At 41.5% G+C, this 142,519-nt stretch overlaps 3 protein-coding genes across 13 annotated transcripts; 1 reads left to right on the top strand and 2 right to left on the bottom strand.

Moving 5' to 3' along the window:
• Positions 1-52,546: 52,546 nt before the first annotated feature.
• LOC116569004 (TRPM8 channel-associated factor 2-like) lies at positions 52,547-72,869 on the bottom strand. 8 transcript variants are annotated; one of them, XM_032304917.1, is made up of 9 exons: positions 72,568-72,869; positions 70,757-70,907; positions 69,742-70,378; positions 57,207-58,183; positions 56,817-56,914; positions 55,539-55,752; positions 54,983-55,222; positions 53,794-54,131; positions 52,547-53,081 (listed from the first exon to the last, which is right to left on the bottom strand). In XM_032304917.1, the coding sequence occupies exons 3-9, from the start codon at positions 70,362-70,364 to the stop codon at positions 52,833-52,835; spliced, it is 2,739 nt and encodes a 912-aa protein (XP_032160808.1). In that variant the 5' UTR covers positions 70,365-70,378; positions 70,757-70,907; positions 72,568-72,869; the 3' UTR covers positions 52,547-52,832. The 8 variants fall into 8 exon arrangements, with proteins under 8 accessions (XP_032160808.1, XP_032160806.1, XP_032160805.1 ...); XM_032304915.1 differs by lacking the exon at positions 72,568-72,869 and adding an exon at positions 72,360-72,430; XM_032304914.1 differs by lacking the exon at positions 72,568-72,869 and adding an exon at positions 72,139-72,227.
• An 11,230-nt stretch (positions 72,870-84,099) lies between these two features.
• On the bottom strand, positions 84,100-128,426 carry TCAF1 (TRPM8 channel associated factor 1). Of its 4 annotated transcripts, none has more exons than XM_032304906.1 (9): positions 115,146-115,315; positions 107,866-108,499; positions 93,258-94,252; positions 92,908-93,005; positions 91,408-91,621; positions 90,856-91,095; positions 89,559-89,896; positions 87,988-88,264; positions 84,100-85,791 (listed from the first exon to the last, which is right to left on the bottom strand). In XM_032304906.1, exons 2-8 carry the CDS (start codon positions 108,483-108,485, stop codon positions 88,010-88,012), a joined length of 2,760 nt encoding a protein of 919 aa, XP_032160797.1. In that variant the 5' UTR covers positions 108,486-108,499; positions 115,146-115,315; the 3' UTR covers positions 84,100-85,791; positions 87,988-88,009. The 4 variants fall into 4 exon arrangements, with proteins under 4 accessions (XP_032160797.1, XP_032160796.1, XP_032160799.1 ...); XM_032304905.1 differs by having other exon boundaries at positions 88,014-88,264; XM_032304908.1 differs by lacking the exon at positions 115,146-115,315 and adding an exon at positions 128,324-128,426 and having other exon boundaries at positions 84,883-85,791; positions 88,014-88,264.
• LOC116569010 lies at positions 117,579-128,451 on the top strand. The gene is made up of 3 exons (XM_032304932.1): positions 117,579-118,748; positions 127,575-128,084; positions 128,181-128,451. Exons 1-3 carry the CDS (start codon positions 118,744-118,746, stop codon positions 128,440-128,442), a joined length of 777 nt encoding a protein of 258 aa, XP_032160823.1. The 5' UTR covers positions 117,579-118,743; the 3' UTR covers positions 128,443-128,451.
• Positions 128,452-142,519: the final 14,068 nt, after the last annotated feature.

Below are 142,519 nucleotides of genomic sequence, written 5' to 3'. Positions count from 1 at the left end.
CAGGGAATGAGTAGTGGGAAGGTCTCTCTGGGTGCATCAGGAACAAAATGTCCCTAACATTTTTATTAATATTCTCTCAACATGAGAAAAAGTGATGCGTATCTGTTCTAACTTGCCTTTCAGAGTTAGCAGTACATTCCAAATTTGCTGACTGAATACAGTTTCTTTCTCAGCATTACCCGGTGACTCATTTGCAGGCAACATTTGGAAAACTTTGAGAGCATGTAGGTTGGCTGCAATTGTGGCAAACGTCTGCAGTGGGAAACATGAGCTGATAAGGACTTTGAGGCAAATTGGAGGATGGTGTTTGACTTTCCAGTAGTTATTAATGACCTCTCTTTTTATTTCCTTATCTCTTTTTTATTAACTTTAATGTAAGCTCAACTGTTATTTCTTCTTAGTGCCTCTCAGTCACTATTGATGACCAGTGTTGGAAGTGGTATTTGTACATGGTTATTATACCACAGAATGCAAGAGCAATAAAGCCAGTTTAAGGACAACACATAAATCAGTGGAAGAACTGAAGGAGTGGGAAGAGCTTGATTTTTGCTATCTAATGCTCCTTTCTGAGAGGAGAAATCTGGTGGTTTATATATTTCAGTATCATTCCATGCTCTTTCTTGTCATCTGAGGGGAGCACCTTCAAACACAAGTTTGGAGTCTTCCAGAGGAGGAGCTGGGTGGGGTTTCGCGCGGGTGCAAAGAGGGGAGTCGTGTCCCAACTATTTGAGAGCCTTCACATTTGTTGTTGTTGGTTTGTTTGTTTTGGCTGGTATTTATCTGTAAGCCAATTTAACAAACCTGTGTTGGGTGCCTCTTCCTTGCCAAGTGTCAGGTGTCAAGTTTTGAGTGTTGTAGCTGTAGGTGGGGACAAGAGGGAGAAGCCTGGCTGTCCTGGAGACTCAGGCCGGGTGAAACTGCAGAAGGACCCACCGCGGCCCTCTTCACTCTGCCTCGGCTTGCCCTTTCTCTACTTCCTTCTTTTCATCTCCTTAAAGAAGCGGGGAGGGTGCCAGAGAGACAGAAGCAATCCAGTTCTTTTTCCTTCATGTTCGCACTGCACAGAAATGACAAGAAAGGTTGGGCGGGGACACCAGTAACTACAGACTCAAGATGTGTCATGCTTTACAAACAAGGCTGTGGAAAGCAAGCCAGGTAGGTCAATCCAATCAAATGTCCACTGAGGAATGTTTCTACTTAGTTTAGTATATTTAGGAGCATTTATCATAAACCCTAGGAATGTATGTTAGAAATGTCTTTTATCCAGGGGCTGGATGGGGGTTGGGGAAGAGACACTTTCCAAACCTCAATGATTTGATTGAAAGTCCAGCTCCACCCTAGTAGAAGCTATAGAGGGAAAACACTACAAGGCCTGTGTGAGCCACCTTTCTCCCCAGGGGCAGAAGGGCAGATATTCGCATTTCCAGGTGATTAATAACACCGACAATAACAGCTACTTGTAAGAGACTGGTAGGTCCGTGCTCAGAAGGACTTTATACATTTAACTCCCTCAATCCTAGTGACTCTTAATCCTCATCACTCTTAGGCTCCTGATGAGGTAGGTGAACTCTTAGCAGCTCCATCTCACCAACAAGTAAATTGAGGCCTAAAGGAATTAAATGTCATGTAGCTGGTTAGTGTTAACGGCAGGCTTTATGCTCAAACAACCTAACCTCTCATAGTTCATGGTCTTATCCACTACACAGTCTTCCATATTTATACCTTTCCTAAAAAAAATCCTCTACCCATAAGACACACCCTACCCCTTTCCCCATATCTCCCACTGTCCCTTGCTTGGAAATTGCCTACACTCTCCTAGGCATTTCTGTCCTCAGATTTCCCTTTGCTGACATTTCTCTTGAGGACATGTAGATGCGAGCAGTAATATAGATAACCTCAGATAACAAATCTAAAAATAATTTCTCCTTAGCTTTGACATTCATCGCTGGTATTGTTACTGTTCTGGCTGATCTGCTTTCCTGATTGTATAAGGCTCCACAGAGCATGGCTGGCTGGTGGCCCAGAACATCTGGATGTGGCTGGAAGCCTCACTGGGCTGGGGATACAGATCTGAGATCTGATTTTTGCTGTGCAGAATAATGAAAATGATCTGTAATAATGATGTTTTGAAGAGTCATTTTAATAGTCAATCAAAGCACTCTTTTTAGAAAAAGAGGTTGGACAGTGAGAGATTGAGAGGCAGACAGGTCAGGCCCCTCTGGGTTGTGAAGATTCCACAGAATGTGGAACTGGACTGGAGCTAAGAGGTCAAAGGTCCATATCCTCCTGTTATAGAGGGTGAGGCCCAGAGAGGTCACCTAACCAGCCTAGGGTCTCACTGCTGTCTGTTGGCAGCAGGGCAAGGCCAGAGCCTAGGTCTTACAACTCCTGGTTGATAGTTCTGTTTCTGCCAGCATTGTCTTCCAGAGTAGACCCAAGCCCACCGATCTAGTATTATTGTTTACAAAAGCACCACAGGAGAGGTCACAGAAAAATCAGATCATTGTCTCCCGCGGACTTAAATATAGAAAATTATAAATATGCATGTATTTCCCTAGCTTGATTAAATAATCTGTCATGGGCCTCTGGTCTATGAATTGATACAAACTGTTCTGAAATCTGTTTTTTTCCGGGGCTTCCTTTAAGGAAAAATACATACTATATATTCAAAAAGTTTTTTGTTTTTGTTTTTTCCTTTTTTAAATCCTCTGTGAAATAAGGAAGAGTCTCCCCAGTGTAAATTTTTCCTTTGTTATTTGCTGAGTTTGACTTGGGGTGAGGACAAGTTAGTTAACACTTCCAAAGGCTTGCCTCCTCACTGTCAGCTGAGGTTAACAAAGGAGGGATGTTGTGTGGGTTCCGTGAGATACTAGCTCAGAACGCTGTGCACAAAAAGCCTGAAAAGCATTTTTCTCTTACCTCTCTTTTTCAGTATTGATGGGCTACCAAGCAAACCTCTCCTCTCTTGATTTTATCCTTTCAGGTGCTTTCCTACTTGGTGCCTTCTCTGTCTTTTTGGGGTCTTAGAAGCAGGGTGTACATAGCATTCTGGCTTTAGGAAACTCATGAGGAAATAAGTAGACATAGAGGTATGTAAGTCTGTCTGCCTATCTACATTATCAGTCTATCACCATCATCATCATCACTTTCCCCTTCTCCTTCTACTGTTGTTTATTTATTTTTTTTCCCTGTTAGGTTTCCTATTGCTTTTCTAAAACTGTACTTTTTCATAGTACAGACTATGGAAGAAGACATCTGTAGGTGCAGACCCTGTTGCAGCCACTCACCGGCCACATTACCTCTGTCTCCCTGATCCTCAGTCTCTTTACATCTAAATGGAGATGACAGTGTCTAATTCATAGGGCTGTAGTGAGAAATAGGCACACTGCAAAGGAAGCCCACAACACAGTGCCAGGCACAGAGTGGGCAGCAAGAGGTGGTTATTCATTGTATCATTATTATAAACCAACTTCTACAGTATTGTGTCAGCCTTTGGGCTCTGTCTGCATCTAGCAGCTATGATTACTGTAGGGACTCCTTTTCCCTCTATGGCATAAGCCTTGTCCTTGGTTTAGGACAATTAGCTTGAAACTCATAAATTTACATATAACTTGCATTGTTATGTATTTTAAGTTTAGCTTTGTTTTCTGGAATAAAATCCCTTGAATTAAAATGCATTTACCATTTTCTTGTTCTATCACACAAACATATCTTTTAGTGTTTTTGGTTTTTTTCCTCATCAGTTGGTAACTTCTTTACTCAGAGGAGCTAAATATCATCTCTGGATGTAGAGATTTCACTCGTGCTTTCTTCTGCAACCATTCACAATCTAAGCCTCGAGCCCTGGGACGTGTGTCTCTTTTGCCACAGCAAAGAGAGGACATGCTGTTTCTGCCTGTCTTATAACACTGTCTTATAACCAGTTCCTTATACAAGATAAGGCACCAAGGGAGTCCTTGATGATTAAATTTGGTAAGATAGCTTGTCAAGGGCTTTTGAAAGTCTAAATAAAAGAAATCCTTTGTTGGTTTCTTGTCAGCATCTTTATCCCCTAAAAACATTTAACTAGATTTAATAGAGCTTATTTTCCTTACACAAACGTTCTTGCTTTTCCCTGTTAATGTGTTTTCTGAAGTGTTTAATGAATCTACATGTTATAAAAATGAGATGCTGTTGCTATTTTCTGTGTCTGTTCTGGAGCTTTTCTCAAAATGTTGGTTCTGTGGGCAGTCTTTAAGTTCTTGAGCTCTGGCTTAATATGTTACCTTGGGTTTTGCGTTTTGGCCAAAAAATTTCTCCTCAAGTTTCCTAGGAATTCAGAATCACAAAATGTGTGCACTTGTGTTTAGAGCTCCCTGAATAGTTGCCACTGTTAGTTCTTTTTTCCCCTAAAAATCAATTGTGGGATTAGGACTTTGAGTAAAATATCATTTCAGGCTTCCTGCTCTCTTCCATTTTCATCTGGAGAGGAGCTTTGAACCATAAAATCTAGGATTCCTACTGATTTTAGAGCCAGCTCTCTGCCTTTGATGCTTTGAAAGAAACTCTTGCTTGGATGAAGAAGTCCCCATTTAAAGTCAATCTCTGATCCAGGCTTCTGCCTGAGGAAGAGGGCTGTGCTTCAGAAACAAGCACTTTCATGTTTAACATCAAAATTGTCTGGTGAGGAGACTGTCCCAGTGCTGGCACTGTAAAAGTCAGTGTTATCACACATAAGTGCATAGTCATCGTACTGTTACCATTTGAAAAGTATTCTAGGTCTGATGACCAGTCACCTTATCTACTGGAAAAAAATATTTCCTCTTTGCTCTAGGGGGAAATTAGTTTGTTTTCAAAATTTATTTTTTTAAATCAGCTGTCATTTCCCATGAAGTCAATTTTAGTAGGTTTAAAAATGCTTCTAATTTCTGAACTTCATCTTGTGCTACAAAGCATCAGAAGGGCTCCCTCAAAAACCCAGAAGACCTTCCTTGTGAAAGCTGCTGTTTTGGTTCTTGTTGGTCACAGCCTGAGAGCTAGAGCTCAGTGACAGGGCAAGGCAGCTGCTTGGATGAGGAAGTCAAGGCAACTTCAATTTTGCCAGGGTAGTTTCATGATTCATCAAAATAAAAAAACAAAAACAAAAACCAAAAAACAAGAAAACAAATACTGGTGAGAAAAAAAAAAAAAAAAGTTCCTCTCCTGGGCCAGTCCCTTCCAGAAGAGAACCCTGTTAATATTTTCCAAACACTGCCTCAGAAAACCATGGGCCCCTCAGAAAACCTATCACCTGCAAGAGTTGTGTGCATAATTTTGGCTTCAGGAACTCTTTCCAATGGGGCACACTCCCTACCATTCTACTGTCTGCCTCTCAGTTTCTAGAAGAGATGTCTGTGGTTGCTGAGAAAGACAACAAAGATTAGATGAAATGAGCTAGAATGCACAGGATGTAGCCAGCCCGAGGAAGGGCTATGTTGACCCAGGTCTTCTTCAGAGGGGTCCTTATGGTTGGTGTGGTTTGAAGCCTGGGGAATTAGTTCTTTGATCAGGAAGGGAGAGATACACAGAGCCATTGACAATACGTGACAGGGGGTTTTCGTTTCCCATGGAGCCAAATAATCATTATGGATATTATCTTCTCGAATACTCTCTGTTCTGCCTCTGAGAAAACAAATTATTTTCCTTAGTTTTATTCTTGTATATTACCCTATGGAAACAACATATCATTAGATACCTCTTGCCAGGAGAACTTATGTTCACTCGAGAAGACAGGAGTCTCCCATTTTTAGATGGGAAATGTGAGGCAGAAGAAATGCATTTGGGTAAAATGGCTGGATAAAAATAGAAGTAGAACCTAAAAGTCCTGGTATCTGCAGCTGCCTGATGTTCCTCACACCTGATTACACTTCTGTGCGTCCAAGACTGAAGGATTCCACAGTTAGAGTGCTTTGAACATCATGTGCCCTGTGACTTAATGATGTGGGGCACTGGATCTGACCTAAGGAGGTTGGTAGTATGGGAAGAAATTCTACTCTAATAGTTGGTCTCTCTTTTGGGAAAACTTCCTGGGAAGTATTCTGATTTTCTTATTTCCATACTATTCCTTTTAAAGATTTTATCTTTAAGTAATCTCTACACCCAACGTGGGCCTTGAGTTTACAACCCTGAGATCAAGAGTTGCATACTTCAGGAACTGAGCCAGCCAGGCACCCCTCCATGCTCTTCTCTTGGTGTTTCCTTCTCTTCCTCTGCCCACTTACCTTGCAAATGCTGGACTTCTCCTTACGTGGGCTCAGGAGAGGGACTACCTGGAGATGGAAGGGAGAGGAGCCTCAGCTTGTGGTGACTGGAGGTTAGACAGATCACAGGCACAATGAAAAACAGGAGGCTACAGAGTTGCAGCAGGTAGTTGTAGCAGAGAAGGAGGGCTTGGAAGGAGAAGAGATGGAGAGGCTATACAAGGAACCTGGAAGGGTTTTCCACAGTAGTTTCTGATTAGCAGTGTCTGGTGGATACCAGAACCTTGGCTTACCTTATATCCCTGGAGAGGTGGGGGAAATTAGGGAGGGGATGAATATACTAGTCCCTTCCAGAGGGAGGGCAAGAGCCAGGTATCCTGTGATTAATCCACTCACCACAATCCCTCCTATACTGTCCAAGAGATACAACTCTTCCTGTCTCACGCGGCCCACCTGCCCAGGGTGCTGTTGTCCCATTGGTACCCAGTGCTTTCCCTAGAGTGTGCCTTGCTCCTCTCTTGCCATGGCAATTCCCATCTCTGCATGCTGGACCAGGTGGCAGCTTCAGAACATGTAGTGAAGTGTCAGGTGCTTGGTAGGTCTCAGATGTCTTAATTTGTCCAATGGCTAGGGCAAGGGAACTGTTGAGATACATGAGTAAATCTCCTTTTTTAACTCTCACACATGTGCAAGGATGCAGGAAACTGCACTAGGAACCCTCCACCATGGGGTACGCTTGCCCCTGGAGTATGAATTAGGCAACTCTGGCAGGTCCCTCTGTGTTTGGGAGCTGAGGAATTGCTTTTGATTTTTTTGGTTATTATCCTGCACGTCCATGAATGTATGTGTATTGCTATCACAGGACTCTAGAGGTTATCTTTCCTAATTCATTTAGTCATGAATTTATTGATTAATGCTATAATTCAGCACATTTATTGAGTACCTACTATATGCCAAACTTTGATTTAGGTACTGAGGTATAGGAAAATAACAAAAATTCCTGTCTTATTGGAGTTATATTCTAAGGAGGAGATAGACAACAACCAAATTAGGTAAATTATATGACATATTCAAATGTGATAAGTCTAATGGAGAAAAATAAAGGAGGGTAGGAAATCTGAGTGAAGACATGCAATTTTATTTTATTTTATTTTAAGACATGCAATTTTAAATAGGACGTTTGAGGAAGGCTTTAGTGAGTAGGTGACATTTGATGCAAAACTTGAAGGAGGTTAAGAAGTGAATCACGTGGATATCTGGGGGAAGAACATTCCAGTCAGAAGAATTAACTAGTCAGAGGTCGCAAGGGGGTGCAGACATGCCGTGTTTGAAGTACAGCGACGAAGCCAGTGTGGCTGGGGTGGAGTCCATGAGGGCAGAGTAGTAACAGATGAGGTCAGAAAATCAGTGTGTGGTCAGGAGGTGGTGCCTTATAGGCGATTATGAGAACTTGGCTTTTGTTCTGTGTGAAATGGAAAGCCACTGGAGGCTTCGAGGACTGGAATGCTATAAAAGGATCCCTCTGGCTGCTTTGTTGAGAAGAGACTGTAGGGGAGCGGGGTGGAAGCAAAGAGATCAGCATTACAGTGAGCCAGGTGAGGGAAAATAAGACTTGGATTAGATGAGCAGTAGAAGTGGTGAGATATGGTTAGATTCTGAATATGAATGTACTTTCAAATGTAGTGCCAGCAGAATTTTCTGATGGATTGGATAGGGGGTGTGAAAGAGAGGTATCAGAATGGCTATTTATCTGCCTGAGTGACAGGAAGGATCAAGGTGTGAGATGAAGAAGGCTTCAGGTGGAGCAAGTTTGGGGGAGGAAGTCATGATCAGAAGTTCATGTGAGGTATGTTAAGTTTGAGATACCTACTAGATGTCCACGTGGATTGATCTAGTTCGTGGGGGTTCATGTGAGAGGTGCCACTTAGGTGTTTAAATTAGAAGTCATCAGGGGCGCCTGTTGGTTAGGCATCCGACTCTAAATTTCAGCTCAGGTTATGATCTCTGGGTGGTGAGATCAAAGCAAGCATCAGGCTCCATGCTGAGTGTAGAGAGCCTGGGTGGGATTTTCACTCTGCCTCTCCCTCTGTGCCACCTCCCAGCCCCCCTCCCCCACCTCTGCTTGTGCTCTCTCTCTCTCTCAAAAAAAGTTTTTTTTTTTATGTCATCAAATGCAGATGGTATTTAAACTCGTGAAACTGGGTTAGATTAGTTAGGGAATGAGTATTATTAGAGAAAAGAAAGAGTCCCCCAAACTGAGCCCTGGGGTATTCCAGTGTTAAGAGTTTAGGAAGATAAGAAGTCAGAAAGGGGGCCTACAGGGAGGTAGAGTCCTATGGCCTCCATGTTTCAGCCCCAGAAATCATCTACTTGTCTTCTACCCACTTCCCAGTGTGCACATCTCCATCATGCAGAATATTTACATGGAAAATGATTCCATGATGGAGTAGAATAACTTCCCCTATTGATAATAAACAATTATCTCAATCCCTACATATGTCTTATGTTAAGGGTGTATAGTTGGATGGGAAGCAAAGGGTCTTATTTCTTCCATTTCACCTTCTTCATAAAGTGTAAGGAGCTATACCCTAGGCTGGAAGTGAGGGCAGAATCCAGACCCCATGCAGAAGGAAAGAATTGGAACAGGGGCACCTGGCTGTTTCAGTCAGTAGAACATGCAACTCCTGATCTCAGGTCTGTGAGTTTGAACCCCAAGTTAGGTGTAGAGATTACTTAAAAATAAAATCTGCCTCCCCCAAAAAAACAAAAACAAAAACATAAAAACCTTGGAAACAAAATTCTGGGTTCTTAAATTCTAGGTTCTTATCCCAAATTTACCTTTGTTTGTTTGCTATGTATACTTTAGGCAGTAATTTACTTTGTCCAAACTTTAGTTAACATGACTGAATATAAGAATAACACTATAATCTGTGTCTAATTAGCAGATTTTTTTAAAGATTTCATTTAATCTTTAATAGCTCTATGGGGTATAATTGAATACAAAGAACTGCACACATTTAAAGTACAATTTGGTGTTTGGACAGATGCAAACAGCCATGATACATCACCATAGTTAAAGGAACAGACATATCTGACACTTCCCAGAGTTTCCTGTTTTCCTTTGTTTTTTTTTTTTTTTTTTTTTTTTTTTGGTAAGAACACTTAACCCGAGATCCACCCTCTTAACAAATTTTGAAGTGCACAATAGACTATTGTTAACTTTATGCATGTTGTTGTACAGCAGATTGCTAGAAATTACTCATCTTACATAACTGAAACTTTGTGCCTTTGAATAACAACTCCCCAATCCCCTCACCCTCCACCCACTGGTAGCCACTATTGATATCTCTTCTTCTAGGAGTTTGACTATTTCAGATTCCTCCTGTAAGTGGATTTAAACAGACTCATATTTCTCTTTTTTATTTTTATTTTTTAAATTTTATTTTAGCAAACTCTACACCTAACTCATGATCCCAAGATCAAGTGCCGAATGCTCTACTGACCAAGCCAGCCAAGTGCCCCTTAAACAAACTGGTATTTCTCTCATCTTAAAGGAGATCTCTCTTGATCCCATTTTTTCGTCTACTCCCATTTTTATGTAGTCAGAAAAATTCCTAAAGATCTGTCTGTCCTTGCCTCCTCACCTCTTAATCTTTCTTTAAAAAATACTTTACTGAGGTATGGTTAACACATAAAAACTGGTTTTTAGATTTTAAATGAGATCTTACTTATGAAAACATTTTGTAAATTCTAAAGTACTGCATAAGTACAACTTACAATTATTATTATATTGAAGATCTATGGTCAATGTATTTTCCAACATAGAACTCTACTCCTGCTTCAGTGGCACTGAGCTTTCAGAATGTAGAGTGCACTCCCAATTCCCATTCTTTTTATGTGCATAGTTTCCCAGTAAGGTGTGAGGCTAATGGGAAGGGACTCTGTCTGAACAGGCCTCCTCAGTGATCAGGACTCACAGATGTGATGATGTCATTCACAAACAGCAGTGTGGTCATGGTTCAGAGTTTTGGAGACAGTGCCAAGAGGAACTTGGACGTAATATTCAGGATGTATAAACCCTGTGCTAAAGCAAAGGTTACCAAAGACAAGGAGTTTGGGGTTTTATGCACAATATTTTCTTTGGCTGGAGTCTGGCTTTATTTGAAGAGTTGTGTCAACGTAAGGAATTCTCTACTTGGGACTAGGGATTCCTCAGGGTTGTGGCGCCTCTGTCTCCTCTCAGAGGGCTGCTGGGAGTTTTCTCAGACTTGGAACCATGTGGGATCTGTGTTTGCACAGAGACTGGAAATACTTACATCATCTCCACATTCCTCAACCATTTGTCATCTGATTGCAAATCAACTGGTGAGATGCCAGTGGAGAAGAGATAAGTTAAATTATTGAGTTTGATGAATATCTGTGGCCCTAAGGGAAAAAAGTTAATTTCTTTTGGGGCTTTGCATTTTTACTTTTGGTAAATTTATAGAAATATTGATGATAAAATAATAGAAGTTGAGTAAACCTAAAGTATCAAAAATAAACTATAATGATACATAGGAAAATCAAAGTCCTAGAAAAGAAACAAAATAGAATATAACCCAAACCTTAAGTTGATTCACTAAAAATTTCAAGAAGGTGGATAAATTTCTAAAATTCTCAACAACGAAAAATGAAAAAAGATACATATAAATTTAAAAATAAAAAGGTAGAAATTAAAATAGATACAGTAGAAATTAAAGATAATAGATTATTTTTTTAATTAATTTTTTATTTTTTATAAACATATATTTTTATCCCCAGGGGATTATTATTAAGAAGCATTTATAGACACAGTGGATACACATATGAAAATAAAAGCTCAATTGGCTTAAGAAGAAAAAAAAACTTGGAAAGACTTATAAGCATTGACATTGAAGTACTATTAAAGAGATAGCCTCTTTGCCCTTCTCACTACTCCCATGGAAAATAATTTTAAAGATGGATTTTACCAAACTGTCAAGGTACACATGATACTCATACATTGGGTTTTTTTGTTTGTTTGTTTGTTTTTCAGAAAATGAAACAGAAAGAAAAACTGCCCAACTCATTTTATGAGGTTTGCATGACCTAGACTAAAAAAAGTATTTATGAAATACTTTATATTTATGAAAAGTATACACCAGTTTTATAGATGAAAACATTTTATAATGTCATCCAAGGAAATTGAATGTCTTTAAAAAACATAATTTTATCAGTGACAGTTTCCTCAGGAATACAGGGATGATTCTACTTCAAAAACAATTTATGATTCACTGTCATAATGGCTGGCCAAAGGAAAAGAGAGTCAGCTCAGTACACATGAAAAGAAAATAATGAAAGTTCTTAGAAGTTAGGAGTAGGAATTTTAAGTTTCCAGGACAAACAAAAACTAAAGTAATTTGTGAACACTAAGTGAGCCCTGCAAGAAGTATTAAAGGGGATTCTTTGAGTGAAGAGAGAGCCCAGAAGTAACAAAGACCAGAAAGGAACAGAGATAATCTACAGATGTAGTGACTTTACAGTTAATACAATGGCACTAAATTAATATCTTTCAATAATTACTCTGAATGTAAACGGAATAAATGCTCTAGTCGAAAGACATAGGATATCAAACTGAGAAAAACAAAAAACAAAAACAAGACCCCTCAATATGCTGTCTACAAGAGACTCAGTTTAGATTCAAAGACACCTCCATATTGAGAGTGAGGGGGTAGAAAACCATTTATCATGCCATTGGACATGATAAAAAGAAAGCTGGACCCTTATATCAGACAAATTAGATTTTAAACCAAAGACTGTAATAAGAGATGAAGAGAAGAGATGACACTATATCAGAGTAAAAATTTCCATCCAACAAGAAGATCTAACAATTGTTATTTATGCTCCTAACTTGGGAGCAACCAAATGTATAAACCAGTTTATAACAAAATTAAAGAAACACATGGATAATACCATAATAGTAGGGGACTTTAATGTCCCACTTATAGCAATGGACAGATAATCTAATCAGGAAACAAGGGCTTCGAGTGACACACTGAGCCAGATGAATTTCACAGATATATTCAGAACATTTCATCCTAAAGCAACAGAATACACATTCTTCTCGAGTACACATGGAACAAACTCCAGAATAAATCACATACTGGGTCACAGATCAGGTCTTATCCAGTACCAAAAGACTGGGATCATTCCCTGCATATTTTCAGACTGCAATGCTTTCAAACTTGAACTCAGTCACAAGAGGAAATTTGGAAAGTCCTCAGATACATTGAGGCTAAAGAGCATCCTACTAAAGAATGAATGGGTCAACCACAAAATTAAATAATTAAAAAAAATTCATGGAAGCAAATGAAAATGAAAACACAACTGTTTAAAACCTTTGCGATGAAGTAACGGCAGTCCTAAGAGGGAAGTATATAGCACTACAAACCTTTCTCAAGAAACAAGAAAGGTCTCAAATATACAACCTAACCTTATACATAAAGGAGCTGGAGAAAGAACAACAAATAAAGCCTAAACCCAGCAGGAGAAGAGAAATAATAAAGATTAGAGCAGAAATCAATGGAATAGAAACCAAAAGAACAATAGAACAAATCAAAAAAACTAGGAGATGATTCTTTGAAAGAATTAGTAAGATTGATACTGAAAAGAGAAAGGACCAAAATAAATAAAACCATGATTGAAAGAGGAGAGATCACAACCAACACCAAAGAAATACAATTATAAGAACATATTGTGAGCAAATATATGCCAATAAATTAGGCAATCCGGAAGAAATGGATGCATTCCTAGAAATGTATAAACCACCAAAACTGAAACAAAAAAAAGAGAAAATCTGGACAGACCCATATTCGGCAAAGAAATTGAATCAGTAATCAAAAAGCTCCCAAGAAACAAGAATCCAGGGTGGGATGGCTTCCCAGCAGAATTCTACTACACACTGAGAGAAGAATTAATACTTATTTTTCTGAAGCTGTTTCAAAAGATAGAAATGTAAGGAAAACTTCCAAACTCATTCTATGAGGCCAGCATTACCCCCCCTTTTTTTCCCCAAAGATTTTATTTATTTGAGAGAAAGAGCATGTGTGGGGCGAGGGGCAGAAGGAGAAGTAGACTCCCCACTGAGCAGGGAGCCCAGCATGGGACTCAATCCTGGAACTCTGGGATTATGACCAGAGCCAAAGGTGGATGGTTAACAGACTGAGCCACCCAGGTGCTCCGAGGCAGTATTACCTTGATCCCAAAACCAAAGACTCCATCAAAAAGAAGAATTATAGACCAAAATCCCTGATGAATATGGATGCAAAAAATTTTCACTAAGATCCTAGCTAATAGGATCCAGCAGTATATTGAAAGGATTATTCATTCCAACAAAGTGGGATTTATTCCTGAGCTGTAAGGGTGGTTCAACATCCAAAAATCAAACAATGTGATACACCACATTAATAAAAGGAAATATATGATCTTCTCAATAGATGAAGAGAAAGCATTTGACAAAGTACAGGATCCTTTCTAGATAAAAAGTCTCTGCAGTATAGGGATAGAGGGAACATACCTCAGTATTATAAAAGCCATATATGAAAATCCATAGCGAATATCATCTTCAATAGGGAGAAATGAGAGCTTTTCTTCTAAAGTCAGGAACATGACAGGAATGTCCACTCTCACCACTGTTTTTCAAGCACTTCTCACAGTACTGGAAGTCCTAACCACAACATAGTACTGGAAGTCCTAACAAATCAGACAAGAAAAAGAAATAAATGGGATCCACATCAGCAAAGAAGAAGTCAAACTCTCACTCTTTGCAGACAACATGATGCTCTATGTGGAAAATCTAAAAGACTCCGGCAAAAAATACTAGAACTGATAGAGGAATTCAGCAAAGTTGCAGGATATAAAATCAATGCACGGAAGTCAGTTGCATTTCTATACACTAACAGTGAGGCAGAAGAAAGAGAAAGCAAGGAATCAATCCCATTTATACCTGCACCAAGAACAATAAGATACATAGGAATAAATCTAACCAAAGAGGTAAAGGATCTGTATTCTGAAAACTATAGAACACTTATGAAAGAAATTGAGGAACACACCAAGAAATGGAAAGACATTCCATGCACATGGATTGGGAGAACAAATATTGTTAAAATGTCTATGTTACCCAAAGCAATCTACACATTCAGTGCAGTCCCTATCAAAATACCATCAGCATTTATCACAGAGCTGGAACAACCAAGCCTAAAATTTGTATGGAACCAGAAAAGACCCCCAAATAGCCAACATAATGTTGAAAAAGAAAACCAAAGCTGGAGCCATAACAATTCTGGATTTCAAGCTGTATTACACAGTAAAATCATCAAGATAATATGATACTGGCATAAAAACAGACACATAGATCAGTGGAGCAGAATAAGAGAACCCAGAAACGGACCCTCAACTCTATGGTCAACTAATCTTTGACAAAGCAGGAAAAAATATCCAGGGGGAAAAAGACACTATCTTCAACATATGATGTTGGGAAAATTGGACAGCCACATGCAGAAGAGTGAAGTTGAACCACTTTCTTATGCCATATACAAAAAATAAATGCAAAATGGATGAAAGACCTAAATGTGAGACAGGAATCCTTCAAATTCCTAGAGAAGAACACATACAGTAACCTCTTTGACCTCGGCTACAGCAGCTTCTTGCTAGATACATTGCCAGAAACAAGAGAAACAAAAGCAAAAATGATCTATTGGGACTTCATGAGATAAAAAGCTTTTGCACAGCAAAAGAAACAGTCAACAAAACTAAAAGGCAACAGAATAGAAGGAGAATAGGAGAAGATACTGCAGATGTCTGATCAGATATAGCGCTAGTATCCAAAATCTATAAAGAATTTATCAAACTCAACACCCCAAAACCAAAATATCAAGTCAAGAAACGGGCAAAAGACCTGAACAGACATTTCTACAAAGAAGACATACAAATGGCCGGCAGACCAATGAGAAAATGCTCGATATCACTTGGCATTGGGGAAATACAAATCAAAGCCACAATGAGATACCACTTCACACATGTCAGAATGGCTAAAATTAACAGCTCAGCAAATGACATGTTGGAGAGGATATGGAGAAAGGGGAACCCTTTTACACTGTTGGTGGGAATGCAAACTGGTGCAGCCACTCTGGAAGACAGTATGGAGATTCCTCAAAAAGTTAAAAATAGAGCTACCCTACAACCCAGATATTGTACTACTGGGCATATAGTCCAAAGATACAAATATGGTAATCCAGAGGGGCACATGCACCTCAGTGTTTATAGCAACAATGTCTGGAAAAAGCCAAACTCTGGAAAAAGCCCAGATGTCCATCAACAGATGAATAGGTAAAGAAGAGGTGGTATATATAAATGGAATCTTTACTATTCAGCCACCCAAAAGAATGAAATCTTGTCATTTGCAATGATGTGGATGGAACTATAGGGTATTATGCTAACCAAAATAAGTCAGTCAGAGAAAGACAAGTACCATGTGATTTCATTCATGTGGAATTTAAGAAACAAAACAGATGAACATAGGGGAATGGAAGAAAAATAAAATAAGACAAAAACAGAGAGGGAGACAAATTATAAGAGACTCTTAACTATAGGAAACAAGCTGAGTTTGCTGGAGGGGGAGTGGGTAGGGGCATGGGGTAACTGGGTGATGGGCATTAAGGAGGGCAGTTGATGTAATGAACACTGGGTATTATATGCAATTGATTAATCCCTAAATTCTACTTGTGCAACTAATAATACACTGTATGTTAATTAAATTGAATTTAAATTAAAAAATTCACACACGATCAAATCATGTATAAATGATGTATACGAATGAGAAAGAAGGGCACCTGGTTGGCTCATTCAGTTGAGCAGCTGACTGTTAGATTCAGCTCAGATCATGATCTCAGGGTAGTGAGATTGAGCTCTGCCTTGGGCTCCACGCTGAGTAGTGAGCCTGCTTGGGATCCTTTCCTCCCTCTGCCCCTCCCCACTTAAAAAAATTTAAATTTTGAACAAAGATGGAGAGGAGAATGGATGAGTAGCTCTCCTGATATTAAAATATGCTGCAAAGCTATAGTCAGCATTTCTATAACAATAAATAGACATACAGTACAGACTCACAGTCCAAAAACGTGTATTTTTTAGGTGAAGTCAATAAATAATGGCGATACATCATGAATCAGTAGAAAATGCCTTAATTTTGAAATAAATGTTTCAGAGACATAGGTTTATCATGTGAAGAAAAATCAAGTAGATGCTCCAGATATACCAAAAAGATGTAAAATACGCAATTCTTTTTTTTTTTTTTTTAAGATTTTTAATTATTTATTTGACAGACAGATCACAAGTAGGCAGAGAGGCAGGCAGAGAAAGAGGAGGAAGCAGGCTCCCCACTGAGCAGAGAGTCCGATGCGGGGCTCGATACCAGGACCCTGGGATCATGACCTGAGCTGAAGGCAGAGGCTTTAACCCACTGAGCCATCAGGTGCCCCAAATACATAATCCTTTAAGAGAAAAATTGGTGGATTTGACTACATTGAAAGTAAATATTTTGGTTAAGAAAATAAAATATAGGTAGAAATAATAGTCCAGGAAGTGATACTTGCATCTCAAGTACTAAAAAGTTATAGTTCTATAAGGAAATATCACTAATTAATTTTAAAAACCAAGAAAAATAGAGGATGTAATTAGGCTGTTTGAAAGGAGGAATTAGAATGGATGATAGTCATTGAAGAGATTCTCAGCATCATTTTTGTCACAGATAAGAACATTTAAACAACCACGCAATCTCTCTTTACTCTTTCTCCGTCCTCACTGCTGTGATGTGAATCTTTGACCTACATTTTAATCTTGCCTTCACACTAGACTTTCAGGATCAAATTATATTTTTTGCCAAGAAATGAAGGCAAAATTGTCTTATTTCTCAAGGGATTTTTTTTAAGTCGTTGTAAAAATTTATTAGAGAGAGAGCATGCAATGAGTGGGGGTGAGTAGGGGCAGATGGAGATGGAGAGGCAGACTCCCCCTGAATAGGGACCCTGACGCAGGGCTTGATGCCAGGACCCTAAGACCATGACCTGTACCAAAGGCTGACACTTAACCAACTGAGCCACCCAGGCCTCAATTTCTCAAGGAATTTAAATAAAAGTCATTAATTAGATCAGGTGCAACTCCATGAAAAGCCAATGGAGAGAAACACAGCTGGGCTCACATGTTTACCTTGCCTGATTCCATGTTCCTTATCATGCCGCTCTGAAACAAGTGTCTTTCATGGTAGCTAATTGCAATTTGTTGGAAAACATAACCCATTCATCTTCTTTCCTCTTATTTTCTGAAGTTGAGCAATAAATACTTGTGACCACTTTGGAAGTATTGTTAAACTTTAGTACATGAAGCAGCATATTTCCCAAATGTGACTTTGAGGCCACACTGCCAACCTCGCCCAGATGGAAACACATCAAGCACAAAGTGATTATGGTCACGTTAGTTTTTTGCCCCTCCCTCTGAGACTTAGTTCTTTTCTTTTTCTCCTAAAAGTGGTGGGAATAGGAAAGAATATAATTGGTTGTAGCTAACTAGCATGAAATAATGATTGATGCTTCCCTTATTATCCTGTCTTCTCATATAAGGTCTATGGTATCAGTAGTTCACATCAGAAATGCTTGTCACTACTGTTAAATTTCCAAGATTGCTTTGTAGCATCTTTGATGATTTCTCATAATGAAGACTTAGCAATGTGAGGATGAGGGCCACATTTTCAACCTCTTCGCAATCACATAGTTAGTTCTTTAAATGAGGCAATATTATAGAGCCTTGTTGCTGACTTTCTTGTTCATACTAATTTACTAACCATACTTCTCGTCCTTGACTATTTCCCCTTTGCTTAATGAGTAGCAAGGAGATGCTTCAAGCATCACCAACCCTTCTAAAAGATTACATTGACTAAACCTTTTAACTGATTGTACCTTTGCTTGTGTAGTAGGACTGCCTACTTATTTCAAATCCATCCATTCCTGTAGCTTCCTTTCTGATCAGACACCTACCAGCCTTTTCCAATACCAGTGCCTGGCTAAACTTCGAGTTCCTGTAGATGCCTCATAATAGCTTGCTCATTTGCAGAGGAATCTCCATACTATCTCTGCCAACCAGCCTTCTGTTTTTCTCAAGCTTACTTCTACTTATTTTATTCTTAAAAAAGATATTCCTTGTTGCTTATTGCTTCCCCTGTTCTTTACATTTCCACCACTACTGCATAGCTTGGAAGAGTGCCTGGATGTGGTAAACCCTCAGTGTTTGCTGCTCTTACTGCCACCATTGTACGACTACTGAGTTTCCTAGGACCCCCGAACATAAAACAATTATGATGCTTTAGGCCTTGTGCCAAGTATTTTCTCATTTAATAATTCTTTTGCTGAGAACATTGAAACCATTCAAGAATTTTTTTTAGCTTTTTCAAAGTCAGTCTCCTTAAAATTTGAGCCCTCTATTTACCCTTCTCATCTCAGAAAAGAGGTGTATCTTCCTCTACAAGACCAAATTCTCAATATGTATTTTCATCCTTATTCCTCTTGGTCACTCCCAAGACCGTGTTTTTCAGGTTTCTGACATCCTCATTCGTCATCCTTTCTCTTCCCACTGGCTCCTTTCTCTTTCAAACATGCATAGGTCTGCCTAACTTGTCTTGAAAACCCCTAGGTTTGGACTTTTTTTCTGTTGAAGATTCTACACATTTTTTTCCTTCACATCTTTGTATACATTCTTAGGTAAGGTTTTTAGTCTATTCCATGCCCTCTTGCCTGAATTCTGCACTCCTAGAAATCACTTCTATCATTTCTGAACTACTCAGTTGATAATGATTTCCTAGTTATTAAAACCCTCTTCTAACTACTTTTTTTCATAGATTTTTCTAGTGCATTTTGCCCCTTTGAGCACTGTATCCTCGAAATTTTATGTTTTTATTTTTAAAGATCTTATTTATTTATTTATTTGACAGAGATCACAGGTAGGCAGAGAGACAGGCAGAGAGAGAGAGGAGGAAGCAGGCTCTTGCTCCCTGCTGAGCAGAGAGCCGGATGCGGGGCTCGATCCCAGGACTCTGGGATCATGACCTGAGCCGAAGGCAGAGGCTTTAACCCACTGAGCCACCCAGGCACCCCTCCTTGAAACTTTATGATAGGACATATTATTGATTCTGTTACACCTTTCTGGAACATTCCCCTGCCTCTCCAAAGCCAGGTGGTGAGCATTATGTGAGGGCACCATCTGAGGAGGTCCTGGAATCAGAGTGTGGACAGAAGGTCAGGGTTGGGGCAGCAGTAAGATCAGTACACATTGTTACAGAGAAATCAAGAGGACACAAAAAGACTGAGAAAGGCAGAGGGTTCATATTCCTGACATCAGTTGATAGCTGATGTGTCTGCAGTTACAGGTGAACTATAATGAGGGTTTACAAAAACCGATGGATAAAGGAAGGGCAGAATGTATGCCCAGGTAGCAGTTGGGTGAACTGATGGGAAAGTAGGTAGGCTGGTGGACAGAAGAACAGATGAACAGCAGGAAAAAAAAGGACAGGGAGGAGACTTGACTCCCATTTATTTGGTTGGTCTAATTATTGGCAGTGGAATGAGTAGAACCCGCTGGAGGTAGAGACCTGATAAGCAAGGCACTTGGATCATCATCTTTCCTCTTTATTTATTTTTTTTGACAGAGAGAGAGATCGATCACAAGTAGTCAGAGAGACAGGCAGAGAGAGAGAGAGGAAGGGAAGCAGGCTGCCTGCTGAGCAGAGAGCCTGACATGGGGTTCGATCCCAGGACCCCTGGGTTCATGACCTGAGCTAAAGGCAGAGGCTTTAACCCACTGAGCCACCCAGGTGCTTTCCTCTTTAGTAAATATCAGTTGTCTACACATTTTATACCTTTCTACTATACAGATATTCATATACACATAAAAACAGGCAGAATAGTGTAACAAGCCCTCATGTATCAGTTATCCAATTCAACAGTTCTCAACATTTTGCCAATGTTGTTTAATCCGGTTTTGCCCCATGTTCTTAGGATATTTATTTTTTTATTTATTTTTATTTTATTTTTTGTTGAAGTGTTTTAAAGGAAATCCCAAAGAGTCTATTATTTCACCCACAAATAATTTAGTGCATTCACTTGTTTTATATCTAAGCACCTGGACACTCTGGTACATTTTCTACTTTTGTACAATTATTTATGTAGCTCTTTGGTTACAATATTTGAGTACCAGGTGAGTCTTAAAAAGGAGCATTGGGTTCTGCAAATGGGTATAATGAGGACTGTGGTACTAATGCCTCTTGTTTCCTTTAATCTTTGTGTCTTTAAGATGCCTCACTAATGATTAGGCCTTACTCCTTAAATGAATGCAGAGTATTCCTTTTTTTTTTTTTTAAAAGATTTATTTATTTATTTATTTGACAGAGAGAAATTACAAGTACACTGAGAGGCAGGCAGAGAGAGAGAGAGAGAAGGAAGCAGGCTCCCTGCCGAGCAGAGAGCCCGATGCGGGACTCGATCCCAGGACCCCCGAGATCATGACCCGAGCCGAAGGCAGCGGCTTAATCCACTGAGCCACCCAGGCGCCCCCAGAGTATTCCTTTTTTAGGTAGTCTTGTTCTTAAAGGTGAAACCTGTATTTCAGGTAATAAGAACTTTGCCATTTGAAGTCTCTGGGCTAGCTAGTCTGATAGCACCTTAGAATCATCATAATCGACCTAAGTGATTAACATTGACCTCTGGAAGATAAATGAATACTGGAGATAAATGGACCAACCTGATAGGAGAGGTATGAAGGGCTATAAAACATAATTAATAATATAGAACTGCAGACAATGTATCTAATAAACAGAACAAAAAAATAGGTCTGTTCAACAATTATAGCAAACCAACTATATAAACCAGAAGTCAGGGTATGTGATTTAATAAAGGATTTTTTCCCAACATGTGAATTTATTTACAATAAGAATCCCTCAAAATAAAATAAAGTCACTTTTCATGCTTATTTTAATCATCTTTATTAAGAAGGACAAATCTCCTAAAACCAGGACCATGTGAAAAATCTGTGACATATGATTCCCAATGCAGTGAGCTGAGTCTGGAGCCTTCCATGGGCTTTTTGGGTGGTCAGAGAAGGATATTGTTGTACTCAAAGGTAGAACTTGGTCTGCCTTGGTCAGGAGCCAATATCAAGGCCAAAAAGGATTTATATAGTGTAGTGGTGGAAGTCCAGAAAGGGATGTGGAGGTGAGGTGGTGAGTGTCCTAAACTGTGTTTTGTGGAACATTGTCAATCAAATGTTCCTAAGTTTTCATTGAAAAAAGTGTTCTGTGATCAGATGCATCTTGAGAACGTTAGGTTTTTATTTTTAAGTAATCACTACACCCAACGTGGGGCTTGAATTTATAACCCAGAGGTCAAGAGCCACATGCTCTACTTACTGAGCCAGCCAGGCTCCCTGAAAATGTTAGTTTTGAGAAAAAAGTTTCAGATCTCTTGGGCATATGTTTGAGCTCTTAGCTAGTGTGCATGTAAATGGGCCAGAGATGATACTAGATAGCATTTATTTCTTTTCTGTTTCTAATGAAGGACCTATTAATATCCATAGAACACTGGCTTTTCTCAGCACATAGAAGAAATTGATCTTATCTTGAAGGATATGAGGAGCCACAAAAAGTTTTTCTGCAGGAGAAAAAGTGACATAACCTCAGTTACGTCATCTGGTGTGGGTTTAAGATGGAATGAAAAAGGAGAACCTGAAAGCAAGGAGAAGACTAGAATAGTAGTTGATGGGAAGTTTTGAGGGTCTGGGTCCAGGCAGTGGGTGTCCGAGAGGAAGGGAGAGTTTGCATGCAGGAACGACATGCAGAGAGAATGTTCAGTTTCAGTAGATAATTGAGTGGGACAGGTAAGGGTGAGGGGTGGGTCAAATGGGATTCTGAGGCTTCACGAGTAGGGAAAATTTGAGACCATTGACAGAAATGGAACCATGAACATAAAGAGCGCTCATGAGCTGGAGAGTATGCTGAAGTCAGAAGTGAACATACTGGGCTGCACGTGGCCAGATGATTATGCATAGCAGCAACTGATGCAGGTGTAAAACCAGGAGCAAGAGGACTGGCCCAGGGGTGACTGGGTGGCTGAGTGGTTTGAGGCCTCTGCCTTTGGCTTGGGTCTTGGTCCTGGGGTCCTGGGATTGAGCCCCACATTAGGCTCTCTGCTCAGTGGGGAGCCTGCTTCCCCCCCACCCCCCGCCTGCCTCTCTGCTTACTTGTGATCTTTATCTGTCATATAAATGAATAAAATCTTAAAAAAAAAAAAAGAGGGCCAGGCTGGGCCAGACTGAAGGCTTAGAATTTATTTTATTTTATTGACCGTGATTTTAGCAGCTGACTCATCAATATTGTCATTTATTTCTAAATTCACTAAGCTGATTGCTGTGATTTGGACATAAAACATCAAGTCTCTGAATGAGGCTTGGAAATTTTTATAACTGGGTCTTGAGTATGCAGAGTTTATGAGCAGTATAGTACAGTAGAAAGGATACAATATCTGCCGTCAAAAACCCTGGTTTCTAGTTAAATCTCCTCTGCCACTAATTCTTTGCAACTTTGGACTTGCCTGATTATATACATATAGGTATATATGTATATATACAATGTATGTATATATACATTATATACCTTGCCTGATTATATAGATATGCAATAACAGTGCCTATCTCTGAGGATTATTGTTTGTGGAGGTTGAGTTAGAAAATATTTGTGTGTAATCTGTAATGGGCTATATCAATTTTAGTTGCTACTATGACTGATAGTTCTATGAAGAGAAGAACCTGAACTATAAATCTTAGATCCAGAGATCAGTCTCAGAGTAAGTGCATAGTAGTAAAGACCACTATAGTTCATGTCGACACAAAAACCAGGATCTGGGGAATTGAGCTAGGATGGAGGAAGTCAGGTAGCATGAAGGTGGGCAAGTACTTTGCAGCAAGGAATTCTGAAGGCAATTAGTAGAGATCTAGTCAGTGGAAATGTGGGGCAGGAGGGACAGGCTACAGGGTACTCTGTATGAGGTAAGGAATGCAATTCAGCAGGCCTGGGTGCGGGATAAGGACACCAGCTCAAGTGTGGAATGCCAAGAGCAGAGCAGAACCAAAAGCAAGCCTGACAGTCCCAACCAACCCACAGCAAGAATTAGCCTGAGTTGGGAGCAGAGCATACTTGCCGAGGTCCTTAGGTAAAGAAGCAATGATACTCAACACTTGGACACTTCACTGTGTCCTGGGCACTATCGTAAGCTCTTCCACTGATTGAATCACCTAATTCTCTAACAACACTACTGTCATTAGCATTTTGCAGATAAAGAAGCTAAAGCCTGGAGGAATGAAGTGACTTGCCCCTGTTTGCACAGACTCTAAGAAGCAGAGCCAGGATTTGGCTGCAGAGTGACTGATATCAGAGTCTCAACTCTTTCCCTGTGAGCCACAACTGTTAGTGTTAGAAGGGAAGGGGGCAGGCAAAAGGTAGCCATCCCGTTCCCCTTAAGGGCAGGTGACTCTGTCCACTACACATTCTTGGGCTTTGAGGATTCTTACTGTTGACCTCCATACTTCATATGTCCAAACTCTCTATATGTTTTATACTTCTGGTCAGTGTGTTTGTGATCACTGTGAGTGTTAATCTTAGGGCAGAAACTGGCTTGCTTCCATTATTCTGTTGGATTCTGTATTATGGAGGCAGCATGACATAGCGAAGCCAGGTGGGCCTTGGGCTCAGCGAAGGCTGGATTTGAGGGCTGACTCAGTTCCTCAGTGGCTCTGAGCTCTTGGCTCATTAGGGCTCTCTAAGCCCCAGGGGGTTGGTATTGCTGTAGGCCAGCATTGCTATAGGCCAGCACACACACACATCATTCCCTCTTCAGACTTGGGATTCATATTCTTTGAATCTTGGTGTGGGCTTTTGTTTTTAATTCTTTATTAACATATAATGTATTATTAGCCCCAGGGGTACAGGTGTGTGATCGCCAGGGTAATACACTTCACAGCACTCACCATAGCACATACCCTCCCAATGTCCATAACCCAGCCACCCTATCCCTGCCCTCCCACTCCCCAGCAACCCTTAATTTGTTTTGTGAGATTAAGAATCTCTTATGGTTTGTCTCCCTCCTGATTCCATCTAGTTTCATTTTTTTCCCTCCCTACTCCCTATGACCACCGCTTAGCCTCTGGAGCGATGTCCCTCAGTGGAGCAGACTTTTATTTTATTTTATTTTATTTTTATTTTATTTTTAAAGATTTTATTTATTTATTTGACAGAGAGAGATCACAAGTAGGCAGAGAGGCAGGCAGAGAGAGAGGAAGGGAAGCAGGCCCCCTGCTGAGCAGAGAGCCCGATGGGTAATTCCATCCCAGGACCCTGAGATCATAACCTGAGCCGAAGGCAGCAGCTTAACCCACTGAGCCACCCAGGCGCCCAGGAACAGACTTTTAAAAAAGTTCTGATTTTGTGCTCTGTTGCTCTGCTGCTTGCCGGGAACGCCCCCCCGCCCCCAACCCCGGCCGTCTATCTTCCTGTTGCTTTGGATTCATTTCTCTGCAAGTCCTACCTTTCAGAAAGTGGTCGATTTTCTGTTTCTAGAATTCCTGCTCTTCTTCTCTTTGATCTCCTGTTGGATTTGTAGGTGTTCGGAATGGTTTGATAACTATCTAACTGAACTCCTGCGACCTGATGTCATCTCAGTTTGCTACTCCTGGTGTGGACTTTTTTAGCTGTGCGCCATTGGGGAAGTGATGAACTTTTCTGTTTCTCGGTTTCCCTATCTATAAATGGGCAAAAGAGCAACTACACGTCGACTAGAGAGCTATTTTGAGAATTGAATGGAATTTAACATGATGTGTGTGACATGGTGAGTTCACAGCCGGCGTTCTCTCTGTGCCAGTGTATAGAGTTGTAGTGAGGGCACAAAGGGATGCTTCTGTGCAGTGGTCAGTATGGTACAGCACAATAAGGCCTCAGTAAATACCATGTATTTGTATTATTTTATTATTCATCCTAACGCATTTACTGTAGGGCGACAGCAATCTCTGGTCCACATTCTTTCCCTTGAGGACTGACCCTCTGTGCTTACTCAGGGGGCATGCCTCTTAAATTTAGAAGGCCTTTATGTAGGTTTGAATCTAAAATCCACTCTTGGGATGCCTGGGTGGTTCAGGTAGTTAAGCATCTGCTTTTGGCTCAGGTCGTGATCCTGGGGTACTGGGATTGAGACCCATGTTGAATGCCTGCTCATGTGAGTTCAGCTTCTCTCTCTGCCTACTGTTTTTCCTCTCTTTCTGTCTCTGATAAGTAAATAAAATCTTTTAAAAATATATAAAAACAATCACCAAACTCTGGAAAGAGCCAAGATGCCTTTCAACAGATGAATGGACAAAGAAGATATGATCCATATATACAATGGAATACTATGACTCCATCAGAAAGGATGAATGCCCAACTTTGTATCAACATGGACAGGACTAGAGGAGATTATGCTGAGTGAAATAAGTCAAGGAGAGAGAGTCAATTATCATATGGTTTCACTTACTTGTGGAGCATAAGGAATAACATGGAGGACATTAGGAGAAGGAAAGGAAAAGTGAATTGGGGGAAATCAGAGGGGGAGACAAAGCATGAGAGACTGTGGACTCTGAGAAACAAACTGAGGGTTTTGGAGGGGTGGGGGGATGGGTGAGCCTGGTGGTGGGTATTATGGAGGGCACGTATTGCATGGAACACTGGGTGTGGTGCATAAACAATGAGTCTTGAAACACTGAAAAAATAAAATAAAATTAAAAATAATATGTATATTGGGAGAAGGGGGTGGGATTATGGACATTGGGGAGGGTATGTGCTTTGGTGAGTGCTGTGAAGTGTGTAAACCTGGTGATTCACAGACCTGTACCCCTGGGGATAAAAATATATGTTTATAAAAAATAAAAAATTAAAAAAATAATATGTATATATAAAATGCACTGTGGTACATAAACAATAAGTCTTGAAACACTGAAAAAATAAAATTAAATAAAAAATATATATATATATAAAATGCACTGACTCCCAGGTGCTGAGAGAAATTTTTGTTTTAGAGCTGCTGTCTGCAGGACAGTATCTTCCCACTGTCTGTAGTCTCATCTGGAGGGTTTTGCTGCCCCTTGTGCTCCCTGAAGGCTTCTCAGGAGGCAGTCTTATTCCCCAGCAGGAGCTGGAGAGGGCCTGGCTCTGGTGGCTTCCCTGCACATGACGGCCAAGTCAGACTCGACTGGCTATTGGCTGCATAATTCCTTATAAGTCTGTGCCACGAATTTTACTACACACCTCACTTCATCCTCAAGCTCCTAGCAGGAAAATACTCTTCTTTAAGAGTTGAAGTTTTGTTTTGATAAGCTGAAAAATAATTATGTAAGACTGAATAAAGTTATCAGTCTCCTACCCTACACCCGCCTACCTCTGACTTCTCCTCAGTGTTAAGTCTTTTAATTATTTATTCTGGCAGTGTAATTAAAAAACAATCTCAATCTATTGTTGGTCGATTTTTTTTTTCAGTTTCACATATTATTTCTCAGCTTTGCACAGGGAAGGTGGGAATTTGGCTTTCTTATACTCCTCCCCAAAACAAACACATTAGAGACAAGCACAAGTACAACTTTTCCCTGTATAATAGTTACATCATGATTTTGGTTTGGATGATATTTGCAGTATACATTATTGTAATTATATTAATATTATTCATGGATGAGCCGTGATTATACTATTATCACCAATTACTATATTTCCTCTCTTGTAAAACTTTTGTTTCCCCCAGAGTCAATAATTACATCATCTTTTGTTTTCTTAGCTTTCTATGTATCTATCACTACCTCTGCCTGGAACATGGAGCCAATAGTGTGAATCGTGGAATGCATTTGGGCATATCTGCAAACTGTCAACTCATCACATGTTATGGAGACATCTGTCCTGGAGCTCAAAGCTCCTGCTCCAGCATCGACTACTTGGTCTTTGCTCACTTCACTGCTGTCTTCCTGGCATCTTTCTTTAGCACCATACTGAACATTACTTTCATTTTCTGTTGGATCCCTGTTGCCTGGGTACTGGGTTTTCTCTCCCTCCTTTATTCTCTTATTGGCTGGCAAGTATTTCCCTGGAAACTTACTTTAAAATGTTGCTGAAGCCTTTAATGTCTGTTAATGTCTTTATCTGCCCAAACAATGGATTACTGTTTTGGGTGGGTATAAAATTTTGTGCTGAAAAACCTTGTTTCTTAGAATTTTGAAAGTTCATTCCATGGTACTGGCCGCCAGTGTTGCTTTGGAGAAGTACAATCTTATTTCTTTGGTCAGTTTTTTTCATGTAACCTATTTATATTTTTCTTTCTGAGAACATTTGGTGTCTTATCTTTTTCCAGAGTAACCCGAATCATGACACTGTGGCATGGTGTAGGCTCTTTCTAAAATGGATCATGAGCACTTTGGTGGGTCCATTCAATCTGGAAACTCATGGTCTTCATTCAAGGAAATATTTATTTGTTAGGTTTTAGATAATGTTCCCTCCATTTTCTTTGTTCTTTCTTTTTGGAACTCATTCAGGTACTGAGCCTTCTAGACTGCTCTCTTGTTCTCTCTCTCTCTTTTTTAGAGTGTTTTTTTCTAGTTTTCCCTCTCTTTTTGCTTTGCTCATGGGAGATTTTCTTGACTCTTCCAATTCTTTTGTTGAATTTTTAATTTCTACTGTCAAATTGCTGATTTTAGAGAACATTGTATTCTCTGGTTTTCCTATTTTTGTTAGTCTGTGCTATACTGTTCTATTCTTATTTGATAGACGCATACCTTTTCTAATTTTTTTGAGAAATATATATTTTGTAATATCTTTTATTTATATTTTGTAATATCTTTTTTTGAGGTAATATCTTTTTTTTCTCCTGAGATTTCTTTTTGTGCATATATTTTCTCTAATAGTAGAGGCATTTTTTTTCTTAAGGTTTTATTTATTTATTTGAGAGAGAGAGTACGAGCATGAGAAAGAGATCATGAGCAGGGGGTGGGGGAGTTTAAAGGGAGAAGCAGACTCCCTGCCAAGCAGGGAGCCCGATGCGGCACTCCATCCCAGGACACTGGGATCACCCCCCGAGTTGAAGGCAGACACTTAACCTACTAAGTCACCCAGGCGCCTTAATGGAGGCTTTTTAAATGACAGGTGCTTCCTAACTTTTTGTTCATGAGGTCAATAAAAGCTGTCTGGAATCACAATATGTACAGACAAATCTTGTTCATTGGTGGGAGTCAGCAATTGAGTGAGGCCTCTGTTTCTTTAATGGGAGACCTCTAAATGTTGGGATCTGTAAGTTTGTTCTGCTGACTTGTCAGTGTACTCAGAAAGGAATTCCCTAATCTCTAGCCAGTAGGATATATACATATCTGCCTGCCAGTGTTCTGGAAATCCGATAGGAAAGGTGATCTGAGGGTGAGATGGGAAAGAAACCTCACCCAGTGGCTGTTTTCAGCATACCACCCGTGTTCTGGGATATGTATGGTATCCTTGAGCATAGAGCACTGCCAGTTCAACCTCTCCTATCTCCTTCTATTCCTTGGGTAGAGTAGGAGTAGCTCATTGACTAATAGGGACCTAACTTCTTCTGCGCAGACTTTTAAACCAACCCTCAAACCCCAACTCTTCCTAATTCGAGATGTCCTAATATTCTGCAGTATAAATCTAGGCTTCAGGACTACATATTTCCAGCTCAGGTTTCTATTTCCTCAGTCTGCTAAGATGGTTACCCATCCTTTTGTTCTGCAAAGTCTAAAATTTTGTTACTGTCACCACCATCCCTCCTTTCTTAATTCTTGATGATTTATACCTTTTAAGTCCCTTACTTGTCATTTTAGAGAGGTTTGAGAGGGAGCAGAAATGAACTCATGTACTAAATGGAATATTCCTTTTTAAAATTGTGTTATTTTAGTCACCATAAGATACATTATTAGTTTTTAATGCAGTGTTCCAAGATTCATTGTTGATGTACAATACCCAGTGCTCCATGCAATACGTGCCCTCCTTAATACCCACCAGCAGGCTCCCTCATCCCCTCACCTCCTCTCCTCTAAAGCCCTCAGTTTGTTTCTCAGAGAGACACTTCTTTACCATCTTCTGCAAGGCATGTGAACTTACTAAGTATGGAAAATAGGGTTTTTTTTTTCTTCTTTTCACATGTTTTACTTCCTGATAATGGCCAGATTTGATGTTAATATTTAACTCTTCCTTAGTCAGATGAAACTTGCCATGGGTCCTGCACTCTTCTACTCAAGGGGTGGGCATATGAGACATGCTGAGCTAGGTTGATTTTTCCGCCTCAGGATCAAATCTTCTGAAGATGTAAAACAAGTCTGAAGATAATTGGCATTCATTCATTCTATCCTAATGAGATCCCTTCATCTATTAAACAATTCCTGATTACTTGCCTTCTAGACTCCTGAAACTACCTTCAATCCTGTTGATTTCAAATCTGATTCTATAAGCTTCCAGTCAATTCTGTTACCTCTGATACACTTCACTCAATTTCACTCTTGATTTGGTGTTTAGTTTGAGACTGTGTATTAGTTGTCATATCTTTGATATGGTGGGAAATTGCTTCATTATTCAACCCTGCACATTCACAACTCGCTAAGTTCCCTCTAAATTCTTACAAACTGATTAGTTCTTTCCTCAGTTCAGATCTTTCAGGCAGTACCTTAACAATGTAGTTAGTAGCAGTCAGCTCATCTTTCAGCACTCCTTTTCAAAACCTCTTTGCGAAATGCGATAATTTCATTAGCAACAGTTTCTGCTTTGCAAGTTATCACAGGCAACACTTATGCTAAATGTTTTGCCTCTATATAATGATGCCAGAAGTTTTTTCCAGCTTCCACTAACAGTCCTTTGAAGACCAAAGCCAATATTGCATATTTCAAGTGATTGGTCTGTTACGGCAGTAGCCTACATTTCTGCACAAATTTGTGTTCTAGTCAGCTATTGCTGAGTAACAAACAAGGACAAATCTCAGTGTCGTATGAGAAGATTATTCTTTCTCCATTGAATTCCATTTACATATTTGTGAAAAATCTGTTGATATTTATGAATAAGTCTATACCTGAACTCCACTCTTTTACATTGATTTATGTGTCTGTCCTTTCACCAATACCATACTCTCTTCATTAAAGTAACTTTATGGTAATTTTTGGAATGAGGTCATTTAAGTCCCCCAAGTTTGTAGTTTTCAAAATTGTTTCACCTCTTGCAGTTACTTTGATTTTTCCTTAGAGAGTTGGGAATTAGCTCCTCAATTTCTACAGAAATTCCTGCAATGATATTAAGGTTACACTGAATGTATACAACAGATGAGAGAGAGTTGACATCGTAGCAACATTGAGACTTTCAACTCATGAAAGAGACATATCTTAATTTTTTTGAGGCCTTTGACTTCTTTCATCAGTGTTTTAGAGTTTTCAGTACACAGATCATAAACACTTTTTGTGTTTTGTAAGTTTTTGTAAGTTTTGGTACTAAAATACACCAAAATATTTTGTATTTTTGGTGCTATTATAATGCTACTGCTTGAAATTTTTCAATTTCCATTAGTAACATAAATAATACATACAGAAATACAATTCATTTTGGAATCTGAACTTATATTGGCCTTCTACCTATTGTTGAACTTACTTTTTAGTTCTAATACAATTCTTACAGATTAGAAATTTCTAAATATGCAATCATGTCATCTGTGAAGAGAAACATTTTTATTTCTTTCATTCCAATCAGTATTTCATTATGTCTTTTTTCTGTCTTGTCTTGCTGCAATGAATAGAACTTCCAGTGTGATGTCATGTAAGAGTGGTGAGAGTGGCCTCCTAGCCATGTTCCTGATCTTAGAGGTAAAACATTCTTTTCACCATTAACTGTGATGTTAGCAAGCCATTCTGTAGTTGCTGTTCCTCAGGTTGAGGCAGTGCTCTTCCATTAGTAACTTCTTGAGAATTTTTGTTATGAATAGATGCTGGATTTTGTTAAATGATTTTCTGCATCTTTGGGGATAAGCATATGCTTTTTTTCTTCTTTTGTCTACTAATGTGCTGAATTATTCTGAAGTCAGCTTTTGAATGTTTAACCACCCTTGCATGCCAAGATGAACCTTACTTAGTCAATAATGTCTTACCGTTTTTACATATTGATGGATTGCAATTGTTACTATCTTATCAAAGATTTTTATATCTCTGCTCATGAGGGATAGTTGGTCTGTAGTTTTATTTAATGTCTTTGTTTTTAATGTAAGGTAATGCTGGTCTCATAAAATGATCTAGGTAGCATTCCCTCCTTTTTTATTTTCTGGAAAAAATTGTATAGAATCGGTATTATTCTTCTGAGATGTTTCAGAAAACTTGCCAGTGCAGCCCACCTGAGCCTGGAGGTTTTTAACCACAAATTCAATTTTTTTAAAAAAGAATATAAGATTATTTTAGAAGTCGGTTTCTTCTTCAGTGAGATTTGCTAGTATTTCTTTCAAAGAACATGTCTGTTTAATCTTTATGATTATAAATATCTTTAGGCTCTGTAATGATGTCTCCTCCTTCATTACTAAAATTGGCAATTTATGCCTTCTCTTCTTATCATGGCCTGTATAGCTGGTCAGGTATTAATTTTTTGATATTTTCAGAAGGACTAGCTCTGTATTTTATTGATTCTTTATCTTTTGCATTTTTATTTTCCATTTTCCTTTTTATTTTTTTATTTTATTATTTTCCTGCTGTTGTTTTTACTAAATCCTGGGAATTCTGGATCAGTCTCCAAGAGTCAACACTCTAGGTTGTTATGTTTTAAATTTTAAAAAAGTTATGACTTATCATAAATACATTTTACATTGCACCTCATTATGTGCATGAAAGCCCACATGCATATACTTAAACTCTCACAAAATAACACTTGCCTGTATTAAATGTGATATGTTTAGTTTTTCCCCCCAATTCAATTCCATTCTGTTCCAGCTGGATGTATTCTCATTGTTAAAAGCTGTTTACAACCTGCTAAACTGTATTTATTGCCTACTAATGGTTAGTGATGTGCAGTTAAACATTGCTGCAGATACTTCTGATAACAGGTCATTTTTTTTTATACCATTTTGTGAAACCCTCTGTTATTTCTTGATCTATGTCAGTGATAAAAAAAATGAAAAAACAAGAAAAGGCACATTATCTAGCCCTATGGCATATCCCTAAAGTCTCCTGCCAGGAACAGACTTTGAATGTGGTGGTTTGTTCATTCATTCAACAAATATGGAACCCAGGTATCAATTTAGGCACTGTGGAGGCAGCAGTGAATAAAACACGTAAGTCCTTTACCTATGAAATTGCCATTTTAGTGAGTGAAAATAGTGAATAAAGGAAATACACTAATAAATTTGTCAAGTGATGATAAGCGTGATCATAAACATAAAAATAAGACAAAGAAGAAAGACATGGGGAAGCCATGTGATTGGGATGGCCAATGATTATTTTTTCCTAAAGGAAAAATTTGACCAAATAACCAAAGAAATAAGAAATAGTTGCGGACAGAGCATTCCAAACAGTGGAAAGAGCAATTGCAAATGCCCTGGGGCAGGATCACACCTGGAACTGAAAAAGAACACATGAAAGGACAGCAATGGTGGAAACAGTAGTGGAGGTAGCAGTGTCCAGGTTGGGTCTTGCTTTATAGGCCATGACAATGACTGGATTTTACTCTGAGAAAGGGCAAGTTATTTGAAGTACTTTTGCAGCTGAGTTATAAGATCTGACTTACATTGTGAAAGACTCAATCAGGCTGCTGTGGGGAGAATAAAACATAGAGGGGTAAAATGAGGCAAAAGAAGGTATTGGGAAAGTCCAGGCAAAAGGTGGTGACGACTGGCATTAGGGAGGTAGCAAGAAGGTAGTGAGAGAGCTTGAATTGTTTGTCTAGGAGATAAAACTGACCAAATCTGCTGATACTTATATGAGGGTATAATAGAAAGGAAGAACCCAACCCTCACCCTCCATCATCCCATCTACTGTATATTTATGGCACTTGCTACCATTTGTAATTATATCATGTGTTTTTTTTCTTACTTCTTTATTGTCTTCCTTAACTACTAGAGCAGACACTCCATAAGACCAAAGACTTGGCTCTCTTGTTCACAGCTGTACTCCAGCACCCAGAGGAGTGCCTGAGAAATACAAATGTTCAATCAATATTTGCTTCTATGAGTGAGTAAGAAGAAAGGAATTTGGCCTCTATATTGAGTCCTTAATGTATTTCTGCCCTTCCACTCTCTAATTCCAATCCTTGGAATCTTTTGAGGCATATTCACAGATGCTAAGACTTATCTCTATAGACAGTCATCAAAGCAACTGATGTCAGTAGTGGAAAATTAAGCACATGCTAACTGTTCAACAAGAGGAGAATTTGGGACCCTTCCTAAAAGGTTCAAGGAAAACTTTGCCCATTTTCAGGGCAGGATGGCCAATGGTGGAAAAAGTTCTTTGCCAGGCTTCAGCACCCAGAGCCCAGCAGACCCGTGAGCACAAGATTATGCCCGCTTTGTGTTAGTTCACTTCAAATCATGCATTCTAATTCTGACTCTTAGAATCTCGAGGGTTTAATTAAAAAAGTTTTACAGCAGGCTTTGAACCAGTTCTTGGGGCCTCATTATTGTTTGCTGTCTTCACCCTGGGCCTATGTGGATGGAGTTAAGGGAAAGGAGAGACGTAACCAAGGAGAAGGAGGGGAGAGAAGGATATATGATAGAAAAACTCTAGGGAAAGTGGGAGCAGAGCTTTAATTAAAACCCAGCTGGGCAATTTGTGGCAGTGAGTTTAACCCTGAGAAGGACAGGTTAGCCTTAGGAAGTGCTGTGGGAATATGGGTGTGCTGGTCCCCAGGGAGGTAACATTTCAATAGATGTACAGCTCCTGGCAGGTTCTCAGCACCTTCCTGTGGGAACTCACACCTCTGTGAGCAACCATGAACACACTGGCATTTACCATTTTCCTAATTAATAAAACCTACATTTATTCTGCTGAGTGCTGAGAAATAATAAATAAGACCCCATTTTTTCTCACTAAAGAAAGATTAAAAAGAAACAAAACAAAAAACTTGCACAATGGAACTCTTGAGTCCTAGAACCCAATCTTAAGTATATTTATTCCCAAATCAAAGAGTTCCTGGTCTAAAAGATACTCAGCTACTTTGTCTCCTCATTTTACAAATAAGGAAAGTGATGCTAGAGAGAGGACCTCAAGGTTACAGAGAAAGGAAGAGAAAGCTTTATTTCCTGACCCTATTTCAGCTTTGTCTTCATGCTTCTGTACTGTTTATGATTTTATTTTTATTGTTTTTATTTTTTATTTTTTATAAACATATATTTTTATCCCCAGGGGTATAGGTCTGTGAATCGCCAGGTTTACACACTTCACAGCACTCACCAAAGCACATACCCTCCCCAATGTCCATAACCCAACCCCCCTTCTCCCAACCCTCCCTCCCCCCAGCAACCAGATGGGATTGGGAGGGAGACAAACCATAAGTGAGTCTTAATCTCACAAAACAAACTGTTTATGATTTTTTTCCTGGATTTACTTATTTGACAATTACTCACTGAAAACCAATGTGCATTGCACTGGTTATCCATTGAGGAAAATGGCACACAAAGGTAAAACAAAAATGAATTCTATTTTCTTGAGATGTATGCTCAGGTTATAAGTATTCTTACACTGACACATTTAGTCTTTTTCATGTGACTCCAAGACCAACCTTAGGTGGCCAAGATTTAGGGCCTTGTGAGCCAAATGAGACCTAATGCACAGGAGAAACTGTGAGTACATTTGGGCTTGCAGAGATTCCAAGAACTGGATGAATTCTTGGAGGAAGAGGCTGCCAGGCTGTCTAGAGGATGCTACAGTTGGGAGTGTATCTAGTGTAGCACTCAGGGATCTTTGTTGTAAGGTAATAGAAAGGAAACCTTGGCTGATTCCTGGAGGAAGGGGATTCAGAGGAAGTAATCTGGGCAGCTGTCATAATTAGTGGTGGGTATGGAGAGCCAGGAGCTAGATGTTCAGAACTGCAGCACAATTTCTACCTCAGGAAGTTTGGTTAAGGTGCAGCTGCTGTGCCCACTAGCCACCGGATGCTACCAACAGGATTAATTCCATACTTTTATCCTCCCCTGGTGCATCCACTTGGTATTCAGTGTCCCAGTGGACGTGACTGACTGCTCTAGTTTCAGGCTTGAGAGGAAGAGAGATATGTATTTGGCATTTTTACCTAGTGTACTGTGAAAGAGGACCTTATCCTCCACTCTGACATAGACAATTGAGGGGGACCCCAGACAGAACCAGGATCCGAATGCTGATCAATCAGAACAAAATGAAACCACCAAACAACTAAACATCTCCTGTGTCTGTTTAAAATTAAACAGCACTGAATGAGTTGAGAATAAATAGTCAATCTGTATGAATCTGGTCAGGCTTCCACTTCTTCATCTGTAGAAGTAATTAGTAAGTCTGTTGTCAATATGGCTTCATCCTAGATACCCAAGGATACTTTGAGAAGTAAGGTGTTACTACTAGGGGGAAGTCCCCAGATATTTTATTGTCATGAAGGTCATCTGAGCTAATTATATGTCTTTGAAAGAAAAAATATATTTTATACATTGGTCTCTCAAGCAGCAAGCATGTAAGAAATTTTAAGTCCAGTCAAGATGAAAATCAGTTTGGCTGTGCCGTGGATCATGTTCTGTCTAATCTCTTTCCCTTTATTTGAAAACTACTTTATAATTTCATGTAAAACCAAATGCATTTATTTCCCCACCCCTTTGAAACACATAATTTTAAAGACAGCATTTCTCCTTCTGTATTGGATTAGTCATATCTTCATACAAATATTCTCTAGTATTTCATTGTCTTAAAAAAAAACTCTTTAGACACATGAAAAGATGCTCCATATTACTAATAATCAGGGAAATGCAAGTCAAAAGCACAGCGAGATGTCACCTTGCACTTGTCACAATGGCTAAAATTAAAAAAAAAAAAAGATAAATAACAAGTGTTGGCAAGGATGTGGAAAAAAGGGAACACCTGTGTGCTCTTGGTGGGAACGAAACAAAAATTGCAGGTAGCCATGTAGAAAACAGAATGGGACTTTCCTAAAACTAAAAAAATGGAAATATCATATGATATAGTGATTTTATTACTGGGTATTTACCCAAAGAAAACAGAAATACTAAGTTGGATAGATATATGCAGCCCTATGTTTATTGTTATTATATATAGTGAAATATTACTCGGCCATAAAAAGGATGAGATCTTGCCATTTGCAACAGCATGGATGGACCTGGGGGGTTTTATGCTAAATAAATAAATGAGACTGGGAAGCCATATACCACATGCTTTTATGCACATGTGGAATCCAGAAATCCAAACAAATGAATAAAGAAAACAAAAATCAGGCTCAAACCTACAAATACAGAGAACAAACTGATGCTTGCTGGAGGGAGAGGGGTTAGGGGATGCGCAAAGGGGTGATGGGTGAAATGGGTGAAGGGGAATGGGGGGTACAGGCTCCCAGGTATGAAATGCATAAGTCGCTGGAATAAAGCACAGCATAAGCAATGCAGTCGGTGATACTGTGTTGTGTGGTGACCGCTGGCGCCTGCGCTTGTGGGAGCGCCGCATATGGTATAGAGAAGCTGAATCTCTATGGTGTACACCTGAAACCAGTACAACATCATTTGTGTGACCCATACTAAGAAATCAAACAAAACGAACTCTTCGCTTAATCCTTTATCCCTCCAGTTGTCACCTCTTTCTTTGTTTCCTTACCAAGAAAAATTTATCAAGAGCATTTTGAATATAGGGGGTCAAATTCTTCACTTCCCACTCCTTCAAGCTACCGCTTTTGGGTTTCTGATTCAGCCACCACCTCCCTTGAGAGGATCATCTCCACCAGGACTGATCCCAAAGTCACCTCTCCACCCTCCTTTTACACAACTTTTTCATGAGCAGTCAACACCCCATGACTGTGGATGTCTCCCTCTTCTCTGCTTAAAAAAAAATTTTTTTTTAATTTCTTGTAGGTCTGTGATACTAGAAGAAGTTTGGGTCTTTCTCTTATCTTACCAGGCCAGTCCTTGCCAGTCTCATCCACTTGTCTCAAAATGTTAGCTGGTAGCATTCTCAATGTTTTTCTTAAGGAGTTCAGTGTGGTCTAAGTCTTTGAATACCATCCGTAGTCTGATGAGTTCTAAACTTCTATTTCAGACCTGACCTCTTCTGTTCTGTCAGACTGCCTAGTTGATACTTTTCTTAATCCCATACTCCCATCTCCCACTATAACAGTTAAAGATATGAAATACACTGAGGGCTCAAGCCAGGAGCCCAGGTATCATGCTTGATCTCTCTTCCCTGTCCCTGCCACATCTGAGTCCTCAGGCAAGTCTTTTAGGCTCACCCCCAAAATATAGAGGGTTGTATTTTCTGAAAATAATGACTGTTTTGTTTCTTCCTTTCCAGTTTGTGTATTTTTCTTATCTTCATACATTAGTAAGGACCTCCAGGGGTATGCTGATGGGAGTACCAAGAGTGAACATTCTTCTCATGTTCTTGAATTTAATGTGAATTCTTCTGACTTTTAACTATTGTTAATGTTTTGCCAGAGGTTTCTAGTAGGTACACTGTTTGTTATAGAAAGTTTCTTACTACTCTACTGTGCTGCAAATGTTTAATCCTGAGCAGGTCTTCAGTTTTTCAAGTTATATTGTCTCAAGGTCATGATGTTTTTCTCTTATAATCTTTGAAGTCAGTGAACACATTAGTTGTATAGAATTGTTTCATTCTGCGTTCTTGAGATTTATCAATTCTCCCAATCTCTTTCTTCTAGACTTGGAGAATTCCTATGGCTACTCCTACTCTGTAAAAGCACTTTGCGCCAGGCAGGTTCTTGGTTATTTTTTACCACGTGATACCATCTTCCTGGGTCTTTTAGTGGGGAGCCAGCCTCTGGCTTTCCAATAAAGTATTGGAGTTTTAGAAAAGATCTTGTCTTTCTAGTAATTCACGTGAGGTTGGAGCCTGTGCTTAGTGTGCCATCTTGAGGACAGTCAGGGAAGGACTGGAGCTTTTTGGTTTATGCCTTAAAGAGATTTGGGAATCATCCTCATTTAGAGGAGTGCCTTTGATCCACAATGTAAAGACCTACAGCAGGACAGTGAAAGTGACAATTCAGGAAAAAAAAAAAAAAAAAAAGAGCTTCTCCAAAATTAAAGTTGGTTGTAGTTCAGGTGAGGAGAAACAGGTTTGGGAAGAATGAAAGACAGTATAAAAACGTCAAGACCTAAGGAATTTAATTAAGAGCTGATTATTTTGGGGTGCCTGGGTGACTCAGTTGGTTAAACATCTGACACTTGGTTTCTGTTCAAGTTGTGATCTTCGGATTATGAGATTGAGCCTCGCGTGTGTCTCTGGGGTGGGCTCAGAGTCTGTTTGGGATTCTTTCTCTCCCACTGCCCCTCCCACTGCTCTTGTGCAGGAGTGCACTCTCTCTCTTTGTAAAATAAACAAATTATTTTTTTTAAAAAAAGCTGATGATTTCCCTTAAAAGTTTCCATCATTGGGGCTGCCTGGGTGGCTCAGTGGGTTAAGCCCCTGTCTTCAGCTCAGGTCATGATCTCAGGGTCCTGGGATCGAGTCCCGCATCGGGCTCTCTGCTAGGCTGGGGGCCTGCTTCCTCCTCCCCACCTCTCTCTCTCTCCCTCTCTGCCTACTTGTGACTCTCTATGTCAAATAAATAAAATCTTTTAAAAAAAAATTTCCATCATTGTCCTCCACAAAATTTTTGCTGAAATCATTCTTATTGGTACTGAATCTTGAATATATAGAAGGGGTGGAGGAGGAAATCAGTGGAAAGTTAACTTCTCATCTGATCTGATAGCCAATATGACCAACATCTACGTAGCAAGGGATGAGGTAGAAAAAAAATAGGAGAAAAGCTAAAGTCATATTGCAGCTCCCCTTCTAGAGGAATGGAAGAATGTCTTTGAATTTCATTAAATATCATAGGCCTGTATAGGATATTAAGTGGAGGTGGGAAACTCAGTCTTATTTAGCTTCATCTAGTCAACAAATACCTTTCGGTGTGCAAGGCCCTGTGGTATGAATTGGGGGTAAAGCTCTGAGAAGTACAGACATCAGCCCCACCTTCATGAAATGTACAAGCCATTTAGGGGAGAGAACATCAAATGAACATTGCTGCAAATGTGTTGAGAAGTAAGAAAGGAATCAGGGGTATGGCCGTAGGTATGAGTGTCTATAGTCAGGACACAGCTGGGTGTAGACTTTGCTCTAAGAAGTGGTTTTTAAATTAAGGCCTGTAAGAGGAGACAGAACCATTGGCTAGCCTTACTGACCAGACTCCTGTGTTTACAAAGCAGGAAAAAAAAATCTTTACCTGTCTGAAGATTCTTTCTATCCAAGGCTACCTTTAAAATCAAGAGTGTCTCGTTTCAGAATCATGGAATTCTAGAGGTGGAGCCCATGGTCCTCATTGTCTCTCTTTACTATCAGCAAAAAGCTGGCTTGTGTTTTCACTGTGTAGACTGAGGTTGTGGTGGCGTACATCCATTGTAAGTAGAGGAAAGAGATGTGACACCAGAGCAAATCATTGGTGAGAAAAGACAAGAGTCACACTGCTCTATCAGCAAATTGGAGGAAAGAACAAATACTTCAGCTGGACTTTTAGGAGGACTTTTAGGAGGTGATGAATGCAACTCAAAATGGAGGAAGCAAAAGGAAGCAACTTGCTTGTTTAGGAAACAAAAAAGTAAGTGAGTTTAGGTGGACTATTGGTCCTAGACCCTGGAGCAATATCCTTAGGGACCCTGGAGAATCAAAATCCTATGACAAGTGAAAGTGGAGTGTCTCAACTGGCACCACTGTCATTCTTCATTATTGCTCAGCTGTGATCAGTCTGTCATTAGGAGATATCTCATACTAATTATAACCAAGCCTTCATTGAACATCTATAGGACTCCACATCATGGAGGTGGAAAAGGAGAAGGGTCCCAGGAATGGAAAAGGAGAAGTCTCTGTTATACTGCCTGATAAGTGAGACCACTTCTTAAACAAGCAACTGATAACGTGGTGTCATTAGGACACAAAAGTAACATGGGGAGCAAGTAAATAATATCTCAAAGGAACACATTCAGGGAAAGCTTCTTGGAGAAGGTGACAAATGAGCTCAGCTTGAAAGATGAACGGGAGATTTCCTGGTGTATAAAGAAGGCAAAACTATTTCAGGGAGAAGGAGCAATATCTATAACCATACAGAAATGTGAACCATGGTGATGTGTTCTGAAGAGTAGAAACAAATTGGAATTTCTGGAGAATGAGAGGGTGGGAGCTGGAACTCGAGGGAGGAAGATGGGAGCCAGAAAATGAAGCGTCTGACATGCTACCTGAAGGCAACAGGGAGTCACTGAGGGCCTTTTAACTGAAGTGTGTAGTTTATTTGGCAACAGTTTGGAAGACATGTCCGCTGGGATCATGCCTAGAGGTAGGAGCCCAGGGATGAGGCTACTGGAATAGTTCAGATGAAGGATATGGAGACTTGAATTTTGACCATGGTAGAGGGAGTGGAAGGTGGGGAGTCAGACTGATGGTGACCTGGCCGTGCGCAGGAGTCTCAGCCCAGAGTGATGGGAGTCTAGACAGAGAGCACTGAAGGAAGTCTGCCCCCAGGGACTTTGATTTTCACTTGCCTGTCAATCTTCTGGCTGGGACTGGGACTCTTTCCTCCTGATGCTCAGATTCCTTACTGCCAGGGGAAATGGTATAAGTCCAAAGCTACATGGCCGTCTGAAGTAATCCCAGACTCTTTCGAATTGTGAAGGCAGTGAAAATCTAGAGACAGTTTCCTGTAAGACAAAAAGCATGGGATCAAGAGTCAGAACACTGTCTCTTTCTGGTTAGTTAAAAGGTTGATGGCAAAGTGCTTATGCTCTTAACCTTCAGTTCCTGCAGCTGTAAAATGAGGATTGTATTTTCTACAGCCGGCAAGGATTGCATTGAAAAATGGAAGGGACGGTTTCAGAATGCTCCAAAACACTGTGTACATATTATTTATTTTATAGTGAAACCAGAACTTGGGATTTGAGAAAAGATGCCATTTTGAGAAACTTGCTACAAGGTTCCTCTTTCCAAAATACGCCCTTGTAATGCATTGTGATAGTGAGGTGAAGTCATCATCTTCTGAGCTATAAAGATAGTGGTTTCAGGAGAAACCACTGACCTTGCATTTGGCAAAGCTGAGACTCTACCTGAAAGTTGTCTGGTCAGAGCTGTGATATATTATGGTATATTTTCAGTAACTCCACCCACTTACATTTATTTCCACAGAGTTTGTAGGTAGAGGAGAGGAGCAGGACAGATATTATTACCCATTCAAAACATTTAAAACCTGGACCACAGAGAGACACCACCATGCATCCCAGACTCCCTTGTCAAAGAGAGGTTGTGTGCCGATGGCTAGTGTGGGTGACGCAGGAGTAGTGGGGCTTCTGAGGTCACAGAGATGTTTTATTCCTCGGGGGGGGGGGATGGTTTGAAGGTTCCCATGCCCCTATTTTTACTCAATACCTGAAGTTATGTTTCCAGAGCTATCTACATGTTCCATCATGCAGGGGTCTCCCTGGTCCATGTGGATTTTGATCCTTGGCTCCCCACTTAGATCTCAGGGTACAGTTAGTCTGAGCCGGGAATGTCCAGGACCGTCTCATGAATATAGACTGGGGAGAAGTTGCACATGGCGTCAGTGGTGGGGGAACAGATATCCCATCCAGTCACTGCTGGTTGTGGTCCAGCATGTGAAAGGGAACACAAATGCCTTCGGACATTATGATCCTCTCATCAGGGAACACAGGCACCGACCATTCATGGCACATGATGGGATATCCTGAATGCATCCAACGTGAAGAAAACAAGAGGAAAGAAGAGATGATGTGATGTCCAATATTCTTTGTAGAGTCCATCTCCCTGCCTAGTCCAGGAGACCTAAAACACCTTGAACAATCCCAGATCAAACAGAGATGCATTTGACTTTATCTCCCTGCCCAGGTTTATTTGCAACCTAACTGGTCTCCTTCCAAGTTCCTTAGAGTTTGATACTCTAATCTCCACTTGACTCTGAAAAGTACACCAAAGAAAAAGAATCAGAGTACAAGGAATCAGAAACAGAAAACAGATCAGCAGCAAGGAATCTTCTCTGATGCGCTCCAGATACCGATTCAAACACACACAGTTATGTCCTTGATCAGTACAAGCACCCAATATCTACATCCTCTCAGTGTTACTGTAAGCTCTAGGCACACAATCCTAGGTCCAACACACAGGGAAGGAAGTTCAATAACACCTCCCTCTTCCATGCCTGGGACATTCACATTTCAGAAACAGCCAGAGAAGTACACCTGGTCATCTTGTGACTATAGCTGAGGTCTAGTATGAAGGAGAGGAGTCATCTGTGTAGAAGGGTGATGGATGGTCTGGAGATGCTATACATAGTGAAGAAGGTGTGATTATCTTTTGGAATCTCCTTCCTGCTTCCTTTTGGGAAAGTGGTGCTTGGGTAGACAACGTCCCTGAACATTCGAGTGACACTCGGGTGGTTCTTGTTGGGTTTGAGTCTGTAAGTGAGACTGAAATGATTTAGGCTGAGACATTCCCAGTGTCCTCAAGTGTTCTCTGTATGTCACCATCATGCTCTGCATGATAGTATTTCCCTGTGTTGAGCAGGGAGGTCTGTAAGTGTCTCTGTAAAACTTCTGTCATTTCAATGAAAAACATGATCCACAATAATAGGAAATGGTGACTGGCTGAGGAAAACAAAATGAGGGAAAGCAGAGGTCAGCAACTGCTCTTGGCAAGCCCCATTAGAGAGTCTCCTCAGAGATTTGAGTTTTCATCTTTGTTCTTTGATCCTGGGTTAGGAACTTGGAAGACCACTACTGACCATATGAGTTCAGAGTGGACATTCTGTGTTGGGCAAGTTGCTTCTGGTGAGAGGCAAGGCCGTGCGTCCTGATGCAGGGCTCAGGCAGCTGTGAGGCCTCACAAGATACCTGGGCTTAGTGCTGCTGATTTGGGAAGAGCCATAGAGCTGAAAGCTTCTTCACCGAGAGTTAATGTTTCAGTGGAAGCCAGGGTGTCGAGTGATGAGTTTGGTGAATTTATATGTTCCTTGTAGCTGTTAGTACGGTGTGCAGCATTTTGTATCAGATGGGGATCAGTTTTAATGGATTACAAAGAAATATGTCTAGTTTAAGGTTTGGTTAGTTTTTACTTTAGTTTATGACAGCATCTGAAAGAATTTTCATTTGTCTTTTTGCCAAAGCCTTGCTGCTGTAATGGAGGGAGACAGAGCAGAGAGAATGAACTCTCTCTGGGAAAGATGGAGTGAAAAAGTGATCATTGAAGAATGCACATCCTTCAATATTAATAAAAGAGAAGAAAGACTGAAAATAAATTGAACAAAATATCAAGTTAAGAACTTAGAAAGTGGTAGCAAAATATGCCTCCCTCAAGAAGCAGAAGAAAAGAAAATAATGAAACTAGGAGTAGACATTATTTAAATAGAAAAAAAGTGGAAATAACCAAACTTGAATGTCTGAAAAGATAAATCTTTGGTGAGACTGATCAAAGACAAAAGAGGTAAGTGAAGGACAAATAATAACACCAGGAATGAAAAGGATGAGAAAAGGAGAGGGGATGTGGAGAATAAGTAATCACACAAGGATGTTCTAAACACCTTGAAGCCAACACACTGGAAAAGTTACATACATAAATTGTTGGAAAGCATAACTTTCAAAACTGAATTGAAAAGGAAGTTAATAATTCTGTAACCATCAAGGAAATTTTGTGAGAACTTCTTACAAAAGAAAATTCCAGACACAGTGTCTGGTGAGTTCTTTCAAACAGTCGAGGAACAAATAATTTTAGTCTTATGAAACTTATTGAAGGAAAACAAAAGTAGGAATGTTCAATAACTTATTTTATGATGTGGATGTTAATTTGATAAGAAAATGTGTCAAGGACACTAAAAAAAGGAGAATTTTAGCCCAGTCAAAGGTGTGAATAGAGATGTGAGAATCATAAGAACACTATTAAACTTATAAATAATAACTATAGCCTATCACAACGCACATAACTAGTTAGGTTGATACCAGGATGCCGTATTGGTTAAACATTAGAAATTCACTTTATGAACCCGCATAGGTTAACAGATGAAAAAAGAAAAGGTAGCATCAGTTGAACAAATGTTTTTTTAATTAAACTCCAAGTTCATTCAGTAAAAATCTCTTAGAAAATAAGGAAGGAAAACAAAGTTTCCTAAGCTGATCATGGATATGTACAAAACCTATTGTTAGACATCGATTATGTGATGAAATATTCAAACATTTCCCTTTGAGATTAGAGTAAGAGAAGGATGTGCACTGGCACCATTTTTATTCAACATTAAAGGTGCTAGCCAGTACAGACCATTAAGGTGAAAATATATAAACAATAAAGAAAGAGACAAGTAAGTGTTATAAGGACTGGAAATACATTTTTAAAATGTCTAGTACTAACAGGTGATATGAGTATGAATTTGGAAAATTCTCAGTTTGAAAGCTATGGAGTTTAGCAGTATTGCCAGAGTTAATACAAATACTAATATTTTGTGATATTGCTGGAGTTAATATATGAACATTAACTGTATTCCTATATAGAATCAATATTCTAGTTGTGAAATGAATATTTTATTCATTTGGAATAATGGAAAAATCCACTTACATTAAAAATGATATAGGATTCAAGGGACACTTGGGTGGCTCAGTCGTTAAGCATCTGCCTTCTGTTCAGGTCATGATCCCAGTTTTGGGACTGAGCCCCCACATGGGGCTCCCTGCTCAGTGGGGAGACTGCTTCTCCCTCTCCCACTCCTCCTGTTTGTGTTTCCTCTTTTACTACCTCTCTCTCCACCTAAGAAATGAATAAAATCATTAAAGAAATTATGAAGGATTCAAGAATGAAGTAACATATCTAGAAAACCTAAGGAGATGCTGAGGTAAAGCATGATCATAGACTGAAAAACTAATCTCTTAAAAGATGTCAATTCCCCACAAATTGATCTATATATTTTTTTAAAAAATTGCTTAGAATCAAATCACAGCAGGGTTTTATTGTAGTAGTAGTTGTTTGCTTCTTTGTTTCGGTAGAACACAGTGAGCTGATTTTAAAATCGAAAGGGAAGCAACAAAGAACCATGAATAGTGTTCTAGAAGAAAAATAAGGATGAATAAATGTAAAAATATAATAATATCATAGGAGTAACACAGAGATAGAAAAATAAATCAATAGAAAAAACAGAGAGCCTCCAAAAGACTCACAGTATACAGAACTTGGCCCAGCAGATGAGAAGAAAAGAATAGACTTCAATGAAACATGCCATGATAGCTGGGAATCCATATTTTTAGACAGTGAAGTTGTGTTTCTATTTCTTGTGATTGAAAAAACATTTGAACTTGAAAATTGCCAAACTCCTGGAATTAATATAGAAAAGTATCTTCATGGAGTTTGGATAAACAAAATAATTTTTAATGGAGATAAAAGTAGCATTAAATATAAGGAAGTGATTAATAACTTTGACTTGTAATGTTTATCAGAAAAAGTAAATGTTTATCAGATGATACCAGAAGAAGAAAGGGCAACTTAGAGTGAGAGAAGCTATTGGTACACACGTAACTGACCAGTTATATTATATAAACAGAGTATCATGACATGTAGAAAATCCAACAGAAAAATGCACAAGAGGAAGAAACAAAATCTAAATGTCAAATTAATCTTTTGAAGCTGCATAACCAGCACAACATAAATTAAAACCACTCTAGTATGCTATTATGTACTCTCATTTTGGCAAAAATTGTGGGGGGAACAATGCTAATAAGTGTCCTCAAGATCTAGGGCAATGGAAACTCCTCGTATATTCAGAGTAGTACAACTTGAACTTGCCATTGTCTGTAACTTGTTTTCATCTACTACAGTTGAACCTGTGCATATCCTATGGCATGGCAGTTCCATTCTTACGGAATACCAGAGAGACCCTTTCAGATGTGTAGAGACCCATAGACGTTCACAGTAGTAAATAGACACAAATAAAACCAATCAAATATCTATCAGCAGCAAAACAGATTGTGTTTCATGTACTATATTCATACAGTAGAGTATTAGGCAGAAATAAAAATAAACTATAGCCATAGGTATCAGTGCAGATGGATTTCACAAATATAATATTGAATAAAAGAGGGAAGCCATAGAAGTTACATAAAATATAATCTTACATTTACATAAAGTTCAAAAATCAGTTAAAAGTATAGTATATACATATATATATATATTTTTTGAGTGCACTCATGTGTATGGGGGTGGAGGAGGAGTAGGGTGGGGGAACACGGAGAGAGAGTCTTTTTTTTTTAAGATTTTATTTATTTGACAGAGAAAGACAGTGAGAGGGAACACAAGCAGGGGGAATGAGAGAGGGAGAAGCAGGCTTCCTATTGAGCAAGGAGCCCAGTGAGGGGCTCTATCCCAGGATCCTGGGCTCCTGACCTGAGCTGAAGGCAGATATTTAACAGAATAGCCCACCCAGGGACCTGAGTGAGAGAGTCTTAAGCAGTCTCCACGCTGAGCACTGACTCGAGGCAAGCTAGATCTCATGACCATGAGATCATGACCTGAGCCCAAAGCAAGAGTTAGACACTTACTAACAGAGCCATCCAGGTGCCAATAAACTATATTTTTGAAGGTTGTGCATAAAGGGCAGGAAAACTATAAAGGAAAGCAAAGGAGGATCACAGATGTCAGGTTAGTGTTCCACCATGAGGCAAAGAAGGTGTTTTGTTCTTAGAAGCACATGGGAGGGGCTTTAATTCTGGTGACACTCTCTTTCTTAGCCTGGTGCTAAGCCTGAAGGTTCACTTTACAGTCATTACATATGTAATTGTACATATCTCTTATGTACTTTTTTGGGTGAACATGACATATTCCAAAATAGCAAGAATGTTGTGGGCTTGCATCTTCTGACTCTAAAAGATCCAACTTCAGTTATTAGCGCACATTATAACTATGTAGATTATAACATGACGGTGTTCCTAAAACTACTTTTTTTTTTTTTCAGTTTTAAAGTCTGTATTATAACAAATGGATTATGGCAAGTAAAGCTCAAAGTTCTGCCTGCTTCTGAGTTGTAACGTGTTGCTTCTTCTGTCAAATTGTCTGGGTTTAGCAGGGATTCAGACAATGTCCATGTTTCCTTTTAATTTGATCTTTAAAAGTCTTGGGCGCCTGGGTGGCTCAGTGGGTTAAGCCGCTGCCTTCGGCTCAGGTCATGGTCTCGGGGTCCTGGGATCGAGTTCCGCGTCGGGCTCTCCGCTCAGCGGGGAGCCTGCTTCCTCCTCTCTCTCTCTGCCTGCCTCTCTGCCTACTTGTGACTCTCTCTGTCAAATAAATAAATAAAATCTTTAAAAAAAAAAAAAGTCTTAAGACAGTGTCCCAACTCCAATCCCAGACTCATTATCTCTGGAAGGGTCCAGAAGGATGGAAAAATCATAGTATTTTTGACGGAAAAATCATAGTATTCTAGTCACGTTAAATTAAATCAAATCACTTATTACTTGTAACTTGGAAGTGCCTGCACCAAGGAATCTTGCTTCAAGTATTTTCAGAGAAAAATAGGGTAGAATCTCCCCAAACACTATTTTTCTTTTCTTTTTTTTTCTTTTTTCTTTTTTTCTTTTTCCCCTGCTGAATGTAGGATTTAGATGTAATTAGAGGGATACATTGGCTCTAATCCTTTAAGGGCAACCACCTGTCCACATTCATAAACCAATTTCCTGCCATTACAGGAGTAGCTGGAGCTCCCCATGGGACATCAACTCTAATTAAGGTATCTATTGCGTAATTCTGCTCAGAGTCTTTAAAACCCTCATGTACACACACACACACACACACACACACACACACGGTTGTCATCAATTCTATGAGACTAAAATTTTACTCCATCTGGTTATTTGGCCAGTTGTTTTCAGACTGATTTGCTCTGTATTACTTTGGATCCCGTATACCATTTCCCATGGCCCAGAGCTTGACCCCGGCCAAGTTACTGGAAGTGGTTCAGGAGTTCTCTGTGCACTAAGTATTTTATCCTGGAGTCTTTCAAGATCTTCAGGCCTGACATAGTTGCTGCCTTTAAGAGCCCTCATTTAGTCCTACAGCAGGGTCAGAATCCTTGACAGGATGCTTGAGAACAGAGATTCAAAAGAAATAAAGATTCATGAGGCCTGAGACTCTGGTTTTCAGGGTAGAGTCAGAATTCCCTGATTGCGGCCCCGTTTGGTGACGTGATTTTGACCCAGGTATGGGTGAAATCTCTGGTAAATTGAGTTTTATTTCCTAGTATGCCTTTTAAAAAGGTTTTTTTGTTTTTTGTTTGTTTGTTTGTTTTGGCAGACTCTTGTTAGTCTTAACTATCTTGTGACTGACTATTGTATCATTATTCATTTTTTGATAAGTTTATACCACTTGATAGTCTTTTGTGCGTTTTTTGTTTGTTTGTTTGCTTTTGTTTTTGTTTTTTACTAAGTGGCCAAGTTTCCTTCTCTGTGTGGTATAAGCCAAGTGGAAAGGCAGACTATACTGGGGTCCGATGAGTATCTTATTATTTCTTTTCCCCAGTGGGTAGTCACTATTTCATATATGTCCTAAATGATTAGCCTAAAGAAGCCTGCCCTATGTCGAATGGGTTAACTCCATCAGTTGAAAAGGCTACTCATCTCTTTCTTAGAAGGGGGTGATTAAGTGAGACAATGGTAATGTTTATTTTGGAATAAAATATTTCTCTGTGGTCTAGATACCTCTATGGCCAAAATGGTATCTTTTGGGAAGGTTCTTGGACTTGTTCTAATGATCATCTATTTTATGAAAGTCATAGATTTGATAAGAGGTACTAATTAAAATTTCATATGTGTAATTGATAAAGGCAGTGACTCTGTTGTATGCCAGGAATCTAAATCCATTCTAACAATATTCCAAGTTAAACAGTAGAGAGAATTTGTTTCTATTTGAGTAGGAGCAAATTGATTTGGGAGATTTTTCATGGATAAGACAAGCAAAACATGACTCCCTTTGTGTATCTCTTTTCAAAGATCAAGAGCCATGGGGTCTTTTGGTGAGACATTTGCCTTGGTAATAAAGATAAACTCTCAAAGGCCTTAAAGATTTGGATAGTAGGTTCCAATTACACCTTCAGGAAATTGGTGTATTTGTCCTCTTCTAAAAATTTTATTTCTTGGCTATAAAAAATTCATAGAATATTTTTTAAAAGGAGAAGAGCATATTGACTGTCAGTTGCTTTATGGGAAGAGGAGCCTGGATAGCTCTTTAAAACCAGAACTAGAGCAGGGACAGTTTGCCGCTATGGGAACAGTACAAGGATAGTAGTTGTAATGCTTCTGTGTAGCCACAAGGAGGAGACAAAGAGCAACATAGGTGACCACAGACTCTCCACTGCCTAAGGTCCATTCAAGATAGAAATCTAGGAATGTGGGTATTTCAGATATTGGATTGAATAGCCTATAAGAGCATTTGTGGTTCCTTGCCCTACACTCTGAGATGTGAAATACCATGTTGGGTTTTTAGCAGTTTGAATCTGGTTGGCCATTTGTGGTCAGTAGCCATATACATGTAAGATTCATGCAAGTAGAGCTCAGATTGCAGCAGATTCGGTAAGTCTGTGTAGTGTGTTGGCAGAAAGTATGGGCTCTGGAGTCCTGGAGAACAGGGTTGGCTTCACCACTTAGCTTTGTATCTGTGCTTCCTTCTCTGCAGAGGGGAGACAGTAATAGTACTTATACTGTAGGACTGTTGTGAGCATAAATAAATAAATAAAAACACTTAAAACAGTTCCTGGTAAACAGCATTTATTTTTTAAATTAATTAATTAATTTTTGGCAAGCAGCATTTACTGTGGCTACATTCACATCCTTGTGAGCAAATATACTCTGAATGCCTGAAATTGTCACAGTGACAAGTAACTGTGAACTTAGAAACAGGCATCAGAACCACTTGTAAGAAGGTGAAGGCTCCAGTTTCCACTACAGGGACTGTGGGGAGGAGTCAGGTTTTTGGCTTTGTCTCTAAGGCAACCTCTTAAGCCCAGTATTAGCCATCCATGCACTCCTCCTTAACATCCTGGTGAAGAACTCCAGTTCTGAAGTTGAATTTCCTGGGCTCAAATCCTTCCTCTGCCTATAGGGAGGCTAATCATATGCTGAGGCAACCAGAAAATCAGGTACCAGTATCTTTGGAGGTCGAACTTGATATTTAATAAGAATTCCGTAGTTAACATGAGATAAATCAGAAGTTTGGTGAGCTTCCATTTTCTAGGTGAATTTTTGTTTAAATTCTAAGTCTTAATGGAGGGTTTTTCTAATTGCTGGGGTTTTCACTCAAGCCCTGACTCTTCCTCTTACTCGCTTCGTTACTTCCGAAGTTATTTACTTTCCCTTAACATCCGTCTCCTCAACTATGATGTGGGATAATAATAGTACCTACTGCCAAGGTCTGTTGTGAGGATTCCATGGGATAACGCATAGAAAACACTCCACACAATGCCTGGGACCGACTGACTGTCACTGTGTGCTCCGTGTCATCACTGTTCTCTCCATTCACACGTTTATTGAGCGCCTTTCATGGGAAAAGCCCTCGGCAAAGGATAATAGTGGAATAAAAGGAAATTATCCTAGAATCAGGAGGAGGAGGAAGGATTCAGAAAGACATTCCATAAGTCACTTCTTCCGAGGAGCTATTCTGCTTTGAATGCAGCTCATGGAATGATAGTCAACAGAACAAAAATATGGTTTAAAAGCAAGCTAGAGAAAAATGGTCACACCCCATGGTTAATCCCGGAGACAAGAGCCCTAATGAGAACTCCATCTAGGCAAAGAGTTGGGATGGGTTGGAATGGATAATGTGAATGCTCAGGGAGGCTGCATGGTGAGTTAATTTGGTCTGCTGTGCCCAGAATAATCCTGGTCCCGAGTGAGGCCTATCGTGCAGTCTCATCTCGGCTGCTGTTAACACCAGACATTGCCTTGATTCTGTGGTGACCAGAGGGGTCAGTCACCTCTTCTTTGCAAAGAGCAAACAGGCTGGTGGACTTGATAGGCTTTGCTATTGTGACGTCTACTTTTGGTTGAAACAAAAAGTATTAGAAGATGGAAGTAACCGAGAAGTTGAAGAGGCTTTGTGACATCCAGTCTGAGTTTATAGCGTCTCTCTCTTTTTTAAGATTTTATTTATTTGAGAGAGAGAGAGAAAGGGCGAGTGAGCAGGGGGAGGAGTAGAGTGAGGGAGAGAAGCAGGCTCTGTGCTGAGCGTGGAGCCCGATGCGGGGCTTGATTACAACCTAAGCCAAAATCAGGAGTTAGACACTTACCCAACTGAGCCACCCAGGTATTCTTCTTACCATCTCTTTTGAGTTTACACAATTATTTGGGTTAGGTCTCACCTAAGAATCCTTCCAGAGTGGGAGAAGGGACATAAGACAGGCTAGGATCTCAGTAATGGTCATGCTTGGAAGAACACTGATAATGCCTTAAAACTCTTACACAGACAGAGAGTGAGTGCCCACCTCCAGGGGGCCAACTCTGAAATGGGATCCAGTTTGCAGGCTGTCCACACAGACAGGCCACCACGGGCCCTGGCGAAAGCTAAAGAATACCCTTGCGTGTGTATGCATATTGCAGTGGACGAACTCGTTTACCGTTATCCAACAGCAGACTTTTATCCCCTTCTCATGTCATGGATGAGAACAGAACCACAGAGACTTTAAGAGATTTTCCATAGAACCAAAGCCAAGTTCAGGGCTCTCTATACCAGCCTGTCTCTCTTGCTATTAGAAAAGTTCTCAAAGCATAAGCAATTAACAGCCATGTTTAGGGCTGGCAGGGGTGAGATCACACTATTATGTAAAGTCATAGTCTTTAGAACTGTTGGTCAGGGGGCGCCTGGGTGGCTTGGTCAGTTAAGCATCTGCATTTGGCTCAGGTCATGATCTGACTCCCTGCTCTTGGGGTGTCAGCTTCTCTCTCTCCCTCTGCCCTTCCCCCTGTTCATGCTTGCTCTCCTGTGCTCTCTCTCTCTCTTAAATAAATAAAATCTTAAACAACAACAACAACACTGTTGGTCAAAAGTAGGAGCCGAGAGCCCACGGGACCTTAAGACGCACAGATGTAAGATCCTCTGCTGGAGGATTAGGATGCTGAAACAAGTCAGTGAGAGCAAAAGTATAAACCAGGGAACAGTAACAAGGGATTTTCCTGAGAATGTTGGTGTCATTTTGTCTTATGACTTAGCTGCCTCTCCCCCCACCACCTTGCTGCACATCTCTTCCTCCTAACGATGCATATATGCCAGCATGGGGTTTTCCTGCCACTCGGGCAGATGGGCCAGGCTGGTCGCCACTTCCTTCTGGACAGGCCACCCCCAGGCCTCAAAGAATGGAGCCAGATTCTTCTGCACCTTTTCCGAAAACTTCTGCACCCACAGATTCATCTTGCCAGTGTTGTCTTTGGGGATGCCGGAGAGCGTCTGGTACTCCGCAAAGAGCTGGGTGAATGGCTCCCACCCAAAGGCCTCCTGGAGCTGAGAAGAGAAAGAAGGGACAGGATGAGGAACCAGTTTGTGGAAGTACCTTCAACACACACGTCCAGTGTATATCAGTCATAGTGAGTCTTTCCCCTTGGTCATTCATGAGCTTCCCTTCCATGACTTGCCCCTGTGTCTCCACAGTCCAACAAAACAACACCCACTTCTGAAGCACTTATTAGGCGACCATGGTCAAGACTGGGGAATGGAAGCGCTGTGCTCCAGCCTAAGGAATGACTAACTCAGAACTTCTGTTCATGACTCGTAGACTAGTAGGCTGTATTTTCTCCACTTGTTTTGTAGATACTTTTCATTTCTTCTTAGTTAATATCACAAAGTATAGGAGACCAGTAGGACACCTGTTATTTCCTCAAACTTAGAGAAGTCCCACTATCCAGGTCTTCTGTGCCCAGGCTGGAGGGGGTGGCAAAGGGGGTCCAGGATGCTACACAGTGGAGGTCTCTGCTGACCCTCACCTCCCTGCCTTCCTTTTTTTTTTTTTTTTAAACTTTATTTATTTGACAGAGAGAGATCACAAGTAGGCAGAGAGGTAGGCAGAGTGAGAGGGGGGAAGCAGGCTTGCCGCTGAGCAGAGAGCCCAATGTGGGGCTCGATCCCAGGACCCTGGGATCATGACCTGAGCTGAAGGCAGAGGCTTAACCCGCTGAGCCACCCAGGCACCCCACCTCCCTGCCTTTCTGCTCCATACCTGTAGGTATGTTTCCAGAGCTGTCCACACATTCCAGTCATTCAGGGGGGCTCCCTTTCCCAGGTGTGTTTTGATTCTCTTCTCTCGTTCTGGAGGGCTCAGAGCAGGGTGGGCCTTAGACCTGGGGATGTCCAGGACTGTTTCATGCACATAGACAGACCAGAGGTTGCAGGTGGCCTCAGTGGTGTGTGGTGGGAACTCCCACACCTGTCGCTGCTGGTTGTGACCCAGCTCATGGATGGGTCCCCACAGACCTGTGCTCCTAATGCTGGCCTCATTGATGAGCTCTTGCACTGACTCCAGGTGGCACATGATGGGGTAACCTGAGTGCATCCAGCCTGAAAATGCAGAAGGAAGAGATGAGGCATGGTGAAAGTGGGGAGCACCCAAACTATCTCCCTTCATGCCTCTCTGCTGAATAACTTTTCCTCAGCATCCTGCCCCCATTAATGCCAGAGTCTCCATGCTGGCTGGAGTGTAGCTGGCTTGCTCTGCTTGGTCAGAAACGCAGTGGTCCCAGCCCCCTTCCTAGCCTTTCATGTCAGGGTTATGCCCTCCCTGCTCTGGCCCTGAAGACGATGAATACACATTACACAGCCATGCTCAGTACAATCAGGGCTTCATTTTGTGTGTTTCCTCTCATGTGAGTCTGTGACACTATGTCCTGTGTCTGAATTTGAGATCCCTTAGGCTAGAGCAATGTCAGTTCTTCTTCTGTCATGTAAGCCACTGTTGTACAGATTTATGCTCTTTAGCACAGATAATCATCTTCTTTTAAGGAGAAGAAAACTGAAGTCTAAAGGAACATTCTCACATTTCCTTATTTTTCTCTCATGTAAACCAGTCAATACTTAACAAAAACTTTTTTCCTTACTCTTTCCTTCCATTGCCAACTCTGACTTCCATTTGAAGGAATATTTGTTTCTCCTTGAAACAAGGAAGAGATGGCTCATTGCTACCTATGAACTCCTAGTAGCACTATTTAAATATCATTCTACCATCCTGTGAAATCTTACCTTGTAGGTATAAATGATTCACCTTTTCATATGGGAACATCTTTTTCACCCCCATCAAGGTCTATGTCTGTTACGTCTTTTTTCTTTACTGGTAAGATTATGCCTTTCACATATGGGGCATTAAAAAAGAGAAAAGAATGAATAAATGGTGTCCACTGACTAGGAGCACCCACCAGCTGAGATCTGCACATCAGCAACAATCCTCTCGGGACGGCAGAAGGGGAACGGCCGGGCTGCTAGCTGGGCTATAGCGTGCATCATCTCATCCCAGAGGTGGAGTACAGGCTCGGGGTCCTCTAGGTCTCGCAGGTTTGCTGTCGGCACCGTCAAGATGATATTGTCTGTTGCCAGCTCTCCCCAGGGAGCCTGCCTCTCCTGGATACATTTTTTCCACTCCTCCAGAGATGTCTTACCTGGGAATAAATATCACGGGCTTGTCTCACTTTTCCCCAACTTACTTTGAACTCCAGGAGAAGGACACTGAAATAATGAACTATTAACATGTGGATCTACATGCTATGAAGTGAAGGACAGGCCTCCAGATCTCCCCTCAGTTCTGCCCGAAGTCTCCACGGACATGGTATTCCACAGCTCCTGCCTCTGCTTCCATCTTGAATAGCTCTTCCCCTTCTGTCTGCCAGTCCCTACCCCACCCTTCCTTCGCAACCGGCCCGTAACTATGGTGGCATCCCCAGTGCATCCTCTTCCCTCAGCATTCAGTCCACTCACCCAGCTTGTAGTAAGGGGCAGGCACAACCCTTTGGATGGTGACAGATACAGGGCCCAGTTTGCTGCTCTTTGGCACGATGACATAGAGAAGGCCACCCCAGAGGCAGGAGACAGATTGTATGCTCCTGTCCAAACAGCACTGATGAGTCACCACAGGGGCTCGAGACAGCTTGCTGGCTTTGGTCAAGTTATCTGTGTGGCAGCCAATCTGTACCTGGGGAGGAGAGTCCACCATGTGTAGGAGGAACTCGGTCCCTATGGTGTATGGGTGGGGGCAGGGGTTCGTGTGTGGGCTGCTGTGTGCGTAGTGTTGGTGGCTGTGTTGTGCTGGGTTAATGGCAGGTACTAGAAGAACACCAGCTCCCTTCTTCAATGAGCTATGCATGGAAACGTATGAAATTTTAGTACTCTGATAGTCATCGGGACTAAAAGTCGTATGGAGCCATTCTTCCAGGGATTTAAATGGCTTCACAGCGGATTGTCACCAGACAGATGAGGGAGGAGTACCCTGAGGCTGATACTGACTAGGGCCCCACAAAGCCCCTGTACTGGGTTGAATCCAGGCTCTGGTAGCAGGGCCGATGCTAGTGTGCTGATTCCAAAGGCAGGATGAGCCAGAGGGGATCCTGGTCACTGCTTGTGCACCAATAGGAGACCACCCATCCAGAGGCGTAGGATCTGGCCTGAGTGGGGAAGACTGATTACTGCTTCTGCTTTTGCTGAGGATTCCCCTTTCTGGTCAGATGGGGCTGTTTCCTGTTTTCTGGTCAGGGCTGTTCCCTGAGGTTGCTTTTCTTAGGTTTAATGTAAGCGAGCTCCAGAAAGGCAGCTGACACGGGAGGTACCCTGTAATAGGAAGTGACCCTCAGAGCTAAGGGAGGACAATTTTAATTTTGCCTCTAGAGCCTATCTTTGTGACCAAATGAAGCACACCCCTCAGGTGTGAAGGTAGTGACGTACAAGGCAGAAAGGCCATGTGCTGTTGGCCAAGCCAGTGATTGTCCTGAGGCTGTGACAGATACTCCTGGCCCCCCTCACATCACCATGGGGAGGTATCATCATGACTCATGGAAATCCAGGGGCTTAGGTTTGAGTACCTGAAATTAGCTCTGGCATTCAGTCCCTCCTTTAGGTTCATTGAAATTGTTCTGCTTTGTCTATGAAATCTGAAATGGGCAGAATAGTCCCTTCTCGGCCTCCTGGTAGCACTGCTGAGGGCTGAGGAAAAGGAAGTGGCTGTGTGGTTTGGGGTTTCTGCAGCGGGGGTTCTGGCCTTACCTTCAGGCCGGCAGAGGCTGCAGCTTCAGACAGCGAGACTTCTGCACTCTGTCCACGTGGGAGGTAGAGCCCCGTGCTCACCCAGGCATCACAGTGGCCTGACAAAAGCCATAGGAAAGGCTGAGTTCTTTACTCACCTGCCTCTGCTGCTCCTGGAGTCTCAGAGCCCCTCCAGGAGGCACAGCCCCTGCCCTGCCTACCTCTGCTCATCCATGCTTTGGGCATGCGTCTCTCCAAAGCCCTCAGCAGAACCTCAACGCTGTCTTCCCCAAAGTACACCACAGAAAATGAAGCTGCCCACCGGTACTTCAGTACCTGCAATGTCCTGTGAGCCCAGAACCCCACCTTCCCCCAGGTTCTGACGCTCTGTATGCACTCCGCACTCTGTACCTGGGTTGTTCCCATCGATCTCCACCGTGATGGGGTGTCCTGAGCTGCAGGTGCAGGTTCCAAGTTCCTGCACCAGCTGGGAGCAGTCAGTCCCAGAGCGTGCCAGCTCCGTGGCCAGGCAGAGCACTGCAGCCTCAAAGGAGTCGCCAGCCACAGGGTGCTCTCGGCTCACAGCTGGGAGGCCCGACAGATGCAGCATCTTCTTTATGAATCGGTGCAAGGATATGTAAGCAGGGACTCCCTTTGCTGGGATCTGTAGGAAGGCTGCACCATCTGCTCCCAGCTTTGCCAGCCATTGCTTTTCCAAATTCCTAGCCCCATGGCTCAGTGCAGCCTGGAATTCAGACAGTGCCTTGCGGAAATGGTAGCTCTGCATCTCAGGGGTAGGGGCAGGAAAACAGCCTGCGTGGAGAGTCTGAGCTAGGATACTGAGGCCAAAGCAGTTGAGGATGATGTTACCGGGGAAATGAGCCAAAGCAGAGCGGCCTGGATTCTGGCTGGCCCACCACCAGGCCTGGCCCCCGATCAGCAAGCCCCCACCCTCGGCCACAAACTCCTGCAGCTGCCTAGCCTCCTTGTCACTGTAAGCCGTGCAGCAGTAGACATGCAAGTCCTGCGTCAGATGGGGCTGCAGACTGCACTCCAGGCCATGTTCTGACAGGAGGGTACACAGGTTTTTTAGACTTGTGTTTACCCCAAATTTACCTGTCTGGCCTCTGCCCAGCCAGCGCACAGCATTGAGCAGAAAGGGCCCCAGCTTGGGATAACAGAGGATGGCCTCATGGGCAGCCAGGACCACTCGGCCCCGGCCATAGCGGGCAGCTGCCAGGAAGCAGCCGAGTGAGGCATCTAACCCCAGCGGGAAGGCGAGAGCCCCGTGAACCAGCAGCTGGGAGGGGACTCCCCCCGTCTTGATGTCCAATTCTGAGATCCCTTCCAGGAGCTGCTGCTGATCCTGCCTGAGATCCTCCCCACATCTGCAAAGTGACAGGGGACAGAGGGGCTACAGTCAAGTCGGAGAAGCACTGAAATAAGCTCACTGGTTGGGGAAATCTGTGTGGGGGTGCAAAGATGACCTTGTTCACACCCATCTCCTCGTTCTCACTAATAACTGCCAGGGTTGGAGTATGTGATGCCATTTACTTTATTGAGTCTACTTTATTGAGTCTTTTAACAACTAACTGATGGCATACCCTTGTCTAATTGACAGTGTTTGTTCTTACCTTGTGACACATAACATAATGGTGCTTCTTATAACTGATGTGGTCACAGACTTGATGGGGTACTGAGGAGTGTGGTAGTGGCCTTACGTGCAAATCTTAAAATCCATGTTCTCCAAGTCAACCCTTCCAGGAATTCTTCCCATGCTAGTGGGTGGTAGATATTCTGGCTTGACTTTTATGTCTTAAGTCATTACACATATAAAGAAGTTAGGAAAAAATAGTCCATTCCTAGAGAAAGTAGTTCTACTTCTACATTTCTCAGAGCTAATTTTTTGCCCCCCAAAAAAGCTGTGAAAACATGAAAGTGCTAGCTCTGAGCTAGAAACACAAGTAGATTGTTTAATACTGCACTTAAAGATTTATGGAAACACACAGTCTTTTAACATTCTCACTTATATCTGTTGAGAATATTTACCACTTTTATTGAGAAATGGCCTAAATGTAATTCAGAAAAAGTTGTATTTCAGGATTTTCTAAAAAGATGTTCATTATGAGAGAGAGAGCAGGGGGGAGGGTGGAAGGAGAGGGGAAGTGGACTCCCTGCAGATCAGGGAGCCTGATGAGGGACTGCATTCAAGGACCTAGGATCATGACCTGGGCCAAAGGCAGATGCTTAACTAACTGAGCCACCCAGACACCCATCAAGATTTTTTAAAAAACCAATTTGTAGATACCTTAAATGTCAAACAACGGGAGATTGGTTAAATAAGTTACAGGTTAACTATAAATGGCATACCATATGGTAAATTAATTAACTATTAGATAATATTGGAAAATGCTTAATGGAAAAACTCAAAAATCAGATTCCAAGATACTGTGCCCTAAATAAGCCAAATTTTGTGAAATGAACCATCAAAAACAAAGCCTAATACAAATAGAAAACACAAAACCAGACACAGAAGCAGAATCTAAAGAATATTTATCAAAATGTCTTCAGTGGCCATCTTGTCTAGTGGGATTATACCAAATTTTAATTAGCTTTGTAAAACTTTGTCTCATAATAAAAATCAAATGTTGTTAAAAAATAGTTTATTTAAGGGGCGCCTGGGTGGCTCAGTGGTTTGGGCTGCTGCCTTCGGCTCGGGTCATGATCTCAGGGTCCTGGGATCGAGCCCCGCATCGGGCTCCCTGCTCCGCAGGAAGCCTGCTTCCCTCTCTCTCTCTCTCTCTGCCTGCCTCTCTGCCTACTTGTGATCTCTGTCTGTCAAATAAATAAATAAAATCTTTAAAAAAAAAAAAGTTTATTTAAGTAGCAAAACATTATTGAAAAAAGTACCTCTTGTACAGTTTCTCCTTAATTTCCCTTCAGCATAAAACAGGAGCAAATAAAAAATTGGCATTAATTATATCATGGCTTGCTGTTTATCAGTGAAAAACAACAGGTAGATGTATAAATTAATGTGGACAGGTGTCCAGAACATTCTGCTGAGCAAAAAAATTCTAAAATAGCAGAAATGGCAATGCGGTTTATATAAGACAAAAATAAAGACAATATATGTTAGTGTAAATGTCAAAAACTCAGGGTAAAACCACAGTAAACTTTTGGGTTATGGGATAGAGAGAGCTGTTATTGAAAGTGATGGTCAAAAGAACTTTAGCCTCACTGGCATTTTTTCTTTTTTCAAATAAGGAGAATGTACAAATGTAATTTCTCAGGTAATTAAGAATTAAAAATTAAGTTTAAAGTGTTAAGGTAACTGCTAGAAAAATAGAAATGAAATATATAATCTCAAATGTGTTGGGGAATTTAAGGAATAGAGAAAACTTAGTCAAGAAGGAAACAAAGAGAACATAAAAATAAAAAGAAGGCAAGAGTAAGAGATACACTATAGTTATCACTATATATGAATGGATTAAATTTCTATATAAAAAGACAGAGGCACCTGGATTAGGCTAAGATCATCTAGGTATATGCTGCTTATAAAGACAGACTTGAAACTGAAAATGAGGTAATCTACATATCAGCAAAACTGTATCTGAAAAACACAGCATAAAGAAAGCAGAAATACCAGTATTAATATGAGATGCAACTGAATTAGAGGAGGAAAGATAAAACTTTCATCAGTTTTTAGGGTCCTAAAAACAAAGTGCTGAAAGCAAAACCACTAAAAAGCAAATTAAAATTTGATGAACTTATAACTGTGTTTGGGAAGGTAATGGCTCTCTAGTTTCCAGTGGGTCAGTTACATTAAAAAAAAAGAGGATAGAGATGAATTGAGCAGAATGAAAAACACACTTGATTAGAACAGAGGATAATGGGTAATATTCTCCTGGACTCTGAGGACAAGAGAAAGCCTAGAATGCCATATTTCACTAATTTGTGGCATAAATATACAGAAAAAGCAGACTTTCTCAAACAGGATACGTTAAGTAAAATACCAGTTTTCAGCTCACACACACGCACCGAAGAGCAGATTAGATGATCTGTATCAAGCTTCTCAGAGTGGTAGCTCCCTCAGTCCTGAGGTGTGAGAATGGGGTCAGCAGTGTAGGAGGGAAGACAACCTGCCATTCTTCTCTATATATTTCTGTGGTCTGTATGTTTTCACTGAAAGCTTGCATCCCTTTAGAAATATTTTTGTGCAGAGATGGGGTGTTTCCCAAAAGAAAAATGAAGGAAGGAAGGGCAAGCATAGTAGAACATAGTAGATGAGACACCAGGTAATTCTTAGCAGACTGACAATGTTATAAGGGCAATATTAATGATCTTAGGTATCTATCTACCAATATTTAAAATCTTGTATATGATCTATTTATAATACTGAAGTCTGAAAAATAAAGTAGCTATTACTTTATGAGGCTTAATATATGCTAGGCTTTTACACATATGGATTATCTCTTTTAAACCTGAAATATATTATTCTTGCATTACAAATGAAGCTTAGAAAAGTTGGGCAGCTTGCTCTATGGTTCTTAGCTAATACCTGGTGGAAACAGGAAGCAAATCCAGGGTGGTTTGCCTCTAAAGCCGTTGTTGTCCACACAGCAGAAACTCTCCTTTAATTATTGAGTTTTTGGATTAAGCCCACAACTGGGTATAGGTCAGGCAACACATATAGGTTGTACAAAGGAGGCTTTAAATAGATGTGAAAGTTGGGGTGCCTGGGTGGCTCAGTAGGTTGAGTGTCTGGCTATTGATTTTATCTCAGGGTCCTAGGATCAAGTCCCACATTGCGCTCCAGGCTGAGCAGGGAGTCTGCTTGGCATTCTTTCCTTCTGCCCACCCCCTTCCTCTCTCTCACATAAATAAATAAAACCTATAAATAAATAAATACACAAACGAATGAATGAATAACAGACATATAGATGTGAAGGTGCAAATAATACAGCATTTATGAAAAAGGAAACACTGTTTCCTCAGAGCTGACAGCACAGGTGGCACTGAGGAAGAAAGGAAGTGAGACGTGCTGGTGCTCAGGAAAGACAACAGATTGATGCAGGAAAGACGTTAGGGTTAGAAACTGACGGCTTTTCAAGAATTCTTGAGATGTCTTTGGAGCAAAAAGATGGTTTTATTAAAGTATGGGGACAGGACCTTTGGGTACAAAGCTGCACTGGAGTTGTGAGAAGCAATTGATAATATACTTGGAGTTGCAGGAGGTAAGGGAAAAGGGAGGTTTTCAAAAGAAATCTCATAAGCTCAAGAGGACCTACAAGATACTGGAGGCCTTGCCATTGTCAAGTTAAGGTTATTTTTCCCTCTAGTCAAGCATTAACATTAAGGCAACTGGGAGTTTCCTTCTGGAAGTAGGGTTATTGGTAAGAATGCTTTTTTTCTTGAAAATCACCAAGACATTGGTAAACTGAGGGAGACTCAGTCCTGTTGGACTGAGATCCCTATTAGTTAACCATTGGTTTTCCCCTTTCCTTAGTGTAGGGCAGGCAGGAGCGCCTGAAGAATGTCACATGGATCACGCCTGGAAGTGGGGAGGGGGTTTGTGGGTATGAACTTGTGATTTGGCCTCAGCTTGCCTTTGGCTCCCTCATCATAGATCACAGCTGAACAAGCAGGCGGTAGCAGGAGCGGCTCTGTGAACGCAGCGCAAGAGCCCTCCCCGTCCCGACAGCAAGGACAAGAAGGCTCAGTGGACAGTGAGTCACTGTCCCCTTCACCGTACCTTGGCCTCATCTGTTCTATTCCTCGTGATGCCGAATTGGCTTATTTTTCTTGAGGTGTTTGGTTCTTAATTTGTTTTCTTTGCTCTGAAATCCTCCCTTTTCATCTCATTCTGTCACTTATTTAACATTTATTTTTAGAAAGGTCTAAACAGAACATTCAGGGAATCTGCGTCTGTTCACTGGGTCACGTGTTTCTTCAGACATGACTGATTCTGTTGTCTTTCCATACTAAATTTCTGTCTCTCTTCTGCTTCCCTTTTAAATTTATTGCAGTGTTTATTTATAGAGTCAGCGTATGGATTTTTTTTCCCTGATTAGCGTCAGCAGATCCTTCCTATGCTTTCTAACTTACCCAGGCCCCGTGTGTTTGTACGCACACCCCACATCCATCCATCCTCCCAGATAACATGGAGGTTGGTATGTTTCTGCTTTCCACCTCCTTGTGGCCTGAGGGTTGTAGCACAAACTGAAGGACAAAGGTCACCTGGGCCCACTGCTGTGCTCGCTGGGGGCTAGTCCCTCCACTCTTTGGGGACCCGAGGTAGACCTACTCCACCCACCAGGAGTGGAGCACACCGCAGGAGTTCCAGCCACCACCGTGCAGGACGATGGAGCTCCAGCATCCTTTTCGGCTTCCACCAAATCCTGAAGTAGCTTTGCTGCTTTTGTGCTTGTGTGTAATCTCACCCACTGTGTTCATTCTTCTAGAACATGAGAAGACATTAATGATAGTTCTAGGATTTGTGGTTTCCACTTCTTTCTCGCCTCTGGGGTGGGGGTGGGGTCAGGCGATGCTGCATACCTGCCCTGTACCTGTCAGCCTCACAACTGCCACCTTTGGCTCTTTACTTAGCATTTTTCATTCATTGGTCAGATTGGTGGAGACGGCAACTCCAGGGTCCAGCCTCACCTCACACAACGTGGAAACTCTTTGGTACTGTGGTGAGGATCACTTGACTGAACACGAACTCTTCAAGAGATGCATAAGCTGCTGGCAGATGTTTACTTCTTTGTAAGCAGTTCCCAATATATTCTCCACCTTTTAGGTTACGCCACATGTAAATATATTGAGGTGTTGTTCTAGGAATGATTTTTTTTGTTTTTTAGGAATGATGTTTTTGCTAGACTCTTCTGTGTCTTGATATTTTGCGTCTGAGTGCCTTTGGATCTGACTTTGCATATTAAAGCAAGTGCCGTGTCCTCCTCAGCTTTATAAGCATAGGTGTGCAGTCAGCTCTTGCCCTTGGGGACAGGACAGGGAGAGTATCTTCTGTTGGCTTTTAGAGAATGCCCCTCCCCTTTGCAGACAGAGTATTTCCTGTCTCCAGCAGGAATTTGAAGTTAGCAAACCTGCTGGGTCAGTCCAGGAGCATTTGACAAGATTTGCTGGCAGGAAGGTTCCCTAAAAACCTCTAAGGGGTTGCCAGGTGGTGGAGGAACAAATCTGAGCCAAGGGACTAGGCTTAAAGTAATCAGGCCTTCTTAGACTTCAGAGCTGACCTGGTTGACCAGATTTCAGCTCATTTTTTGGCTGAGCTCCCCCGGCAAAACATTCCTTAACAAGAAGTTAAGTGTGGGGTTAACACTGTATACTAGGCTACCCTTTCTTTTTTATGGTTTTGGATGTGTACTCACTTACGTATTCATTAATTTATATAGCATACAAATAATCTCTTGCTCTCTACTACGTTTCACACAGCAGGCACTGAGAATAAAGCAGCAAACAGAACAGGCAAGATCAAGGCATACATGCAGCTTTATGTCCTGGCTGCTGGGCAGGCACTCACAAGGGCACAGGTGGGATATGATGTGTGGATTGTGATCACTGATGTTTAGGCTATAAATGGGGAAGAGTGACATTGGAAAGTCAGTCCTAGATTCAATAGGGTCATGGGAAAGGCTCCTCTTGAGGAGGGGGTTTGAGCTGAAACTGAATAAGGAGAATAAACTGACTTTTGAGAGCTGAGGGAAGACCCAGAGTAGGAAGAGAAATATGAAAACCAGGGTTTAAAAATAACTTTGCTGGGACACCCGGGTGGCTCAGTCATTTAAGCCGCTGCCTTCAGCTCAGGTCAAGGTCTCAGGGTCCTGGGATGGAGCCCCAAATCAGGCTCTCTGCTCAGCAGGGAGCCTGCTTCCTCCTCTCTCTCTGCCTGCCTCTCTGCCTACTTGTGATCTCTGTCAAATAAATAAATAAATAAATCTTAAAAAAAAAATAGAGAAATGGTTTTAAACAAATAGAGAATAGCAGTACACAATCGCAAGTAGCAAAATTGATGTATGATGATGGAAGTTACAGAAAGGTCAAGATTGTGTTGGGGAGACCATGAGAAACAAACATATTCAAGTGCTTTAATGTCACATTGTTATTTCAGTAATAGTTTTGCAAATAAGGAATGAACTCCAATAACGTGGAAGAGTTATTTTCATACATTACCTGAATGTTCCCAGCACTTCTGTTGGTCATTCAAGTAGAGACTAAACACTACCATAATGAACTGTGGAAACTATAGTGAACACTACTGTAAGCCCTGTGCCCAAAATAGTGTCTAGAACTTAATAGGCACATAGTATGTTCTTTCTATCTATCTATCTATCTATCTATCTATCTATCTACCTACCTATCAATTTTTATTTATTTTGAGAGACAGAGAGAGACAGTGTGTGTGCATGGCAGGAGGGACAGAGAGGAGGAGAGAGAATCTTAAGCAGGCTTCTTGTCCTGAAAGAGTCTGTCATGGGGTTTGATCTCATGACCCGAGTTGAAATTAAGAATTGGAGCCACCCAGAGCCCCAAAATACATTTTAGGTGAATGAAAGAATGGACAGGTACTAGAAAGAGGGAAGGAAAATTGACATGTTAGAGGAATTTGCTTCTTTATCTATTTTGTTGCCAATTTAATAAAACAATACAAGATGTGAGTTCAAAGAAAGACATAGTATAATTTGAGGAAATTTCTGTGTTGTTTAAGATTTTATAAAAAGGCATAAAACTAATGTAAAAAAGTCTTCTTTGGGTTATAATTATAGATAATTTGAAGAATACAGAAATGTTTAAAGATAAAATAATCACCTATCACTATTAATATTTTGTTGTATTTTCTTCTAGTGTTTTTTTCTACTTATGTATGTACACATGTTTTATTATATTTGGCATCAGCTGAGTATAGTTTTGTATCTTAATTTTGTCTATGATGAGTATTTTCTTATTCCTTATTGTAATAAGTCTTTAAGGAGCTGAAGAGTAAGATATGCCATAGTAATTTAAGCAATGTTCCATTTACTAGACACTTAAGAGTTTTCCCAGTGTTTTACTTAACAGTGAAAATATCACTAAAAATATTTGCTACTAAGTATACACCTCGTGGCCCAACTTCTGTCTGACCCTTCCATCTTCCCTTCCCCCAGAGACATTGATTTGGAGAGTCCCTTCCTGTAAACCTCCTGCACATTGTATTGGTCTTTGACTTGGGCTCCTGGGGATCCCAGTTCTGGGGAATTTGGTAATGTTTAGCTGAAATTACATTTACAGTTCTGCTTTGACTTGCCAATTTCATTTCCAGTGATATGGCAAAAATACGAAGACATATGCACATAGGCATTTATTGTAGTATAGATGTAATAGTAAGAATACTGGGAAAAATATTATTAGAGATATTATTTCTAATATTATAATATTAGATATTATAATATATAATATTATATATAATATTATATAATAACAAATAATAAATATATAATATTATATATTTATATAATATAAATTATAAATAATATTAAAAACTTGAATGTCTGTCAGTAAAAAACTAACTGGATAAACTGTGCTGCACCTGTACATTTCAGTGTAATAAAATATGTAGTGTATATCTATCGGCTATTATGAAACCGTAATATAATCTGCTTTTTAAAGCTTTTTTTTTTTTTTTTTTGAGAGGGGGAGAGAGCAGAGTGAGAGAGAGAGTGAGCACGAGCTGGGGGAGGGGCAGAAGGAGAGGGAGAAGCAGACTCCTCGCTGAGCAGGGAGCCCGACAAGGGGCTGGATCCCAGAATCCTGGGATCATGGCCTGAGCCAAAGGTGGATGCTCAACTGATTGACCCACCCAGGCATCCCCAGAAAGTAAAGTTAAGTAAAAAAGTAAGACGTAGAAAGTATGTGTAGCGTACTGTTATCTTTTTCAAGTGTGTGTGTGTGTGTACATATATAAAACAACAGTGAAGTAAAAATAATTTTTTTTAGAAAGGGAGAGAAGAAAATTATATAAAGGGAATAGGGACAGAAATGGACTTCTTAAGGTTTTACTTTAGATCCACACAGCTGTGTTACATAATTATAAAATAAAATTAATTCACAAAAGCAACTCCTGAAAGCAACAGTAAAGTATCCAAATGAATCTACTTGCGTATCCACTCAGTGGTATTACCACTAAGAGAAGGGCTAATATAAATGTCGTTAAAGGATGGTAATTTGACTTTATGTACCTCATAAAAAATATCATAGGGATGAAAGGAACTGGAAATAATCTTTAACTATGCTGGTAGTACTGTTATTTTGCAGCTGTTACATGTGTGTTGTGGCATAAAGTCAATGAGTTATTAAGGTGCTTTCTGTCAGAGCTAGGCTTTCTCATCACGGGAAAATAGGAGACAGATATATGATTGTTGAAATAAAATAAAACTTTGTAGCCCAGAAGTTGAATTTGAAGCAACAGTATGAACTGTTGATGTGTTTTTAAAATACTTACTTTAAAATACTTCTTAGCTCTGCCCACTCAAAAGCCCTGGAAGCAATGATCAACCCAGGAGCAGTGAGCACCTCAGCAGACTTTGGCTCCTAAACACCATTTCCCACTCAAAGAAGGGCAGGCTCCTTGGAGAAATGGCTGGTCTTGGGCCTGGGGCAGGAATGTGTAATGTGAGACCTAATCAAGTCCATTACAGTTGTGTCAAAAATTTCAGGAGTTCGGGAGCCTTTTTGTGACTTGGCTCACAATGGCCAAACATCAGATGACTGACAAAGCTACTTCATCATTAGCACTGATAAAAATAAATGAAACACATTTATTATGTGAGTGTTTCAATCCATGCTTTGGAGACCTCTAGAAGATTCTAGGGATCCACTCCAACCAGTGTTTTGAAAACACTGCTTAAAAAGGGGAGAAGAGGGAGAATCCAGGATTTAATTGTGCCTTCCCTACACAGATTGTACCACAGGGCAAGCTAATAATGGAAGAAGGAAAGTTCATTTTTTGTTTAAAGATTTTATTTATTTGTCAGAGAGAAAGAGCAGAAGCAGGGGTGTGGCAGGCAGAAGGAGAAGTAAGCTCCCTGCTGAGCAAGAAGCCTGATGTGAGACTGGATCCCAGGCCCCTGGGATCATGACCTGAGCAAAGGCAGGTGCTTAGCCAACTGAGCCACCCAGGCATCCCAGGGAAGTTCATTTTTATAGAAGTATTCTAAATACTAAATGAAAAAATGCTAGAACTTTAAACCTACCGTTTTATAACCACTAATGAATTAACAGATCTAGGGCTAGACAATGATGATTAATGACTGCTAATACCACAGTGGGAGAAATAGACATTGTGTCCCATCCTATGGGTAGAAGCCTGAAGACAGGCAGGCAGAGAGAAGGAGTCCAGGTCTCTGTCTCGCCCTTCAGGCTGTGTTTCTGACAATCACTCTCTCTCCTCTGAGACCCCACCCAGGTCCCAGGGAGTGTCCTAGCAAGGCACCAGTGTCCACCAGGTGACTCAGCTCCTGGGCTCCAGTGACACTACCATCTTCCTCTGCAGGTGGCGCTATTGCTAAGCCTTTGGTTACCCTTCTGTCTCTCTAAGGGTTTTCAGCCCTCGAATCACCCGTAGTCAGTTCCATGTTCTAAGTCCCCCTGGAACACCAGCTAGTCCTGACTGGGTCTGACCGATAAGCCTTCCCCGGTGATCTAAATACCCTCCACCCCCTTCTCTGTTACTCTGTCCACTTATCCTGCTGTGCTTTCCTTCTAGCTCTTATCAACACCTGCCAGATTTTCTATTTATTGGTTTCCTCAATTGCCTAATCCTGCACTGGAGTATCAATGAGCAGATAGTAGGACTTGGCCCGCTGAATGCGGCCTGGCACAGGGTAGTGCTCACACAGATAAACCAATGTTCTTTCATCTGTTTGAGAGACACGCATACACACTCTCACCAACCCAGGAACTAGACACCGGAGACGGAGAGGTGAATGAGATAAGGTTTTCTATTTGGCTGCAGGACCGAGTAGCAGGCAGAACCCAGCCTCTTTGGGCCTCAGTGCATTTTAAGAATCCTGTTTTTGGCTTGTGGTGGTTCCAAAACAGACTAGATAAGTATGTGTATTGAGATGAACCTGAAGGGCACCTGGGTTGCTCAGTTAGTTGAGTGTATGATTGAGAGAACCAAGCAGATTCCATACTGAGTGCAGGGCCCAATGCCAGGCTTGATCCCACACCCCTGTGATCACAACCCGAGCTGAAACCAAGAATTGGACACTCAACTGACTGTTCTCTCTTTCTCTTCTTTCTCCCAATCTCTCTCTTCTTATAAAGCCACTAATATCTTCATAAGGACCCCACCAGTTAACCCCCCTCACTGAGCCACTTAGGCGCCCCTGAGCATCTGACTCTTTTTTTTTTTTTTTTAAGATTTTATTTATTTTGACAGACAGAAATCACAGGGAGGCAGAGAGAGAGAAAAGGAAGCAGGCTCCCTGCTGAGCAGAGAGCCCGACGTGGGGCTCGATCCCCGGACCCCGGGATCATGACCCGAGCCGAAGGCAGAGGCTTTAACCCACTGAGCCACCCAGGTGCCCCGAGCATCTGACTCTTGATCTCAGCTCAGGTCTTGGTCTCAGGGTTGTGAATTCAAGCCCTGCTTGGGCTCCATGCTAGGTATGGAGCCTATTTAAAAAAAAAAAAAAGAAAAAAATGGAGGTGCTTGGGTGGCTCAGTTGGTCAAGTGTCTGCCTTCAGCTCAGGTCATGGTCTCGGGGTCCTGGGATGGAGCCCATTGTCGGGCTCCCTGCTCTGGGGGGAGTCTCCTTCTCCCTCTCCCTGGCTCATGCTTGAGCTCCCTCTCAAATAAATAAAATCTTTAAGAAAAAAACCTCATCAAATAGTGAGATGGATCTATTGTTAACATGTATTGGACTCCCTGTTGGGAAATACCACTCACCTCACATGGAATGGGATCTTGGGTATCTTCTTAGAGACCTTGAACCGGTCTATGTCCCCACAGATGTTGGTGAAGAATACTCCGGCCACACTTGTCACCTCATTCCCAGGGAACCGGGACAGCACTCTGTCAGGACCATGCTGACTGGCCCAATACCAGGCTTGGCCCCCGATGAGCAAGCCGCCTCCACTTTTCACAAACTGGATCAGCTCTGCAGTCATCGTATTAATGTAGGCACTAATGCAGTAAACTCCCACGGGAGCCCCCACTTCCGGCTGCTCTTGTGCCGGAACCCCAGAGGCTTGCAGGATACTTACTAGTGATGGCAGAGAGGGGTGCACTCCAGTGGGAGCCGCAGGTGAGGGACAGAGCCAGCCCACTGCATTATGAAGAAATGGAGCGAAGCCAGCATCCAGCAGGTAGCCCTCATGGGACACCACCACCAGGCGGCCTTGGCCATAGGAGGAGGCAGCAATGAGGACCTGGCCCTTGTCATTCACCATCACTGGGAAGGCAGCCTCCCCAGTAAGAAGCAGTTCACATGGAATGGGGCCCTTGGGGACATTCCAGCTGGTCACTCCGTCCATGAGAGCCTCAAAAGCACAGGCTGGAGTTGTTGCCATGGTTCAACTAGCTGCTGCAGAGAAAACCAAAGACTCAGCTTGGTCGGAGCTGATGAAGGACTGAGTAGAAACACAGCAACTAAATGCATGCAAACAAAAACCCATTTCCTGGGTTCCCTACTGTGCACCAGCCACTGGGGTGCAGCAAGGAACACCGCAGACAAGGGCCCCACTATCATGAGTCAGATATTTCAGAAGGGAAAGGACAATAATAGGTAGAGAAGCAGATAAATGCAGTAATGAATAACTATTATGAAAGTAAACCAGTGATGTGTTATCAAGCATCTGGAGAATTTAGATTGTGTGACAGGAAAAGCCTAGATGAGGATGTGACTATGAAGCTGGAACTAACATTTCAAGTGAGATCAAAGTGCTATAGGAGAAGAACACACCGAGTCCAAAGAAGCACCTGGCAGGGTGGCCAGAGAGCACCGGGCAGGGCAGAGCAGAACGTGAGCGGCTCAGGGAGGGGCTGGGTTCTGCAGGGCCTGGTATGAGATGACAGCTGGTGTGCAGAAGTTGATTTAACATTATGCTGTATCTCTGTGGATAAAAAGATCAGGCAACCTTTCAGAAACTGCATTTCGGAGAGTTGAAACACCTCTCAGTTTATCATGTCTGCCCTAACCTGTATGTGGGTAGCATTCCAGAGGTCTTTTAAAATTCAGTATGCCTAAAATTGAGCTTATTGTTCCCTTAAAGCAGCTCCTCTTGGATAAATGACTTAAGCCTCAGTTTCCCCACTTATAAAAAGAGAATCGTACACCCCTGGGGGGATTGTTTGTGAAGATTAAGAGAATGCATAGAAAAACACCCTGTTGTGAGTGCACAGTAATTGTGGAAGAAACACATGGGTCTGCCCCTATGTGGACCTTTCTAGCTTCCCCAAGTGACAAGGGCCATGTCCTGGGTCCCCTGTCTCTTCCAGTAACCTGACTTCTAACTTCAGCAGTCGCCATGAAGGAATTTCCTGAGCGCTCAGATGCCTCCACCTCAGATGCAGGTGCACAGGGGCAGCTCTGAGGTGGTGAGGAGCTGACACCCGGGGGCAGTGGGGGGTGTCGGGGACACGCTCCATGGTGGTGGACCTCAGGTGCATTCTGGAGTTCCTTACAGGAGAAGCTGAGATCCAGCTGCCCGCAGTGGTAAAAGGCTCAGCCATGCACACTTCACTGCCTTTCCCTCCTTCCTGGTTCTCCCTCCCCACCTCCTCACTCTGGCATTCTGGGCGCACTTCCCAAACAAACCACCCAACTCAAGTCCCTGTAGCAGGCCTCACTTTGGGGGAAGAAACTAAACTGAGACACCAAAGCTCTCCTCTACCTTTGGTTCCTTCCTGCCTCTCTCCTGCTTCCATACGCAGCCAGCGGCCCACCTCACTTTGCATCGTCTGTCCGCGGGGTCCCGCAGCCTGTAGTCACATCTAGACTAAGTGGATCTGGTTTTAGTGCCAGGATGGACTCTCCTCCACACTCTTCCTTAAGCCACCTTACCCACTTCTCTTCGTAATAACCCTCCAGTTTCATCCTCTCCCCATAAGGTAAAAGCTGAGTGCCTCACTCTGGATCCAGGGGCTGGGCTCTCCGCCGTTTTCCAATGTTTTTCCTGCTGCAGTCTCCACAAACCTCTAGCAGGCTTGGCATCCCTGAACTTCCCCCGTATTTCCTGTACAAGCACAGCTCCTTTCCATTCCCTAACTTCCTTTCCCATCCAGCCGCTTGTTTCTCAGTAATGCTCCCAGGAAAGGGAACTCACAAAAGAGAACCAAAACCACATGAGCATCAGAGGGCAGGTGGGTGATCTCCGCTTTCTGGTGCAGCCGTGGGGAAAAGCAGTGAAAGAGGTCAGGACGCCTGAGGTCAGGATCATGGTAACTACTTTTGAAAGAGAAACCAGGAGATGAATAATAGTTCCCCCGACTCTGACTGCAACTCTCTAGAAGTAGATGCGGGCGAGCGCGCAGACACGCTCACACCCATCAGATTCCTGACTCACAAGTTCAAAGAGGCGAAGAAATGTGTTTTGAGACGAACAGCAAATAGCACCGGGCTGGCTAAAGGAAACGAACCCCTGGACCAGAGAAGAAAGAAACACGCGGAATGAGGGCATGTTCTTGGACATGCTTCCGACACCCCGGCCGCGCCCGCCTGCCCAGGTCTCGGTCCCCGCCCCAACCGCAAAGCTCTGCGACTGGCAAACTCACGGTCAGTAGTCGGTTGTGCCGCGCTGGCTCCGGGCGCTGTCGACTTTTGTAGTGGCGCAGTGGATGGTCTGGAGGCTGGGTGGACGGGCTGGGGGCGCGCAGTTGGGGCGGTCCTGGTTCCAGGTGGAGGGGGCGCGTGGGGGCAGGGCGGGAAGCGGCGCTGGGTCTGGAGGTGGAGCTGGCGGGGCGCAGCGAGAGGTCGGAGAGCCCGGCAGACAGGGTGCTGCGACGGTCCGGGGTGGCGGAGTACGCCGGGAAGTTTTGAGGACGGCGGGGCAGGGAGCGGCGCGGTTGGGGCGGTTCCGGGCGGAGCCGGCCTGGAGCAGAAGGCGGGCACTACCCTCGGGAGTCGCTTCCGCTAGGCGCCTCCCGACCGGATGCAGTTGGGGCGGTGTGGCGGCTTGCGGGGCTCCTTCGGGGTGCGTGGCTGGTCCTCGCAGGAGGCAGGGTTTCTCAGGCTGCAGGTTTCAGGGCCGAAAGTGGCCCTCCGAGAGTTCCGGGATACAAGAGGGTGGTTTGCAAAGTTGCTTTCACGCTTGACGCGAAAAGCAAATGCCAAGTCCCGAGTAAATCACATTCGGGGAAAACAACGCCCAACCGCAGCGTAACCCGGGGCCCAGCGATCGTCGCTGGGAATCAGGCGCTCCCAAGTCCGATCGTGGGGTGCAGCCGCAGACAACCGCGGCTCCTGCGTTACAAGGCTGCCCCCTGGTGGTCAGCACTTGCCCGTGCTCCCCGTGTGGGCGGAGAGTGGAAGCTGTCCCGGGAACTCAAGATGGAGAACTGGGTCCGCCAGTATAATAGAGATCAGTGCTACGGATATTCTTGCTCCAGGGTTTCCTTTAAGTTTATTCAACGCAACACTGCTTCCTATCAACGTGAGATTTCCTTCTAGAAAGAGACTCAGCCATCATTTGCCTAGAAAAGAATTTCAAAGAACCTCCAGACTATTCCAAATCCTCCACCCGACGACACCAAATACCCTGTTTCTGACTCTTCCCCAGGTTGCGACGCCACACTTACTTGTTGGAGCACCGATTACGTCGGTTTCTCTCATAGGCTCTCTTGCTGGGAGTGTAGCGTCTGTCCCCGCTGTGTCCACCATGGCTAGTTTCATTTCTGTCATGTAGTAGGCTCTGGTTGCTTAAGACGTAAACATGTGGTTGGATAAATGAATAAGCATCTGGAGAATGTTCAGGAGATGTCTGCTGAATTAGTAAATAACCGAGTCTTTGGAGGATGAGTGGAAATCTGTTTGGCAGGTGGAAGTCCAATGTGAGCTGAGTTCGTTGAATTCTTAGGTTTCAGACCAGGAAACAAGCCTTTGGGAAGGAAAGTGGAGTCAGACACTGGGGGAGTGGGTCAGGAGAGGGCCATGTCAAATGCTGACTTTAGGGAGGGGCTCTATGGTTTTAACCAGACTCTTCCTACATCACTGTCTTTATGGTAAAGTAGCACTCTTCTAGAAGGAGTCCTGAGAGTATTTTGGTGTTGATCTAATAGAAGAAAGGGCTTTAAACCAAGGTGGTTTTTCCAGGGCCAGAGGGCGAAAAGTACCTGTGGTCATCCAGGTGTCTGCCGTCTGGGAGCAGGAGTTGGCTGAAGAATGGAAACAGAACAGCATAGGAAACTGCATGACCATCCGTTTGTTTGTTTGTTTGTTTATTTCAAATTTTTAATTTAAATTCACTTTAGTTAGCATGGAGTGTATTATTATTTTCAGAGGTAGAATTCAGTGATTCAGCATTGTGTAGTGTTGTGACAGCCAGTGCTCATTCCATTGCGTGCCCTCCTTAATGCCCATCACCCAGTTACCCCATCCCCCCACCCACGTCCCCTCCAGCGACCCTCAGTTTGTTACCTACACTTAAGAGTCTTCTGTGGTTTTGGAAAACAGTGTGGAGATTCCTCAAGAAATTAAAAATAGAGCTTCCCTATGACCCTGCCATTGCACTACTGGGTATTTACCCCAAAGATACAGATGTAGTGAAAAGAAGGGCCAATGTTTAGAGCAGCAATGGCCATGGTCGCCAAACTGTGGAAAGATCCAAGATGCCCTTCAACGGACGAATGGATAAGGAAGATGTGGTCCATATACACTATGGAGTATTATGCCTCCATCAGAAAGGATGAATACCCAACTTTTGTAGCAACATGGACGGGACTGGAAGAGATTGTGCTGAGTGAAATAAGTCAAGCAGAGAGAGTCGAGAGTCAATTATCATATGGTTTCATTATTTGTGGAGCATAACAAATAGCATGGAGGACAAGGGGAGATGGAGAGGAGAAGGGAGTTGAGGGAAATTGGAAGGGGAGGTGAACCATGAGAGACTATGGACTCTGAAAAACAATCTGAGGGTTTTGAAGGGGCGAGGGGGTGGGAGGTTGGGGGAACCAGGTGGTGGGTATTGGAGAGGGCACGGATTGCATGGAGCACTGGTGTGGTGCAAAAACAAAGAATACTGTTACACTGAAAAGAAATTAAAAAAAAAAAAAAAGGAGTCTTCTGTGGTTTGCCTCCCTCTCTGTCTTTATCTTATTTTATTTTTCCTTCCCATCCCCCATGTTTGACTATTTTGCTTCTTAAATTCCACATAGGAGAGAACTCATATGGCATTTATCTTTCTCTGACTGCCTTATTTTGCTTAGCATGATACCTTCTGATTCCATCCACATCATTGCAGATGACAAGATTTCATTCTTATTGATGACTGAGTCATACCACATCTTCTTTATCCATTCATCTGTCAATGGACATCTGGGCTCTTTCCATCTTTTGGCTATTGTGAACATAGCTGCTATTTTCTTAAAGGTCCATTTAAGATGTAGCAAATGAAAGATGCTGGCCAGCATGGGTCTGACTGAAGGGTGTGCAGGTGCAGCCCTCAGACCCTTGCTACAACTTGGAGAAAAGAGAGACTCCTCCATGAAAGTCAGCATATTCTCATCGGGCCGGAGTTCTGTGAGGTGCTCTGGGAGATGAAATGGTCCTGCAGTCAGTAAATCTCAGAAGACAGTAGACGTGATAGAACTGTAATACCACTAGGATTTATGTAGGTATGAAAATGAGAAGGAGTGGTTTCTAGTCATCAGAGATGAACTTACAGGGAAGGGGGCGCTAACATTTAGCTTGGAAAAACATGAATGTTGTGTGCGGGCAGATAAGAGTGGAGGGCATTACACCATGAGACCACAGCATGGTCCACAGCATGGAGATGTCAGTGTGAAGTCTGATTTGACAAAAACATGCAAATGTTCACTGTGACTGAAACTTGGTAACAGCGATTGCAGGAGCGAATTAGGATGATATCCCAGGAGGCTGGATTGGAGTTTGTAGTCTGGAGGGAAGTTTTTAATAAATGCCAGGTAGTGGGTGCCTGGGTGGCTCAGTCCTTAAGCGTCTGCCTTTGGCTCAGGTCATGATCCCAGAGTCCTGGGATGGAGCCTAGCATCAGGCTCCCTGCTCAGCAGGAATCCTCTTTCTCCCTTTCCCACTCCCAGTGCTTCTGTTCCCTCTCTGGCTGTGTCTGTCTCTGTCAAATAAATAAATAAAATCTTAAAGAAAAAAAGAATGCCCGGTAGTAAACACTGAGGTTCCCTCTTCAGCATCTATTCCCTTCCTCACCTCTACTGTCCTTTCTAAGCAGATCCCAGTTTTGTTCAGATAATCTCCCTGACCCTTACAAGATCCAGTTGCAAGGGTAGGTATGTATTAGCTGAAGCCAAGCATGCTAGTCTCTCTCCTCCGTACTGCAATGACTGGCTCTTTCTGGGTCATCCAAAATAAATAAGCATGAACAATATGATACTTAATTGTCAGGCCTCAGCAAGAGGCATACACAAATCACAACTGTTCCTATTAACCTGTGGTACATCAGCCCATTTTCTTCAAGCAGACAAAAATGCTTGCAGTAATTCCACTTTCTCACTAAGCCAAATGCGGGGGTAACTTCATACATAAGCTTTCTGATTATGGGCTAGCATTAAGAGTCACGGGCTTTCTTCAGTTATTTTTAGTTATGAGTTAAACTTAATGTGGTCCCATATATCCTTTCCCTGAAGGGCCCCAAGAATCTGGAAGGGATTAGCCAGCGTCTAATTTAGGAATCGGGGTGGTTGAATCCACCTATGTGCATTTGCTGGGATGAGTCACTGGAGAGGTTTACTAAGTCACTAAGATGACCCAGAACAGGTGCCTACAGCTGTCTTAAGAGTAAGTACTGTGGTGGCCATGAGAGTGCTCTGCTCAGATCTCCAATTGCGGGAAGCGGGCATGTACTTGACAGACAGCCCCAGCTGGTGCCTCTGTATCCTGGTGCTGGGGCCATGCTGGGCCTCTCCTGGCTTCTCCTGGCTGGTGATTAAGGGGACTAAAGGGAGGAAGCAGGCCCATTTGTGGGAGAGCTGGGACTTTTCTGATGGGCGAGTGTGGTTGAGGGACTCCCTCCCACTGGCCTTGACGAGACTTTCTGAGACCTGCCTGCGGTGTGAGCCTTTCCTTCCCCGCTCCCTCCTTCATGAAAGGTACAACTACCTCAGTGTCTCTTGGCCCTCTCAGCCTCCTCTGGTCCCTCTCTTTTTTCTCTCAGGGATGTTTCCCTTAATAAATCTCTTGCACATCTGATCTCATCGTGGCATCTGCTCCTTGGAGGCTCCGGGCTAACACATATAGTGTTACAGTTAAATCTCCCGAAGCTCACGTGCTCAAGTGCACGTATTGAATTTGTGTTATAATGGCAGTGAAGAGGAACGTCATTCCCTTGAGAGCACTTAGAGAAGCCTCACCCACTACATTTTCATTCTTTGGTACATTTATGATAACCTTTGTTTAAATTACATGGTCTTTCTCTAGGGCAAGTTCCTGCCTGCCTGTCCATCTAAAGCAATGAAGCTATAGTTTGCTGCTGATGTTGACAGGTGGCCAGCGCTTAATCAAACTCAGGAAAGCTTTCATATTCTCCTTTGGTGTCTTTGTGGAATTAACCTGGAACTCTGTTTTCTTTTTGGATCAAAAGTGTACAGAACACATATGGTAGGAATGGGTAATATTGCCAAAAGGAACAAGCGAGGAGTTTTCTTTTGTTTCCAAACTTGTCCCATCTCCAGTTCAGACATAATGTTTGGTTTTTGACTGAAGAGTTCAGTTGTTTGGGAGCCAGAGGAGCTAACTTAGTCCAAGGCTGAGTGTGGATGTTTTTCTTCTGGCTCTGAAATATCAGAGCCACTGGGTAGGCACACAGCAGACCCAGTTTCTACAACTGCATGCACACCGGTGTGGTTTAGATGTCTTCACACACAAACCCACACATGTTGTCAGGATGTCAGAGGGGCTCGTGTTGGGAGTTGGGAGTGAGTGAAGGCCAATCTCTCAACAACAAAATTCCTACACAGAGTCTCAAAGCTCCTAGTCCTTTGGGACCAGCAACATTATTTTTTATGTTTCTTTATAACATAAACAATTATTTCCAAATAGATTATTCAGAGTTATATAACATCAAGGTCTTCCTTCTCAAGGCTTTTCATTTTATGCTGAGACTTGTGATCCAAGTGTCTCTTAATTTTGATTGAGGTTGAATTATGCAGCTTAATGAGGGAAGAGGGAAAATGGAGTAAGAAGCCAAGGATACCTGAAGCTATTTCTCATGACTCTCTGCACATTTGTCCTCATGGACAGCCATATGTAAGTCTGAGACCTCCATTGCTGTGCAAATTTAGTCAGTTGTTCCCACATCAGTTTTCTCCATATGAATGTGGTTCCAGATTCCACTTGCTACTGGGTCCATGACGCCATCATGAGGGGCCCAGAACTTAGAGGAACATCTTCATTCAGTACCTTTGGTAGAGGGCACAGCAACTGCTGAGATGAGCCCCTCTTACTCCTAAATTCCACAGGCAAAATCTCCTGTAAAGTGCAGGCTCCTTACCCAGCAGAGACCAACATGGGGCTCAATCTCATGACCCTTAGATCATGACCTGAGTCAAATGCTTGATCAGCGGGCCACCCAGGAGCCTCTATTTTTTTTCATTTTAATGTTCAAAGTGGAAATAAGTACTATGAGGGCAGATGTTTCATTTTGTTTATTATGTATTTCCCTCTGTAACAGGAACTGGCATTATAGTATCTGCTCAATAAATGTCGATTGAATGAATTTATAGGTGACCCAATGACCTGATTGGATGCCCAAATTTGGGACATGTATCTTAAAGATTTTATAAAAATTTTATGATTTTATGACTGTTTGGCAACATTTCCATGATCTTTTCATAAAAGAGGGCAGATAAAACATAAGGGATTTTAATTTAACTTGGAAAAGTATTTTCCTAGTGGCTTCAGCTAGTTTTTAGTGTTAAAAAATATTTAAAATTCAGTAAGGTCACAGATCTTTATTATCTTTTTTTTAATTTTTTTAATTTATTTTTTATTTTCAGCATAATAGTATTCATTATTTTTGCACCACACCCAGTGCTCCATGCAATCCATGCCCTCTCTAATACCCACCACCTGGTACCCCGACCTCCCACCCCTCGCCCCTTCAAAACCCTCAGATCTTTATTATCTTATTCCCTGTCTCACAGAGACTGTAAATGCAAAAGGGGGAGTTTGAGCACTGGAGAAAATAGTTTCTGATACCCCTTTTATCAAAGCATTATGTATCTAATGTATAGGCATCTATAGTTTCTGTTTTAAATTCCAGTTGTTGTTTTTTTTCTCCCCTGTATGGCTCAATTAGCAAGTGCATTTAAACAGATTGTGAAGATTAATGACTGTTGCATTATTCCTGCTAGGTAAAAGCAAACTGCTGCCCTCGTGCCTACTTTCTGTTCCTCCTGGGAACACTCAGGGATGGGGTGTTTCATCTGAGCAACACTCAGACGTGGGGATGTTTCAGACAGTAAGTAAGTGACCCATCAGTATTGACTTGTGGTCCCAACTTCATCTTGAATTAGAACCAAGGCTTCCTTCCAGTCTAGGGAAGCATTAGGGAGTCGCCCTTTTCAGGGGTCACTCTTGGGTACCTTGTGATATTAATTTTTTCCCTAATTTATCCCTGTGTTCAATCAAGAGGAATGCATATTTTCATATTGTATAGGAGGAACAGGGGCTCTTCATCCATTCTTTTGGGGTGAGAAAGAAAACAAAAGCAGCTGTGGACATGCAAGAGCTTGTCTGACACACTCACAGCGAGGCACTGTTATTCAATCCCCTGTGCATTAACAATTTATAGAACATCCACCTCAAACAAGAGCACTCTTGAGACCATGATGAAGCAAGACCAAAATGAGGTCCCTGGGCAACCACACAAGACCAAATCCCTCTTTCTTGTCTGAAATGAGGACCTGCTACTTTTTTCAGGAAACAATTATAGCTTTATGAGCACTTCAGTTAGCCCCACCAACAGATGAGATTTACTGAGATGATCATAGAGTTGCTTTTGCTTCCTTAGACTCTCCCCAAAATTATCCACCCAAAGCCCCAATTCTCTAGTAGTTCCTTTGAACACCATTTTACTGAGATGCCCAGTTCCTTGTGTTTAACCCTCGCTGCAATCTAACTTGTTGAACTATAGCTGTGTTGCTGGTGAGCTCTGGCTGGAGGGCAGGGATTCCATCATCTGTTATGATGTGGACATTCTCTGCACCCCATCCCATTAGACGCTCTTCTTTATTCAGTACCAGAGATCCACCCGGTGTTATCCGATGGTCGCTCCAACAGTACTGACACAACTCAGCTGTTTGCCTTTTTATAGTTTCATTTCAGTTTCCTATGAGGATTGAGATTTAAGTCCGCTCTGCATTTTGATTGTTCGCGACCAGTGGTCAAACTCACAGTGCCACAGGTTCTTGTGAATTAATGTCCAAAGCCTTGGTTGAGGCTTAGTATTGTTTCCTTGGTACCAGTTTGGTCTCAAGGCTGCTCTGACAGTGAGAACAAAAGGAGAAACTCGATGTTAAAACAAAAAACAAAAAGCAAAAAGTTGGCGTTGCCTCTCTCTCCAAATCTTGATAGAGGCTAAGGGAAGAGTTATGTACTCTTTCAGGTACCTGGCTCTTATTTAAAGCACAGACACTTTGTAGATAACAGGAAGAGGCATTGATATAACCCGTTACATTTACTTGGCCCTGGATTACAGGTTGTGTTGAGGAAGGGAGGGATGTCTTCTGTGTTTGTGCGGTCTCTTCTGGACTGTGTGAGCTCACTGTTTTTATGTTGTACCTTTGATCATTTTGCCCTCCTGGTTCCCACCCTTCCCCCTTACTGTCTGCCTCCCGCCTATGTTATTTCAGATCTCAAAGTATACTAAATAATTTTGGAACTCTGTGAAAATGAATTTTATGTCAAAATTTAGGCCATTCATGCAAAGAAATTTTTGGCATCTACATGTATTTCTTAATTATGTATGTTTGAATTGGTGGGGCTAACTGAAGTGCTCATAAAGCTATAATTGTTTCCTGAAAAAAGTAGCAGGTCCTCATTTCAGACAAGAAAGATGAATAGAAGTAACATGTAATGGCCCTCATGTACACATATTTGTATTAATATAATCCTTGGCTTCTGGTACTGTCATCATAGCACAATGCATGGTTTATTTTTAATTTACTCATTCATTTATTCCATTTCTTCTAATATACTGAATACCTATAAAACTAAACTTCCAACATGATGATAGAACATTAATAATAACTTACTCTACACAATCTTTCCTCACAAAGAAATGCTGCTTCTTTATAGTGTTCAAATCTACAAGAATCCAAATGTATCAAAAGAATTTCTATAGCTCTCTTGAATTGGATGTGGAGTGTGTGTCTGTGTGTGTGTGTGTGTAATTAGAAGATGTCTGAAAAGACAAGAACAGACTCTTCTTCAGTGAAGACAAACAAATGGCTAGAAAACACATGAAAAAATGTTCATCATCATTAGCCATCAGGGAAGTTGAAATCAAAATCACATTGAGATACCTCCTTACACCAGTTAGAATAGCAAAAATTAACAAGACAGTAAACATGTGTTGGAGAGGATGTGGAGGAAGGGGAACCCTCTTACACTGTTGGTGGGAATGCAAGTTGGTGCAGCCACTTTGGAAAACAGTGTGGAGATTCCTCATAAAATTAAAAATACAGCTACGCTATGACCCGGCAATTGCACTACTGGGTATTTACCCCAAAGATACAGATGTAGTGAAACAAAAGGCCATATGTACCCCAGTGTTCATAACATCAATGTCCACAATAGCCAAACTGTGGAAAGGGCCCTTCAACAGACGAATGCATGAAGATGTGGTCTATATATACAATGGAGTAATACTCAGCCATCAGAAAGGAGGAATACCGCTTTTTGCATCAATGTGGATAGGACTGGAGGAGATTATGCTGAGTGAAATAAATCAAGCAGAGAAAGCAAATTATCATGATTTCACTTACATGTGGAACATAAGAAATAACATTGAGGATATTAGGAGAAAGAAAGGAAAATTGAATTGGGGGAAATAGGAAGGGGAGACATGAGACTGTGGACTCCGAGAAACAAACTGAAGGTTTTAGAGGGGAGGTGGGTAGGGTGATGGGTGAGCCTCATGGTGGGTATTAAGGAGGGCACTTATTGTATGGAACACTGGATGTGGTGCATAAACAATGAATCTTGGAACACTGCATCAAACTAATGATGTATTCAATGGTGACTAACATAACACAATAAACAAACAAACAAAAAGAATATGTCTGAAAAGTAGAAGATCCTTGTCTACCACACTTGGAAGATTGACTTCAAGGATGAGTGTCAAAGAAAGAAATGTTTTTCAAAATGGAAGCTGAGCAGGGGACCAAAATCTTCAAAAGAATAAGCATAGATGTGATGTAGTCTTGAAAGAAGGGATAGCATGTGTTACTACTGTCAGCAAAAATAGTCAACATCTAAGACATTATTTGGTTATCTATTGGCTTGCTAAGCATACAGATTAGGAGAGGTTGGGATATCAGCTGGGCACATTGGTTTAGGGACTAAATATAGCAGAGTAATCTGTAAGGTCAGTATGTGAGAGCGTAAGGCCAGTATTCCTTAGGGAGCTCTATCTGGCCTTGGATTTGGACAATGGAAGAAAGTAAACAGACAGGGAAGGAAGAGCCACCAAGATACTACAAATAGCAAGACACAAGAAATCTGGGAGCCTAAAGATATCCCCTAGTTGACTGCTTATCCAAAATACGGTGGGACAGGAGGGGGTAAACAGCAGAAAGCAGATTATGATGTTCAGGCAAAGTGGCAAAGAACATAACAAGGAGACTGACCAGTGGATAGAAATCCTCGGACACCATCTGGTCTCATATAGAACTAAAACTTGCTAAAATTGTAAATGAATAAGAATGCAGGCAAACATACAAACCCATTATGATCTTGAAATGCTTCCTGGAATTGGGGCAAATATCATATACCTTTTTGGGAAAGAACACTGGTTGGCCAACTTCAGGCAACTCCTTTTCAGTGTTCTTCACTCAACAAGTATTAAAAATCTGCAGAGAGTAAGCTTAATCTCAGATACATGATGAGATCAGGGGCAGGCTTTGCTTTTTGTGGAACACATGAAGAATTGAGAACATGAAGTATGATTAGCTGGAAGATACTTAGTATGGCTAGAACCAGAGAGTAATGCGGAGATATGATGAACCTGGACACAGGTGGATCCCAATATTGGAAGGCATCATAAGCCATTTGAAGGATGTTGGTTGGGGCATATCTTAGTCAATATGAGGTCACTGGAGATTTTTATTTGAGTTTATTAAAAATTTTTCAAATACATGCACAAGGTAAAAAATTAAATAGTACAGGAGGACTTGAAATGAAAAACACAGTTTCCCACCCCACCCCTTTTAACCCTAGACCCATTTCCTAGAGGCAATGCATTTAACAATTTCTATTTTTAGATCTTCTGTTGACTAACTTGCTAACATTAAATAATATGTCTGGACAACAATTCTTGACTTATTAACTTTAGACAATCTTTAATAATTTCCCATTACAAAAGATAAGGATTTAACTGACACTACCCCTGACTTTCCTTTGCTTATCCTTTCCCAAATTTTTGATAGATACACCATTTTTAGACTTCTATTGATTTAATTTATAACTTTGGACAGTATACTATCCTCCAGTTCTTGTCCCATCAACTGCAGACTTTATCTTCTCATTCCTACTGTGACTATCTAAGCAGCCCCAGTCTTCCTGCCACTTCCCTTCCACAACCAGTTCTCAACCTCTTTCTGCTCTCATTTCTTAACTTATCAGAATTAATTATTTTCCATTTCAGTTCTGAACAAAACAGTAAGCCGTTCATGTCTGGTCTATAGGCTGATCAGAACACTGAATACCAACAAACAGCATCTGCATTACTTAGGCTAAGTAAATCGTGTTTAGTGAGAGCTGAGTAGGAACTAGGACATTTTCTCCCATACATATTCAGTGTTCATGAGCCTGTGCCACTTGTAAGGAGAGGTACCTACCGCCAATGTCCAACTGAGGCTCTTCTTACATCCTGTGAGTTTTTGTTGTTTCACAATTGGACCTGAATGTCTTGACACATTTCCATTTTCTTTTTGCTGAGTAAAGAATGTATGTCTCCATACTCTCAAACATTCCAGCTTCTCAAAGAAACTATGGAACAGAATGCACACTTTCTCCAAAGAGGCTGAGACGGTGTATTCTCATCTAAAATGGGTTGCTAAAATGACACATCCTGCTGGACAACTCTCACTCTAGAGTGAGACAGCCTGGGTGAGATGCATTGTTTTCTGGATTCTATATTTTCCTCTTTCCTTGGGTTTCTTTTTTATCTTGTCAGAGAACTTCTCAGTGTACTTCCTCAGAAAGGATTCGAAGTAGGTCGACTGAAAAGTTGCATGTCAGAAAATGTCTTTATTTTGACACTACTTGAGGCAATTTGGCTTGCAATAGTATTCCGAGTACAAAAATCTTCCATAAGCGATTGCTCCACTGGCTTCTAGCATTCAGTGTTGCTAATGAAAAATCTGCTGCCAGTCTATTTCTTATTCGTTTTTTGGATGAGCTAATGGTGATGACTTAACTTTATTTTCTCTGTGGACCCTTTTAATATCTTCCCTGTATACTTAATATTCCAGAAGTTCACAAGATTCTGTCTAGATACAGGTTTCATTGGGAACCCTCAATCTGGAGACTTAGTTCTTTTTGTTCTTCATTTTTTTCCATTTTACTTCCTCACCTATATTTTGTGTGTTCTCTTTTCCAGATAGTCCTAATGCTTAGATATTGATTGTCTAGATCTTTTCCTTTCCTCATTTTCTCTGCTATTTCTTTTTGTTCTATATCTAAGGGGCTTCCTTCAACTTTATTTTCCGGCCTGCCTATTGGATATTTTGGGCAGTTTAATTTCACTTTCAAGAGCTCTTTTTATTCTGTTTCTCCTTTGTTTGTAGCATTCTGAACTTGTCTTACAATTACACCTGCAATCTCTCTGAAGATACAGATTTTAAAGTTATTCTTTCCATGTTCACTTTTCAGGTCTCCAAATTCTAACTGGTCATTTTTCTTATCTGCTCCTCCCGTGTCCTCTCCCTTCAACCCCCGATGCCCAGAGACTGGGGGTTCCTAGCTGACTATTTGCATTTAAGAATCAAGTAATTGTTAACTGTTACAGGGGTTGGCATGGGTATCCCCTGCCAGTGTATGGTTGGGTCTGTTTCTCCAATAAGCCTCTTCTAGGACTAGAAGCACTTGGGTCACTTGAGCAGGGGTTTCCATAGTCAGAGAATTAGCTGATAGGCTAGGAGGTCACTTATTTCGACAAAAAGAGAAATTTTATTCTGGGACACCAACTCCTACCTCTCCTCAGGCAGTTTATTCAATTTCTATACAAACAATTACAAGAACAGTAGATTTTTAATGGATACCAATAATGGTCTGCCTCTGTTCTAAGCACAATGGTTGGGGCAGGGTAGGATTGGTTTCACTTTTACAACTGGTATAATTCTTTATAGACTTTTCAGGTGCTCACTTTTCTTTGGGATTATGTTGTTCAGATCAGCTTCTATCTGAAAGATACCTTCAGTCTTTCATTCATTGTCATGCTTCATCCTCTTTCTCTCTTTCAGAAATGTGTTGAGATGTTCTTCACTTATAATCAAATCTGTTCAGTTTTCTTTGCCGAGATGTTTTCACTTCTCTTTTGCATTTCTTGACTTCAATTTCAGTGGGGCCTGGGGAGGGAGGGGAGGTAAACTTATATGCTCAGTTCATCATCTTATAGTCAAAGTCCCACTGGAAGCATTAAAACAGGGGAGTGACATGAATAGCTTCCTATTTTAAAAAGGTCCCAGGGGCCATAATGCTAAAAATGAACTAAAGAGGGTCAGGGTGGATACAAACATTATTCTAGAGGACTAAGAATCTGATTTCCTTGCTGAGAACATGCAATGTCTGTTCTGGGAGTCAGGTGCTTTACCAAAATGACCCATCATTCAAATCCCAGTGCATTACTAGAATGCTTTCATGGTGCACTGGTGATGATAAATGAAACCTGAAGAAACAGGAATCTAAAAGACCTCATGATGCTAAAGTGGTCTCTGTCTTTGCAAAGTACCTTAGGAGCCTACCTCAAGTTCTTTCTTTGAACTGGCATTTGGGAGACTCAAAGGGACTTTCTGTTCTGGTAAAACTCGATGAGGGGTGAGTACAAGCAGGCAAAGAGCTGGCAAGTAGGGACATAAAGATCCTTCTGTTTGCTGGCTGGTCTCTTCACTGACTCATTTATTGTACATGCAGAGTACTGTAGTTACAAACACCCATTCTGTAATCAGAGTGCCCAGGTTCAAATCCCAGGTCTACTATCTATTGGCAGTGTAGACTTAGGCAATTTACTTGATCTCCACAAAACTCAGTTTACTTATTTCTAAAACGGGAGCAATAAATTTCCATCTCATAAGACTATTGTGAAGATTAAATTAAACAATCTATGTAAAAGAACGAGTATAGTATTTTGCATTGTAATCAAATAAAATTTTGGGTCAGTCTTATCCAGTTATCTGGTTCAGAAGTCAAGATTTCTCTCTGTGTGTGACTTTATCTGCCAAACTGGAAAGGAACTCTGGGCAGTGATAGGAATCTGTGTCACCATGGAAACATAAACACCACACCTAAGCCAGATGCCCATCGTTTCTAAAGACAAATGCTCTCCTAGATTTGTTCTGATTTTTCAAGTGACTCCCACTTCTGATTTAATCAAAGAAGGAATTCTACCTGAAAGATGGAATTGAATAAAGAGACCAAACTCCAAGTAGCTATTAAGACCCCCGTTATGAATTTAGAGCCTGTGGATCCTGTCGATCCTAGAGCTTATAAAGCAACAGACCCCAGTCCTTCCAGAAGCTGATGTATAAGGTGTAGGGTGGGATGGATGGGTCACATTGCGTCTGTGAATGCTCTCTAAAGGGGCAGTCTAGCTCTGAAATGCCTGATTAACGTTAATTAGTAATAACGGCAGCTGGCCTTTTCTCAATACCTACCAACAGCCAAGCACTGTTCTAATTCCTTTTAGAGGGAACTTAAATTTAATCCTCACAATAATTCTATGAAATAGATCCCATTTTATAAGGAGTTTGTCCAGAGTCATGTGACCAAGAGGTGGAAGAACCAGACTTTGGATGCAGGGAGTCTACTGTGAGAGATGATGGTCCTAACGTCCCAGCTGTGGCGAGAAGGGTTGTACTCAGCTCACTACTCTGTGGCCCAGCAGAACATACAAGAATCCCTCCATTCACAATCCTCTTCAGAACGATCAGTCTGAGTCTTCAGGACAACCCTGACAGGAAGGCATTTTTGTCCTCATCTCACACAGAAAGAAACGTGAGTAGAGAGAACAATGACTTTCCCAAGAGCTAATGGTAGCTGTGGGCTCTTTCTACTATACCAGACTGCTTTTCAAGCTCTTTGAGTACTGCCCAAGATACAGAATATCAAGGAACTGTCTGAGTATCCTGGTAAATTTGTGTTTCAGTGGATTCTATGGTCAGGTTTTTGGAAAAACTCATCAAAAAACAAAAGCCCAGAGAGTCCTCGGCAGGTCAGAATGAGCACCACCCCCAAGGGCCATGGCCCACAGTGGTGAACCAAGGGCTGGCATAGAAGCAGATGCCAAAGCTCTCAGAAACAGGCCAATATGGGGCCAGGAGGGAATCTGATAGCTGAGAGCAGAGGAATGAGACTCAAACAGAAGGTCTGTCTCCTAAGAAATTCTGATTCCCCATTTTGCTGTGTTCTTAACCCACTTTCTAGAGATGGAGCTATCAGGAATTAAGATATGGGGGCAATGAGCCAAGAGGGCAAGGCTAGAACCCTAAGAGACAGAGGTCGAGGAGTGAATCCCCATCTCTGCCTACCTCCCCAAACCTCTCTACCTGCCACCTCGCTGGGCACTCCTTACATCTGTGTGAGGAGGTATAATTTCATAATATTTTCCTTCCATTCAGGCAGATAGGCCAGGCTGGTAGCCACTTCCTTCTGGATAGGCCAGGCCCAGGCCTCAAAGAACGGAGCCAGATTCTTCTGCACTTGGTGGGAGAACATCTTCACCCACAGATTCATTTTGTCCACATTGTCTGTGGGCAAGTTGGTCTGGTTCCTATACTCAGTGAAGAGACGGATGAATGGCTCCCAACCAAAGGCCTCCTGTAGCTGGGGAGAGAAAGCAGCAGCAGAAAAAGACATTTAATCCACAGAAGGAAGTCCCAACAAACACTGTAATCAACAAATAGAATGTACTGAACCCCTAAAACACTGGCTTTATTTCTGTCAGTGGCCATCTCTGCAGCTCTCGCTGCTGGCCTCATGGGCTGCTCTCCCTGCCTTATCTCAGTAGCGCGTCTGATGGAGCACGGCACTCAGCCCAGAGCAGACACTCAAGAAAGGATGGCTGTGGAAACACCTGTTAGGATTATTAACAGTATTTACCACCGATGTCATTACTCATGTAGCTCACTCCATCATCAAAGTGTCGGCAGGGTAGCACACAAGGATTTAAAGCTGCCGAAGTGAACAAAAATCCTTGTATCTTTCACAGCTGCAACATTAAACCCCCATAACTGGGGAACTGTCCCTCTCTCCCTTACCCTGACATAACCTGCATCAGTCACAGGTCTGTGCCAATCTGCGAGGCTACTGGTGTGGCCTCTCAGGAAAAAAATGTGAGTTCGGTAGAAACAGAAGTCAATGTACAGTCTAGGTGGACGGAATGAAGTTAAGTAAGACACGATTTTAAGAAAAGGCAGCTGTCCCGAGGCCACAGGGAGTAGCCCCTGTGAGGCCCGGTTATGGCTCCTTACAGTTAGGACGACACTAGCAGTTCTCTGAAACGCCCTTAGCTGGACTGCACAGGTGAGCAGCATTTGTCCCTGGGGTGTAACGGCCCAGGGAGGAGACTAGAGTCTCCCGGCAGTTTCACTCTCATTCCCAGGGCAGTGGGTACACACAGAGAGGTATTCGGGCAGGTGGAAGAACCCGGCTGGAGAGTGAGTTCCAGAATCCCAGGTGGTGAGACTCTGCATGGTGGCCTGGGAGCTGCTCCAGGGACTGGCGTGAGGGAACTGGGGTGCCGGACAGTCATTCAAAGGCAGAGGCAACCTCATGTGGAGACCAGTGAGGCATCTCGGATTGCTCCTGAGGGAGAATCTGAGGCAGTTTCTAAGGAAAAAAATGGGTCCCATCCCGTGACGTGTGGTTGGGGCGGTGAGGGGAACGGACAGGATGTTTGGTGTGAGATCGCTATTCCATGACATGGTTTGGCTTCAGTCTCTGGTAAGTCTGGCTTTAAAGCCAGCCATGGTAACTGTATAGTACTATCTTTACCTCTGCTTGGTCCTTTCATGACTCTCCTCTAAATCATCGTGTGAGGGTATGGCTAGGACAATTAAGTCCACTTTGGGGTCCCCACAGTGGGATCTCCCCATCCCCATCCCTTCTTGCCCAGTACCTGTAGATACGTTTCCAGGGCAGTCCACGCATTCCAGTTTTTCACATTGGGACCCTTGCCCAGGTAGATTCGGACTCTCTTCTCCCGAACTGGGGGCCACAGAGCAATATTGGCGCGACCTCGAGGGATGCCCAAGACTGTTTCATGCACGTAAACACACCACAGATTGCAGGTGGCCTCGGTGGTGTGTGGGGGGAACTCCCACTCCTGCCGCTGCTGGTTGCGGCCGAGCTCATGGACGGGTCCCCACAGCCCCTTGGTTCTGATCAGCTTCTCATTGATGAGCTCTTGCACAGATTCCAGATGGCACATGATGGGGTACCCCGCATGCATCCAGCCTGGGAATGCAGGAGGGAGGAAGAGGGGTTAGAACACACCCTCCTGTCTTTACCAAGACTACCAGAACCCCGTAAAGCTCAGAAGGGCCATCCACACTGACCCACCAGGGCTCTCCACCATCTTCTCTTTCTGTAACTGTGCCTCCCCTCACTCTGACCTGAGAGGAGTGGGACTGGTGCACGTTACCAACAATCCTTCACATTTCTCTTCAGCTTCTCGGGAACCTGTCTCATGATACGCTTTTCTCAATATGGAGAACTCCTGGATGGTGGCTTCCCTTGTTCATTACTTAGATACAGTGTTGCCCACATTGATGCTATTTTATTGTAATCATCTCTGTAAGGCAAGAAAACTGGGGTCTAAAGAAATTTCCATCGTTTTTTTCATTTCCACACTCCTGATTTGTTAGGCTCTTGACTCACTGGCAGAGATCTCTTCTTTCCGTGTCTTCTCAATGTTGTGTCCAACAACTGTGACCTGGGGCGAGACTCCCCACCCCTTTTACTTTCTCCTTGAAGTCCCCGATGGGATCCCTGTGAAATCCTAGCACTCTGTTCCTATGCCGTTCCAGCTATTGGAAGACAACCCTTGACATGCCAACTTAGATTGTTCATAATTTCACATACTGCTCATGCACATTCCACAGCCTGCTTTCCTCCAGTCCCATAATCCCATCGTATTTCCTTATGCCATCAAAATATTACTTTAGAAAGTGTCTGTTGGAGGTACACACGATATATTACTTAAGTATTCCATTCTGTTAGACACTTAGGTAGTTTCCAATTTTTTTGACTGGGGGATTTGGCTGAGTCTATTTTTAAAAATACATTTTTCCCCCCTTTCAAGACTTATATCTTCTATGTCTTGCTAGAAAAACATTTTCACTCTGTTGGCTGCCTGCTGCATGGCTACTGAAAAAAGGGAAGGCCGTTAGGGGCGGCATGCACAGAGCACCCACCAACTGAGATCTGCACGTCAGCAACGATCCTCTGAGGCAGACGCAGAGGGAAGGGCTCGGCCCCCAGCCGTGCCACAGCCTGCATCACCTCGTCCCAGAGGCGAAGCAGCGGCTCGGGGTTCTCCAGCGTTCGGAGGTTGGCGGTTGGCACTGTCAGGATGATGTTGTCCGTAGCCAGCTCTCCCCAGGGACCTGGATTCTCCTGGATGCGCCTCTTCCACTCCTCCTGGGAGGTCTCCCCTGGGAAGAGAGGCCATAGGGCTTGAAACTCACTTTCCCAAATCCCTCATGTTAAAACATCCAACTTGAACCCCAGGAAGAGAACACCGAGGTCATAAGTGACCATATCGCCCCTTTTATCCTTCTTCTAGGAAATCTCCAAGAATGTGGTTTGGTCTTCATCTCCTTGGCCCCAGCGCTGAAAATAAGGAAACTTAGCTTCCTCCCCTCTACCAGCCCGGAGTTTCTCTCTTCCTACAGCAAACAGCCCCAGATGATCTCCTGACCCACCTCTCCCACTCTCTTGGGGTTCACCCCACAGTTCCCACTCACCCAGCTTATAGTATGGGGCATGCACAGCCCCCTTAACAGTGATGGGCACAGAGCCCAGTTTGCTGCTCTGCGGCACGATGATATAGAGCAGGCCGCCCCAGAGGCAGGTAATGGACTTGGTGGGCTTGTCCAAGCAGCACCGGTTAATCACGAGCGGACCTCGGAACAGCTTGCTGGCTCTGGTCAGGTCATCCGTGTGGCAGCCGATCTGTATCTGGAGCAGAGAGATCCCCCCGCAAAGTCACCTCGGGTGTATGTAGGTGGAAAGGGAGGGCTTCCAGGAGGTGGAGACAGGAAAGGTCACAGGGCCATGACCCCGTGCTAGCCCACACCATTCCATCATTCTTCGGGGCTGTGTGGACCAAATCGTGTGTAAACGTCCTCCCAGGAACGTCAGCTCAACAAAAGGTTGTATTGAGACGCTGAAGTGAGAGGCACCAGGTGTAGCACATGGACTAATACTGAGGAGGACTGACTCCCACACAGGGCCCCTAGGTGTCTCTAAAACCCACAGAATCCTGGGTTGCCTTCTTTGTTGTGGTGACTGGTCATCTTGGGAATGGGGCAGAGGGGTCTTATGGACTTCAGCCCTTTGCTGCCTGGAGAGAAGCCCCAGGGGGAGGCAGTGTGACAGGCTCAGGAACTGGAGGGAGGATCCAGTTCCTCCCATTGGCCGGGCCCCCCTTCCTGGGCCCGTGGAGTGGCTCCTGTACTGGGTGGAGTCCTGGGATTGTTCTCCCAGGTTTATGCTAAACAGGTTCCAGAACAGAGACCACAGAACAAACCCTACCTGTCACAACGACTCTCCAGGGGGACAGAGCAGGATGGCTACTTTTTCAAACAGAGTGTGTGCATGGGTGTGAAAGTGAAACAGAGCTGGAGGGAGACTGGGGGAGCAAGGGACAGTCTTCAGTGTCCTAGGAAAGAGGAAGAAAGACCTTGCTCTCCAGTGAGGGACTGGACAGGCACAGAAAGGGAACTGAGATGGACTGAACACTTCTGCGTGCCAGGGCACTCTCCATTTGGTGCCTCTTGTTTTTTTAGTTTTGAAAACATTTTATTATTATTTTTTAAAGCAGGCTCCACACCCAAAGTGGAGCTTGAACTCGTGACCCTGAGATTAAGGGTCATATGCTCTACTGACTGAACCATTTAGGTACCCATTTGGTGCCTTTCTTATTCTCCACTCTGGGACATAAGAGAAAAGCACAAAACTTAAGAGCTAGGAGTTGGTTAGGTTTGAGTCCTGGGCTCTGAAATGTATCATATCTATTGGCTGATTGATTGGAGTAATCGTGGACACACAATGTTAACATTAGTTTCAGGTGTACTAGATATTTTCAATCTACACCCGCAGCTCAGTTGTCTCATCCTTAAAGTGGGGTAAAACTACATACCCCGGGTTGCCAATAGGGTTTTTATGAGGATCAAAAAAGACGGTGACCATAAAAGCAAGAACATTTGGGTTCTGCGTCAAGTGGAGATGGGGTACGGCCTTACCTTCAGATCAGCAGAGGCAGCGGCTTCAGGCAGCGAGACCTCTATAATCTGCCTTCCAGGAATGTAGAGCCCGGTGCTCATCCAGCAATATCTAGTGCCTGCCAAAGCACGGAAAGGGCCAACTTGATCCCCGCTCTGTGACAGCATCTCCATCCAGCTCTGCACAGCTCTCTCCCTTCCTGTTGTCCTGACTCAGTTCTTGCAACTGTTACCTGAAGCCCCCACCCCCATCTCCTTGAAAGTCATGGCCAAGAGTGGAGATGGCCTTCCGAAGTCATCAGGCCCCACTCCCGCAGCCCCCACGCTGAGCCCTCCACCCCCAGGGCACCCCACACTGAGCGCTTCAGTACCTGGATTGTTGCAGTTGACCTCAACGGTGATAGGAGACTCCGAGGGGCGCAGATAGGGGCTGCTGTACATGTCTTCAATTTCTGGCACTAACAGAGAGAGGTCACTTCCAGAGTGGGCCAAGCCAGTGGCCAGGGAAAGCATAGCCCCCCTGCAGCAGTCATTGATAACAGGGTTCTCTCGGGTTGCGACTGGGAGCCGATACCGACTCAGGAGCTTCCTCAGGAGCCGATGCACAGACATGTATGCAGGGATCTCGTCGGCGGGGATCTGCAGGAAAGCTGCACCGTCTGGCCCCAGCTTGGCCAACCAGCCCTTTTCCACGTTCCCTCTTTTCCTGCCCATTATGACTTGGAACTCGGCCAGTGTGGTGCGGAAGTGATAGGTCCTTATCCCTGCTTTAGGCGTACGGAAGGGCCCTGGATTAAGGCTTTGGCTTGTGATGCTGATGCCAAAGGGGTTGAGGAGGAGGTTTCCTGGGAAGCGAGCCAAAGGAGACACTCCAGGGTTCTTGAAGGCCCACCACCAGGCCTGGGCTCCAACAAACAATCCCCCACCCTCAGCTACAAACTCCTGCAGCTCTTTGACCCCCACATCACTCACGGGTTCAAAGCAATAGACACTTGCATCACTGGTCAGATGGGGCTCAATGCTGGTGTCTATGCCCCCGACCGCGAGCAAGCCGCTCAGTGTCCTGAGTTCCGTCTGCACCACGATCTTGCCTCGGCGGCCTGCATCCAGCCAGCGAACAGCATTGAGCAGAAAGGGGCCCAGTTTTCCCACGGTGAATAATACCTTGTGGCCAGTCACCACCACCCGGCCCCGGCCATAGCGAGCAGCCGCTATGACACAGCCGTGATAGGAATCTAACCCCAGGGGAAAGGCTAGAGCCCCATGCACAAGAAGCTGGGAGGGGAAGCAATCTGAGTTGCTGATGTCCAGCTCTGAAATCCCATGCAGGAGCTCCTCTCTGTCCTCGGAGAGATCATCTTCACAGCTGCAAAAGATACAGGTGTTCTCTGTTAAAGGAGTGATCACATAAAGCTCTGAGAAGAGTTGCCGGCATACAGCAAGTGTCAGCTTTACTAATATGATCACCTCTAGCTCTCGAGGGAGAGCTGGGAGAGCAAAGTAGACACATCTGACCCCACTGGGTGTGCAGGCTGGTCTGAGGGAAGACAGAGGGACATCCATTCTGCTCTGCTCCTTCTTGGAATGCAAATCCTCCAAAGGAAATCTCATAGGAAGCCCTGCTGTGTTTACCCAGTATCATGTCTTAGCTATTCTACATTTAAGTGTTCATTTCAGCCTTTTGGGCATTATGTAAATAACTGAATGGGTAATCATGTTTTCATTCTTATAAAGATTATTTATAAATTTTATGCAGCCAATTTTCAAGTCAAGTCAACAGAGGGCTGAGTTGGTGGCACCACTGAAGAATCACTATTATTTCAAAAGGTGGGGAAGGGAAGCTGGCTGGCTTCAACTCTAGTGGAGACCTTCTTGTTACCTGAACCCAAAGGATTGACTATCTACACCCAAACTCCACCCATTCATGGATGGCTTACAGGAGGCTCATATCCATGCTCTAAGGTGTTTCTCAGTCCATTTGGGTCTGTCTGTGGACACGAAACCCCTGTAAGAAGACCTCAGGACACCCATATCCCCCAAATGGGAGATGCAGCCCTGGATACCTAGTGGGATCATTAGGGGGGAAGAGGTAAAGTGACCTTTAAAGCCTGGAGATCCCAGAACTGGCTATGCCACTTTTGTTAGGTAAACATTGGCAACATACAGCTAGAAGCCAGTGCATGCGAACACTGGACAATGGGAGTCACGTAGATAGCATCACTGTGTGTCTGTGTTGTGTTCTCTGTGGCTGCAAGAACCCCAGTTAACTGAAGGGAGACTGGTGCGCTTAGGAGGTATGATCCTTTCCTGAAGACAAAGGTATCACCCTACGAGTGACTCTCCTGCTCCTTGAAGCACTAACCACTGAAATCATTCAGCTGACTCTTCTTGCTCTGATTCCAAGTTTACTGAACCACCTTGTGATGATAATCTCGCTTCTGATGATCATCTGCCTACACAAAGAAGTCAGGGGCCAGGTCAGGTAGAATGTTCTAGTTCTGTGATTTATCTATTTCTCAAGCAACATCTTGCACAGTCTATCTTTAATTTGGTGATTCTAAATTTAAAAATATTAATTTTTAAAATTTTTATTACTTTGTACCTGTATACAAAATTAAAAGAAAATGTGTTTTAATTCTCATAAGGGGTTCTGTTTATAAATTTCATGCAATCAGTTGTTTCACCACCAAGTCAGTGAAAAGGTAAGCTAGTATGTTTTAGATGAATACACTGGCATCAAGGTTTATACAGTAGCCTATTATGATAAGGTGGGTGATACTGAATGGGCAAACTTGAGGCCCAGACACCAAATCACTAGCATATCATCTAGACAATGACCCTAGGTCCTGTTCATGCTGAGCCAGGGGCACCCTCAAAAACATCTGTTTTCTAATAGCCATGTTATTTCTAATAGCCATGACTTTGGTACAGGGGAAAAGAAATTTTTGTTTCATAAAAAAATGATTTTGCTTCATAAAAAATGCTTCATAAAAATTTTTTTTGCTTCATAAAAAAATTAAAAAAAAATCTGAACTGGATTGTTTACTTTTCTTTCCCATTCTCTTCTGAAATGAAACAGAAGTTTTAAAATGAGAATAAATCCATGATTGCACTGAGTTGTGAAAAGGGAACAATCAGTAAACTGGGTTAGTGACAATTTATTGAAAATATAAATCAAATGGAATCAGACTGATCAGAAACCCATAAGCACAGAAGAATCTGTAACTGCATATATGTGAAAGAAAAAGATCAAGAAAAAAAGAATAGGGATTATGAGAAAATACGGAGATAATTATTACTGAGAAAATATACTTCCATAACCAATAATAATCAACCTAGAATTTCAATGCCATTTAGCATTTAAATAAACAAGAATCAGCAAATATTTGATGAAAAGTAACAGCATGAAAGAGAAGCACCAAAATAACCTGAGAAAACCAACCCCCAACGAAGTAATAATGATAGATGGAGTGCACTCCTGTTGTACATCCTGTGGGTTTGGACAAAGGCAGACATGTATCCATACTTACAGTATCACACAGAGTATCTTCACTGCCCTAAACATACTCCGTGTTCTGCCTATTCATCTTCTCATCCCACCCCTGGCAACCACTGATCTTTTTACTGTCTCCGTAGTTTTGCCTTTTCCAGACATCATCTAGTTGGAATCAGGCATTTAATGTTCCTACCTGTCTGTTCCTGGCTGCTCATTTCTTTTTAGCACTGAATAATACTTTATTGTCTGAACATACCACAGATGTATTCACTTCCTGAAGGACATGTTTCCATGTTTTTGCAGTTATGAACAAAACTGCTACAAGCAGGTTTTTGTGTGGATGTAACTCATTTGCATAAATAGCAAGGAGTGTGATTGCTGGATCCTATAGTAAGAGCAGTTTAGTTTTATCAGAAACTGCTAAACTGTCTTGCAGTGGCTGTACCGTTTTGCATTCCCATCAGCAGGGAAAGAAGAGTTCCTGAGGCTCCACATTCTCATCAGCATTTGGTGGTATCTGTGTTTTGAATTTTCAGTTTACTGACATCTCGTTGTTTCATTTTGCATTTCCTTGAAGACACATGATGTGACGTGTCTTTTCATATGATTATCTGACATCTTTACATCTTGGTGAGGTGTCTGTTAAGGTATTTGGAACATTTTTAATTGGATTGTTTTCTTATTATTATTTTAAGATTTCTTAGTATATTTTGAATAATCTTTTATCAGATGTGCCTTTTGCAAAAATTTCCTCCCAGTCTGTGGCTTCTTATTCTCTTGACATTGTCTTTTGCAGAGCAGAAGTTTTAAATTTTAATGCAGCTCAGCCTATAATTATTTCTTTCGTGGATCTTTGGTATTATATCTAAAAAGTCATAGCCATATTCAAGGTCATCTAGGGCTTACTTCCTGTTACCTACTAGGAGTTTTATAGTTCTGTTTTACATTTATATCTGTGATCTGTTTTGAGTTATTTTGTGAAAACTATAAGGTCTGTGTCTAGATTCATTTTTTGGCTTCTGGATATCCAGTTCCATCATCATTTTTAAAGATTTCCTTTGCTCCATTTTATGACCTTTCCTCTGTCAAAGATCAGATGACCATACTTATGTGTGTCTATTTCTGGGCTCTCTACTCTGTTCAGTTCGTCTGTTCTTTCACAAATACCACTCTTGATTACTGTAGCTGTATAGTAAGCCTTAGATAGTGTCCATCCTCCAACTTTGTTCTCCTCTAATACTGTGTTGAACATGCCAATTTTGAAAAATCAACTTCACTGACACCTAAAATTTATTTAAAGTCTATGTCTTGAGATTTTGTTACAGTTATACACTCATATAATCACAATAAAAATATATAGCATTTCCATCACCACAGAAAACTACCTTTTGTCCCATTTCAGTCGATCCAGTCTTCAGGCAACCACTGACGTGCTTGCTTTCAGTGTAAATGAGATCAGCCTTTTCTGAAGTTTCATATACATGGAATCACAAAGTATATCCTCTCATGTTTGGCTTCTTCCACTCAGAATACATTTTTGAGAGCAATCCATGTTATTAAACCCATCAGTAATCCCTTCCTTTTTATTGCTGAGTAGTATGCCGCAGGGTAGATAGACATCCCACATTTTGTTCATCCATTCATCTGTTGATGAATATTTAGTTAGTAGCTTCCAGTGTGAGGCTCGCTACCATGAACATTCATACACAAAATTTTTGTGTGGACATGTTTTCCTTTCCTCTGGATAAATGCTTAGGAATGAGGTGGTTGAGTAGTATGATAAGAGTAGGTTTACATTTATAAGAAATTGCCAAACTGTCTTCCAAAGTAGTTGTATCATTGTACACTCCCAACAGCAATGTAGTAGATTTCCAGTGGCCCACATTCTTGCGAACTCTGTGAGTCATTTTAGGGACAATTCTAGTGTGTGTGTGTGTGTGTGTGTGCGTGTGTGTGTATGGTATCTAATTGTGATTTTAATTTGCATTTCTCTGATGATAATGATGTTAAGAATCTTTTCGTGGGCTTTTTGACCTTTCATCATTTATCTTCTGCAAAGTATGTTAAAATATTTTTTTTTACTAGATTATCTTCTTATTGAGATGTAAGAGTTCTCTATGTATTCTAAATGCAAGTCCATTGTCAGATATAAATACTGCAAATAATTTTTCCAGTCTGTAGACTGCCTTTTTTTTTTCTTAATACTGTCTATTGAATTGCAGAAGTTATTAAAAAAAATTTTGGTGAAGCTCAATTTGTCAGTCTTTTCCCTTATGGCTCTTGTATTTTTTGTGTCCTCTCTAGGCCATCTTTGCCTACCCTAAGGTCACAGATAATCTCTCCTGTGCATTCATTTAGAAGTTTTTAACAAACAAAAAATTTGAAGTTTTTGAATTTTAGTCTCTGCATTTTGGTCCAGATCTTCTGAATTATTTGTTTTGTATGGAGTGGGATAAGCATCAAGATTCACTTTTTCTCCATAAGGGTGTCCATTTACTCCAGAACCATAAGTTGAAAAGATTATCTTTTCCTCATAGAATTACCTTGGCACCTTTGGAAAAAATAATTTGAGCATGGATCTGTGAGTCTATTTCTGAATCGTGTAGTCTGTTTCATTGATCTGTATCCCTATCCTTATACCAATACCCTAGGATTTTGATTACTTTAGCTTTCTCATAAGCATTAAAATTGCATTATGTTAGTTCCTTTCATTTGCATTAATTTTAGAGTCCATTTGAACTTTGGTTGGTATTATTGCATTGAATCTATACGTGATTTGAGGGAAAGCTGACATCTTAAAAGTACTGAGTGTTCTGATTCATCAATGTGGTGTATTTCTCCATTTCTTTAGGTCTTAATTTCTTTCAGTGACATTTTATAGTTTTCAGGGTATGGGTCTTGTAACATATTTTATTAACTTCATTAGCATTTCACAATTTTGTATCCTGTTTTAACTGATACTGTATTTTTTTATTTCAATTACCAATTTTTGGCTGCTAGTATACTAAAATGTAATTGATTGGGTCACCTGAGTTGCTCCATTGGTTAAGTGTCTGCCTTTGACTCAGGTCATGATCCCTGAGTCCTGGGATCAAGCCCCGCATTAAGGCTCCCTGCTCGGTGGGGAGCCTGCTTCTCCCTCTCCTGTTCCCACTGCTTGTGCACACACACACACACACACACTCTATCAAATACATAAAATCTTTTTAAAAAATGTAGTTGATCTTTCTATATTGACCTTGTATCCTGCAACCTTGCTAATTTCAATTATAGCATTTTTTAATAGTTTTAAGGAATTTTTTTACGTAGATGATGATGTTTTCTGCAAATAGACATAGGTTTACTTCTTAGTTTTTCATCTCTGTGCCTTTTTTTTTTTTTTTTTTTTAACTTGCCTTACTGCACTGGCTGGGACCTTTGGTACAATGTTGAATAACAGCAGTGAGAACAGGTATCCTTCCTGTCTTGTCTTGTTTTCAACCTTAGGATATTTCACCATTAAGCAAGTTCTTATAGCTTTTTCAAAAATGGCTCATCATATGGTAGAAGTTCCTTTTTATTTCTAAATAAGATATTGTCATGATTTGGTATTGAATGCTGCCAAATGCTTGTTTGTGTATGTGTGTGTGTGTTCATGTATTGAATTATATGGTTTTCTCATTCATTCTGTTAATTTGGTGAATTACTTCCATGTTAGAATGTTAAAACAGCCATGTATTTCTAGGTTAAGCCATACTTGGTCATGATGTAGTAACCCTTCTATAGATCCCTTTAATTCTTTTTCTTCTTTTTTTGTAATTTTTTTTCAGTGTTCCAAGATTCATTGTTCATGCATCACACCCAGTGCTCCATGCAATATGTGCCCTCCATAATACCCACCACCAGGCTCACCCAACCCCCCACCTCCCTCCCCTCCAAAACCCTCAGGTTGTTTCTCAGAGTCCACAGTCTCTCATGGTTCATCTCCTCCTCCAATTTCCCCCAACTCACTTCTCCTCTCCATCTCCCAATGTCCTTCGTGTTATTCCTTATGCTCCACAAGTAAGTGAAACCAAATGATAATTGACTCTCTCTGCTTGACTTATTTCACTCAGCATAATAATCTCTTCTAGTCCCATCCACGTTGATACAAAAGTTGGATATTCATCCTTTCTGATGGCGGCATAATACTCTGTTGTATAGATGGACCATATCTTCTTTATCCATTCGTCTGTTGAAGGGCATCTTGGCTCTTTTCACAGTTTGGCAATTGCTGCTATAAACGCTGGGGTACAGATGGCCCTTCTTTTTACTACATCTGCATCTTTGGGGTAAATACCCAGTAGTGCAATTGCAGGGTCATAGGTTAGCTCTATTTTTAATTTCTTAAGGAGCCTTCACACTGTTTTCCAAAGTGGCTTTAATTCTTTTTACAATATTTTACTAAAAATGTTTGCTTCTTTGTTCCTGAAGGATATTGTTCTTTAATTTTCTTGCAGTGTCTTTCTCGGGCTTCGGCATTAGAGAAATACTGGTTTAATAAATCAAGTTGCAAAAATTTTCCTCCTTTTCTATTTTCTTTAATGGTTTATGTTGGGTTAGTATTATTTGTTCTTTGAATATTTGATATAATGCATCAGTGAAGCTATCTAGATGTGAAGTGTTCCTTATTGGGACTTTTTTTTCATTGTTGTTGATTTTAAATAAAATTTTTATTTTAAGATTTTAAAAAAACAAAAATTGCAAATATAGTACCAAGTTATATAAGCCCTTCACCCAGTTTTCCTAATGTTAGCATGTTAACAATCGTGGTATGTTTGCCAAAACTGAGAAGTTAAAACTGGTAAAATGCTATCAACTCCAAATGTTAGACAAATTTCATCAGTTTTCCCACCAACATTTTCCAAGATCCAAACCGGGAAACCACATTGTATTTAGTATTGGGATGTTTTAAAATACAATTCCAACTCATTTAACATATATTTTCTGTTTCTTTTTGTGTCAATTTTAGTAGTTTGTCTCTCTCCGGAAATTTGTCCATTTCATTTAAGTTGTCAGATTCATTGGCATACAATTATAGTATTCTTTTATTATCCTTTACTGCATGTAGGATCTGTATTAATCAACCATATTCCATTCCTAGAATTTTTCATTTGCATAATCTGTCTTGTTTTTGTGATCATTATATAGAGAGATTAATCACTTTTATTGATTTTTTTCAACTAACCAGCTTTTGATTTTACTAATTTTCCTTATTATTTTCTATTTCCTGTTTCATTGAATTCAGCTCTCATCTTTATCATCTTCTTACTCTTTCCACAAATTTTGGGTGAGGTTTTCATTTTTGTTTAGCTTCCTGATATTGAAAACATATGTCACTGAATTTAAACTTTAATAATTTCTAATAAAAGCATTTATATAAGGCATACTTTTCTCTTTAAGCACGACTTTAACTGCATTACACAAATTTTGACATGTTGTGTTTTCATTTTTATTCAGGTTAAAATATTTTCTAATTTCCTTTGTAATTTCTTTTTTGACTTGTAGGGTACTCATGTATTTTTTAACTTATAAATATTTAGATATTCAAGATATATTAGAAAATAACTTTATTGTATACTAATAGGTAAATGGTTAAGTAACTTATGAAAAAAATCCAACTGTGAAATGCTCTATAGCTATTCTGGAAGATGATGTATGTTTATCAGGTGCACATGGAAAAATGTTCAAGATACATGAAGTGAAAAATCAAGTTGCAGATCTCTCTCTGTTTCTCTTTCTGCTTCCCCAACTCTACCACCCCCTCCCACTTACAAACACACACACATGCACACACACACACACACACACACACACACACACACACACACACAAATGGAAGAAAAGTCAGAAAAGATAGAGTCCAAACTTTGGGGAAAAGAATGAATTAGTGCAGGCAGAGGGAGAGGTGGAGATGAAGCTGTTTTACTTTTTACTTTGCATACTTATGGATTATTTCAGTTCTTTTTCAACAAGCATGTATTTTGATATATATGCTGCCAAAGCAAGCACTACAAGCATGTATTTTGAAACTGAAGAACGGAAACTGTTCATAAAAAGGCAGAGAAATCTGAATTGTGATTTAGCAATTACTCTTCTGAAGTGCCCTGTCTTCCCACTTGGATTTGCTCTCTAAAACTTCTTATTTTTTGAGAACCAGCTAATGCAATTTTAGTCTACATAATTAAGCATGAAGTGAGAAGGGTCGAGTAGGAGTTAGGGCACTATGTTTACCACCCCCCTCAATGCCTGGCCATGATCCTGACATAAAATTCTACAGTTAGCATTCTGAAAATCCCTAACATGTAACAAGCAATGACCTCCAACAATTTGTGGATCCTTGTTATAAATAAGCTTATTATTAATATCCACTTCGATATTTTGGCTTTCCAAACTGCTTGGGAAGACATAGTCATGATTATCTTCCATAAACTGATAGTTTTCTTGCTTCATTTGAATTAATTTCAAGTAGATTACTCAATTTTCAAAATTCTGAAATTTTAATGATCTGGAATTCAAAGTCTTTGTGTGTGTAATATCCTCTTAGGATCTTTCAAAATGAAGACAGTATAAATTGTTATCAATGTGTAATGTTCATCAATTCAGGTTTCACAGGGGTGTTTTCAGGCTGAGGAATTTGGAGCATGCAGACATTTCAGGGTATGACCATTTGTACAACATTCTTCTCTATGCACCTCTGATGACTTTCAGTATAGATGGGAATCACTGTAGATGGAAAACCAGTCTCAATGATATATAGCCAAAAGGAGGACAAGGATGTTCACTCCAGCACTTTCCATTTAGAGGGAAAAAGAGGTGGAAGGATATGCCAAGGTCATGCTGCATTTACTGGGAGTAAGATCCCGGGTTTCCAGATTCCAGTGAAACTCAGTATCACAGCCCTCTTCCTACAACAGTTGTTCAGTTTTTGTAATTCCTTCCAGGTCTGGGTACTAGAGATGTTTATGTGCTTTTCATTCTCAGGTCTTTGGAAATTATTTTCTTGACATAAGAAATAATGCCTGGGATATAGAATATACTCTGTAAATACTGGCTATATAAATGGATGAACAAAATACAGAGTTGAAACTCTTTAATAGAAGCCCGAGATTTGGGTAAAAATGAGACAAAGGACTATTATTGCACAGAGGATTAGAAAAACTATTCGGGTTGATTCTTGTAAAACCTCCCTAAGATTGATCAACTGACAAATTTTATCTGCATCACATGTCTAATTGGTGGAGCCAATTTGGTCTCTGGTACCTGTTTTATTAAATGTACGAAGAGGTAAAATGTGGCAGTGAGTCATGATGATGCTGTCTCGATTTGGTGGAGGAAGTAGGTAAAAACAGGAGTTAACATGCCAATACTTAATACAACTGGGACAACATAAACGACCATAATGATGAATGCCAGGTAAGTGTCAATGATTGGGAATGATATTCAGGACATCATACTCTTATGTACCATAGGCTGGATGTGGAAATAATTAAAGTGTTCTAGGTATTTGAGGGTGTTTCTTAATTCATTGAATCCTCACAACCATCCTGAAAGGTAGCCATTATTAATCCCACTTCAGAGATGAGGCTTAGGGAGGGTGACTGTGACACCAGGTTATAGAGCATGTATCAGACAGAGCTCGGAAACTTACTAAAGCCTTCCTTCTCTAAAATCTGTGCTTTTTCCAGATGATATGAATCCTGAGTCCTGCAATGAGATTGTGGGTAGTTTATGACAATGGACCCAGTGTTTTGTCAAATGAATACTTAATAGAAGGTGAGTCTCCTTCTGCACATAAAGTGCAACACCATTGACCTCGGAGCTGGAGGCACAGTAGAGACACAGGATGAAGATGATAAGAGAGTAGAAATCACCTGGGAAACAGACTACAGGTGGTTTGGTCTTGCAGAGGGCATGGAGACTAGCATTCTAAATGCAGATGATGACACTTTTCAGGCAGGAAGTGAGGGCAGCAAGTAGGAGACTCATGTCCTAACATCTGTCAGTATTCTCACCAGGCTAAAAGATCATATGGTTTTATTACTTAGGGATTTGTTTTTCTGATCATAAAGCAGACTTCCTCTGATAAAAATTTGATTCATCTTGGTAAGATCTGCCACACTTTACTCTTAGAAGGGTGAGAGGATCCCAAGATCTTATTTAGAATTTAGTAAGAAATATTCAAGTAATAAGATAATCTGTCTTATAAAGTTATCTTAATTCATGCTCTCATGTTTAAATGAGGGTTTAAAAATAAATAAGATCCTTTGACAGAGTAACTAAATCCATAGGGGTTTTCAATCTGAACTTTGCTAAGCATGTGATGGAAATAATCTTCCTTCCTGAATTCTAATAAAAGCATCCCGGTATCTTGCATTGTCTAATGTTTCTAAAACATTCTGAAGTTATTCTGTATAGTACTACCTATTACAAGAGTGGAGAAAGATCCAAATGCTCAACAGCAGGCAAATGATAAAATAAATGAGGCATTCTCATGAAGTGAGTCAAATATAACTTGGAAGATTATATAGAATGAAAAATATTTGTGAGTGGAGTTCAAAATAGTATGTATACTAAGATGATAACAATGTAAAATATGGATGAATGGGGAAAATAATATGTAAAAATGAAGAGTTATGTTGTGTGTTTATGACCTATTACTTTTTTTAAAAAATAGATATTGAAAAATATTGAAAAATGGTTTAAAAGAAGAATCATAATTCAAAAGTATTGGCAATTGGTAACACATACACACATAGACATATTCATATGTATATCAGAATTTTTAAAAAGGTAAGTGACAAAAAGTGAATCATTTGGAGAGTTAAATTTGGTTTTACGTTTTCTGTTTATGTCATAAAAAGTATTTATGCATTGACAGATTGGAAGGTGTTTAATATGACATGAATTTTTTTTTGTCTTTTAGTGTTCCTAAATGTGAACTGACTTAATGAAATATACACCTTATTAATAAAATTTCATAGAAAGTCTGGAAAGTAAAAGGTCTGGAAAGTAAAAGTTTAAAAGTAAAAATCATCTACCATTATTCCATGACCCAGAGTTCTACCCATTAATGATATTTTGACCTTTTCCTTCTATAATATTTTCTGCACATAGCTGTATTTTTTGACCAAAAAGTAGGAACATACTGAACAACAGATTACCATCCTATTTTATTTCATTTAATAATACCCCCTATAAGATTTTTTTCATGCCTTAATTATTCTTGGAAACATAGTTTGAATGGTTGGTTATTAAATCTATAATTTATTTAGATATACTATTCTTCCCTATTACAAATAATGCTGAATTGCATATCCTTGTATATAAATCTATCTGATTCTTTTTAGAAGTCCTATTAAAAGACATATTAAAGGTTTATTAAGGCCTAATTCACATAAAGTAAAATCACTTGATTTAGGTTTATAATTACGGATTTTGATACACAGTTTGGTAACCACAATATCAGGTGGGAGAAAGATCGCTCAGTGTCTACATTTCAGCTTTGGCTATATGAGAGCGAAAATTTTTTTTTTTTTTTTAAGATTTTATTTATTCATTTGAGAGAGGGACAGAAGAAGAGAGCACAGCTCGGGGGTAGAGCAGAGGGAGAGGAAGAAGCATGCTCCCTTCTGATCAAGAAGCCAGTGCAGGGCTTGATGTCCCAGGATCATGACCTGAGCTGAAGGCAGATGCTTGACCCATTGACCCACCCAGGTGCCCCAGTGAGAGTGAATATTAAAACTATGGGGTAAGGAAGAGAGGGTTTTTTGTTCTCTCTTTTTCCATACTAATCTCAACCCATGCATTTGATCAGTATTTCACATTTCTCTCTCTCTCTCTCTCTGGGGTAAGGAGGAGAGGGTTTTTTTGTTTTCTCTTTTTCCATACTAATCTCAATCCATGCATTTGATCAGTATTTCACATTTCTCTCTCTCTCTCTCTCTCTCTCTCTCTCTCACACACACACACACACACACACCCTCTTTTGCCTTTTACTTTTTACTCCATACTTCTGTCAGCCAGTCAGTGGGCAATGCTATGCTATATCTAGCTGTATAAGCAAAGGCAGTCAAGAGTTGTGATGCAGTCTTACCTAGTAAATAACCAATACTGATAACCCACAATTTCCACAACAGAGTCTGCAAACTTCCCTTATAAACTCTGATTTTTTTCTCAGACGTTAGTCTTCAAGGTGATTTTACATGTGTGCACACATATATATGAGTACACATACACACACGTACAGCCTAACCCCCCAAGTTGAGAATCATTCATGACGAGAGATGATTTAGATATAACCAAAGAAAAAAGAGGTATGGTTTTGGTAGAGAAAAACATCTGTGAATACAAATAGGGGGATTAGATTGTTTAGAAAGAGAATTACGGTCAGGTCTTACCTCTCTATTCCTTAGGATGAAGATCACTGGTAAGCTGAAAATTTGATCAGTTTGGTCAATCACTATCGCAACTGAGGCACAATCACTATGCCTCAGAACAAGTGTGTCTTTCCTCATTCCACATGTGGGGTTTTCTTTCAAACATGCCAAGAAGAGGCCATGGCCCATTCTCTGTGTGTCTATACTGACCCTGAAATCCCTTTCTCACCCAATTCTGCTTTACTCTGCTCTCGCCAATCAGAAATTCCAAAGCTCTCTACTCCAGGGATGCTGTGAGTTTTAACATACAATAGGGCATGGCCTGGTACACTTCCTATACTCCAGCTTTTATCTCCCCCATTCATCCATCCAGTCATCAGCCAACAAGTGTTTCCTGAGCACCTACTCACCTGTTCCACGTTCAGCACTGTGTGAGATACTGGAGTACACTGTGAACAGAACAGACTGGGCAGTGCTCCTACAGAACTTCCATGTAGCCTGCCTCTATACCCATCACCTGTCTCCCTCATTCTCCAACATCAGGTCTTTTGCCTGCAGATGTAAAATCCTCCCCTAACTCCTAGATTTAGCACAAACAACTCATGCCATCTTTTCTTCTCTATCACCTTCTGAATCTTCTAGTTCTTATCTCCATCCCAATCCCATCTGGCTAGACATTTTAAAGCCTTTTTCACAGCTCTTTAGACTTTGTCTTATGGGGTCCCTTTATGTCTGTTTTCGTTTTCCTCACATTTCATTTCAAAGCAACCTTCTGCTGTGACCCTGGAATAGCAACACCAGTTCTGGGATTCAGCAATATATTTTAAGCTAGATGCCGGGGAACATAAAGGTCACTAAGAAGTTTCTCTGTTCAAAGAGCTAAGTGCTCTAGTCTGGGGAGGCAGCAACAATGGGGACCTTAATTGATTCAGGGTGATCTGTTTGATTATGGGTAACTCTGCTTGATTTAGGGGGAATCCATGCCTAAGTGCCAAGGGCTCATCTGTTAGCTTGGGAGCAACCTAAAGACAAGAACCATGTCTTTTTTAATGTGGGACCAAATCCCCACTGGGGCGGTGCACTCACCTAACTAAGACTGGGATCTTGGGCATCTTCTTGGAGACTTTAAAGAAACTTGTGTCCCCTTTGTTGTCGGTGAAGTACACGCCGGCCACACTGGTCACGAGGTTGCCAGGGAATGTGAAAAGCACCCTTTCGTCGTCGCCCTGATTGGCCCAGTCCCAGGCCTGGCCTCCAATGAGCAAGCCCCCTCCACGTTTCATAAACTTGACCAACTTTTCCGTCATGGTTTCATTATAGGCATCAATGCAGTAAACCCCGAGGGAGTCTTTCACTTCCGGCTCAATCTTCGCCTCCACCCCAGAACCCTCAAGGATTTTGGCCAGGGGTGCCAGGGATGGGTGTACACCAATGGGAGCCCCAGGGGAAGAACAGAGCCAACCCACTGCATTGAGGAGAAAGGTAGTGAGCTGGGCCTCTACCAAGTAGTCCTCATGGGACACCACCACCAGGCGACCTCGGCCATAGGAAGAGGCAGCAATGAGAACCTGGCCCATGTCATTCACCATCACTGGGAAGGAGGCCTCTCCAATTAGAAGCAATTCACATGGGATGGCATCTTCAGGGACATCCCAGCTTGTCACTCCATTCATAAGGGCCTCAAAGGCAGCAGAGGGAGTCGCCATGGCTGGATCGACTTCTGTAAGAGGAAAGCAAAGACTCAGTTTGGTAAAGAATAGATAAACAAATAAACAAAGGAGCCAAATGGTTCACTTCTCCCCTAGCAGGGGCAATTCTTCCCGTGACGCAAAGGAGACAGACTCTGTCAACTGACTCAGGGACTAACCAGGGGTGTCAAGGTATCCAACCCAGGAGACCTCATCACACCCTTCCCAGTCCTCCTAAACTCTTGCGGCCAAACGGAAAGAGCTTGACACTTTTCCATTGCAGAAGGAAACAAACAAAAGTGGAGAATGTGGGCAGAATTGTGCCCCCAAAGAGTTACCTGTAAATCCACCTCCTAGTACCTGTGAATGCAACCTTATTTGGAAAATAGTGTCCTTGCAGGTAAAATCAAGTTAAGATGAGGTCATGCTGGATTTGAATGAGCCCTGATTTAATGACTGGTATCTTTTAAGAAACATCTGGACACAGACAGAGACACACAGGGGAGAATGCTAAGAGAAACTGGAGTGATGTGTCTATATGCCAAGGGAGGCCAGAGGTTGCTGGTGAGCTCCAGAAGCTCTGGAAGAAGCGTAGGACAGATTTTCCTTCAGAATTTCCAGAAAGAATGCCTTGCTAACACCTGGACTTCAAACTTCTCTGCCCCTACAACTGTGAGAGAAGCATATTTCTGTTTTAAGTCACCCAATTTGTGGTGATATGTTACAGCAGCCACCAGAAACTAACATAGTGGTGCCTCATGCTGCCCCTTGTCCCCCTCAGCAACCACGCTGATCTTATTCATCCCAGCTTGTGGAATCCCAGAATAGTGGTCTAGAAGGTCTGGGTCCTCAAAGGATCTTCTTTGGTCGCAATCATAGGTTGGGGAAGGGGAAAAAATAGGTCCTCTGTGGCTTGAATCCAGGTCTCCATCAGCTAGAAATTATGGCAGATTCTTCTTCCTTGTACCTTGTACCTGGAGAAAGGTGTGTATGTCTGTGGATGTGACCTCACATAAATCCTCCGCTTCTTCACAAGGAGCTCCCTGCTCAGATGCTTGACGTCTGTCCTCCACTATGTTCACTTTACTGAAGCAGTTCCCCCGAGAGCAGATGTGTTTTCATAATTGGGACATCTAGTGGTTGGCGTTCTCACTGACTACTCAGGGGCACCGGCCAATACTGCTGTCCTGTTCCCTGAGACTCTCACCACCCGTAACGTTATGGCCAGAGCCAACGTCATCATCTTCAACCTGCTGACCCATTCACTTTCTGTCCTTCCCTGACCTCTTCTGAAAATGCAGGTATTTCTTGTGTTTATCTTTGGTTCTTAACATCTATCTATTTCTCGTCAGAAAATATGTTCATTCCCAAGATAATAGGCAAAGCAGTTACAAGCTCAGGCTCTGGAGGGAGGCTATCTGGGCCTGAATCTTAGCTTTGTTTGCTTACTAACTGTGAGATAGGGCAACACATCTCAGACATCACTTCCTCATTCATTAAGTAGGGACAAAAGTGTCTAGCACATAAGGTTGTCCCAAGGACTAAAGGAAATAACAGGATATATATGAGTGTGTGTGTGTGTGTGTGTGTGTGTGTGTGTGTGTGTGTGTGTATTTACACATAATTATTTGGTAAGAGTAAGCTATTTAACTTGCAAATGTGCATAAGAGAGAATTTTTTTTTTTTTTAAGATTTATTTTATTTTACAGAGAGTGAGCGAGTGAGTGGGGGGAGGGGCAGAGGGAGAGAATCCTCAAGCAGATTCCCAGCTGAATACGAAGCCGAACACGGGGCTCAATCTCATGACCCATGAGATCACGACCTAGAGCCAAAACCAAGAGTTGAATGCTCAACCAACTGAGCCAGGCATCCCATAGAGAATTCTTATAAAGTGAGCAAAAGCCAAACCTAATTGATGTTGTAAATACTGAGCTAAAAATTTAATGATTCCGATTTTATAGTTTTCACATTTTGGAGCCAATGCTAACAGTAATATTAATTATGATTACATTTAGTTCTCAAGTGTTTCCATGGGTCCTTGAGAAAGTCCTTGGCATAGGCACTGTGCCTTCCTCAGGTAGAGATGAAAAGGCCCTGGTTCTGAGGTAATGAATAAACTCAAGATCCCTCCTGACAGAGCACTCTACCACTGCAGTGGTCTCTAAAACTAAAGTCTTAAATTTAGTCTTTTCCTTCCAAACTAGCTCCTCTTAGGCACATTACATGAGCTCAGTGTCCCTAGCTGCTACGGAGGGTGACATTGACCTCAGAGAAGTTTTGAGATGATAGAACAGGCGGCTGGTTCACAAGAGCTTGTCCTTTCCCTGCTCTTCCTGGTGTCCATAAATAGCCAGGACAGCAAACTGCACAGAGTCACAGTAGTGCCCGTCTCCCTCCTGTCCCATGTCCAGCTGGTCACAGTCCCGTCAATGTCATCGTACATGGTTTCCAACCATAGTGCCAGGAACCTAGTTCAGATGCTCAGTAATTCATTCCTCGACTAAACTGACCCAGTTTCTGAGTCACCAGGGCCTGATCTTGCCTCTAGTCTTCTAAAGCCACTGATAGTATTATTTCCCAGAAGAGAACCCCCTCCCAGAGCTTTGCTTTTCCCCACAGGGCTAAATCTGACACCTTCATCTTGGGGTTTGAGGTCTCCAGGGCTGGCTGCTCCTAACATTTTCCAGCCATGTCTCTGGCTACCTAACCTCTCCGCAGCTTCCAGAACACTTGGCATCCCTGGACATGCCCTGCTTTCATTTTAGAGTCTCTTTTCATGCTCTTTCCTTCCTGTTCCCTCTCCCACCTCTTTCTACCTGTTGAAATCCTACCCTTCTAAGAGAAGTTATTCATAGAAGAGGAAATTTAAATGGCCAATTAGTCTATGAAAATATGCTCAATTTCACTAGTCAGACAATTGAAAACAGAATGCATGATGTTGCCTATAAGATTATCAAAAAGGAGGAAGGAAAAGGAGAAAGAGAAGGTGAAGAAGATAAAGGCAGATAATAATGCCCAGTGTCCAAAAGGCCAGGAGGATGTGACCACAATTTGCTGGAAGGACCAAGATGCTGACGGTAATCAACAGTGGGCAGCCCCACTTCAGAGGTGAGATCCTCGGACCAGTAATCCCTTTTCTGATTACCTTTCATACAGAAACAAGAGCCGCAGGATTGAAGAAATATGTACAAGGAGGCTCACTGCCACACAAAACTACAATTGGAGACAGATAGGTGACAAGGAATATTTTCCAGAACCATCTATGATTTCTGTGGGTGCAACTCTCTAACCCAAAGCCATACCTATCCCACTTCTGCATGCTACCCCACCCCACAGCCTAGTGTTACAACATAAGACCCTGGGGCATAGTCCCCAGCCAGCCACGCATACCTACACCCTAAAGAGCTGCCCATCAGACCCTCCTCTCCGGGCCCTAGTCACTGCCAGGGCTGGTACTCCAGAAACACGCAGAGCACAGAACTCACATTTTATGTCTCACTAACTGTATTTCAAGCTAGTTCATGGGGGAGATGTCTGTGGAAAAGTGACAGAGGGATGAGCAGTTGGCCTGGAGATTTGAAAAGTAGGGCACCAGAATGAAGAGGGCTTTTCCTGTGGAGTTGCCTCCTTCTACCTGCCAGGGTTTGGTAAGGAACACTCAGTATCCCCTGTCCTGCTCCATGAGTGAGACTGTAATGCAGCCTCGGCCTGATACAAACGGTGCAGGCGTGGCAAGCCAACATCTGCAAGGGAGAATGTTTGGATGAAGAAAGATAATCTGGATCATAGAATATCACATCACTGTTACAAAGAATGAGTTAAATCTGTTTTGCATCTATGTAGACAACCCTTGATATACTTTTAAGTAGAAACCTCACATCATTGTAATTTTAGGATACAAGCCCATTTTTGTAGGGATAAAGACAGTAACAATAGTACTAGTAATTTTAGTAGGAGTAATCACAATACACTGCTTTCTAGGTTCGAAGTATTATTATGTTTCTTTCATAAAGTATTTACTCCTGACAAAAAAACCTGTGAGTCTGTACAATCACTATTTATTTTATAGGTGGGAAACAGCAAACAAAACAAAAAATGTGATGGCCAGAGAATGTGTTACTTGCTCAAGTCACACAAGTGTGAGTAGTGGATCCAGGATTCAAACCCCAAAAATCTTGTACTGAGTCCACATTCTTAAGTTCCAGAAATAGACAAGCCTGTTAAGGACCAGAATTTTATACACAAGAGAAAAATCTATGGAGGCCATATTTCAACATGCCAACATTAACTGCATTAGGAAGGGGAGAGGTGAACAGTATTCTTTCTCCTTAACCAGGTCTGCATCCTTTGAATTGTTGTATATATTACTGTTACAGTTTAAAATACCACAGGTAACAGAACTTTAAACAAGCAAGTAAACACACTTTAAATGATGGAGTATATACATTAATGGATTGCTTAACTGATCATATCTCACCTAAAATGCATTTTTTCATCAGTTGCGCATTTATCTACTAAAAAAGTTGATTTCCTTCTCTGTGGGGTTCTTTGAACTTTGCAGCTGGTTCTGTTCCCACTTTAACCAGCAATATCCATGACTCCAACACTTGACTTTTTAACCGAATGCTTCCTGTTTATGCCGGAATCCCTGTTTGCTACTCCAGCTTGGGGACTGCAGAGGAACACAGCCTGAAGGGGGGTGGGGTAGGGTGGGGAGATCCCTTTTATTTCTCTCCCTCTCTTCATCCTTGGTTTTCCTTCCAGGGCTTCTGCTTTCTCTCCTCTCTGCCAACTCTGGCCTCTTTCAGCTTGCTGGAAATCAAGACACCTCTAAAGCAGAAGGCACAACCTGTTACTCAGGCAGAGAGCTTTATAAATCCCCTCCTCCTATCACAAAGAGCCCCATGCAACCTAAATGGGGTTTCCCTTTAAGAGTTGTATTTGGAAGGGAAGGAGGGTAGCAGGCCTGTCTTGGGTACTGCACCACATCCTGCTTTATAGTTTGATTTCAAATCCAAGTAGAGTAAGTATCAGAGATCAGGGGTATGTGTGGTTCTTTGGATTCTCCAGGAGAACGAAGAGGTGCTCCGTGGTGGATAACGGGGAGTGATGGATGTTGTCAAGACCTAGGATCACTTCTTCAGTAAAGAGCTACCCTGGCTTTGACAAATGATTACTCACACAGACATCCAGTCCTATAGGTCTTCTCTTCTTCTTGCCATTTTCTTCCATGAGCCCCTTGTTTCTTTTTCCGTATACATCCAATACTCTGTCCAATGCCCATCAACTTCTACTATGCTAGAATTGGGGTGGCTTCACCCTTCTTTTGTATTCTGTTCTACATATTCCCAGATCAATCTTATTTATTTTTCATTGAAAAAAATGGTTTAATTAATATATTTTTTAAAATATGAAATACAGGGGCACCTGGGTGGCTCAGTGGGTTAAAGCCTCTGCTTTCAGCTCAGGTCATGATCCCAGAGTCCTGGGATCCAGTCCCACATCGGGCTCTCTGCTCATGGGGGAGCCTGCTTCTCCTCTCTCTCTCTGCTTGCCTCTCTGTCTACTTGTGATCTCTATCAAATAAATAAATTAAAAAATCTTTAAAAAATATGAAATACATATGGAAGAACAATACTTTAAAAGAATTAAACAGATTCCTATATACCTACTACCCAGCTTAAAAAACAGACCATTACCAATCATTTTGAAGACCTTCTTGTGGTCCTCTCCAATACCCCCGATTCCCATAAAAGTAAGCATGATTTAAAATGCTGTTTTTCTATTCCCCTATTCCTATCCTACTACACTCCCTTCTCAATTCCTGAGTCCCCCAGGGCCTCTCTCTCTCTCATATTTGCTCATTCCTCTGACCAGGCAACTCCCAGGAGAACAGCATCATGGGGAGCACAAGCCCTGGAGTGTTGACCAGCCTGCCTCCCAGAGGACAGTGTCCTAAGAAATGGACAACGCGGGACACAGGTCGTTCTTAAATTCGAGGGGTTGTCCATACTGAGTTCTGGTGTGGGATCCTCTCTCCTCCTCTCCAGGCCCTCACTCCAACCAGACTTTCCTACACAGGCCCAGAGCCAGTCCGCAAAGAGCTTGTCCGTGACGTCAGAGGAGGAATGGAGGGGGCCTGGGGTGGGGAGGGTAGTAGGGGGAGGAGGGGAGCAGAGCGGAAAAGCTCTGCTTGGCAGGGAATGCTCCAGACTAGAGCCAGTGTTTGCAAAGATCAAAGGGCAGTAGGACAGAAGTGATGCTCTGACACCAGCCACCTGTGTGACCCTGAGCAAGCCCCGCCTCCTCCCTCGGCTTCGACGAAGCTGCGGAGGAGATGCTGTTCTTGAGGTCGGGCCTGTACGAATCTCCACCACACAAAGCACGCAAACACAAACATCAGATGTCAGAACCCGGAGAGGGGCAGCAATACGGCAGCGGCGACGCGGAGCCCAGAGCAGAAAACAGCATCGGGGGCCAGGACACAATCATCGAGGGACCGGTCCCAGATCCGGCGCCCCCGGGCCCGCGGCGCGCCCCTCCCGCAGGTCCCGCAGGTCCGCCCGCGCCCCCTCGCGCCCCCTCGGCCTCCGGCACCGCCCTCCCCTAGAGCCAGGCCGAGTTCCCCGCCAGCCACCCCTTCTCCCGCCTGCGGGGCTTCGGCAGAGGGCCACTCACCGGGTCTCGGCGGCAGCTGGGGGCAGGGCTGGGGGTGCAGTGCGGACGCACGGTGCGGTGGGGAAGGGGCTTCCCTGCAGGCAGCCCCGCGGCGCGCAGGCGAGCGAGCTGGTAGCCGGGAGGAGGCGCAGCCGGGATTGGGTAGGGGGGGAAGGAGGGGTTTCTCCTTCCCACTTCCTCCCAGGCGCGAGAGCGAGCCCAGGGGGCGGCGCTTGGCAGGGGACAGCGCTTCTTTGTGTCGCCGGCCCTGCTGGCTTGGCATTGCAGCGGCCCCCATCCTGGCAGAGTGGACGGCCGTTCTATTACAGACAAACTTCTCTGACTATTCGTTACTAAGGGAAAGGCTGAATAAGTGATAGGACACATTCTGTGCGATATTATTGAATTCTTAGGAAAAGCTTAGATCTCCATTTGGTTGTGGGCAGGGGGTTTATTTGACATACTGCGGGAGGGGGTAAAAATTATACAAAACTGTTAGCTGTGCTTTCATTTTTATAATAAAAAATCGCCCTTTACGTATTTGTACTATGATGGGAGAAGGGAGGGCTACATCTCTACCTGTTAATGTCTGACCTGAGGAAGAGCACAGGGCAACTTTTATATAGCTCTGCATTGTTTGCATTATTGTCTATGTTACTTTTGTAAGTTAAGAATATATTACATTTCAAATAGACAATAGGTAGCTAGTGTACATTTCCGTTCTATTTCTTTCTTGAAGTCTTCTCTGATCACCAGTTGACAGCCGCTCCTCCCTTCTGTGAACTGTGAGTTCTACTTTGTCCATGACTTCATTGTCCTCAGGTACTAGATCTAGCGTGTGAAATGCAAGCTAGGACAGCAGTTAAAAACTCAGACTGTCATCAGATGTCCTGGGTTCAGATCTCAATGCTACAATCTACAGGCTGAGTGGCTTCAGCAAGTTACTTAATTGCTCTGCCCTCAGTTTTACCTGTACAATGGGAATGATAAAATTAGTACCTATATTACAGATTTATTTTAAGGCCTAAATTAGGTGACTGAATACTTGTAAAGTTCTTAGATCAATGACTGGCATACAGTAAGACTGGACCAGTGCCTGTTAAATAAAACATTCAGGCTGTCCTAAGACTCAATACTTCATGTTCCAGGAAAATGCATACTTTTAAATATACTGACTAGAGTTTTGGTCCAAATCCAAGTCATATTTCCTTTCTGGAGCCCCCTTCTACCTCCTTTTTCTCTTTCCTTTCTTCTTTAAATCTTTCCCCAAATTGAATCATATAATTAATAGCCAATAGGGGATGTGGGTTGATGAGGTCAATGGCATAAAACATAGAGGGAATGACAGGAACAGAAATCAAGAGAACCTTCAGGATCCTGCCCAGTGAAGGACCACTTGAGTGACAGTGAGCATGTCCTTTAGTCCTTTAACTCCCTCCTGACAGAGCTCAGGGTTCTGAGCTAATAAACAAGGAGGACTGGAGACTTGCTTGCTAAGTCCCTCTCCAGTCTCAAATGACAAGATAATAGCACTGCAAGGCAAACCCCCCAAATACTGAGTTGTCTGGAAAATTTTAAAATGCAAAACAAAAACACACCTATTGCTTACATAAAAAGAAAAAATAAAAAGACAAAAATATACGTGAGAAGGATAGACCCTAACTTACATCTGAGGATGGACATGAAATTTGACAGGGAAAGGATTTTAACTGTCAGGTTTTGTTTCTTAGAAAGGAGGACACACACACACATACCAGTGGTGGGGGGAGACGCACATACACACCCACGGGGTGGGGGGCAGGGAGAGCAAGTGTGCTGAAGCAAAGGTAATATAATGTCCGCATCTGATAATTCTGTTATATTATTTTCTTTATGTATCTGCAGGTTCGAAATATTTCATCATGAAAAGTGTTGTAAAAGGGCTGAAATTCCTGGAGAAAAATGAAGCACGCAAGAAATATGAGCCAGAAGAACCAGACACAGAGATGGAGAGACCACAGGGAATCTTTGGAAAACATCTGCCTCCCTAGGCCCAAGCGGTCTCGGGCCCAGACCCTGACTACCTTCGCAGCCCGACAGGCGCCCCTCCCCCGCGCTCCTCCGGACCTCGTCTGGGTCGCTCCTTCTCCCACTCCGGTTGCGCGGAGTTGCTCCGCACGCCGGGGCCTGCTCCGGTTCCGGAACCATCTTTGGACGATACTCACCCGTTATCCCGCAATTTTCACACCGGGCTACTCTGAAGGGGTTAGGGACTGCTTTGCAGAGACGTGACAAGGAGACAGGGCAGTCAGCCTGCGGATTCGGTAATTGGTGGAGGTGGTGGCGGCAGGCGTGCAGGGGTAGATGGGCTGCAGTGCAGAGGGCCTGGGGGGGAGGGGCACAACCCAGGAGCTGATTGGCGGCTACGGCGGAGGGCGGAGCCTGGCCGGCCGCCCCCACTCCTCAGAGGCCCTGCTTTGTGTCTGTTTCTGCCAGAGAATGCAGCCCCAAATCCTGGAAGGAGTCCCCGCAGAGCTCTGGGAGTGCGGGAGTGGTACGGAGCGATTTGTTAAAAAATAAATCCGTAAACTATTTACCAACAAGGGAGGGGTTGATAAATACAGATTTGTATATAAAACGATACATAACTATTTACAAGGATGAGTTAAATATACATATATGTGCCAGGAGTTAGGCTGTATCTATGTTTATATTTTTAATGAACATTTAACAAGGTATTAAAAATAGCTTGCATTTTTGTAAGGGAAAATTTATTACATATGCTTATATAAACAGAATCAGTTACTTCAGAGAGTTAAGAGTATATTAGTTTTAAGTATGTTTTCTTCATACACCTCTAACATTTCAGTAGGAATATATATTATTTTGTAACAAAAATGGATAAATTTAATAGACTAAAATAGATGAAATATCCTTGCACAAATAGCTGGTAGTGACACATCCATAAATATGATTTCTCTCTGTGTGGGGAAGTCTTGAACTTTCCCCCTAGTCCTGTCTCATTTTAGTCAAGTAAGAGCAAGATATAACACCTGACTTTAGAGCCATAAGCTGACTATATGGTCCCGCCTTGAATCCATGTCTTCTCATCCAGCTTGGGGAGCTCAACTTTAGAAGCTGGGAGAAAAACCACTTGCCTCTTTTATGGCTGGTCCCAAAGGCCTGAAAGATTTGTGTGGCCTCTGTACATTCTGCTGTTTCCTCACCCTTCACTCATCACTGAACTGGCCCTTATTCTGTGGGTGCCTAAGAAGAAGGTGTCCCTGACCAAACCATTCTCAAGAAGTGACCGTTAAAAATGGTCCCCTACCACAAAACAGTGTCCAGGCTGGACCTTCCACAGGAATGTGGATTCAGTGGTAAAGGGTAGATTCCTATATCCTGTATCACTTCAGGGTTTCATTAAAAGTCTCCAAACTAGAGTAAACATAAGTCAAGAACTTTATTTTATTCTTCTTCAGATTCTCCACTTCATCATGTGGCCACGAACACGTGTTTGGTAATGTCTGTTTGGTGGATGGATGGACAAGATAGATGAATGTGGGATGAGGAACTCTTAGCACACTCCTCAACAAGACAAAGAGCAGCTTAACAAAATGAATCAAATCACACCTTTCCTATGTTGTAAGTTTTCTCCTCTTCTTCATCTTCTCTTATTTAATCTTCAATAAACACTTTGTTTTCTTCCTGTATCTGCTAAAATTTCAGCTAGTTCTAGCCCCTCTCTGTTTCAGACTTCACATTACAAGCACCATTTAAAATCCTATATCCTTCTAGAGTTTCTGTTTTTCCAGTTTCTACTATGAGATTGTCATGAAATCCTGAATGTAATGAAATAACTTTTGAAATATTACATTCTGTAAATACTCAGCTAAATCGGCATGAACAATTTATTAAAAATCCATACTAATAAAATATTATGCAGTTCTTAAAAAGGACAAGCTCAAGTCATACCTTGAGGAATGCTCTCCATATATATTTTCAGCTAAAAATTTATAATGCTTCTATTGAGTTTTTATGTTTATTTATGCAGGAAAAATATGGATATATTTGGTTATCTATGGAAGTGCAGAGGGTTGGCTACTAATTTTTTTCTTTAGACTTTTTGTATTTTTAAGATGTTTCAAATATAATTTGGGTGTAAAAAGGACTATTCGGTAATGCCACTCTTAGGTTTATACCAAAGAGAAATGTATATATATGCATCACCAAAAGACACATACTAGGATGTTCAAGGCAGCGGCATCCATAATAATCTAAAACTGGATACTACCTCCTTTCTTTCTTACCCCTAGTGCTGCCCGGGCACTATCTTCCATGACAAGTGTCTTAAAAACAAAGAGAAGATTATTTTCAGATAAATTTGAGAATTTATTTTCAAAAGATTTTTAAGGAAATTCTAAAGGATGTATCTCAAGAAGAAATACAATAATCTTAGATAAATTACCTGAAATGCAAGACAAAATGATAAGAAATTTTTAAATCTGGCATTGAGAGAATACCTTATTTGGAACAACCCTTCCACTGAAAACTCACAGCAGTAAAAGTTGGACAAAATATAGGAGACAATGGAAGATTCTGAAGAGGAAACAACACAAGGAGAACTTGAGAAGCTATAATCCCAAGGGAAGAAACACACAGGACATGAGCTCCACATCTGCTGGGGATTTTCCATTTAGGGCATTTTCTAGTTCATAATGCAGAAAAAGTGAGGCCAAGCAAAAAGTGTCAGTCTTACTGATTCAAGATTCTCAAACCAACTGAACTCATAGGACAAGATTTCACACGAGAAGGTATCTCTGAGAACTGAATATAAAAAAAATCTATGTACAAATTCCCCTTAATTTGTCACTGGCTGACTCTTAAGCTATGCACACACAGAGAGGGACTGCTACCTCCAAAAATCCACCAAAACTTGTTGAAAATGGTGGTTAAATGTTAAGCAGGTGGCAGTTATTTCAGTAGCTATACTGTTCTGGGAATAAAGCAGTGGAGGTCAAGAAGGTCACAAAAATAATATACTCTTGTCAACACACTCTGCTTTCAGTTGAGACATGAGAGGATTCATGGCATATCAAAAGAATGACACCTTTGGAGTAAAGATTATGGTCTTGAGTAAAGTAAAAACTTAAAATACTTCAGTTTTTAAAAAGCTTAAAACTAATGTTTGATAGCATAGAAGTAATCTTCTGGTGCTTTGTCATTTCTCATCCCCCCAAAAATCCTCTTTGAGTAACAATAAAATCAAGTATAACTTTATAATTTTTCATTCATGATGTCCTTTACCCAATAAAATATTTAGGGAAAGGCTAAAAATCCGATTACATTGCCAAGAACTCAGAAGAAACAACAAATAATAGAAATAGACTCATAGGTGATTTGGACATTTGCATTCTTAGGGATTGACTTTAACTGAGTCAATATGTTGAAAAATTATAGAAGCAAGGCTGGAGAATTTCACTATAGAATTAAAATTCATAAAACTCATATATAGAAAACCATAAGAAAACAATCCCATTTGCAATATCATTATAAACAATAAAATACCTAGGAACCAATTTAACCATTAGGTAAAAGATCTATACACTGACATCTACAAAACATTGAAGAAAGAAAGTGAAGACACAAATAAATGAAAAGATATTCCATGTTCATAGATTAGAAGAATTAGTAATGTTAAAATGTTCATACTAACCAAAATTATCTACAGATTTAATACAATCCCTATCAAAATTCCAATGGCATTTTTTACAACACTAGAAAAAAGAAATCCTAAACATCATATGAACCAGAAAAGAACTCAAATTGCCAAGGCATGCTTCCGCTAGAAGAATAAAACTTGAGGCATTACATATGCCTGATTTCTAATTATATTACAAAGCTATAGGAATTAAAGTATTATGGTACTTGCATAAAAACAAACACATAGGCCAATGGGAAAAAAATGAAGACTCCAGAAATAAGCCCACACATTTACATTCAACTCACTGTCAACAAAGGTACAAAGAAACAGGGAAAGGATAGACTCTTCAATAAATGGTGTTGGAATAACTGGATAACCACATGCAAAAAAATGTAACTGGACTCTTGTCTCATAGCATATATGAAAATCAACTCTAAATGTCTTAAGGACTTAAATGTTAAGACCTGAAATTGGAAAGCTACTAGAAGAAAACATAGGGAATAAACTTCTTGATATTGGTCTGGGCAACAAATTTTTGGATATCACCCTAAAAACACAGGTAATGAGCAAAAGTACACAAGTGGTACTACTTCAAACTAAAAAGCATCTGCACAGCAAAAGAAATAATCAACAGAAGGAAGGGACAACCTATGGAATGTGAGAAAGTGTAAACTTTATATCCCCAGTAAGGGTTAATACAAAAAATAATTAAGGAATTCAAACAACTCACTAGCAAGAAAATAAATAACCCAATTAAAAAATGAGCAAAGGACCTAAATGGACATTTCTCAAAAGAAGACATACAAATGGCCAATAGGTATACGAAAAAGTACTCAAATCCACTAATTATCAGGATATACAAATCTAACCATGACATATTATTTCACACCTGTTGGAAGGACTACTATCAAAAAGATAACAAGTATTGGTGAGGGTAAGGGGAAAAGGAAACACTTATGTACTGTTGATGTGAATGTACATTGGTAAAGTCATCATGGAAAACAGCATAGAGGTTCCTCCCCAAACTGAAAACAGAACTACTATATTATCCAGGAACCCAACTTCTGGGTATATATTCAAAGAAAATGAAATCAGTATCTGGAAGTGATGTTTGCACTCCCATGTTCATTGCAGCATTATTTGCAGTAGTCAAGATATGAAAAATCAAAATGACTTAAATCATTATCCAATGAATGAATGGATAAATAAATTGTTGTATATATGTACAATGGAATTTATTTAGCCATAAAAAAAAAGAAAAAAACCCGGCCATTTGTGACAACATGGATGAACTTTGAGGGCATTATAATGTTTCAAAATTTCAAAATAATTCAAAGACAAATATGTGTGACCTCCTTTATATGTAGAATCTAAAATAGTCAAACTCAGAAGCAAAAAGTAGCAGGGTGCTGGGAGGTGAAAGAAATGAAGAGAAGTATAGATCAAAGGCTGCAAAATTCAGGTATATAACATAAATAAGTTCTGGAGATCTAATGTATACTACAGGGACTATAGTTAATAATATCGTATTATATACTTGAAATTTGCTAAGATAATACATCTCAATTGTTAATACACACACACAAACAAAAGGTAAACTACGTGAGGTGATCGATATATTAATTAGCTTGATGTAATCATTTCACAATGTATACATATATCTAAACATCACAATGTGCATCTTATATATATGAAAATTTTCTCAATTATACCCCAATAAATATTATGAATTCAATGTGTTATACAAAACATTCAGCCTAAAACATTACAACACATAATTTCCAAATAAGATTAGTAGTAAAATGGGGAAACAAAGGAATAAAAGAGATAGATAAATCAGACAAAAAGTAATTAGCAAAAAAAAAAAGGAGAGACAGAAATAAATCTGTTTGCCCTACTAATCACAATAAAAATAATTGGAATAAATTATTCAATGGTAAGTTATAAATTGTCAAACACTAATTTTATTTTTTTAATTTTATGTACTTATTTTTCAAAATTATTTGTTTGGGAAGGGGAGGGGTCAAGAGAAAGGGAGAAATTCTCAAACAGAATCTCTGCTGAGTGTGGAGCCTGATGCCGAGGTCAATCTCAAGACTCTGAGATAATGACCTGAGTCAGATGCCCAAACAACCGAACCACTCAGGCACTCCTCAAGCAATAATTTCAAAACCGGCAATGAAAAACTACAGGTAAGTTTGTGACCTATATATGACTTAAAACAGATTTAGAAAGATTTAAAGTCAAAGGATGAAAGATAAATCTTTCTTAAAGGTAATCACCAATCAAGATCAACACCAGTCAAAGAAACCTTGACTTTATAGCTGAGCAAATTAAGAGTTTAAGACTAAAAGCATTAATAGGTAGCCATAATAATGAATCCTTTCATAAGGTTAAAATTTTCAATTTACTCCAATTCACTAATAATAGCCTCAAAATACATAAAGTAAAACTATACACACCTACAATGAGAAATTTCAAAATCTACCATCACAGTGAGAGATTGTAACATACTTTTTTTTTTGGTAATTGACAATTCAAACATAAAAAATTGGTAAGATATGGCAGATCTGGATTGTATAATTGCCACACTTGTTAATTAATTAGACACTACACATTATCTTCAAGTGCACAAATGTAACGGACCATGTGCTAGGTCATAAAGCTAGCTTCAAAAGTCTAAAGGAACTGATATCAAACATTCTCTGACTACATAATGAATTAGGCAACATTTACTGCAAGATAATAAAAGAATCTTCATGTGAGTAACTAGAAATTAAAATACATTGTTGTGAAAAAACGCATGGCTTAAATAAGAAACCATAATGAAAATTACAGATACTTACAGCTACATAATTGCAAAATATTCATGTCAAAACTTGTGAGATATAGCTAAAAAGCAGTGACACAAATTTAAGTGCTTAATGAGTTAAGCATATGAGCTAAGCATATACCTTAAAAGCTTAGAAAATAAATACCAAAAATTCAAAGAAGAACAAATAAAATAAATAACAATTAATGAAAAAAAACTAAGTTTTATGTATGTGTGTATAAGTAAATGAAAGAGCTAATAAAGTAGTCTAAATTCTGGCAAAATTAGTCAAAACAAAATGAGAACGTGTACAGGTCATAATAATGATAAACTAAACATAATCAGAATATTATGAATAATTTTATTCTATTAAGCTTGAAAATATATATATATATATAACAGTTAAATATCTTAGCAAATAAATTCATGAAAGTTGACTCATAAGAAAACCTAGATAGTCCTATAATCCTTAAAGTAATTGAAACAATAAGTTTAATACCTTCTGATAAAGTAAACTCTGGGGTTTTGCTGGTGATTTGAGGAGACATTCAAGGACCAGATAATTCCAACCTAGCCCAAATTCTTCCACAGAATACCAATAGTGAGACTATTACCCATCTTATTTTATGAGGTGACATCAACAAATAATAAAGTTAGAACCAAAGAAGATAATTGCATGCCAATCTCAATTCACATATATAAATGCAAATATCTAATGCTTATGTCTATATCATTATATAAAAATTATTGCATATTTACCAAAGACAGTTTATTCCAGGGATGCAAAGTTGATTAAATATTAAAGACTGAAGACTATCTTCATCATATTAACATATTTAAATGGAAAAAACATATGAGAAAAATCAATAGCTATAGAAGAAGCATTTTATAATAAAACATCTACTCATTTAAAAAAAGTGCTTCCCAGAAAAAGAATCCAACTTTCTTATTATTGAACAAGGCATTTATAAACTAACCATTGCAAATGCCAAAGTTTACATAATGAAATCTTTCTTTTTATCTTAAGGATAACAAAAAGGATAAAACCTTTATTCAACTTTATACTGAAAGCCCTAGCCAATGCAGTTAAGACAAGAAAAAGAAATTAAAGGTATAAGGATTGGAAAGGAAGAAACAAGACTGCCAATTTTTAGGCGATATGACTGCCTGTGTAACAAATCTGAAAGACTTAATATAGGTAAATTTAGAATTACTAATGGAGTTTGTCACATTTGATATAGAGTCATTATATAAAAGGCAACTGATTTTCTATACATCAGGAACAATAAGCTACAAAATATAATTTTATAAAAGAAAACATTTAAAATCACAGTAAAAATATAATGTGTTTAGAAATAAATTTAATAAACATAGCAGAAGGAAAACAATAAAAATATTACAAAAACCATTAAAAAACACTGAAGTTGAACTAAATAAATAGCATTATGTACCAAGTTCATAGATGGAAAAATGCAACATCTTAAAGAGGACTTCTCTCCCCAAATTGATATATAAAATTAGTGCAATATCAACCAAAATTCCAATGGGTTTGTTTACACGTGTGTTCCTTGTTTTGGAGAACTTGATAAGTTTATTTAAATATTTATATGGAGGCATCTGGTTGGCTCAGTTGGTTGAGTGTCTGACTCTTGGTTGGTTGGTTGGGTCATGATCACAGGGCCACATGGTTGAACCCCACATCAGGCTCCATGCTCAGTGCAGAGTCTGCTTGAGATTTTCTCTCTCTCTCTCTCCCTCTGCCCCTCCCCCTGCTTGCATGTGCTGTCTCTAAAACAAATAAATAAAATCTTTAAAAAATATATTTATATGGAAGATCAAAGATCCAAGAATTGCTAAAAACTCTTGAAGAAGAATTAAAAAATGGGAAGAATTTTACTACCATATTTTAAGACTTCTTATAAACCTAGAATCATTAAGGAAATAGATAACTACAGGCCTAGGAAACTTAAAACAAATTCATGTATATGAAAAACTGAATTCTTGCAGATCACTGGTGCTGGGACAATTGATTATTCATATTGAATAAACAATATAACAATCAGTTTCCAGGTAGATTAAGACAAATTGCCAAATGCAAAGCTATAAATGCTTTAAGAGGTAAATATACTAAAATTAATTTATTGGCTTGAGAACATAACTTTCTTTTTATAAAAGAAAATATTGGTAACTTGAAATTAAAATTCAAAACTTAGTTCATTGAGAGAGATGGACATAAAGAGAAAGAAAAACTAAGTACCAAATTGGAAGAAGATATTTGCAGCATATATAGCTGACAGAGAATTGGTTATCATCCACATTATATAAGGAAAGCATTCCAATGAGGCAATAAGAAAAAAAGCAAACAACCCAATATGAAAAGGAGTAAAAGACAGGAATCAGGATTTGAGAGAGAAACCACAATATTTCACCAATGTCTGAAGAGATGGACACTTCATTAGTTATCAGAGAAATGCTAATTAAAATCACAGTGGAACACTATTTCATGTGCACCGACAAGTTAAAAATGAAATTTGATAATACCGAGTTATAACAAGTATGTGGAGTAATAGAAACTCTCATGTCTTGCTAGAGGGAGTAAAAACCAGCTCAATACTTAGGAAACAGATTGGAAATAACCTAATAAATTTGCACATACACAAATCTTATAACTTGGTAATTCTATGCCTGAGTATGCAGTTGAGGGAGCCAGAGTGAGCCTGTGGATGTGAACCAGAAGCCACGTGTAGGAATGTTAGAGAACATTATTTGTTAATATCCCTGTAGTAGACAGCCTTTAAAATGGCCCCCAATAATCCCTGCCTCCAGATATTCATGGTTTTGTGTAAGCCCTTTCTCTTGAGTGCTGTCTATAACTACTGATTCACTTCTAATAAACAGAAGATCACATGTCACTTTTGAGATTAGGTTACAACAAGAATCTGGCCTTCATCTTTATCTCTTCTTCTCTCAGGGAGCCTTTATCCTGAGGAAAGCAAGCTGCCATGTTTTCACTAGTTTCTAAACAGAAGCCCATTTGGCAAAGAAATCATGTGTCCAACCAAAGCCAGTGAGGCCAAGAGGCTTGCCAACAGTTACTTGAAGGAGCTTGGAAGGGGTTCCCTCTACCCTCAGCCTTGAGAAGACTATATATAGTCCCAGCCAATGCTGCTTACAGCCAGTGAGAGATACTGCCTCAGACCCTCCCCGTCAAGCTCCTCCTGGATTCCTGACACACAGAGACTGTGAGATAATAGGTTTTTGTTTTAAGCTGCTAAGTGTTGGGATAATTTGTCACACAGCAATAGATAACTAATACATTTCCCAAATGAGCAACAACCTAAATGTAGAATGGATAAGTTATAGTACACTCCTACCATAAACAGTGAAAATGAAGGAATCATCAAGGGTGAATCTCAAAAACTTGAGTATCTACAGTATAATGTCTTTAATATGAAAATTTTAAAAATAGGGAAAGCAAACATGTCTATGTTTTTGAGATACACACACAAATCACAAAACTATAAAGAAAAACAAGGAAATGATTAATCCAAAAATCAGCTGTCACCTCTCATGGAAGGGAGAAGGGCTTAAGCAGCTACTGTGGTACTGCAGTGTCATTTTTCAGTCTAGGACAGGGTCAGGCATTCTGTTCATTATTCTTTAGACTGTTCTTAGATGTTTTATATACCCCTTTCTAATAAATTTTTTTAAAAAATCAAACCAAAGCAAAAAAGAAAACAAGATATTGAAATGAAGTCGGTGGACAAATAACTAATTTGGAGTATGAAAGGATGGATGGATGCAGGAAGGATGGATGGATGGACGCATGGTTTGCTAGACAGGTCATTCAGTCCTTTCTGTCTAATTGAGCTTGCACTTCCTTCAAGAAGTTTCATTACTATCTGATTCATAAGTCTTTTTCTCCTATACTGAAAGCCTTCTCCTTTGATTGCAGGTTTACCCAACTCATTGGCCAGCTCCTGCGGTTGACCTGGGAACTGTATAATCCAGTACTTACAGCTTCAGGCCAAACACATTCCAGACTAAACGTTCTGCAGGCTTCACTGCACCTACTCTCACCAGCACCACCCCTCCCGCACCCCGCACCTCCCTCACCCAGCGCAGACACTCAGAGCCTTTGGGCACCTAAAGCCCTGGAGCATGTCAGGACTTTGACCTTTCCAGGGTCAAAGTTGGGGGTTGGGGGGCGGTGGGAGTGGTCCTGCAGAGACCAGCAACACCCAGATAATTTAAGAGCAAGGCCCCGGGAGATGGGTAGCATTACCTCCAGGGTTCCTTTTAGCTCAAATCTCAATAGCTCCTCGCAGAGCACACGCACAAAAAAAGCACAAGAAAATGGGGAAGGGGAAGGTCATCGCCTCCTGACAAGCAAGGGTGACAAACACTGCAGCAAGAAGAAAATAGAGACCGAGTTGCAAGAAGACAGCAGAGAAGAATCCGAGAGGTAAACAGCAAGAAATTCTATTGAACACGTCTGCCACCCTCCCCTTGGGGACAAACGGAGGCCCCGTACCAGTCCCCATTCTTCTCTACCCCACAGCACACACGGTCTCCTCGGGCATTCCCTCCGTCTCCGGGTCTCCCCCATCCCACCCCACCCCCGGGTCGCAGAGCTCCGGGGCGGTGGCCTCTGTCGATCCCAGGCCTCTTTGGGTCCAGAATCCATCGCTGACTCTCACTTACCGTTTGCCCGGCTTTTTCTGCGGCGCGAGTTCGGGGCGGAGAGGACTGGCTCCGAAGGGCAGCGGCCGTTCCCTAAGGCAAGGAGCTTCTCAGGTGAGAAGGGAGTGGGCGGCGGATGAGGCTGAGGACGTGGAAAGTCTCAGGCAGACTCCGGGGCGAGCGGGGCAGGGGAGAGGGGGCGTCCCAGGAGCTGATTGGTGTTTGTAGCGCTGGGGCGGAGCCTGGCCCTCTGTCCCCGGACCTTAGAAGCTTCGCTTTGTATCCATTCCTGCAGGGAGATGCTGGCCCTAGATCCGGAATGGGGACCCCAGCACCCGTCGAGGGAGTGCGGCAGGGCAATTTGTTGAGAAATAAATCTGAGACAATTTGTGAACAAGTGAGCAATTGATATAATATATTTTTATAGACGATAATACGCGATTATTTTTAAAGACGAGGTAAATCTACTACGGGTCCTAGATATTTTTAATTAAAAGCGTCAAGTTGCATTAGAATGGAGCATATGATTACATTCTTTTAAGAAAACCATCTTACATTGCTTATACACCGGGCAGAGCTAAGAGAGAAGGAGTTGCTATTGATACTTACCTTCATAACCACTGAGTTAGGGCGCCTGGGTGGCTCAGTCCTTAAGTGTCTGCCTTTGGCTCAGGTCATGATCTCAGGGTCCTGGGATCCAGCCAGGTATCAGGCTCCCCGCTTAGTGGGTGCTCTGCTTCTCTTTCTGCTGCTCCCCCTGCATGTGCTATTCTGTTAAATAAGTAAATAAAATCTTTTTTTTTTTCTTTTTTTTTTAAGCCACTGAATTGGGACGCCTGGGTGGCTCAGTGGGTTATAGCCTCTGCCTTCAGTTAAGGTCATGATCTCAGGGTTCTCTTATGGAGACCCATATCAGGCTCTCTGCTCAGCAGGGAGCCTGCTTTCTCCTCTCTCTCTGCCTGCCTCTGCCTGCTTGTGATCTCTGTCTGTCAAGTAAATAAAATCTTTTAAAAAGCCACTGAATTATTTTAAAATAGCACTTGTATTGTTTTGTAAGTTAAGAAAGAGGAAGGTGTTAAAAATTTTGCTAATCAACGAATAGGTGACAGACACTGGGCATGAGATAAAGAAAGCTGTGGCTGTTACAAATCTAGACTCTGAAGCGTCTGGCAGGGCTCCTCCTTACGATCCGCGGAGTGCATTCCTTTCCTATGGCTGCAGTAACAAATGACCGCAAATTTAGTGACTTGAAAGAATACATTTATTATCATACACTGCTGTAGCTCAGAAGCCGACCAGCTGCAGTCAAGGTGTAGACAGGGCTGTGTTCCTTCTGGAGGACCTGCGGGGAGAAATCATTTCCTTGACTTTTTCAGCCTGGAGGCTGCCCAGATTCTTTGGTTTTGGGGATCCATCTTCAAAGCCAGCCATCTCTCCACTTGGATCTCTCTGCCTGTCCTCCTATTTCTCTTGCTGCTCTTTCACTTATTTCTGAGTGACTTTGACCTGTTAGCTCCCTTTCTGCCCTGGATCCCACAGACCACCTTCGGTTCTGAATCTCACTTCCCTTTTTAAGCTTATTTCTCTTTCTGTTCATCTTCTCTTCTGCATTTGTTCATCTAAAGAGTTAATTCCTTCTTTGCAGGTAGAAAGTGTAGTGGGTAGAGCACCTTGTCAACAGAACACTTGGTTGTGCTCTCTTACTACCACTCAAAGCTCTGCTGCTTTTTGGGGTTGTGGAAACACACACGATACCCTGTGTGTGATACTGGCGTTCTTGACTCTGAGGCCTGTCAGTCCTAGTACCCCACCTCTCTGCCTTTCTTCTCGGGCTCCTCGCCCCAGGCCTGACTTTCCTTCCAGGGCCAGAGCCAGTCCTTAAAGAGCTTGTGGGTGACGTCAGAGAAGGAGGGGCGAGGAGAGGGGGATAAGGGAAGCAGCTGTGAGAGGAGAGAAGCTGAGCAAAACAGCTGGGCGCCCCCCGTTGGCAGGGAATTTGCTGGCCGAGGTAGGTGATGTCTGCCAGTATGGGTGGAGGAGGTTTGCAGGCTGCTGCCGCCTTGTCTCCCCCCAGACACACACACACACACACACACACACACACACACAAGCCTAGAAATGTCAAGGTCATGCACCTTCTCCACCTGTGCTAACCCTTTCTTCTGTCTGCATTCAGTATTCCTTTTTAAGAATGTAGGAGATTGGACAAGATGCTTTAGCTCCCAAACTCTGTGACCAATTGCACAGCAAAAAAAAAAAAAAAAAAAAAAAAAAAAAAAAAAAAGGTGGGTTTTGTGAGTGTCAGGGGAGGGAGTGGGGGAGGGCAGGCATGTGTGCTATTGACTCTGAATTTCTGAGAGGAGGAGGAACATGGCAAGAAAGAAATGCAGCTGCCTTGGCAGAGAGAATGAGAAAGAGAGAAATCTCAAGGCTAAGGCAACTTGGGTCTTTTAGGAGCACCCAGTCTGCCTCTATAGAAGCCTCCAGACACCCCGGATGCTTCCTCTGTCTTTCAGCCTTGGAGGACTTTCTAGTCAGAAACTACCCCTCTGTGTACGGGAAGCCAGTTGCTCATTTCTGGAAACCTCTGAGAACTGAACCCCACGTCTGCCCTCCATCTGTGGTCCGGCCTGGTGGGGCAGTTCTGAGGGAGGCTAGGTTTCCACAGGTAGCTTGTAGATTTCCAAGGAGAAAGGGACAGTGGTTGTACCCGTGAACAGAAAGGCTGACCCTCTCCTGAGTCAGAAAATTCTTCCTTCCTTTGAACTGATCCTCCTGTGCTTTTTCCAGAATCTTGAGCCTGTTGGCCTCTGGACTGGAACTCCACCATGCGCTCTCCTGTCTGCCGCTGGCTGATTGCAGAGCTCCAAACTCCCTGGCCTCCGCCATCGCCTGAACCAACTCCTTGCAATAAATCAATGTCCTCTACCCCTATCTATACAGATTTACCTATCTGTAGCCCCTCACTGGGGCTTTTCTTTATTTACCAGACAGGCCTTGCTCCTTGTGTGTTTTCCTAAGCTTTTTTTTTTCTCTCCTCACCACCCCTAAAAGCACTATATTGCATAACAAAGGGACTTCTAGTGTGGGAGGGGGACATTTTAGAACACTGAAAGTAACTCTTCACTGTAGTCTGTGATAAAAGCCTCGAGAAAAATAAATCAGCTACTGGAGGGCCTTTATGGTTGATTCCATCTCTCCCCATTTTCTCCCCATGTCCTCATATGTCCCTCCCTGTGAGCTTTAACAGGGACTAAAATCAATTTTTTAAATGGAATTATTACAAACACAATGGCAAACAAAAACATGTTTAAAGCTTATGATTGGAACATTTTGTGTTTAGAAATCAAGTGTAGGAACTTCACTGAGAAATAAACATAATCCAAATAGGAACAGTGGGAGAATGGGGGAAAACTGAGGGAAGATTGGTAAAGCAGATTTTTTTAAAGAACAGTTAAGTGCTGTCTTCTGTTTTAAGGACAATGACTTCCTTATTTTTGTGAAAGTAATGCAGTGCATTAATAGATGGGAATGCAAGAAAAAAGGAAGGATTAAAGTGTATATGCTATTTTTATTTTTTAAAGTTTTATTCATTTAAGTAATCTCTGCACCCTACATGGGGCTCGAACTCATGACCCCGAGATCAAGAGTGGCACCCTCCACTGATTGGGCCAGGCAGGCACCTCTGCACATGCTATTTTTAATTTAAAAAGTCACTTTGGGCTGCTGTAGCAAAAACATCATAGCGGGGTGGCTTGAAGAATAAATATGTCTTTTCTCACAACTTTCTAGAGGCTAGGAAGTGCAAGAGCACTTCCTCACATGGCAGAAAGAGAGAGCATGGATTTCTTCATCACCTTTCAAGGGCACCCTTATGGCCTATTACCTCCCCACGGCTCTCTCTGCTAATATTACTAACATCAGGTTGGGTTAGAGTTTCAACATATGAATTCGAGAGGGCCACAAACATTCAGAGAGAGCACAAGTTGGGGGCGGGGGGTGGGGGGAGACAGCAGAGGGAGAGGGAGAAGCAGATTCGCAGAGCTTGATTCCAGGGCCCTGAGATCATGACCTGAGCTGAAGGCAGATGCTTAACCTACTAAGCCACCCAGGCATCCCAACAGTGTAACTTTTAAGTTAATTTGGATTCAACTGAGAAACCAAAGAATTGCTCAGGGAAATGCTTCGCCACAGCACGAATATCTGAAATATTGCAAAATGTTCTGAGTTTTCTGCATTTGATTGGATGTATTCTCTTCTGGGTTGCAGCCCTTTTGAACCCCAGGAAGCTGCTAGTGCTGCAGCTTTCTTTGGCGTCTCCGCAGACTAAGTTGGAGGTAGAGAGACATTTCTACCTTGAAGGATTTTACTCTTTTTCCAGGGTTACCAATCTCATCAGTCCATTATCTCAGGATTGGCCAATAACAGCAAGAATTCTTAGCATTTTATCAACTCACCTTCTTCCCTTAGTACAGTTTCTCAGGCTGTGAAGGAGCCTTAGGCAGAACTAGCGGGGGATGGTGTTTAAACATCCTTCCAAGATGAAGAATCTTATTTTTTTGCAGAGGATTTGGAGCCAGGCATCCTGGCTTCAAACACCCATTCTTACATAAGACAGAGCTTGAGGAGAGCCTAGTACGTAGAAGGTCTCAGGAAATGCCATGCATTTATTAAATTATATTCACTGTTGGGTTTCGTGGAATGTTGTCATACCTCCATTCCCTCTTTGATTTATACTAAGAAGTAAATTTTTTAAGCTCTTACAACTTTCTTTTTTAATTTTAATTCAATTAATTAACATAAAATGTATAGTTTCAGAGGTAGAGTTCAGTGATTCATCAGTTGCACATAACACCCGGTGCTCATACATCACATGCCCTCCTAATGCCCATCACCCTGTTACCCCATCACCCCACCCCACCTCCCCTCCAGCAACCTCAGTTTGTCTCCTACTCTTAATAGTCTCATGGTTTTTCTCCCTCTCTGATTTATCTTACTTTATTTTTTCCTTCCTTTCCCTATGATCCTCTGTTTTGTTTCTTAAATTCTACATATGAGTGAAATCGTATAATAATTATCATTCTCTGATTGAGTTATTTCACTTAGCTTAATACCCTCTAGTTCCATCCACATCATTGCAAATGTTAAGATTATATTTTTGATGTCTGAGTAATATTCTATTGTATATATATATACCACATCTTTATCTATTCATCTGTTGATGAAAATCTGGGCTATTTCCATAGTTTAGCTATTGTGGACATTGCTGCTATAAACATTGGGGTGTAGTGCTTCTTAAGGTCATTATGTTTGTACCTTTTGGGTAAATACCTAGCAGTGAAATTGCTGGGTGATAGGGTAGCTCTATTTTTAACTTTTTGAGGAACTTCCATACTGTTTTCCAGAATGGCTGCACCAGTTCGCATTCCCATCAGCATCCTCAAAAACATCTGTTGTTTTCTGAGTTACTAATTTTAACTGTTCTGACTGATGTGAAATGGTATCTCATTATGGTTTTGATTGCTCTTACAATTTTCTTCAAACTAATTTCACTAGGTATTGATGAAAAGGAATTATGTGATCTGGCCTCCTTCTGCCATTTTTACGGGGAAACTCCTGTTTCTGCCTTCTAGCAGAAGCCAGCATGTATGCTAACCAACATGTTCTTGGAAGGATTTCCCCTGTTTTCCTTTATAGAATTATCAAATGTTCAGCTTTTACATTTAACTTAAAAAAAATTCATAGGGCTTTTTTTCTCCTGGTCACTGAAATATATAGCCTCCATACTCTAAATCTGTGGCCTCTCTCCCTTTGTCTGTCTCTCTTTAATCCCATTTAGGAAATTGAAATAGGGTGGTTGGAGAAAGAAAAGCAAAATATGCTATCATCCTTCTAAATGAAGAAAAATAAGCTATTTTAAGGGATCCATTAACAAGTCTTGACAGATCTGACACAGGCCTAGATACTCTTAGGGGGCACTTGTAGACCCTCCTTGGCTTACATGGTGTTCCCTAGTGATGACACTATCAGAGCCTCCAAAGCCACCCATTTCCTTCAGCTAGCCTCCTGCTGGGCCCCAATTCCCTCAGATCAGGGTCTGGATTTCAAGTGTATAACCCCTGGGCAAGTCAGATTCAGGCTGGCCATTTGTGGAGGAAGCTCTCATATCCTGAAGACACTAGGAGATGGTCACAGCAGAGCCAAGGGCAGCAGAAGCCTCTCAACCCATCCACCCCTCCTCAGCCTGGCAGATGTTCTGTCCTCATCCCTTTTCTTCCAGGGCCTAGATGCTAGGCTAGAAGCCCCAGAGAGGCTGGAAGCTGACCTAGGTTCATGCATTCTGAAAGACAATAGACTCCAACAGATCCTTGGGTGTGAGGAAACCTCTTTGCTCAACCCAATCATACCCCTTGAGCTAACCTCCAGTTCTGCCCCTAACCCACTCTAGGCCTGACCTGGAAGCCCTGAGGAGATCTAGTCGATGGCCAGGAGATGCTCATGGTGATCTCTTTCTACCTGAAAGGTACTGGGTCCTGTCCTCAACCTCTGCTCCTGACAAAGAGTAAACAAAAAAACCATAGCCCCTATGTTTTATTTGCTTGTAGATAGAAAACTAAAATGCCCACAAAGTTGGATACCTGTTGGATTACTGAAAAATATCCTCAAGAAATGGACGGGTGTATTTTCATCGGAAAGTGCAGCAGGGCTGAAAAAGTCAGGCACAAACCCAGGTATGTCACCACTGTGATTATGTGAGGTTTTTACATTAGAACTGATATAAATCCTATTTATAGCTGATGTATTTTGTTCACCTAAAATATCTTTTTTTTAAATTATTACATTTCCTAACTGATCATACTGGTCTGAAGGAGTGCTACTGAATTTTTTTTTTTTTAAGATTTTATTTATTTATTGGGAGAGACAGACACAGAGAGAGCACAAACAGTGGGGAGGGGCAGAAGGAGAGGGAGAAACAGGCTTCCTGCTCAGCAGGGAGCCCAACTCTGGGGGATTCCAGGACCCCAGGATCATGACCTGAGCCGAAGGCAGACACTTTATTCACTGAGCCAACCAGATGCCTCTCTACTGATCTTTTCTTTAAAGAAACTATTAAGTGTGATATTGGCGGTTGATTTAAAATGGAGAGATAATACGTATCATGTTAAAGAAATATATTTTTATTTCTAGTGTACCAAAATAGACTAATAAGACTAATAAGAAATGATTAGTTCTTTCTCTGGGATTATGAGTTATGTGTTGGATTGGGTAACATGAAGGCTGTTCTCTTGTTGTGCATTACCCTACATTGTTTGAATACCATCAGGTCATAGAACTGAGCTAATGGCATTGGTTACTCATGGCAGCTAAACTGTTGGAAAAATAGTTTCAAGAAGCTGAAGTAGACTCTGTGAAAGTGATAATGGTACTTAAAATGTGTTCTGAGGGCAAAAAAGGATTCCGTGCTCTCATTTCTAAAAATTAAGTCTATAATTTAAAACTGATGGTTCAATTGCAGAGTCAGGATTATTCTGAGTTGTGAAAGATGCCGGGGAATGATAGCTCACAGCTTGATGGGTGATGTGTGCTGGTGAGGATGGTTTGATGCCAATTAACAGATTTTGGAGGATAACATTAGATCAACGGATAATATGACAAATCCAAACAGAATGGGATTTGCTGGTTTCATTTCGAGAATCCTGGGCTTTGGGTCTATGATGGGCAACAGGACAAGCAATCACATCCCCCTGGGGTCACATTCACATCTTTCAGTACAGAAAGCCAAGGGTGTTTATAAGGTACAGAAAGGCAGGGCAGAAGTAAGGAGTTTCAACTATGGAACAAATACATTAGAGAGACAAAGGACACTTAATGGCAGGCAGAATCTAAAGGTGATGCCTGAATTGAAAGCTGTGAAAGCAATAGCTCAGCGCATCACTAGGTATTGGTCTTAGGGTCTGTGGAAGGGTAGAGAGGGCTGACTCAATGCATGCCAGATTTCTGACTGTCTGTCAGGGGACAAGATTACAAAAAGTTTTCTGTAAGGCAATAATCGAGACCCCGAAAATATGGCCTGGTTCAGGCAAGCACAGAGTCCAGCTTGACTCATGACTCTTCTTGCAAAACCAGCCTGAGAACAGCCTGGAATTCTTTTTGCTGATGTGTAATGGAAGAGGCAGAAGAGGAAAGCAGAGCCAGGGAGAATTACGAGACTCAGGATGGAACAGCTGAGCCTGCATCTTGGACCCTGGCTCACGTCTTGGAGAATGATGAACGAGCTGACAGGTCGAACAGGTGGCTCTACTCTTCTAAGGACAGAGAGCCCCGAGAGGCAGCAAAGCCCATGTTGCCCCAGGGAGGATGAGGTAGAAAGAACACCTCAGTTTTTGTTATTGATGAAAACCCAATCGTCAGGAGATCACAAACTTTACTCTCCTGGAGGGACTTCACTTTCATGTTGAAGTTAAACAAAATGTCTTAATAGCCAACTGGATGATTTCGGTAGAAAGATGTTGGACATTTGAGTCAGAGTCTTGCCGACTCATTATTGACCCCACAGCCCTTCTGACCTTTGGAGATCCATGATTCCCAGGAAGGACTTGGCAGTGCCCATTCCAAAGTATCATACCTGTTATATTTGTCATTGTTTTAGTCTTTCATGTTATGACCTTGACACTTTTGACAACTACAGCCAGTTACTTTCTATATCCTCAATTTGAATTTCTCTGCTATTTCCTCATCTTGAGTTTCAGGGTATGCATTTTGGCCAGAGCATCACAGAAGCAACAGGGAATTCTTCATCCTATCAGATGTCACATTATTTCAACCTTTCCCATTACAAATGTGTTCGTGCCCATTCCTTGATTAAGGTGATGTCTGCCAAGCAGTTTGTTTAGCAAAATCTCTCATTTAGCTCCCCTGTAATACAGTCTTCCAATGCTATATTAATTTAGTGCACCTATCTTATAACCCCATAAATTCACTTTTTACAAAATGTGGTAGCAGTGGTATACCTTAGGCTACTGGCCTGGCTTTATTCATATCGGCATAGTTTTCATATCGTGTTAGCCTTTTTTATTTGATTATTTAGAAGATTTCTGTTCGCTTTTTTTGATGGGAAGGTAAGGAGAAGGTGGGATGACTAAAGTGGTTGGGAGAGGAAGGGCTGTGTCTGCATCTGCTGTCAGAAATCAAGCTCGGACCCAGGGTCATGAATCAAGCTTGCACCCAAGCCTGGGTGCCAAGTGTATAAGTGCTGGCTGGTGGGTCACTCTTCTCTGTCCTGCCAGCACGTGGAACTGGTGAGTGAGTATGCTGAGCCCCAGGGGTTATGCAATGGAAAAACATATGGAGGCAGAGAACCTGGAGAGTTGGGCCTGAGCTCTGTCATTAACTTGTTGCGTGATGCTGAGCAATCCTCTTTCTTCCCTGGAGCTCAGTTTTCATGTTATGGAAATGAAGAGACAATTTCTTTCAACACAGCTAAAGAAAAAAGGAATGTGTCAGGATGATGATATTCTGAGATGAGAAATAAAGTACGAGCATAACACAAGTGAAGTAAAATAGAAACAGATAATCCTCAAGGAAACTTTGGCCCCTTTGGGTTCAAAGAGAGTCTTTACCTTGTGGACATACCTTCCTATGCGTCACAAGTTCACAAAGATCTACCATTGTAGCTACGTGCACAGTTTTTGACTGCACTCCCCTCCCTGCCGCCCTGCCCCAGGAAAGGTCCTCCTGCCCTCTCATCCTCCATGCCTGGTAAGCTGATCTTGCATATTCCAGAAACTCTGAAAGGTAAAAACTCCCTTGTCTACGCTACTTACAATTTCAGCTTAGAACATGCTTAGAAGTAGGGTCACACTCAGAGAAATGCTAAGGACAGATAAATAGGCTAGAGTTTTTAAAGTAGGAAAAGAGAGTGAAAAGGAGAATTATTGTCCATGGAAGCCCCCATTCTTCCTTCTGGGCTTCACTGGGGGCCCGAGGGGCTGGAACTTTGCAGTGGAGGTGCTCCTGACTCAGTAAGATTTATAGACGTGTCTTGTGGAGCATCTAGGCTCAGGAATTCACAGAGCTGGGTGAAAAGAAATTACAAAACCACTTACAAATATTTTAGTCTCGTTAAAATGTGACTTTTTTCCTTTTAAAGGATCTAATTCTTTCTTAGCTGTTGGTTTTGACACACCTTTCTCACCGAAGTGCTATCAGAGACATTTTGCACAATTAGAGGTTGCTAGTTCCAAAAGGCTTCTGAGAATTATTACCAAGGGGCTATCCGGTAAAGAAGCAAAAAGAAGGAAGGAGGTTGTTTTGTATTAAAATAAAGAACTACAAATTAAAAAGCTGAGCTGCCGTCTAAGAATGGAAAGAATGAGTCATGGGCATGGCTTTCCAGTGGTATTAGGAGCCCTGTGCCCTTACATGCTCACAAAACTTCTCTTTCTGTTTCAGGTGGGAGGGGCAAGGAGAAAATATTTCCTTTAGGCAAACTACCTAAAAGCCACGAACCCAATCTGTTCTTTCATTGAGCTTCCAGTGCCAAACAATACAAATTGACTACTCTGGTACCTGAAGACACAAGCAGTTTAGGAAGGCTGGTTGGAGAGATCATTGTTTTCTAAAGCCCAAAATAGCTTTGCTAGCCATCCATGTGGTTCACTCTGTTCCAGGGACATATTCTCACCTTAAGGTAACCTGGGGGTTCAGCTTAGGGGTCTGGGAGTGAGGCATGGTTGAGGTCTTTACATTTCAAAGATTATTTGAAACCTCTTTCTTTCTGTGCCAGAAGACTCAAAGAATATGTAAAGGAGAACAAAACAAAACAAAAAAAATGAAACCGTAAGTTAAATTATTTTTCCATTAGGAACTTAAATAGATAAATAGATAAATAGATAAAAATAAATCTGCCATCATAACAAGGTCCAAAGAAAGCTACTCTTAGCATTATTAAATATTTTCTTCCTTTTTCAGCCCCTAATTTTAAAAAACACAGTTGCATGCTGTGCTGAATTCATTAATCAAATCAACAACTTGAAAAAATTTTTAGTTTGAAATAATTATAAATTCACAAGAAGTCGTAAAAAAAAGTGTAGGGGCGCCTGGGTGGCTCAGTGGGTTAAGGCCTCTGCCTTTGGCTCGGGTCATGATCCCAGGGTCCGGGGATCGAGCCCAACATCGGGCTCTCCGCTCAGCAGGGAGTCTGCTTCCTCCTCTCTCTCTGCCTACTTATAATCTCTGCCTGTCAAATAAATAAATAAAAATCTTTAAAAAAAAGAAAAACCTTTATCCGCTCCCTATTTTTTTTTTTTAAAAAAAAGTGTACAGGAAGTCTTGCATACCCTTCACCTAGTTTTTCTCAGATTTCACGTTTTATATGCACTCCTGTGTGTGTGTGTGTGTGTGTGTGTCTGTGTGTACAGGTCTATGCCATTGCATCTCACAGGTAGACTTGTGTTTCTTGATTGTGATCGAGATACAGAACTCCACCACAAAGCTTCCCTCATCCTGCCATTTCATAACTACCTGCATCCTAACAACATATTTTAATTTTGTGTACTCTCCATATGCCAGGCCCTGTTTGGGGCACCCAGAATGCAGTGTTGAACAAATACAGATCCCTGCTTTATTGAGAAGAGACAGAAAATAAACAGTTCTTTAAAATAAACAGGTATGTTAGGTGATGAGTGAAAAAAGTGAGACCTAAAAGATTAGACACTGGAGATTTCATTTTAATGAACTGCAAGAACAGGAAGCCTAGTATCTGTTGTGATAAAGACCAGAAAAAGGTTGCCCCTGAGGGAGTATATAGACTATAAAGGAGCAAGAGGTGTAAAATGTGTTTCTAGAAATGTTTTATATCTTATTCGGGTGCAGCTTATGTGGGTACATATGTCAAGACTCACAGCACTGAACATTCAGATCTATACATTTTATTCTATAAAAGTCATACCTCATATCTATCTATCTATCTATCTATTTATTTATTTATTTATTTTGCTAACATATAATGTATTATTAGCCCCAGGGGTACAGGTATGTGAATCATCAGGTTTACACACTTCACAGCACTCACCATAGCACATACCCTCCCTAATGTCCTTAACCCAACCACCCTCTCCCTATCCCCCTTCTCCCGGCAACCCTTAGTTTGTTTTGTGAGATCAAGAGTCTTTTATGGTTTGTCTCCCTCCCGATCCCATCTTGTTTCATTTTTTCCTTCCATACCCCCAAGCCTCGAATATTGCCTCTCAAATTCCTCATATCAGGGAGATCATATAATTGTCTTTTTCTGATTAACTTATTTTGCTCAGCATAATACCCTCTAGTTCTATCCACGTCGTCGCAAATGGCAAGATTTCATTTCTTTTGATGGCTGCATAGTATTCTGTTGTGTGTGTGTGTGTGTGTGTGTGTGTGTGTGTGTGTGTACCACTTCTTCTTGATCCATTCATCCGTTGATGGACATCTAGGTCCTTTCCATAGTTTGGCTATTGTGGACATTGCTGCTGTCTCCACATCCTTGCCAGCATCTGTCATTACCTAACTGGTTAATTTTTTGCATTCTGACTGGTGTGAGGTGATATCTCATTGTGGTTTTGATTTCTATTTCCCTGATGCCGAGTGATATGGAGCACTTTTTCATGTGTCTACTGGCGATCTGGATGTCTTCTTTGCAGAAATGTCTGTCCATGTCCCCTGCCCGTTTCTTGATTGGATTATTTGTTCTTTGGGTGTTGAGTTTGATAATCTCTATAGATTTTGGATACTAGCTCTTTATCTGAAATATCATTTGCAAATATTCTCTCCCATTCTATCAATTGTCTTGGTTTTGTAGACTGTTTTCTTTGCTGTGTAGAAGTTTTGGATCTTGAGGAAGTACCAGTAGTTCATTTTTGCCCTTGCTTCCCTTGCCTTTGGTGAGGTTTCTAGGAAGAAGTTGCTGCAGCTGAGGTCAAAGAGGTTGCTGCCTGTGTTCTCCTCAAGGATTTTGATGGATTCCTCTCACATTGAGGTCTTTCATCCACTTGGAGTCTATTTTCATGTGTGGTGTAAGGAAATGGTTCAGTTTCATTCTTCTGCAAGGGGTTGACCAACTTTCCCAGCACCATTTGTTTTAGAGAGTGTCTTTTTTCCACTGGACATTCTTTCTTGCTTTGTCCAAGATTAGTTGACCGTAGAGTTGAAGATCTATTTTTGGGCTTTCTATTCTGTTCCATTGATCTATGCATCTGTTTTTATGCCAGTATCATACTGTCTTGGTGATGACAGCTTTGTAATAGAGCTTGAAGTCTGAATTGTGATGCCAGCAACTTTGGCATCCTTTTTCAATATTCCTCTGGCTATTTAGGGTCTTTTCTGGTTCCATATAAATTTTAGGATTATTTGTTCCATTTCTTTGAGAAAAATGGATGGTATTTTGATAGGGATTGCATTAAATATGTAGATTGCCTTAGGTAGCATAGACATTTTCACAATATTTGTTCTTCCAATCCACGAGCATGGAACATTTTCCTATTTCTTTGTGTCCTCCTCAATTTCTTTCATGAGTACTTCATAGTTTTCTGAGTACAGATTCTTTGCCTCTTTGGTTAGGTTTATTCCTAGGTATCTTATGGTTTTGGATGCAATTGTAAATGGGATCAGCTCCTTAATTTCTCTTTCTTCTGTCTTGTTGTTGGTGTAAAGAAATGCAACTGATTTCTGTGCATTGATTTTATATCCTGACACTTTACTGAATTCCTATACAAGTTCTAGCAGATTTGGAGTGGAGTCTCTTGGGTTTTCCACATAAAGTATCCTATCATCTGCAAAGAGTGAGAGTTTGACTTCTTCTTTGCTGATTCAGATGCCTTTCATTTCTTTTTGTTGTCTAATTGCTGAGGGTAGGACTTCTAGTACTATGTTGAATAGCAGTGGTGATAACAGACATCCCTGCCGTGTTCCTGACCTTAGTAGAAAAGCTCTTAGTTTTTCTCCATTGAGAATGATATTCGCTATGGATTTTTCAAAGATGACTTTGATGATATTGAGGTATGTATCCTCTATCCCTACACTTTGAAGAGTTTTGATCAAGAAAGGATGCTGTACTTTGTCAAATGCTTTCCAGCATCTATTGAGAGTATTATATGGTTCTTGTTCTTTTATTAATGTATTATATCACATTGATTGATTTGTGGATGTTGAACCAACCTTGCAGCCCTGGAATAAATCCCACTT

Source organism: Mustela erminea, chromosome 11 (assembly GCF_009829155.1).
Source record: "Mustela erminea isolate mMusErm1 chromosome 11, mMusErm1.Pri, whole genome shotgun sequence".
NCBI classification, from domain to species: Eukaryota; Metazoa; Chordata; class Mammalia; order Carnivora; family Mustelidae; genus Mustela; species Mustela erminea.
This window is presented reverse-complemented; position numbering and strand designations above follow the sequence as displayed.

Coding starts and splice junctions, on each gene's coding strand:
- LOC116569004 (XM_032304917.1), bottom strand. CDS start 70,364: ATGGCAACAACTCCAGCCTGTGCTTTTGAGGCTCTCATGGACGGAGTG. Junction 56,915..57,206: donor GATCGATGGGAACAACCCAG/GTACAGAGTGCG, acceptor GGCTTTTGTCAG/GCCACTGTGATGCCTGGGTG. Junction 54,132..54,982: donor TGATGTGCAGATCTCAGCTG/GTGGGTGCTCCT, acceptor CTGCATTTTCAG/GCTGGATGCACTCAGGTTAC.
- TCAF1 (XM_032304908.1), bottom strand. CDS start 108,485: ATGGCGACTCCCTCTGCTGCCTTTGAGGCCCTTATGAATGGAGTGACA. Junction 91,096..91,407: donor TGCCCCATACTATAAGCTGG/GTGAGTGGGAAC, acceptor CTCTCTTCCCAG/GGGAGACCTCCCAGGAGGAG. Junction 88,265..89,558: donor CCCTGGAAACGTATCTACAG/GTACTGGGCAAG, acceptor TTCTCTCCCCAG/CTACAGGAGGCCTTTGGTTG.
- LOC116569010 (XM_032304932.1), top strand. Junction 128,085..128,180: donor AGCAGAGAAGAATCCGAGAG/GTAAACAGCAAG, acceptor TCTACCCCACAG/CACACACGGTCTCCTCGGGC.